We start from the raw sequence: 144,179 nt of genomic DNA on the forward strand, positions 1-144,179 counted from the left end.
AAGCCTAAAAAAAGCTTTCAACCTCACAATCAAAACATCAAATATTATGTTCACAGAATTTTCCCGCACATGAAAAACAGACAGAAACCAAAAACAAATAGAGGAAAATTTCAAAACAGGACAGCGAAGTATAGACACAGACCACAGAAAACGAATAGAGATAGAGAATGCGAAACAACTACCAGACAGGTCAAAAGAATCCATGAGAAGAAAAACACCATCAGCAACAATGTAGAAAATGATCGTACCTGAAAGTTATATTGTTCTCGTAAGAAAATGAAAACCTCAGCAATGATGTAGGAGAAACTTAAGTGCATTTCAGGAAAAAAGCCAATATACATACATACATATATATATATATATATATATATTTAGAGCAGAGTGTGCTGTTGGATCCTTAATCCAACATTGGACTTATATGTGAATAATTATGTATTGCAAACTGTCAATTAAGATTAAACCCAATTAAAGTGATCAAATATAGTTTGGGTTTAATGTATCTAATAGGATGTTGGCCCTTTAATGTGTAGAAACTTATGGGCTCCTATTTCAATGATGGGCTGAAATAGGGCTCCAAAGGTAACAGGAATGTTACCTATAAATAGGGTTATGGTCCCCAGGTCACAGGCATCGTTTTAGTTGTCGTATTCCCTAATACAGCAAAATACCCCCTCCCTGATATCCCATCGTCAGGAAAGATACCAGAGAGAAACTAAAGGCCTCTCTCAAAGGATCGGTGAATACCTGTTGACCTGGAAGGCCACCCCAAATCTCTAGGGATTCAAGTATCAAGTTTATCAATATGGATTCAGGTACGCTTCCGCTATTTTATCGTTTATTTATTTCTTAATAATCGCCATATAGATCTTGGGTTCAATAGGTGATGGTTTTCACCAGTGGTTAAATTTAGATAACCACCCTAACAAGTGGTATCAGAGCCCATATGGTTGATTATTGGGAAATAATTCAGTTTCAGTAATTTATGTATATAGATATGAATCCAGTCATGTTTCGGCCTTCACGGAAATATGTGTTGTTGCAATTTATCTTTTCGTTGCTTTTGTGTCATGCGCACTCCTAGTAATTCAATGAACAATTCGGTCAATTACAATTAAGTTGCAGTAATGATTAACTGGTTGTATGTTGTCTTCGGTTGACCAAAGCTGCAGGTTTCATAAATCGTAAAACATAAGGCTTATAGACTATACAAGTAACCGTACTCTTTTGTTCCTTAAGGTACAGTATATATTATATATGATGGGCCCCATAGATATATGAAACCTGGTTGCCTGCTGGAATTTATGCTATGTACAATTTCAAACCTTCTTGACAATCTGTGGCTCTGGTCTGTGCACGTGACCGCATTAAGTTTTCTTGGTATGTTAGTCAAATACTAATTCTGGTCATGATTGTTTGCATAACTTCATGGCAGTGATTAATTCGTGAATTGTACTTTTCCATTGTTTCGGCCGATCTATTGGTTCTTTATGCAATATTTGCTGAACGATTGTTTACTTCTGCACTTCAAGCATTCGGTTTTGTTTGAAATTGTTTACTTAAAACATGAATCAAGTGATGATGTAAGCTAATTTGTCTTCTGGCCACGGGAAGTCTTTTGTCCTTTCTTCCACCATTATGAACAAGTTAATTTTATTTCATGTTAACAATTTTTAGTTCACAGTTGTTGTCCCGTACTTTGACTTTTGAGTTTTGAAGATTATATTTGGACTTTGGTTGTTATTTTTGTTTTGTTTGGCTTGATTCCTTGTTTAAGAATAGGTTTCCATATATATTTGTATGTTAAGGAAATTAGGGTTTTCTTCAATTTAAGTAAACCCTAATAAAGTTAAATAGGACATTTAAGCCCTATAAAATCCATATGTATGGCCCATTAAATGTGTAATTTTTATAAAGTACTTATGGATTTCAAGAAATTTTTGGGCTTGAATGATAATTTTGGGTCAAATTATGGATATGGACCTTTGGTCCAATAACTCATGATTCAATTTAATTGATTTCACCATATTTGACCATGTTTTGATCAAAGTTGACCAAAGTTGACTTTGATTCAAATTTTTATTTATTTTGGATAATTTTAAATTTGAATAGTGGTATGATTATATATTTTTTTGGAATAAATTAGTGGAAATAATATGCCACCAAAGTGACCTCTATTATGGAAATTAATTTATTTTAAAATATAACTGGTTGGGTACTAGTAATTTTATGAATATTGATCGGCCCAAAGGAAGGTCAATATTTAATGAAATTACATGTGCACTTGTGGTAATAAACATGTGATAATTATTCGGCTTTTACATGTGAATTATAAATTAGCCCAAAGGAAAATTTATTTTTTGACATGTTATTATTGTCAGTGTTTATTACTGCACCAAGATATCACTCAGAAGTTAATATTTTTGTCCAAAGACGAAATATTAATGGAATATCGGTATCTTGAGATGGGACTGCCATTATTTGAATTTATTATTGTTTTGATTTATGTGAGCTTGTTTTAATTATGTTATGTTTTCTGTTCAGTTGCGAATGATCTTACAAATATTACTTCCAACATCAATAATATTCCTATGCTGAATGGCACAAACTTCAAGTCCTGGAAAGAAAATCTCTTGATAGTACTTGGAGTAATGGATCTCGACCTTGCGTTAAGGGATGATTCTCCCCCACCTCTTACAGATCAGAGTACCTCTGATGAAAAGAGAAATAATGAGAGGTGGGAGAGATCAAATCGCTTGTGTCTGATGATCATTAAAAAGGCCGTTCCAGAAGCATTCAGGGGAACAATGTCAGAAACGACTGTAACCGCTAAAGAGTTCCTTCAGGACATTGAAAAAAGGTTTGTCAAGAACGAAAAGGCTGAAGTTAGTACGCTCTTGACACGCTTAGTTTCAATGAAATATAGTGGTAAAGGCAATATCAGAGAGTACATCATGGAGATGTCTCATCTTGCTTCGAAATTAAATGCACTTAAGTTGAAACTCTCTGAAGAGTTACTAGTGCATTTGATTTTAATATCTCTTCCTACACAGTTTAGCCAGTTTAAGGTGAGTTATAACTGTCAAAAGGAGACTTGGTCTCTAAATGAACTCATCTCACACTGTGTAGAGGAAGAGGAAAGGTTGAAGCAAGAGCAGACAGAAAGTGCCCATCTGGTGTCAACCACTAATAATAAAAGTAAGGGACTTAAAAGAAAGAAGGAAAAAGGAGCTGCAGGTACAGCGCCACAAAAGAAACAACAAAAGAAATCAAATGATCAGGGAAAGAATAGTTGTTTCTTCTGTGGGGCTGAAGGGCATCAAAAGAAGCATTGCACCAACTATCACGCTTGGCGTGCTAAGAAAGGTATGCTTCTTAATTTGGTTTGTTCTGAGGTTAATTTAACTTCGGTACCTAGACACACATGGTGGTTAGATTCCGGTGCAACAACTCACATCAGTGTGTCTATGCAGGGTTGCCTGAATTGCCGAAAGCCTAATGATAGTGAAAGATATATCTACGTGGGCGATGGCAAAACAGTTCAAGTTGAGGCAATTGGAGTTTTTAGATTATTGTTAAAGACCGGATTTTATTTGGATCTCAATGAGACATTTGTTGTACCGTCTTTTAGACGGAATTTAATTTCTATTTCTGCTTTGGACAAATTTGGTTATTTTTGTTCATTTGGAAATGGAAAATTTGAATTGTTTCATGATTCAAAATTGGTTGGTTCTGGTTCTTTAATGCACTACGATAATCTATATTTAATTGACACAATTACCTCATTTAATGAATCTCTGCATTTGAGTACTAGAGGAGTTAAAAGAAAATTAGCCAATGAGAATTCAGCTGCATTATGGCACAAGAGATTGGGACATATCTCCAAACGGAGAATGGAAAGGCTTGTGTCAAATGAAATTCTCGGTCCCTTGAATTTTACAGATTTTAATGATTGTATTAACTGTATAAAGGGAAAACAAACCAATAAAAGGAGATTTGAAGCCAATAGGTCCTTAGACGTCTTAGAACTTATACATACAGATATTTGTGGACCATTTCCTACATCTGCTTGGAATGGTCAACAATATTTTATAACGTTCATAGACGATTTTTCAAGATATGGCTACATATATCTCATTTCTGAAAAGTCACAGTCACTGGACGTGTTCAAAAATTTTAAAGCTGAAGTTGAGAATCAACTCAACAAAAGAATTAAAAGCGTCAGATCTGACCGTGGTGGTGAGTACTATGGTAGATATGACGGTTCAGGTGAACAACGTCCAGGACCATTTGCTAAATACCTAGAGGAATGCGGTATCGTTCCACAGTACACTATGCCGGGTTCACCCACTATGAATGGTGTAGCTGAAAGACGAAATAGAACGCTTAAGGATATGGTAAGGAGTATGATATGTCATTCTACCTTACCAGAGTCACTCTGGGGTGAAGCACTTAAGACTGCAGCATATATCCTTAATAGAGTTCCAACTAAAGCAACTATCAAAACCCCTTATGAGCTTTGGACAGGGAAAAAGCCCAGTTTAAAGCATATGCATGTTTGGGGGTGTCCAGCTGAGGCAAGGCCTTACAGGCCTAATGAAAAGAAACTGGACTCAAGAACGATTAGTTGTTATTTTGTTGGATACTCTGAAAGATCCAGAGGTTACAAGTTTTATGATCCCACAGCCAAATCAATTTTTGAGACAGGAAATGCTCGGTTCTTTGAGGATGTCGAGTTTGGGGGAGAAAATACAGTAAGGGACATTGTCTTTAAAGAGGAATATATTAATATTCCCACAGGTGTCATTGATTTTGTTTTGGACCCTATTCCTGAACAAGATCATGACATAACAAATCAAGATAATGTCGAAGAACAAACTGTTATAGAAGAACAAACTCTTCCTCTCCAAGAACCAGTGCCATTAAGAAGATCCACTAGAGAAAGGAGAAGTGCAGTGCCAGATGATTACATTGTTTTTCTCCAAGAACATGAGGATGACATTGGATTGATGGAAGATGATCCAATCAACTTCCGTCAAGCCATAGAAAGTTCAAATTCTCAAAAGTGGATTGATGCCATGAATGAGGAGATTAAATCCATGAAGGACAATGATGTTTGGGATCTTGTCCCATTGCCAGAAGGTGCGAAACCCATTGGTTGTAAATGGATATTTAAAATTAAAAGGGATTCGAAAGGCAATGTGGAAAGATTCAAAGCTCGCCTTGTCGCTAAGGGATTTACACAAAAAGAAGGTATCGACTATAAAGAAACCTTCTCTCCAGTCTCTTCAAAGGATTCTTTTAGAATTATCATGGCATTAGTGGCACATTTCGATCTTGAGTTACATCAGATGGATGTAAAGACAGCGTTTCTCAATGGTAACATTGATGAGACAATTTATATGGTGCAACCAGAAAACTTTGTATCAGGAGATCCAAAGAATATGGTTTGCAAACTTAAAAAATCCATCTATGGGCTCAAACAAGCGTCTCGACAATGGTATTTCAAATTTCATCAGGTGATCATCTCATTTGGTTTCGAGATGAATTTAGTGGATGATTGTATATACCATAAGTTCTGTGGGAGCAAATATATTTTTCTGGTATTGTATGTTGATGATATTTTGCTTGCCAGCAACGATATTGGTCTATTGCATGAAACCAAGAAATTTCTAACTAAGAATTTTGAGATGAAAGATCTTGGTGATGCATCTTTTGTGTTAGGCATACAGATACACCGTGATCGCTCTCGGGGTATTTTAGGACTATCACAAAAGGGCTATATCGAAAAGGTTCTCAAAAGGTATGGCATGCAAAATTGTAAACCAGGTGACACTCCAGTGGCTAAAGGAGACAAATTTAGTCTTGAGCAGTGTCCCAAGAATGCTTTTGAGGAAAGAGAGATGCAAAAGATTCCTTATGCCTCAGCAGTAGGGAGTCTAATGTATGCTCAAGTATGTACGCGTCCGGATATTGCGTACATTACTGGGATGTTGGGTAGATATTTGAGTAATCCTGGATTAGATCATTGGAAAGCAACCAAACGGGTCTTACGGTATCTACAGAAAACAAAAGACTACATGCTCACGTATCGGAAGTCAGATGAGTTGGAGATCATTGGGTATACTGATTCCGATTATGCTGGATGCAAAGATACTATGAAGTCAACGTCAGGCTATGTCTACTTGTTGGCTGGAGGTGCCATATCCTGGAAGAGTGCTAAACAGTCCCTCATAGCATCTTCCACTATGGCTGCAGAATTTATAGCTTGCTATGAGGCATCCAACCAGGGAATTTGGCTGCGAAATTTCGTCACAGGATTACGTGTAGTGGATGGCATTGAAAGACCACTCAAATTATTCTGTGACAATAAGTCAGCAGTCTTATATTCCAATAACAATAGGAGCTCGACCAAATCTAAACATATAGATATCAAGTTCCTGACTGTTAAAGAAAGAGTGCAGAATGGACAGTTATCAATAGAGCACATCGGGACAAACTCCATGGTTGCGGATCCGCTTACTAAGGGATTGCCACCCAAAATGTTTCATGAGCATACTGCTCATATGGGTGTCGTATTAAACGATGTATAGTTTTAGTGGGAGTTTGTTATTTTAAATGCTCTTATGATATTTTTCAGTTATTAAGGATTTAAGGATATTTTATGCATAAATAAAGTTTGGATTTTTTTGCACTCTAATTTTGGTATGATTTGATCTCATAAAATTTAAGGTGGACCAGTTGGAAATAGGCATGTTTTGATCACATTACATGAAATTTCCATGCTACACATCCACATCATAATTCATGTCATTCAATTGCATTGATATATGTGACCATTGATGGGTCGAGTTACGAAATTGTAACAAATGCCGCTTTGATCCTATATTGGTGTAATTGATGGACCGAATTGGTTACAGATACATTGTGATAATGACAGTAAAGTTGAGCTCATACGGTTAATTGCAAAACATAATTATAAAGTTACACATATAGTCCAAGTGGGAGATTGTTGGATCCTTAATCCAACATTGGACTTATATGTGAATAATTATGTATTGCAAACTGTCAATTAAGATTAAACCCAATTAAAGTGATCAAATATAGTTTGGATTTAATGTATCTAATAGGATGTGGGCCCTTTAATGTGTAGAAACTTATGGGCTCCTATTTCAATGATGGGCTGAAATAGGGCTCCAAAGGTAACAGGAATGTTACCTATAAATAGGGTTATGGTCCCCAGGTCACAGGCATCGTTTTAGTTGTCGTATTCCCTAATACAGCAAAATACCCCTTCCCTGATATCCCATCGTCAGGAAAGATACCAGAGAGAAACTAAAGGCCTCTCTCAAAGGATCGGTGAATACCTGTTGACCTGGAAGGCCACCCCAAATCTCTAGGGATTCAAGTATCAAGTTTATCAATATGGATTCAGGTACGCTTCCGCTATTTTATCGTTTATTTATTTCTTAATAATCGCCATATAGATCTTGGGTTCAATAGGTGATGGTTTTCACCAGTGGTTAAATTTAGATAACCACCCTAACATGTGCAACACATTTCAGTTGCATGAAATAAAAATGATTGTCATAAGGTATGGTAATAGGAAATGCCAATTGCACATCCCATTTCAGACCATAAGATTGACATTTATGTAATCAGAAACTAAATTCTTGCTCCAAATGCTCAGTTTGCACATAAAGCATTTAAGTTCAATTCCATTGCGCTAAGTGTTAACCACTAACCTGTGACTGACTTACAGCAGGAAGATTTAAAAATGATGTGAGAAACTTGAGTTTGGCAAGTTATCAGCCATTGCTCTAGGTTCATGCTACTATTTGAAGTCTGTGCTATGGATGATCAGTTAAGTTTATCCTCATTCTCCATCAGCAGGCAGGCTGCTGCTGTCCTCATATTTTGTTTTATGGAAGCCCATTCTAGCTGTCTTATTGCAGCTATTATTTGTGCAATCATAGGCATTGGAAGACTTAGAAGTCTGGCACCAAGTTATACTGAGGAAAAGTTTTCTTAGTCTCCAAGTCTATTGCCGTAGAATTATTATAGACTAAGTCTGTTAAGACAGCTAATGAAGGGTAGACAATGAACTCCCCCTCTCTGAGCTGCGAAACTTGTAAGATATCTCCTCTTTCACGGAAAATAACTTTTCATACCTTCGAGAGAAATTTTTTATTGACAATGATCTATAATTTTCATGGCATATTATTTAGTTTATGTACTAAAAAGAGAAACTTGGATGAGAGCAAGATCATATTTTTTTCGTTAAAATTTTTTAAGGAGTTGCTTTCATTTAACCTTTTAATCTAATGGTATTTGATAGGTTTCGTTTAAGTTTTAGACAAATGACATTGGCACTTCAATAAAATAAAAAAGAAATATTATTTCATCTTTTCAATTTTCAACTTTCACTAGTCTTACATCAGTCCTAAATTGTTATACTATTAATAGTGCAAAATTTGTTTAAAAATTATTGTTTAATAAATGCCATGTGGGTATAAATTATTTAGTAGCTCTTAAGTAAAGTACAAGTTTTTGTGATTTGGAGTTGTAGTATTATTTTTGGACTTGTTCCTTATTCTTTTGTGGAGCTGTACAACTTTAACGGATTACTAGTTACTTTGGGCATAGCGCGAGGCGCGAGGTTGCCCATATGGCAATTGGTATGTGCTCAAAAGGATAATAATAAATTGAAAATACAGTATTGCTGCAGTTGAATATATTAAAGTTAAAAAGAAATAGAGATTATCTAGACTAATAGTAAACTATTATATTTACATACATAAGAGTCTTTCTATAGATGCTTTCGCTCTAATACTTGCACTGATGGAGCTTTATGATTCCTAGTAGAGACTTGCACTGATGGACCTAGGCTACTAGCCTGTTTGTAGCAGGTGATAGCCTTGAAAAATGAATAAAGTCTTTGCTACTTGAAGCTGGTGATGAATTGCATGCTCCGGTGGTAGTAGCAGGATTGACCCCAGTTGGCAAGTAAGCTGTTATGCTGTAAATCTGCAGAATGTTAAAAGCATTATGATCTTAATTGTTGCAGTAAACATTCATAATAGAACAGCCATGAAGCCCAAATCATACCAGAGTGCGATAAAACTACTACCTTTATTTGGCATTCCATAAATATGATCCTCTTTAGAAATATCAAGTTACCAGAGGCATTAGCAATCACAAGTTCCTTCACATATGTCAGATAAGATCTACACAAACAATTGCTATTTTTTGACATCTTTTCTCATGATTAATAGGAAAATGCATTAAAGATCAAGAAATCATGTAACTTGTGAAGACCTGAGTGTACAAAGTGAAACCAACAGAGAAGTAATTAGGAAGTTCAACTAGTTATCTATCAAAATTTGAACAAAGGAAAATGCCCTATAATACATGTTCCATACGGTCTCCCCGCAACACTATAGATACATTCCCATATTTCAATAGACAGACTTCCCCACCAAAATCAATGTCTAGATAGAAACAAAAAAGCATTCCAGAAAAGGATGATACCATGAATGTAACTTGTACCCCATCTGAGGAGTTCGAGCCAAGCCACTATTGAGCTGAATAACACCACACTTGGAAGTATCAAAGATACTGGAGATGAGTTTTACTTAAATTCTTAGATAATACAAGAAATTTGTTAGGAGCCTTAAAACTAAGTCAACCGTAATTCCAGTGATCAAAATTGAAAAAAAAATTAGGCTGAACCCATGACTGAAGCTTTCTATTAAATCATATTGAAAAGAATTAAAAAACCGGAAATAGAATAAATAATCCAAACATAACAAAGCTCAAGGTACAAATCAATTTCATCCCTAACTGGAAATAGTTTTTTCATTTTGTTTGTTTATTTTACTTATTTGATATTCTAGAAGTCGCTAACACAAAATTAATAGAATAACCAAAAAGTAGGTTCAATGGGTTAATTGACGAAAAAATTGATCGGGAAAAATGAAGTTCAAAACTATTTGTAGGTTACTACTAGCACACTTTAGCTGATTAAGTTAATTTTCTCAGAAGAAGAAACACTTTAGTTAATTAATAATTTTTTAATATCACAATGCATAAAAGTATTGTTTTACCCCTTTTGTTACTTTCTTTTTCTTTATTTTTTAATTTTGGTCTAATTCTTTTTTGTAATGGAGGAAGATGGGGTTATAGGTAAAATGGAGAATTTTTACATCTCATCTTACAATCTTAATTTCATCCTTTTGAACATCATAACATATAAGATATAAGCAATATTTTTATGTATAAAGATACGATTAACGTAAAAAAAGTTAAACAGTAATTGGGTGACATGAATGATGTTGCATCTATGACAATTGAAAAATAATGATCATAATAGAATAGTCTGCACCAAGCATTTTTCCAACAAATTTTTCTTGTTGTTTCCCCCACATTTTTTAAAATAAATTTTTATTTTTCAATTATTTTCTTATTTCACAGCAAAACTCTGGGCCAGCCTTTATGGGCTCAAGTTAGAGTGGCATGTGGGAGAGAATCAAGCCCTTATCAGCCCACCAAGATCTATTAGCGTGCAATGGGCTTGGAGCCCATCTTCATCTAGACCCCCAAAACAAAATGTTGTAGTATAAAAATAATGTATATAAAAATTAAATTTCAAATTCAAATTTTATGTAGTTGTCGTTTATTCAACGTTAACAATCTATACACTGTCAGCGTAAAAATGATTAATTTTTATAATAAAACTTTTACAAATAATCTTCAATCTAATAAAGGGTCTAATTGAAATATAGAAAACTTTTATAAAAGGCATTCGTTGTGCTCTAGTCCTTATTCCGTTATTAGTTGGGGGAGAGTAACCAAATTATTAAACCACTTTTTTTAATTATTAAACCACTTGTTAATTCTAAGCTACCCCTTTTTGTTATATTTTTCTAATCCTTTTTTTCAGCACATATTTTTCTTATCTTAAAGTCCTGCAAGCTAGTTCTACATTAAAACCATCGCCATTGTGTAACACAAATGCAATTGTTAGAATTTGATGCTCTTGTGCTTTTCATTGAATAATTATCTTTTATGTCAATGTTACATTCTGATATGAACACAAAATTGATAGTACCCTTAAAAAAAATTAATTGGTACCCTTAAAGAAATTAAGAGCTAATTGGATTTTGTGCCCTTAAAATTTATTGCTATTCTGACATCACAATCTAAATTGAACTTTTGGACACTTTTTCTCAAATGAAGTTGTTTATTCCGACTGCATCTCAAACTTTAATTTTGAGACATTTTCCACCCTCAAATTGTTTTATATATTTCTCTTTGGGAAAGAATAGTTTATAATGTTTAAAAATTGATTGAATCATGAATAGATTGGAATTAGATATTCAGGAAGTGAATTGGTGTTTAACAATGACACTCTTTTTGGACCCCAGAAATATTAAAAAATGAACCCAACCACCTTGCACCAAGTAGCAATCACTAGAAATTAAAGACCCTAGCTTCAATTCTTCGTTGTCCCTGCTTGCTTCTAAAATCCGACTCTTCCTCAACTAAAAAATTAAAAATAAAAAGAAGTGACAACCACCAGTTGTAATTTTAATGTTTTGATGGTCTCTGACTCTTTAACTGATACTAAAGTAAGCAAATTCTTATGCATATCCGTACTAATTACCTTGGTAATTAGCCAAAATAGTTGAAAGTACCAATATCATACTATCGAGTTTGGAAAATTTAAACATACCAATTATTGAGCATATTAAAATGAAATAAGGAGTGAATTGGGGATATGTGAGAACCCGTAATTTTCATTTTCTAGGTTTCTCGTATTTTTATGGCTTGTTTTCTGCATTTTCGTGATTAAAAAATTTTTCTAGATAATTTTAAGGAGCAGATATAATTTTTAGATGATTTTTCTAGTATCAAATAGATTTTGAAAAATTAAGAGCATATACCGGACGTGGGACCCACTGGTGCGAAAAGTTCGGAAAAATTCGGCCAACTAGATTAAGTTTTGAATACTGGAATTAATTTACCGGGTGTTAAGAGATAAGTAGAGGATGCTAAGTGGATTGATATAAGAGAGACAAGGTAGGTAGGTATTTATTAAAAGGTGACAAGTGTCACCATTTGAGTGGTTGAACTTAAGACCACTATTCATGGTCTTACCATTTGACTTAAATAAACCAAAAATGACCCAAAAATCATCAAAAAATCCTCTAAGGTGGCCGGCCCTCTCTTACTCTCTTTCTCTCTCTCTTACTCCAAGCACAAGGAAGAAAACTCTTCAAGCTTGCTTCAAATCATCAAAACCAACCATCCAACCTTGATTTTGCTCCATAAAACCACTTAAGGAAGTGTTGGTGAGTTGTTGTGTGAAGTTATTTGGAAAGTTAAGGTGACCAATAGCTCTCTCTCTCTTGTTTTTAAGGTAAGTTGTGAAGAACCACCCTCCTCCTTTAATTGATACATAAATCATGCTTAGTGGTAGTATGAGATGCAAGTTTATGGATTATTTCTTGATTTGTGGTTGAAATGATGGAATTTTATTATTTTTGGAGATTTTTCTGTTTTAATATAAGCATGATTGTGTGGCTATCTATGATGATTAGAAATGGTATATAATGACTCTAGGAGGTGGAAAAAGTGATTAATTGCAACCAATTTCTGGTTTGGAAGAAATTTCAGAAAATTAGGGTTCTTGAGGGAGCATTCTGCCCGAATTTTTAGCTCCTAGTTAGAGGCCGAATTGGCCTTGGCTTAAAACATGAAAGTTGTAGGGAATGACATTTTAGAGGTGCCTACAAAATTTCAGATCAATCGGAGTAGTGTAGAATGAGATAAGTCGAAATTACTATTGCTGTTCTGGTTTTACCCGAATGTAAGAATTGCGCCTGTAATTGGTTGTTTTGGCTGGAATTGCTTCAGAACTGGTTGTTGAGGCCTTCTGATGAAATTTAGCCCTGTTTCTTAGCTTTCAGCTGGTTTTGGAATTTCTGGATTTGGACTTGGAGAGCCTGAGTTATGATGTTTCCGCTAGAATGCATTTTGGTGGAATTTCTGGATTTGGACTTGGAGAGCCTGAGTTATGATGTTTCCGCTAGAATGCATTTTGGTGAATCTGTTTTACGTTTTTGATGTAGTATCTTGCATTTTTGACCTGTTTGCACTCAAAACTGGGTTGAGTGACCTTCTGTGATGTTATAGCCCTGTCTTTTAGCTTCGAAATGGTGGGTCGTACACCTTCATCCGATAATCGTAGTGAAATTGGTTCCATTACCGCAAAATGAGGTCAAAAAACTATTTTTTTTTCAGGGCCAAAGCTAATTGCCTTTCCGAATTTTCTGGTTTCCTCTATTATTTGTGTATGCTTAGGGAACCCTATTTTTGGTAGTATGTAGAATTGGTTTATGACTTATAATCGAGTCTTATTGTATTTATTTGAATAGTTTAGGGCTTGACTTTCATATCCGGTCATTTTCTAGCTAAATTTTGTACTTGAATGCCATTAAGCCTAGTGAACGGCTTTTGGGAATGAGATTATTTTTGGACGAGATGTTGGGACTGATTTGAGGAAATAATGAAGCCATGATGGCTGGAAAATAGGTAAACACAAGGGATATGCTGCCGGAATTTTTCTTGAAGGCTAGTTGGATTTACTTGTGATTTGAACGAAGGGCTTTTGGGTTGTTTGAGCCTAGGTTTTCATGTTACCTTTTCGTTACCAAAAATCATGTTTTGCACCCTTGCTTTAGTAATTATTTGGCGAGGCATACGACTGGTAGTCGAGCCTCACATGTGCATTCTGTATACTCGATTTTGAAAGTGGAACCTTCAATTGTTTTCCTTGGATTATTTTAGAGTTTCTTGGTGATTAAAACTCTCTTTTGGGAGGTATCTGCACTGACCCTGGTGAGTGTACTACTCACTTGTGTGTTACTATATGGCTTTGAATGCTAATTGCTTGAAATGAATTGAATGTGACTTGATTGAAGTGAAAGTGTACTTTATCACTCTCACTTATATGCCTTATATCATTGTTGTCATGTTATTGGAATGTTACATGAAATGAAAGTACTTGACTTGGTGTCGATTGGACGAGTATCCAACGACTACAAATGTTATCATTGAACTCAACCCCATTGGTAGTTGATTGAATCGAGCCGGCGAGGGTTTGGTCGTGCCAATTAATGAACCTTGGGTAAAGTTATATGGAATCTTGTAGTATGCGAGACTCTCGATTCCGGTATACTCGAGTAATACCAAAGTGCAAGTGTTTGGATTTCGGGCCCGGTAGGGGGATGTTAGGTGGAAGGAGTGGAAGTAAAGTGGAGTCTACGGTTGGTTACTTTTGAACATTGACGGAGAGTCAATGACGTCCGATCAAGAAATGCAAACGAGGAAAAGGGCTCTTGAGAGCCATCTGTATCCTTTTATCACCATATTTGACGTGTGCCTTTGCTTATTTTACTATATTGAATGAAAGCTTGATGCTTATATGCACTTGGTTGCGTAAGTGATAGTATCTCACTGGGCAATTAGCTCACACCGTTCATTTTGTTTTCCTTACAGGAATATGACTCTTTTTGGAATGAATCTTGATAGATGGTTGCCGAATGAACTAGATGTATATTTCTTTTGTATTGTATGTGAAGTGAAACCCTAAATGTATCTTTAGGGCCGATTTCACTTTCAATTTGGCAAAACGTGTATATATTAACTTTTGAAAACTTATGTATGCCACTTTGGGTTGTAATTGCTAAAGTTCAAGATGTGAATGTCTGCTTGCATTTTGGTTGGGTTCTGACGGGTCGGTTACTATTCATGACCGACTCCGGATTTCATTTTTTTCTTTGGGGTTATTTTGCCCTTTTGCCTTGTTTACGCGCGTTATAAGTTCCGGAACGCAATAGATCGCTCTAAACTGCACCGTTAGTCCTGGCGAGAGTTGGGCAGGCAGTCCGCTAACCCCTTTGGTTCGCCTTAGGGGAAGGTGGGGCTGTCACAGGATATGATGTTCATACCAGGAGAAGGGATCTTAGAATTCTTTTTTTCACTGTCAAGTTTAGGGTTCGAATTTTGCGTCTAGCAGTTAGGGGTGAGAAAAGTGTCGGGGAAGTGAGAAATATTTTTTTTTAAAAAAGATCTAAATGAATAATACAAACCTAACTAGCTAATTTAAGCAATCGCATGTTATTGTCTAACATTTGTCATAGCCGCCCAAATTATATCATCACTATTCACCACCCCAAAGATCAGGCAAGATACGATTGTTGCCTTGTTTTGCTATTTTAATACGGTGCTATCTTCCTCTCTTCTGAATCTTCTCAACTTGTCTTGTTCAATTAAAATCCATTTATTGTTCTTTAAAATTTTGTGTCCCTTCCACATGCGATTCGAGAGTTTTAGTGTATTTTGATTTGCAATTACCTTTCCCAGTTTCAATTCAATGCAATTTTGCTTAGCTTAACAGTACCATTACAGTAACTACCAAAATTAAAAGGAATATTGAAAGCCTAATTTACTTGAAATGCAATAAAAATTTCCAATGCACTCGAAAAGGGAAAATGCTTGTTTTCATCCTTAAAACTTTAGGTCATTGATACATTTCATTCTCAAACTATCTAGTGTAATATATTTAGTATTTGAACTATCAATGTTTGACAAATTTCATCCTGAAATGTGAAGTTAATTAATTTGAACAGAAATTGGAGTTGGAAAGAAAGATAGTTTTAAAGTTGGTAAAGTAAAAATAAATTTTCTATTCTACTGATTTTAATTCATGCAAGATTTTCTACTTAACGGTTTCATGCTTATCACGTGTTGATTTGAAGTCATACAATGCTTTTGATTTAACGGGCTCATGCCCATCACATGCCCAATTTCCATTCAAATTGATTTCCTGTTTGAGAATGAAATTAGTCAAGAATTGATAGTTTAGATACTAAATGTATTATACCAGAAAATTTGAGGATGAAATATGTTCATGGCCTAATGTTTAGGGATAAAACTGTCATTTTCCCCACTCGAAAGCTTATGGATGAACTATTCGTGCATTATATATTGGGATGATTCTGAAATCTCCCTTAAAGTTCTAACAATTGCAGTCATCTCTTCTGAAATTTGAAAAATTATACATTGCTAACTTGGTGTTATGAAAAGATTATAATAGCTTTCATAAACTCTACAAATCTGAAGTAAAAAAATAAGTTTAAAAGAGGGGTAAAAAAACCCTTTCTTGCTAACATTCTTTTATCCAAAAACTCTAACATTATCTTATCTAGTACATTATATTTCATTCCCAATTTCTCTACATAGACTTTTGCTCAACTCTATAAGAGCAGATAACCAATAGGAATGCATTTGTTAAAAGAAGAATTTTCACAAATTGCTTTACAAAAAAAAAAAGTCAGAGCACCAAAACTTGATTTAAAAAATTTTTTACAAAGAACTATCTTAAAATTTTTACCTAGAGAGTAACGGTAATATTTGATTTCTTTTATCCTTTTCATTTGTTTTAAAAACCTGATAGAGGTAATATGAGATATTCACAGGACACTTTATATTTATATCACCAATTGCTACCAAGAGATGCTTTTTATAATTATATCACCAATTGGCAGCAAGGGGAACATTGACACATGACAAAATTTTCAAGTTGGAATACTCTTTTGTCCAATCAACAGGCCTTTGGGAAGTTGACCACCACCAAAGATTATAAGTTTTGGTGGAGTGGGAGATTAAGGTTTCAAATCTTACTTTCCATCAATGTGCTATTATATGTGATTTTTTCTAAATTCATACGGATGCATAGTGCACGCTTCTGGTTCGATGATAGTTCAGTTTTCATCGATTTCTCTAGGCTTCGTAATGCCTCTCCCCCATAGTGTAGGTTAGAGTAGAAGTAGAAGTAAGGTAGGTTAACCGCTGCTGTCTGATTAAAAAAAAAATTGCTCTTTTGTCCACTGGATAATAGCACAAAACAGCACCTTTATCAGGCTTTAAGGATGCTCGCCAGATGCCCATATAAATAGTTTTTTCCATTTGATTGGTAACTCATCTTGCTTTCTTCAACCAATTGATTTTATTACTGATTTGATGGTTGGAGTGACATTGGAGAAAGGTCCGACCATTTAATTTTGGGAAATTTGCCAAATTGGTCCCTAACATTTACCAAAAACACTTTTTTAGTCCTTAACATATAAAATCAGCCAAAATGATCCTTCACATTTAAATTATGAGCCAATTTGGTCCTATTGCTCGTTTTTGCTCATTTCTCCGGCTAAAAATAGCACGCCCCCCTCACATGATCATAATTTTATGGGTAAAACCGGAAAACACATTTCATTACCGGTCGAAAGAAGCCATCTTTCCTTCATCTAATCACCTCACTAACCCATGAAATTGAAGAGGAAAAATACAGTAGCAAGAAATTGGGAAGAAGAAGCTGACCTTTGAAGAGTAAAATGGATCCAAACGAGTGATGTCTTTGTGGAAAGGAACCCATCATTGTGACTTCTTGGAAACCTGCAATCAGATACTTACAAAATAGTTGTAATACTTGGGGAGGGGGGGAAAGGTGAGGCATCTGATTTTTTGTTGGTTGGGGGAAGGGGAAGAAGAGATAGAGAGAGGTAGTTACTCTTGGCGCTGGAGGGATTTGAGGATGGAAGCTTTGGAAGACTCGATCTCCCATCCATGTATCCGAAGTCCAACCCGCCTGTCCGGCAGCAACTCCGCTCCGGCTTCTTTCAATTCTTTCTGGTCTGCCTCCCACTCCATGCCCCCTACCTCACAAAACAAGCACCGTCACGATTTATGTCCAATCCTGTTCCAGATTATGCAACCCCCCTCCTGCTGGGCTGGCAACTGGAGCTGGTTTTCTACTTCCACAAGGATGGTTTCCGAACGGCAATGGATTCCAGCTACCGCTTTTTGTGAAAGGTCAGAATCGTCATTGCATCTTGTTTGTCTCTGTGTGTGTGTGTGTGTGTGTACATGCCCTCTTAATTTTCTTCACGATTTTCTGGCCAAACCTTCAATCTTTTCTCAATCACACCCTACAGGTTTGTCGTCGTCATCATCGGCAGTACATTTCCAAGTTATGCTTGTTAATTTGGGGATGCAATTAAGGTTTCTTCAAACTGTAATTTGAGGGCCAAAGGTGAAATGTGTATTTTGGTGGTGGTCCCCTATCCTTTTACCTTCAACCGGTAATGAAATGTGTTTTCCGATTTTGCCCCTAAAAATATGACCACGTGAGGGGGGCGTGCTATTTTTAGCCGGAGAAATGAGCAAAAACGAACAATAGGACCAAATTGGCTCATAATTTAAATGTGAAGGATCATTTTGGCTGATTTTATATGTTAAGGACTAAAAAAGTGTTTTTAGTAAATGTTAGGGACCAATTTGGCAAATTTCCCTTTAATTTTCCATCATTCGACCATATATTGTCCACCCTCCAGCTCGTATCCAACTCAGAACTTCATCTTGGTAAACTTATTCTGTCCCAAAAAAAAATCTGACATGAAAACTTGACTTCTCAAAACTCAAAAGCGTGTAACCTTCATGCCGTGCTTCCTTAGCTTTTGAAATTGAGACCCATGAGAAAGCCTTTCAGGTTGGAACACTCTTTTATTTACTGTATAATAACACCACTTTATCCAGTTTGAAGGGCACCCTCCAACTGTCTGTTAAACAAGTTCTTCTCCGTTTTAGTGGTAACTCATCTTACTTTCTTCAACTCTTTAATTTTAAAGTTGACTTGATCGTTGGAGTGAAATTGAGATGAAAGCCCCAACCTCCAGCTCTTGTCCAACCTGAACTTCCATCTCAGTGGAATTAATATTTCAACAGTTAGGGGAAAAAATATGTACTGACAATATATATACTTACGGATTTAGATGCATGTCATACATGTAAAGTCTGGTATTTAAATTCACATTTAGACTCATTAATGTGTATATTAACAGTGTAAAAAAATTAATAGAAAAAAAACTCTAACATGAAAATTTGAACTTTTCATAGTTGTAACCCACATGCCTGTGCTTAATTTGTAGCTTTTGAAATCCGCGGCTAAATTAAGTAGGGCAGGGGTGAAATTTATTGCAGAAGTAAAGTTCCTAAGACTTTTGGAATCCTACTTCCCAGGTAATTTTTGGTGACTGGTTTCCTCTTCCTACCAGCAACCAAAGAAAGAAAAAAACATTGAGGTACCATTTGGACCCATTTCGTGATTTTGCAGGTGTAAGGAACCAACTTTAGTATTTTGCTTTGCTTGCAGCTTAAACTTCTCTAGCCTGAATCTATAGCTGGATCCCAATTTTACTCTTGTCAGGGATATGACGGTTGTGTTCCTTTTAGCTTTCTACACCATACAGGAATCCACTTTATATTTTATGGCGTGGAAGTTCGAATTTCCAACCTACTCTGGGGTATCCTGTTTCATGCTTTAGTTTATCGGCTCCATGTCAATTCCTCAGCCGCACTAAACCAGACTAAAAAGTCGTATAAAGTCCAGCGATTTCCATCCTGGCATTGCCTTGTTTGGATCGTAGATTTTTAGAATTTTTGTATAAAAAATGTATCATAATAATATAGTGCATATAAGGTGAAAAAGTGATTAAAAAATATGTAGAGATAATTTTTCTACAAAAATTCGCAATTCAAACAAGACCTTAGTTTTGCTAGAGAAAACCTCGAGTATCAAGTAATGTTTTCCAACTCAAGTGAGGTTTGAATTCGGCTTATTCTCAAATGATTTTTTTCTTTTTGATATCAAAAGTGGTAAAAATATTAGTAATAAGAAATGTCCTCATTAAGAGTGGAAATTACAAAGTTTGGAGGGGAATCTCTTTAAACAACAAAATCATTGAAAAAAACTAGCATTCCTCTCTAATACATGCGCAACATCATTATGAATCCTAGGAACCAAGAAACTTTCCAAGCAGAAAAATTTTGAAGAGAAGCAATGATGTCCGAAATCAATATTGCCACGCTCGAATTATCAATATCCTGACCATGAATGGATGAAACAACTGTTTTCTTATTATCTCCTTCAAGAACAATGTGATGGAAATTCAGGTGATGTAAAAGCTGGACAGCAAATTTGGCTGCATAAGCTTCTAACTCATTTGAGGAAAATTTACCAAGCAACTTTTTGTACAATCCTGCTTCAAAAAGTTGTGCCATCAAAATTTGCCTTAAAGAATCCATGTCTAGGCTTCATCCATATAGAACTGGTTGACTGAATTTGACGTTATTCTCAAATGATTCTAGACACCTGATTTTAAATTTTGACTCATTATTGTGTTCTATTCTCTATTGCTTATCAAGACCTATTTTTTAACCCAAAAAAAAAAAGCTGAAAATCAAAAGCGACATAATAGGTTCATTTAGATTCTGATTGTGCTTTTCAATATCAAAAGCAATTGTGGACAAGCCCTTTGTCTCTCTTTTTGTTTTTTGCTTTTGTTTTTCGGCAGAAAAAGATTGAATTGGTTCTCTAATGGCTTTCTTGGTCACTTAATTTGGCAAAATTTAATGTGGTTAAAGTTCCAACATAATAGATGAAATGAAAGAAACGATTCTAAGTCGGTCAAGCCATCCTGCTTCTCTCCTTTTTATTCCCTTTGACTGATTGTTTCCATGTGTTCTCACTTTGACATGCCAGGTACTGATTAGTCTACGGACTAGTGTCTTAGTTATAATAGATGTTTTCTAAGGACCGGCTGCTGCCTACTTTAGCTGCCAAAGTTGTTGGTAGTTTACCATTACCGTGAACTTGAGCAGCAATCACTTGAATTAGGTACCGTACATGAATATAGAATTTGGAATTTAATCATTCAGACATTAGATGTATTTGGTAGAAGACAATTCCTTAGTTTGGTTTTACAAATGATAAATGAAATGCATTGACTAGCCAAATTCATGTTATTCTATGGATGTTATTTTGTATTGGAGTAGAATATACCAAGTTTCCTAAATCTCAAGGGTAATCATAAAAAATTTAGCAGCAAAGAAGGGCTAAGGCCCCGTTTGATAAAAATGAAGTTTAAAAATTAAATGTTGAAAATATTAAGTTGCTGAATTGATAAAAAAAAAACTAAAATATGTATTTGATAACTAACTGAATTATGGTACTGAATCAAAATGTCGCATAAATGTTATACTTTCATGTTTGAAAAAAAATTGTCTTCTATTATATTTGGAGAGAAAGAAAAATATTTTGTGTGAGAGAAAAAATTAATCAATTGAGATATAATACTTAAGTGTGTGTCTCTATGTGTGTGTCTGCGTGTGTATGTGTGTGTGTTGAACAAAATCGGGGCAAGTGTATTGCTTTGTACGAAAGCATGCGCGAGAATGAATCATATATGTGAGACGTATAATATATCTGATCAATTTAGAAAATTCAATAAAAAATTTTCACCTAAAGTTTTGTAAACAAATTAAATAGTGCTTAATATATTAAGTGGTTAGATATTTCAATTAGCAAACATGTTGAATACAGAAAAAGTTATGAATGAATTAATTTTTAGCATGAAGTTGAATTATCAAATGTATCCTCCTATAATTACACTCTTTTTAGGACAATTTGTGCCCCTACGAATCTTGAACACCAATATAGATGATTGTTAGCACGTGGCATTTAGGATACAACGAATAAAATCAAAATTGTCACTTCCATTGATATGCACAATCAAAGGAAGCAAAAGTTTTTCCATGCACCTTTCTTTTGCCCAAAAATAAAGTTATGAGAACTTAGAAGAATTTATCATTAGAGAAAATTGTTGTAAAAATTCTCCAAAAGATTACCTTCATTTTTAATTTCAAGTTTTAAGTTACATATCCACATATAGTGTATAAAGGTTCTTTTTGGTGATAAAAAATAGTAACTCATGTAGAAACTAAGATTTGAAACACCAAAACGTAGTGTTATAAAATTTGTAATGCTAATGATTAAAACCCAATAATTCTTTCTTTTCAAAAATTTGAAAGAATTAACTTCTGAAACTTAAGGCTTCATAATATGGAAGGTGTAATGGGTGAAATTTTATTCGACACATTGGTAGCAAACCTTTTAGTAACTTTTTTTACTTGCATTTTACTTAATTTTGTAGGGTTTCTATTGTTAGTGAAACTGTTAAATGTAGTTCATTAAATGTTAAAAATTTTCAATACATAAAGATTGGCTAGAGTACCTAAATTCCAAAAAAAAAAAAACTCATAACTATTCTAACCAAAATGAATAATCTTATGCTTAACTGTTCTGGATTTATCATGTGAAAAGAGGATAAATTTTTTTTTTTTTTTTTTGTAAGCAGGAGGACTCGAACTCGAGACCTCTCACTCACTTACACTCACTCCCCCCGTACCACCCAACCCAACCCTCCCCCAAAAGAGGATAAAAATTGTTTTTTCTTTTCTAATTAGTAAATGCATCCACAATAATCGTATGAATGCTAGCTCATCATTAGATTATAACCAATCCACAAATAGTTCAATAAGTATTAAATTACTATTAGACTAAACTCACAACTTATAATTGTATGATTCGAAGCTGAGATCTTTTATACATGAGGTCTCTCTCTTATTTATTTCACTGTCCGACTAAGGCCTCATAGGCTTGAAAGACTATAAAATAGCTTTACAAACACTGAAATAAAATTAAGAGATGATAGTGGATTGGCTAATAGTAGTTTTACATTTCATAGTTAAATTGACTGGCTAAATATAAAGGATATTCTAATCGATCTAGATGTCACATTAAGTAAATTTTGATAATTATCCTTTGAACAATGCCAAGTTTATGGTGTCAAAGCTAATTTGGTAAACTAATTAATTGCCAACCATTATCCTTTTTCAAGAACATTCATTCGTCAATCACAATCAGTAGGCGCAGATAAAATGCTTAGAATAAGATTCTCACTCTGACAAACGTGGGCTAACGGCGGGCAGACGTTTATTCAAATTTAGGACACAAATGTGAAGTTTTCAAAGCAAGAAATAAGAACCATAATTGAAGAATTTTTCGAGGGTGGTGTAGATTTCCTAAACATTGTAGCTAAATGCCAATCAATTTGCTTAATGCACATTGTGGCTGCCGGCAAATTTCTGGCATCAAAATGTCTTCACATGGCATCCTTTTCTTGGCCTTGTTTTCCAGTCAATTAATTAGGCACCTCATCACCAAGAATTGAATATCCAGAAATATATTTTTGACGAATAATTTCATTAGAAATAATTCATGATTTGCATGTGATCATTTTTTAGGTATAGAAAGGTTAGATCCCACTTGTGTAGTGGCAAAAAATTAATATGGATCAGGTCAGGTCTTACTATTTTAGGAAAAAAAATGAATATAGTTCAGATCAAATTCCGTTTTTTAGAGGCAAAAGTGAATATGGATCAGGTCATTTATTTAACTACAAATGATATCTAATTTTTTGGCCTTTACTAAAAAATAATCATGTGTGAGTCACGTAACAGATTCAAGATAAAAAGTGGTTGAAGACCCATGTTGTGACCAAATTATGCCGATTTAAATTTATAAAGGATGTAAAATTAATATTTTAAAAGTGAATGATGAAAAAAATCATTTGGTAAAATATGATTGACGTTTTGAACAATTTTTTCTTGGTACTATAATATTTATTGTGTTTTTGCACGTAATTCTATTGATTATGGTGTTACGGACTTGCAACATTTATTGTTGTTATAAAAAGAACGAACACGAAAAAAAAAAGAAAAAAGAGAGAGAGAACAACATAACGCGGCTGGCACTGTAGTGTGAGAATATTGCAATCAATACGCAACCAATCATGTGAATCCACAATAAATGTTTAATTTCTTTTGTTCACACTGCACAAGGGAAATGCAATAGTTGAACTTAGTAACATTCAAATCTCAAGGAGTTTACAAAGTCAAACCATGTTAAAATAGTCTCTCACCATCTTTTGTGGTTGACCTGGGGATACAATGAGTTTGTTTGGATAAGAATTTATTTGGATGATTTATTTGATCCAGTTACTGTAGTACTTTTTGTGATGTGATGTATGTGAGATAAAAAGGTGATTGGGAATTGTGTGTATGATACAAGCAAAACAAAATCTGAAATAAATCTTGCAAATTTTCTTTGTCCAAACAAACCCATTCTTCTCGATAACTATTAAGTCAATAAGGATAGAAATAAAAAGAAGGAAAATAAAACCGTTTCCTCCGTCTAATAGTACTTGGAAGTATTCATGAACACGAGATAATAAAATAGTTTTTTTGGCAACCCAAGATAATAAAAGAGTTAATAATCTATTCTTGTTACATGTAGAAAATAACAATTATGGACTGTTTCCTGTCACTCCATTTCAAATTTGAAACTACAAAGTACAGCCGAAGTACTTAATTAATTGAATAAATTACATTTTACCCCCCTATAGTTTAGTATTTTTTGTATATAATCCTCCTATAGTTTCAAAAATTATACATAACCCTCTTATGGTTTGAATTAAAGTATCAAAGTGACATAAGTGATTATTCGTAATGGAACCTTTGAAAATGTCGAAATTACCCTTGTTTAAAATTTAAAATGGTTGAAATAACTAAAATATATAAACATAATATACATGACACACTAACCCCGTATGATTTTATATTTTACCATATAACCCTCTTATGATTTAATGCTTTACGATATAACCCCTTTATGGTTTTCAAAATATACGCATAATCCCCTTATAGTTAATAAATAATTTTCAACTTTACATAGGGGTATTTTGACATTTTAGGTGACTTCGTTATGGATTGCAAATTCCGTTACTTTGAAACTTTAATCCAAACCATGAAGAGGTTATGTATAACTTTTGAAACCATATGGGGGTTATGTACAAAAATATTATACCACAAGGGGGTAAAATATAATTTGTCCTAATTAATTACCCTAATCTGCTAAAAGATGGCATTATTTTCTACCATTTATTTTTATGGTTAAACAAATTCTGGAGCAAAATAGCAATTAAACAAGGACTTTGGTTTATTTTTGTTAAAGTACATGAATGATTATGAAGTGTTGAATAGATTAATTTTTCTTACACTATTTAATTTTCTGTAGACAACTTGAAAATATTCACAACTCAAATTATAGACGTAACAATTCACTCCAAGATTATATTTGTCAAAATTCAACTATGACTATAACATGAATAAGTATGACTAGCCTTATCAAAGTCTTGATCAATAAGTATTTTTTAAAAGTAGTTCAAGATTTCGTGTTAGTTGAAATTAAAAAATGTACTATATGATGTCAAAAGCTATAATAAGTATAGATTGAATTTTGTAAGACCGTGTCTTAAAGTTTTCTAGTTATGTTCTAAAGTTTACGTGATATGAGTCATCAATATGTTAATATTCACCATCAATGTAAACAATGATGTAAAAAAACCAAAAAAAATGTTTACACTGAATGCGTGATAAGATTAATTTTTTCCATACTGTCAGTGTAAGCATTATTTTACACTAGTTAGAAGATCTAAATGAATGATATACAACAAGTGCTCAAATCTTATTATTATTATTATTATTATTATTATTATTATTATTATTATGTTGCATGTGGCACGTATCCAAACTAGTATTCAAGAAGCTCTATTATGATTGCATAGGAAAGGTTAATTTTAATTTCTTCTTTAAAGATTAAATTATTCTACACAGTTATACTATGTATTTTATGTTACATGTGTTTATTCTGCACTATTAGTGTTAAAACAATCTTTACATCTATTGTCTTTTATCTTTATCTAACATCAACAATCTAATGTACTCTTATGTCATGAGGGGAAAGAAGGGATCCAACTGAGCTCTCTGATTTAAATCTACTGCATTCTCTAATTTTTTTTTTTTAAGAAAAAAAGTAGATTCGAACCTCTAACCTGGTGTATGGAAGAGTTCTAAGAGACTTTCGATGCACAAAAAATTTATCCTTTCCACTAATTTGCAAACTTAAAAGAGTGTTAAAACCAAAAAGAGAAGGAAACAACAAAAAACAAAAAAAGGAGGAGCAAATAATCTTTGGTGCTGTACCTTGCGAAATGCTTGACGCCTTCATGATGGCTGCATTTTTTTATTATAGCGAGCAAAGGCGCCGCAAGGTGAAAAGTGAAAAAAAAAAAAAAAATTTTGAAACTTGATTGGATGATTGGTTTGATGACATTAGCGGTGATGGCGCGGTCAGGGCACGTGCTCACGTGCCTTCGCATGTGAACCGATTTTTAATTTAATTAGAGCCAAAGCGAAGCAAAGCAAAGCATGGCGCGCGAGCCAGGCCACCGCCGTCCATAGTCGGCCCTTGGCTGTCAACTCATCCTCCTCTTGCCACGTGGTTCACTCACAACTCAAGCATTCTCTGACTCCAACCAGATCCACGGCAAAAGAAAGACTTGCTTATGAATTAAGCCTAAGGGTCTATTTCCATTGAGCTCCCTTGAGATGAGGCAATTGTCACTTTGAACCGTAATCGTTCAATTGGTTCAATCAATTCCCCATAGTAAGTTTGATTTTCTCACCAAAAACCTTACTATCTTTAATATAAATGTTGAGAGCGAAGTAATATGAAAAGTTTATACTCATTTATTTCTGTGCTGAAATATTGAAGGAATCTATGAAATTAAGGGGCAGCTTTGGATGCTTTCGAACATTTTATTTGTTCTTTATTAGTATAGAGGATTAAGAGCATTGATAAAATGTGTATGCTTTAGTGAATTGAGTTTTTATTAAGTTGTTGTTTCTCATTTTGAGTTTTTTTTTTTAAAAAAAAAGAAAGAAAGAGAGAGAATCACATCGACCTCAAACGAAATTTTGAGATTCAGAACTAGTAGATGCAACTTGAATCACTAAAATATAGATTAAGAAATTGTGAATTATTAGGTTGGAGTATTCTTTATTTTTAACTTTCTAAATATGGGTGTACGCATGGTTGTACATTCACACACAAACATTTTCATAAACCAAATATGTGGATCAAAATTATAAATAAAAAAGTAAAACAAAAAGATGAATTGAACTTTTAAGTTGAATCTTGAGCCTATATCAAACTCAAAGGCAAAATAATTTTCTTTGCCTCACGAAACCAATTCGACACCAGCGTAGTCGTAAATTCAAAATTTGGTGAATGCAAAAGATATTGTAAAGTTTTATGGGACTAATTGATGCACTTAAATTGCTATGGAGGCAAAATGATGATTAGGTACCTTTTAAAGGGGAAAACTAAAATTAACTTTAAAGGTAAAGGCATAACAAGAAATCTAAGGCCGTCATGGTACAAATACAATAGCAAGAAAGATTCTTTGCATAAAGACACCAAGTCAGCAACCGAATGAACAGAGCCACCTAATAAGTGCAAAGCAGCACACTGCAACGTTTTGAGCATATAAATATATCCCTTCTCCAAACATACCATTTGGCAGAGTCCTAAATTGCAAACAACTCAAATAAAAGCATTTTCGTCATCCAACCTTCCACCTTCAATTTCTCTATTCCTTCTTCAATGGGATGCTGGACTAGGGGTCCGATTATCGGACGGGGGTCCTCCGCAACGGTTTCTCTAGCCACCACGGCTTCCGGCGAACTCTTGGCCGTGAAGTCCGCTGATCTTTCTTGCTCAAGCTTGCTGCAAAAAGAGAAAAGCTTGATTTCTGAACTTTCCTCACCTTACATAGTTAAATATGTAGGCTGTGATGTTACAACAGAAAATGATAAGCCTTTGTACAATTTGTTGATGGAGTATGTTCCCGGTGGCACGCTTTCTGATCAAATAAGGAAGCAGGGAGGTCCATTGGAGGAGTCCATGATTCAAGTCTTTGCACATCAAATCTTGCAAGGATTGGATTACCTTCATTTGAATGGAATTGTTCACTGTGATATCAAGGGCCAGAATGTGTTAATTGGCAGAGACGGGGCGAAAATTGGAGATTTGGGATGCGCTAGGATGGTTGAAGAAGGAAATGGGATGGCCGGAAAATCAGTAATCGCTGGCACACCTATGTTCATGGCACCAGAGGTTGCTCGTGGAGAAGAACAAGGATTTGCTGCTGATATATGGGCTCTGGGGTGCACTATCATCGAAGTGGCGACGGGGAATAATCCTTGGCCTGATATGGAAGACCCTGTTTCTGCTTTGTATAGAATTGGTTATTCAGGGGATGTGCCAGAATTTCCATGGTGGCTTTCAGATAGTGCTAAGGAGTTCTTGAGCAAGTGCTTGAAAAGAGATGCAAAGAAAAGATGGACGGCTCGAGAGCTTCTTCATCATCCATTTTTTCATGGTGTTGGGGAGGAGAAGGAAGCAGAGTTTGTGAGGAATTCTCCTACTACTGTGTTGGATCAAGGCTTTTGGGATTCCATGGAGGTAGCTGAATCTTCTTTGCAGGATTCTTCCCACATTGTTTCCTCTTTGGGTTCTCCAGCTGATAGGATCAAGAATTTGATGGAAAATTTGTTTTCATCAAATGCAAATTTTCCCAATTGGTCAGAGGATGGAGATTGGGTCACAGTTAGAGGCACCGACTCGCAAGAAATCCAACCAGTTTCTCAGCAGAATGAGAATTCAGAAGTCCATGATTCCCAATTAGCTATGGATCCTTTTTTGTACTCAATTGATCTTGAAGAAGAGCTCGAGAGCTCAATTGTGATTGATGACTTGTTAATCAATTGCTTAGTTGATGAGATTAGTAATGTTGGAAATGTTAGTGGTGGATTAAATCTGACATTGTCCTGTGATAATGTGGAAGAAACTTTCAATTTTCTAGCTAAAATTCTTGATTTTGATATGAATATAATGAAATGTTGGTTTCTCATTAATTCCATACTCTCAGAAGCCCATGTCTTTTTATGTCTACTTTACTTCAAAGTTTCAACATATTTGATGCCATTAACCTTCAATCAAACTTTAGCATCTTGATAGCATAATAAGGTCCTTTCTGCCACCTTGGCGTCAAACAAAGTTTGGTTGGTTTAATGAACAAGTCATCATTTTGGGGACATACTATTAAAGAACGGTTGGTATGTGAATGATTAACACTGTCTATAGGATTTGCCGACCCCAAAAAGGAAAAAAAGATAAGGTTTTTTTACCAAATCACTGCCCTCTTAAGAAGAGTCTTGTGATCTAGTAATTCTTGATCGATAAAGATACTTTTTGTTATTATGCTTGTATAAAAGTTGACATACACAAATAAAATACGAATCATATATTGAGTAAAATAACACAATTTATGTTTGCTTACCAATTTTTAAAATCATTACACTTATTACATAGTATTGCACCATGAATAATTTTTCGTTTTGAATACAACAATTATACTAGATTCTATACTAGGAGGAGAGGGACGGGAACGGGGACAGTAACAAGTGTAGTTAAAATACCCTCTGATAGTGAAATCAAGAAATTGGCAGATGATACAGTAAGATAATGTATTTAAGGTATCCTCTAAAAGTAACGTGAAAAAACTGGCAAATGATGCATGTTTGGATTGCATTTTTTTGAATTTTTTGTAAAAAATTATTTTAGCGATGATGTACGTGAGAAAAAAATGTAATAGAAATATGTGGGATTAGATCCCACCTGCACCTAGGGAGGGACTAATCCCTTTTCCCGGTGGCGACTGGGCTAGAACCCAATGGTTACCACGAACAATTGTGCTTGCGTGAAATCCCATTTCATGTTGTTTGCTTTGACGTGTAAAGGCCAGTGCCGATCAAGGTGTGCGTGGTTTCGGTGGGGATCGGTCACATCTGCTGGCGTGATGCATGACCGGCATGTATTAACACGCCGGCCAAGTCAAATTCTACACGGCCAGGTCCTTAACCAACCGTGGTGGCTGCCCGATCTTGACCGGAGCATATTAGCCCTGTTGTAATGGGAAGGTGATGACTTTAGATGAAGTCAAGTCACTCTAGTCAACCCCTCTCATTCACACTCATCCTCGTGTGAACAAGGAAGACTTCTATCATTTTCATTTTTGGGTTTTATATAAATAAAGACTTTTTGTGGTCAATGCCTTTTAGGCTTTTCGTGACATTGTATACCTATTCTAGAACAAAGAAAGAGAAGAACATCAATTATGGGAACGAAGTCAACGAATAATCCTCATTTGTTCCCATTAAACTATGACCAAATATGGTCAATGGAACTGGTGATACTTTTTGGAAGTATGGAGTTTGGCTGCCTTTAAGTTGACAAATTCTCTTAGTGGGTCAATTGGGTGTCCAATGACACCCGTTTTGCTATGCAGTATTTGTATGGTGTAGTGCAGGAGTGGTTGCAACTTGCAACTTACTACTAGAAAGTACAAGCTTGCTTTTTAAGTCTAGAGTTTATCCAAATTTGAACCAATCTTTTGGAATTCAACAAAAGGTGGTAGTAGCAACTCAATCAAGAGAGGCAGTAGGTTGCCAATTAGTTTTTCCCCCCAATCATTTTGTGGTCAAGGGGAAAGTGATTTGCACCTTTGATGGCTATATGCTTATCTAACATGAGAAAAGATTGCAACACAAATACATTAAGATTCTTTGTCATTTAATTTTTTTAGTCCTTATATTAGTAAGTCATAATTGGGACTATAGTTAATTGTTATTATCTTACTATATATAAAATAGGAGGGAGGGATTTGGTGTAAATAAATTATGTCATTAAATATATTATCTAATCTACCCTTACTTCTAAAGAGAATTATATTATTTTTAACTATTCACCTCTCTATAATTACTCCATATCTATTGAATTAACCGTCACTTCCCTAATAAAAAAACTACCTTTTTTTTAAAAAAAAAAAACTACAACAGTTTAACTATTTTAAATTACTAATTTTCCAACAAAAAAATAATACTAATCATTTTTTATATCTTTTATTAGTAGAACACACATTGGGTGTACTTTCACCACTAGTTGCTATTATTGTTTGATAAGATTACAATCAACCCACAATATAAAGATCAAATTCTAGCTCTTTTTTTTAAAAAAAAAAAAAAAAGACAAACGGTAAGACTTATACTATTTTGCTGTAAGGAAGGAGAACTCAGTTGAATTATATACTGGATTAGAGAGGAAAGGCTCATCTAGACTAAATATGTACAGAACTACACATTCTTTGGATTTTTTGTTAAGTGCAGTCTTTTAATTGGAGTTTGAAGGGGTTTTAACATCCAACCTACAATTAAGAGAGAAATTTTAAATTCATCCTAGTGGTCAATTTGCCTTTGACAAATTGACTAAAATCAAATTATAATTCAATAATTACAAATTACAACTCAACAACATTACGAATTAATGCATAAATAATGGTCGAACACTAACATATAATCAGATGAAATTCGCGTAGTAAAATTTGAATCCAAAACCTCAAACTCTCGATACCGCAATTTGGATTATCCAAATGCGGTCTACTTGGCTAGTTGCAACAAACGAACTTGTTACAACACTACTACTATTTACCACAGCCTCATGCTCAACTTTAGCCTGTGTGAATGAGATAGTGGAGGATGAATGTCAACCCTCAGTCACTCCTTTTTATTCCAAATCCAGTACACATTCATTCCTCTATCCAGACTTCAATCTGTTCAACATGGCAACTGGGATTCCACTGACTTAAGCAATGACTTCAGCCAATCTTTGTTTGTAAAATCTACTCGTACCACACTTAGTGCGCATGCATTCGAATTATTCTCTGGATCTCCCTATTCTTTTATCTTATCATGCATGATCCTTTGCGTAGCCACACCTTCGTGCTTCATATGCAGGGCGTGTTAGAGGCTCACAAGGGAGAATGATAAAAGGGCGGTATATACTTTTTTAACATTTGGAACTAGCACCTTCAAGAACACTTGTGGTCCACCAAATACAATGGTATACAGTTCGAAAATGGATCGCAGATGTGAACTGATATAAACCTTTGTTTTTATATGATATTTTCATGTCATGAGTTTAAATATTCTACCTACCAATTTTAATTTGCACGTAATTTTTAGAGATTTTTTTAATGTGTAGGCTATGGAAATTTTGAAAATATTGCTATTCATTTAGTGAAAATTAAAGAGAATTAGAAGGGTCTTGATTAATCAAGTGTATGGCCAATCCATACAAATCCACATATATTTTAGGCGGTTTGGGTATTTGTATTAAACATCCATTACCCAACTTAAGTTAAAAAAACAAATTAACAAATTAAAATCAAGAAACAAGAAAAGACCAGCGACTATGTAATGAAGCCAAATGTGGGATCAAGCAAAACATCCCCTGGCCAATGTTTTATTCGGCAGACTTGTCCAAGTCTTATCTGTAGTTGCTTTCTATTCCGTGGCTTGAGCTTTTCTATAATATATACTCCCTCTGTCTCACTTTGATAGTCCTGATTCTTTTTTTACACAGTTTAATAAAAAATAGTTAACTTTGTTGGAACAATTAATTTAGGTAGCTATTTTTCTAAAATACCCTCACATTAATTAGAGTACAACTTTATGGAAACTTGAATTGATGGTAAAAAAAGAATCAACTCTCATTAAATAGGGTAGGTTTATAGTAACAACAACTTACATTGAATAAGGGTATTTTAGAAAAATTAAAATACAACTACATTCTTCAATTGGAAAGTGGACTACAACTTGGGACAGACGAAAAAGGAAAGCAAGACTATCAAAGTAGGATGGAGGGAGTACATATTAGCACAGTAGTATTTGCAATTTGTGAATTGTTGCTAAGTAATAATTGCAAACATCACATCATATCATATCATATCATATTAGAAATTAGATTTTTTTTTTGTTTACAATCTTTTAGGCGTACTCCTTTAATCATCAGGGTGACATCCTAATGTGCATCCTAGACTATATTGAAGCCAGATATGATCAACTAAAAATCCCTGCAAATTGTTGTTGTATCCAACTTGGACCAAAAATTGTTGCTTTGGTCTCTTAGTTTGGACCAAAGCTATACCCAGTTTGAAAATCCTTACCTGTATAAAAATAATAAGTTCATCCAAGTAATAGTGTGTATTTTAGTGTATTTGTATGTGTAAAAATAACGTATTTCAAAAGAACTTAAGAAGTGGGTGTGTGTTTGTATTTGTGAGTGTTTTAGTGTGTGAAAATATGTCTATTTATGTGAAAATGTGTTTATGTGTGTGAAAATTTTTTTTTGTATGTAAAAATGTATTTGAGAGAGTTTATGTATCAAAATCTATTAATTAATATATTGGGTCATATTTGGGTCATGAGTTTGAGATAATCCAATATGACCAAATCCAAAATTAACCCAATCTAAAGTTGGGCGGATTAGGTGTAACCTATTTAAATGAAAATCCAATATAACTCGCCCAAAACCCGCTCAACCGTCCCAATTGCCAGGTATAGTCATTGGGAATAGACCTTGGTCTAAAGTCAAATTCGACATGCAAAGCCAGTTAAACTGAATCAAATTTATAATTGCCCCACAACCTGGCTAGTGCTATGAACCTCAATTTGAATATATGATGTGCATTAAAGTATTAAAATCAATAAAGGAAATAAAAAAAGATCTATCACTATTGATAATTTCTAAAAGAAAAACAAATATATCAAGAAGTAAAAGAAAATTAGTACAAAAATATCGACTAATTCGTTGATTTTAACTGAAATTTTACAGCTCTGTTTGGATCCCCTGTTTTTGGGGTGTTTTTTAAAAACTAGTTTTTTAAATACAATAAAAATTCTTAAAAAGTACTCTAAAAGGTAATCTAAAAATTAGTTTAAATTTTTTTAAAATTTTAAAAAATATCTCAAAATATATTCTAGAAATTCTTCTACTCTTAAATATCCCAAATATTTTCGAAAAATATTTCAAAATACATTTTAAAAACTCTGCTACAGCAAAGTTTTTCAAAAACACCCTCAAAAACTGCTAGTCCAATGGATACCAGACTTGTCAATCGATTGGTCTCAGTTTAACCGGTCAATCCAAACAGGCTTCTAGAGTGAATGTTTGGCGGCTCGAAAATAGGTAAAAGTTTGGAACGATTCTGATCTTGCTATCCTGAAGCAGTGAAGGTTTTGTACTTCATATGTAGAGTTTTGGACCACCAATTGATGCAAGGCCCAGGTCCATTGAAGATTCAAGATCTTTATCTACAGCTTTCAGGAGGGTCCAAGTTGACAGTATGCTGTCTTGAAAGAGATAAATACCTGCAGAATCGAAGTTACAAAAAGTGTAGCAGGATAATGGGATAATTTCACAAACTCCCCTAAGGTTCTTTATACTTGCAGTGGGCTCCCCTTAAGTTTTGAAAATTACATATATCTCCCTTATTTGTATTATTTATGTAATAATGGAAGCCCAACAAGTTAGTCTTTTTTCTCCAAAATCCTAAATTGCCTTTTGTAGAAAAACTAAAAAAGAAAAATACAATATACTCAATTACTTTTTTCCATATTTTGCACAAATCTATTATCCTAATCCTTGACAAGTATCCAAGCATAAACTCTAGTTCTAAATCCAAGTAGCCGCCTAAAAGATTCTAAATTGCATATATAGCATCAATGCCTGCTATGCAAAAAAAAAAACACACACACACACACACACATATACCCTTTGCCCTTATTGACAACCAATTTTGTACTTCAAAATTAAATCTTAGTGTCCCAACATCTTTCCAGTCTAATATAAAACCGTCATTATAACACTCATATGTCCTTAAAAATATTAACATCTAAGAAGTAAAGAATAAGTTCTACCTCTATAACAAAATCATAACCAACAATTACTAATCTAACGAAAGAAATCCTAATGCAAATTATTGACAATTTACAAAAAAATTTATTGATAATAGACAAAATATGACAAATTCCACATCTTTGGTCATTCTTCCTATTTCAATAATCAATTTGGTTATTTAGTTCTCTATCATTGCGAGCATCTTCATGTCCTTCTAGTTTGACACATAATTTGCTTCTGTGTTAATTTTACAATTTCAGTTTGCTAATACTCATAAAACTGAAGATAATAAAAAGATGGCATAGCATTATAATTTCTAGAAAAGAGAGGAGTGAAAATAGACACGAGCTAGAGATATATGATTTTGTTTTTGGTTTTGTAAATCTATTTCTTAAACTGTGAATTATCTATCAGGTAGAGGGCATTATAGATACTATACCATGCCAAAGGAGGTAAATGTAATTACTTAAACCTGAGCAGAACCAAGTGAAGTTGTTGGAAACCTCAAGGGTGGTTTCTGAAATTATCCCTTGGCTAAAATTGATGTTTGAGTCCGTCATGATTTTTAGCCCATAACTTTAGCAATACACCTTTAATCATTGTTTTGAAAATTAGATCGGACCGATCGGTTCGACCAATCAGATTGCAAACCATTCATAGCTTTGCTTTAGTTCATATTTTGGGTTGATTGGACTTAAAATCCAGTAAGAACCGTTTGAACCGTGCAAACTGTTTGAACCAATTTTTTTTTTTGTTTTTGTCTATTAAATTGGAAAAAAAAAAGAATAGATTTTCCTTAACCCTAAAGACTAATTATTAAATGCCACATCCACTCAATTTTCTTCTCATTTTTTGCCTCTTTTCAAGTTTGTATCTCTATTTTCTATTTTCCTAACTTCCTCCAAACTCCAAGCTTCTTTTTTTTTTTTTTCCTTTTTTAAGTTGCAATCTCTAAATCCTAAAAATGTGAATTAAAATTTAAACTCACAATAACTAATTCCCATAGACGTAAATTTTGTATAATTTTATAAAATAGTGGTATTTTTGGGTTGGATTTAAGATTTTTTTTTGGTAGATACAATTGAGATTGAGATGAAATTCATTTGTTTCAACTTATAATTTAAAAAATTTATTTGTGAAAATTCAAGTTCTTTGAAAATATTAAACTTTTCATCATATAAAGTTTTAAATTAATCCATTGCATGCCACATTTTGTGCGTATATATTTATAAATTATTATTTAAAAAATGCATTGAACCGGATTAAATTAGTTTGACGGATTGAATTTCGACTCAAACATTCCACTAGTTCAATTAACAATCTGAGTTTCAAAACATTGTTTTTAATTGAAGAAAGTCCTAGTGTTTGGAATCCTAACGCTACAATTTTTCTGGAAGTCAATAACTAATTTTGTCTTCATCTTAGTCCAAAATTCAACAACAAATTCAGTGCAGTGAGTTGTGAGACTAAGACTTTGGAAAGATTATAGAAATTTGTTTTTATCCCCAGACTGAAATTGCTGTTTGAGTCCGTCACGATTTTTAGCCCATAACTTTAGCAATACACCTTTAATTGAAGCAAGTCCTGGTGTTTGGAATCCTGACAAATAGAGCTACAATTTTCCTTTGGAAGTCAACAACTAATTTTGCCTTCATCTTAGTCCAAAATTCAACAACAAATTCGGTGCAATGAATCATGAGACTAAGATTTTTGGAAAGATTATAGAAAATTGTTTTAGAAGGAAAATATTCAATGATGTGGATCATGACACTAAGATTTAGAAAGGGTTAGTTTGACAGGACAAGAAGCAGATACAGTTCAAGAGAAGTAGGAGGCGTCTTCCTTGTAATAGAATAGGATTTTCTTTTCTCCTAAAACGCCTTTTTGTAATAAAATAAGACTTCAAAAAAAAATAACAGTAAGATTTTTGGAAAGATTATAGAAAATTGTTTTAGAAGTAAAATTCTTGTCTCAGCGACTAAACTTTTGCTGATTGTTTTAAAAGTAAAATTCTTCTATAACCGACTAAAATTTTGCTGACGGTCAGCGAAAGCTACAGGGACCTATTTGGACTAATAGAAATAAGACATGTAAGCTAGTGCTGCTCAAACGAATTTCTTGTGATGAGGATGATGTTTGACAGGATAGATCATAGAAATGCTAAAGTACCGCTAGTTTCTCTCTCCCAGTCTAACACGATTATATCCACTGTTGCAACTTGGAGTGTGCCCAAATCTTAACCTTCTATAATCCAGGGAAAAAAATTAAAAAAAAAAACTTACAACTTCCAATGTTGTTTGGGAATTACACAAATTTTTGTTTTCCTCCAACCAAGAAAGGAAAAAATATTATTTGCAAATATCTATCTTCTGCTTACCCAAAAAGAAAATATGTGAGATGCATCCTTCTAAATATAATAAGAAAAATTGTTCAAAATGTCACTCATATTTTATTAAATGAAATTTTTTATTTTTTAAAATTGTTAACGTTATATCCTTTATAAATTCAAATTAGCAAAATTTCAAAATTTAGTTTCAACTTAAGTTTTCAACCATTTTTTAGCCTAAAATCACTAGACGACCACATGCAGTAAATTTTTTATATACAAAAGGTTAGATTTCACTTTTCTAGTGAAAAAAATGAATATAGATTGAATAAAATCTCAACTTTTTAGGAAAAATATGATTTGGGTCAGATCCTACTTTTTTAGAGGTAAAAATGAATATAAATTGGGTAATTCATTTAACTACAAATTAATCTTTTAGCCCCCAAAAAATGATCTTATGTGGATCATGTGCTGGATTTAGGGTAAAAAGTGCTTGAGTAATTTTCTTCAAAAACTCTCTAGAAAATGCAATCGTAACAACCTCTTAATGGCATAAAAAAACTATTGCAGTAACATTTCAATGGCCACTAATTTGAAAAGTAATAAAAATATTTGTCTTATAAGCTTGTTCTATGAAACAAAAATGTCCGCTAAATTAATGATTGATGGTTTAACACCATTTCTATTTGCAAATGATAATGCTGATCGGCATAGAAGGCCAAAAGTTGAGATGCATAATATGCCAGTAAAATTACTTATATATTTTTTTTCGAACACAATAAATTTTATTATAGACCTACTCTTACTCTACACTAAGAAAAAGGGACTAAGAAAAAGGGATGGACCCAAAATGATCAATGAAAAACTCGAAGAAGACTAAACTTTTATCGGACCGGATGAATGCCTTTGCACCCGTTGATAAAATTTTCAAGAGTAGTTGGTTCAGTAAAATAACCTATACATTGACTATGCAAGGCTCCTGCACAACTGATGACAAGAGGAAGAGCTAAATGATTAAGCAAGGCAGGAAGCTAACAAATGAGGTGTTGTGGCTATGGATCCCTGTCTGTCTTCAAGCACGAAACAAACAAGGTGACCCAAATGCTGTTAATGCTTAGCGGTACTCATATTTTCTTATTTTGGATATCCATCTTCTCATGATCTGAGTTTATCCACTCCTTTTATTGGTATATAGCTCATCTTATCGGGATGAAATTGCATCAGTTCATTATCCTATATGCCTATCGGCATATATAATTTCCAAGGGGAAAATGCAAATCAAAATTAAATATGATACCCTAAATTCGAGTAATTTGTTTACAATTTCATTGAAAGCACTTTAATTTGAGGACGAAGTCTAGTCTATACAGCAACTAGTATAGTTTGTGGCATGCTAGTTGCTACTACCACAATATAACTAATTGGATTAAAGTTACTGAAGCAAGTGAAAGGTAAGTGTTAAAAGTAACACTTACTAAAGATGTTGCCATTGTCGAATTCATTTTAATTTAATAGTAGGACCACTCGTCTTAACTTACTGATGGTCGGCTAATGTATGAGTTTTATATGAAAATAAAATCTAGAATGTATGATTATTCAAAATGTGATCAATTTTAAAATATACATTGCTAATTGAATGTAAATGAATTATTCCATCATGTACAACTTAATCATTCATTATGCTTGTCCTTTTTTTTTTAAAGAAACTACCCTTTAAATATTAGTTTTTTTCCTTTTTCTTACAGCTCAATTATCTCCTTAAAAGCTAAAAAAGAGCCTTTAAATTTCACAACAAAATCTTAATTCAGTATATCATGTGACATATAATTCTTGAATTCTTTATGTAAATAATTTATTTAAATGGTTTTGACTGTGTTTACTACTATGAATCAGAATAGACTCCCAAAACTATAAGTTGCTAACGCGAGTACTAACATATTATTTTTTACCGCAACCGTCATATCATTAATGAAAATTAACATATGACTTTTTGAAGAGAAAAAAAAATCCATTCATACTAATTGAATTGACATGTGGTGGCATAATCAACTTCAATGTCTCTCTCTCGAACCAATTCACGTATGAAGTGATATTTGATAACAATGTATTTACTATGCCTATGCAGTACTGGATTCTTGGACAACTCAATCACTGACTTACTATCACAATAAATTTTCATAGGATTAACTTGCTTATATTATAGAACACAAGCATGCGACGCAACCACAAAACTTGAGTAGCACTATTAGCCGCTGCAATATACTCCGCTTCCGCTATAGACAATACAGTCACCTATTACTTTTTAGAATTTCAAGAAAACACACTAAAACCAATAAAAATGCATATCCTAAAGCACTCTTCCTCTCTATTGTATCACCTACCCAATCACTATCTGCGTAGCCAAAAAACTAAATTGGATTATTTCTTGAATAAAAAATGTCATCACTACGAGTACCTCCAATATATCTCAAAATTCTCTTAACCGCCTGCAAATGTGACTGATGTGAATTTTTCATGAACCTGCTAATCAAACCAATAGCACAATTGATATCTGGCTTTGTAGTTGTCAGATACCTCAAACTTCCTACCAACTTTTAAAGTAGGTAGGATTTACATCTCCACCCGTACCCTCCTTGGTCAACCTCAATTTTTCTTCAACTGGTATCATAATTGGTTTCGTTGTATCCATCTTGAACTTCTTTAAAATGTCACCTTTATATTTTTTTTGAAATATAAAAATTTCACTGTCAGATTGAAAGCCTTCAATTCCCAGGAAATATGACATGAGTCCCATATCTGTCATCTCAAATTGTTTAATCTTGACTTCTCTGAACTCTGCAATCATCTCTAAATTATTTTTTGTAAAAATTAAATCATCTACATACAAGCACACAATAAGAATATCACAATGAGTAGAAAATTTAATATTTAAAGTGTGCTCATATAGACACCACTAAAAATCACGAGTCAGAAAATAGGAATCAATTCTTGCATACCACGCTCTTGGGATTTGTTTCAATCCATATATGACTCTCTTCAATCTATACACCTTATTTTCTTGTGGTCTTCTGACAAATTCTGCTGACTGCTCCACATACACTTTTTCATTAAGAATTGCATCCAGGAAAACTGACTTGACATCTATTTGATAAATTTTCCAATTATTTTGGGTAGTTAAAAAAATTATCATACGAAATGTGTTAAGTTTGGTAACAGGTGCAAATATTTCAAAAGAGTCAATCCTGTGTTTCTGCTTGTATCCCTTCACCACTAATCTCACCTTGTATATATCAACTTTTGCACTGGATTTAAATTTTGTCTTATATACCTACTTCACTCCAATGACTTTCTTACCAGTTGGAAGAGAAGTAAACTCCCAAGTGTCATTATTCTCTATTGCATGAATTTTTCCCTCTATTGCTTTCACCCAATAATCATCACTAGTTGCCTCCTCATAAACAATTGGGTGACAATTTGCAAACAAAATAAAATTAACAATATGCTCGTTAGAAGGAATATCATCTGGTGTAATAACATAATCCTGTAGATGAGCTGGCATCTATCGCTGACGCTGTGGACATCCAATTAACTCAATCTGTGGATCCTGAGCAATTGGTGATGGCAGAATATCATCATTAGATTCTCTTGCTGATAATTTAGAGTCACCTATGCTATTTTAGGATCTCCAGTACATTAGTCACAAACTCTTCTTTCGTCAAAAGTCACATCTCTACTCACTATCAACTTTTATGTTACAGGATTATACAGCTTGTAAGTACGGAAGATTTCACTATAACCAATACTAGTAAAAGTTGGCTGTGCATACCTTGAAGCATTTAAGGTTAGCAAAATTTGATGGAATGTTTGTCAGTAGAGTGTCATGTGTGGAAGTATACGTAAAGTATGTATATTACTAAAACGGAGAGAAATTAGATTATCAGTATTTAAATTTGAACAAATGAACTTTGTTATTTTTTTTGTCAATTTTCTTATGAATCATTAATACATTAATATTTAGTTAAAATATGAGTCATTAATGCTGAAATTACCACCAAGTATAGCATGCAAATTTGATGAGAAAAATATGTCTTTATTACATTTATTAAGATGCTTTTTTTTTCCTTTTTTAATGATAGCTTTCAAGTATACTTTTTTTTTGTGATTGTCACTAGATTTATAATTGTCTACATTTTTCGTTTAATAATGTTACTAAGAATTTGAACATGAACAAATCAAAATAAAATTGACACAGAAAAATGTACATTGCATTAAGCAAAAATAATAATCTTGTTCTTTATAATAGGATAGAATAAATTTTAAATAATCTTTTGCTTTACATTAACTTTAAATGATAACTTATTTTGACAAATATAATTTTAAATGATAAGGTTGAAAACTTGAATAGAAATAATTAAATCTTAAGTTAATTTGTCAAATATCAGTTGAAACGTTAATATAAATAGTAATAAATATAAATTCTAATTGAATTATATATGTTCAAAATATAGAGATTGAAAAGTCTGCTCAAAATAATTTAACCTTATAAAGAAATGGTAAATGCAATCTAATTTGGGTCATTGAGTAATTTAAAGCAATGCAAGTCCATAGAGAAAGCAAAAGAGAAAGCTTAAAATTCAGACAATAAAAATATGAATAAACATAAAGTCAAATGTTACTAAATATTTGAATATGAACAAATCAAAATAAAATGACACAGAAAAATGTACATTGCATTGAGCAGAAATAATAAACTTGTTCTTTATTATAGGATAGAATAGAATTTAATTAATCTTTTACTTTACATTAACTTTAAATGATAACTTATTTTGACAAATATAAATTTAAATGATAAGGTTGAAAACTCGGATAGAAATAATTAAATCTTAAGTTAATTTGTCAAATATAAGTTGAAATGTTAATGTAAATAGAAATAAATATAAATTCTAATTGAATTATATTTGTTCAAAATGAAGAGATTGAAAAGTCTACTAAAAATAATTCAACCTTATAAAGAAATGGTAAATGCAATCTAATTTGGGTCATTGAGCACATTTAAAGCAATGCCAAGTTCATAAAGAAAGCAAAAGAGAAAGTTCAAAATTCACGCAAAGTGCCACGTGTCAGCAAAGGGGACTACTACAGTAACTATTGCCTTTTGTTTATCTTATAGTAAGAAAGACACACTTCTCCTCTTTGTTATTAAGTTTTTTTTCTTAATTGATCGGGAACATGGAAATATGCAATACACCCAAAAATTTTCAGATGATCAAGAAATAGTCTTTTATCACTCCAAACTTCTTTAGGAGTTTTTTCGAAATTACTTCTGGCAGAACATCTATTTAACAGATAAATTGCACAAGAAAGTGCCTCTGTCGAAAAAGACTTTGACATATTTTTCAGTTTCAACATACACCTCACCACATTCATATCTGTCCTATTCTTTCTCTCTGCCACTCCATCTTGTTAGGGAGTGTACCTGAGAAGCAACTGATGTTGTATCCCATTTTTTTTCAAGAAAATTATCACACACCAAATATTTCTGATCCCTATTTGTTTTCAAAATTTTAATCTCACACCCACTTTGCATCTCAACAAAAGTTTTAAAAATTTTAAAAGTATCACAAGTATCAGATTTTTGTTTCAAATAATACACCCAAACTTTTCTGCTAAAATCATCAATAAAGGTAATAAAATACTTGCAATCACCATTAGAAGAAACCTCCATAGTGCACAAGTCTGATAGAATAATTTCTAATGGTTTTTTGGCCCTCCATAATTTATCAATCTGAAAAACATTCCTATGTTGCTTTTCCAAAACACACATATCACAGATTCTACCAGAATTTCTAATACTAAGCAATCCACCAACCATCTTTTTACTGGCTAAAAATCTCAAACTATCAAAATTCAAATGACCAAATCGCATATGCCATAACCAATTACTGTCATCTTTCATTGTATTCAAATAGAAAAAATTGAAAGAACTCAAATTCAGTGAAAATAAGCGATTTGAAGTCATTGGTACATTGACAATCATTCCAATATTTTTTTTTTTTTATCAAAAATGGTACAAGTACCATTCCTGATACGAATATTATATTTTTCTTAGACAACTGGCCCATACTCAACAAATTATGATGCAACCTAAGAACATATAAAACATCAAAAATAAAATTAGTAGACCCATTTTTCAGGCTAATAGAAAATTGTTTTCCTTGTCAAATACTGGTAAAATAGTGTTATTTCCAAATTTAACTTCACCATAGACAAATTCACCAAGTTCAACAAATAATTCTTTCTTGCCAGACTTATAGTTACTACAGCCCATATCCAAATACCATTTATTTTTTATCAACCACATCAATAGCATTACAGGCTAATAATAAAGTTTCAAATTTATTATTATTATCTTGCACCTAATTGTTAGCAATATTAGTTTGAAAATTTCTATCTATATTTTCTCTAAATCTACTTTGAAATTGTTTATGTCTCAAATTTTCACAATTATAACATTGAATTTTCTATCCAAAATTATTTTGAAAATTATTTTGATCAAAATTACTTCTTCTGCCAAAATTATTACCTATACCTCTACCTGGACCACATTTAAAATTAAAATTATTACCTCTATCGTGTTTAGGATTTGATGTACCTCCTCTACCTCTATTATTGTGGCACGACCACTTCTGTTATTATAACCACCTATGTTTTTCTAACTGGATTCATCTTACTCTCTGACATCATTATTGCCTTTCAAATTTAGCTGAATCTGTAGCGCCTTCTCTACTGTATTCTTCTTCGAGGTATCCTCCAACTTCCCTTAATTCTTTGTTCTTGCAAAATTAATGACCCATGCAAATCTTCAATACTCAAATTCCCCAAATCTTTTGTTTCCTAGATCACAACTACTATATGATCAAATTTCATGGTTAGGGTATTGAGAACTTTGTCAATAAATGTTCTGTCAGAAAGGTCATACTAATTGAGTTTCATCTCGTTTTTAACCAATTACTTAAAGACACATGGCTACATTAATAAAATAATGCTTGGTTTAATTTTTTCTACACAAATTTCCTGCAACTCTGGAAGTTATTTCTTTGCGTCTGCCCCCATTTGTTCTTATCGATCTCCACTTTTCATCTTGACAGGGCTGTAAAGACCACTATCCCCAGGATTTTCGCTTTAAAATCCGGGCTTTCTTCTTCAGAGGATTTAATGGAAAGGAAAAAACTTATGTTTAATTGCTTCTTGCCCTGCTGTTCAGTCTTGATCAGTTTCATAGTTCGATTTCTTTGTGGCCTCCAAACTTTTCCTTAGACGATGAAGCTCTTTGATGTAATAATGAAGTCTGTCAATCATCACTCCCAGGAACAAGCTAAAACCTGCACAAAACCATCTTTCTCAAGATTTTCTTTAAGATTCTCTTTAGAGAAATCCTAACGTTCGAATTAAGAAATGGAGTTTCATTTTAATGTAGTTCCGAGGTCCAATAGTAATTTTTAAATGAGATTTCGTAAGAAAGAAAATCATAAAACTACCAGATTATACAATTCAAGATTTCGTGAATAATTGATACATTTAAACGCGACTGATGTTCTGGTAGTATTTGAAGCATCTGTGGGAACTTAAATTTAAAAAATAATCAAGAAAGAAAAAACTCATCGAGAACGTCAATTGTCCTATTTGCCCAAGTTTTTTTTTGGATAATCTTTTTATACATTATCAATGTAAAGATTTTTTACATAAGCAAGTTTATATCATGCCACATAACATGAATTCAAATTTAAAATTTAAATTATGCACATGTGATATACATCTAAAGTTGCTAGTATAAAAAAATCAGTACACTGTCATTTCATAAAAAGATAATCTTTTTTTTTCTGCTAAGTTGCCTGATTAAGAGGACTAAGAATTAAATTTTGAAAAAGTGAAATTAAATTGAGAACGTGACTCAATGCAATCCATGCATATTAGTTTTTTGTATAGCTATAGTTAAAATCAAGCAGGCGATTGTCTACATGTAGGTAGGACAATAAATATTAGCGTATGCATGTAGGTTTATAAATTTATGCACAAGACACAATAAAGTCAATTCATGGGAATTCATAAGAAGACATGAAATTTTTTGCTTACCCAAGAGAATGGCTTCTAAAATTTGATTGACCAAAAGAATCTGATCAGTTGGGTTAATTGTGCCTGCCTCGACTGCACGATTCTGAATTTTCATGATATTGTTGAGGGTGGAGATGAAAATCATGAACAAGGTTCCTGCAACGGTCTTGGCTACCACAGGTCCTCGACCTTGCTTCATTTTGTCCACCATCATAACCGTTGGCTTTCTCAGAGGTGTTCTGAACAGAAGGGTCAGTATCAAAACCACTTCAGCAATAACAAGGGCGGAAAACGGTTGAATCATTTTTTTTCCCTATCAATGGAAAGAATATGTAATGGAGGCAATAAGAAGTTTTTGAAATTCAATTTTTTTTTTAAAGAAATCAAATGTTAAGCTCTCAATTTCTGCAGGAACAAATTCTCATCCATTCCACCTTCTTGTCATCTTGGGGGAAAATTTAATCAAATTAGTCAGATAGTGGACTCTAATACAAGGCAAATTGATTGACTCAGGAAAGATCAATTTCATGTCGGAATAAGAGGAAAACTAAATGGTGGTTCAAAGACATCAACGGAATGTGTACAAAGCAAGCATATCACAAGGGCTAGGTGGTTGAAGCAAAGAATATATTGCAGAAATGCCTTTCTTTTCCTTTCTCCGTTTGCTATGTTTTTTTTTTTGGATAAAAATTTCGTCAAAATTTGAACTAATGGTAGAAGTTACATCATCAAACATATACTGGTATCAAAGAACAAATTTGAAGAATAGATACACAATGGCATGGTGGTTGAAGCAAAGAATATATTGCAGAAATGCCTTTCTTTTCCTTTCTCCGTTTGCTATGCTTTTTTTTTTTGATAAAATTTTATCAAAATCTGCAATAATGGCAGAAGTTACATAATTAGATATACACAGGTATCAAAGAATAAATCTAAAAAATAGATACTACATATCTAAAGAACAGATAAAAATTAGACTGTAAAATTCCAAAAAATATTTTAAAAATAAGATAAAATAATTGTAATCCTACAAAAATCTGTGCAAGTTTCCAATCGCCAGATTTGCTTTTTTCAAAAGATATGATTTTTAACATATTTGATAAAATGATAGTTGGAAAAAAGGTATTAAAAAAATATCCCTTTATCAGATGTAGGTTACTCTTGCTCCGTGGTTTGGTTTATGTGTCATATCTTCAATATGAATGTGGCCACTCTTCGAAGGATTTTAAGATTTGGTCCAAAAACCTCGATTCTTCCATCCCATTTTCTTTCCCTTGAAAAAAAAGTTAACATTAATCGAGTCGAGTCAAGTGAATAGTATATTATTCGACCTCAACTCGAGTTAAAAAATTTAGAGTGGAACTCAAGTTCGAACTCATAGAGTTCTTGAAAGTTCGAAAGTCTGGCTTGAGTTCAAATTCAATTTTATTTTGCATTACTCAAGGTCATATTTATCAAGCCCAATCGAACTTATTTCGAGCCCAATTTAGCTTATTTTGAGCCCAATCAAGTTTAAAAATATAAATTTATATTTTATATAATTTTAAACAAGAGACAAAATAGATATTTCATACTAATAAATAAAAAATTACATATATATATATATGTATGTATATGTGTATCTATGTGCGTGTGTATGTGTGAAGTTCGATTGAACTTGATCAAACTTGACGAGTTCCATTAACCTCAACGAGTTTTCAAGTTTCACATATTAAATTCAAACTCAACTAGTCTAAAAACTCGAAATCGAACTCGCTCAATATAAGTTTGGAGTATGATCTGGGGTCTAGGTTTGTTTAGTCAGTAAAAGTCAATTGACTTCTTGACAAAAAAAAAAAATATAAGTTTGAAGTTGAATTTTGGCCGAGCAAACTTGTGTGTTATTCAATTTAACTCGTTTGGTTTGCACCCCTTACAGAACCCCACTAAATCTCACACCCGATATTTGGGTCAACGGACTAGCCCAATCTCCTATCTTAACAACATTCTGAGCCCAGTCTCTCAATGCACTAGCCCAATTGTTCAATTAGCCTGGGTTATGGAAAATTCGCTGAGTGAACTGGGTAACAAAAGTAAAAATAAAAATAAAATTGCTTACTGAAAATTTTATAGTGCATACTAAGTAAGGTAAACAAAAATGTGACTTGTTAATTGGTTAATTTATCAAATAATAAAAATAAGTTATTATGTGAATAAATAAACAAATTACATATTATAGTTGTAATTTAGTATGGGCAATAATAAATGTATATAGCTATTTGATTTTCTTGATTTTAGAGAAAAAGATTGCAAATACTACTTATTTCAAGTTATTAGCCTTCCAATGCATGCAATTCTAAAACTTCCCATTTGCGTATATACAATTGAAAACTCAATGTATATTGTTTTAACGAGTTTGGTAAATATTTTTTTAATATATTTTTCTAGCGGGAGAAAAGTAGAATTTAAAAAAGTAGCAGAGAAAAATGACATTCAAATCTAGAACTTCTTTTCTTTTTTTTTTTTTTTAAATTTCAATTTTAGTCATTAGATCAAAACCTCTTTGGCTCGATAAACATATTACAAAATCCTGAGACTTCACGCACGATAGACCAACAACAGCCAACACTTTAGACCAGGTCTTGACAATTTCAAGGCCTTGAAGGACTAAAAACATGCTCTTGCCATCAAAATCTACCGGCAAAGAGTGAACATGATCAAGTATCATGTCCATAAATTAAACACAATGTACAAGATAGTAAAAAGATGTTCCCAAGAAATCTAGAAAACTAAAAATAGTAAAATTTGTACTATCACCAGAAAACTTTTCACACTGCAGGAATTTATAATGTAGGAAGGAGGATATTTCATAATTTGGGATACTCCTTTGTATGTTAAAGTGGAACATAAGTACCTATCATATGAAAAATCAAGTAATAAGTGGGTCCACAGTTGATGCAATTTTTCTATTGGGCAATCTGAACTGGACATCTTCTCACCCTCGTAAATGGCATTATCTATTCAAAGTCTTTTTGGTGATGCATTCTTGTGTCCAAGTTGATATATTTAGTACAGAAGGCAGTTCTTTGGAACACAGGAAAAGATTACAGAAGACAGTTCCTGAGAATGCAGTAAAAGATTTATCTGAAGGGCCTTTCATAAAATGGCGCACGTTTTGGAATACATGCTACTAATTCTACTTCACAATCTTGGTTTATAATTTATCATAGAGTGCACTTACAAAAAAAGTTGTAAATTACGAAATTTTTAAATGACAGATACAAATATAAAAATATCTAAATTTAAAGAGGTGGATCATCATTTAATTTATTTTGTCGCTTAATTTGTATGTTAATTAGTATAGAATTTTCCTTTATTGTATTAAGCACAATTTGGTCCCAAAATCTAATTTGAGACTATATGCCCCATAATGGTAGAATCATATTCGCTATGGCCGAAGTCTCTTTAATCAAACATAGACTTACAAAGACAAAAGAACCCTAACCTAATGCTCTCAGGCCTCAATAATACTATGCTAACAAGAAATGAAACATTTTCCCGCCAATTCAAAGGGTCCATTAAAAATTGGATCAAACACTTGTAAATAATAATCTAAGTTTAGGATTAAACTATGAAAGAATTAAACTCTCCCAGTGTGAAATGTTATATGCGATAATGGCTTTAATGATCTACTTATGAAGCATGAGTTTGCCCTTCTATAAAGAGACTACTATTCACTTGAAATTTGAAAGGCATTGTTCTACACCATAAGCTGAAACTTTCCAAATAGAGCTATTATTCAAATAAACCACATTACATAGCAACATAGGTTGTAACCCCAACCATAAGGTAGACCTAAACACTTAAGATACAGTGCATACTTCCTATCACACTTAGGACGCAATAGAAGTCATGGAGAATATCCTCTAAGGAGCTCCCGGACCACCAAATCCTCCACCAAATCCACCACTTCTGCCACCGAGCCCACCACTTTCGCCACCGTGGCCGAAACCAGCATCACCTCCAAAACCCACGCCAAGTCCGGCCCCACCGTGAATGCCACTTCCAGGTCCAGACCCAAGCCCAAACCCGAATCCACTGCCACCGCCACCGCCACCTCCAACACCAATCCTTCCACCTATACCACCAAGTGGTCCTCCTCCACCACCAGCTCCGAGGTCAACACCACCTCCAAAACCAGCTCCACTACCAGCACCAGTACTTCCTGAAATGCCTCCCATTGGAGGTGGACGACGTAAACCACTGCCTATAGTACCACTGCCATCGAATCCATCGCCATTGTCTTCCGCATCACCTTCATCACCGCCCGGGCTTTGATCAAATCCATTACCACCATCTTCTTCTGCATTGCCTTCTTCACTTTGCGGAAGGACGGAGGTTTTGTTTCCTTCATTATTCAACAAAACTCGAGCCCCAACAATGCATGCAAGGGCACTAATTACAAGCACCAAGACAACAACCTTACTAGACATTTCTACCATGCAAATGTTAGCTTACAGTGATGAACTTGCCAATATATGAGAAGGAATTATAGCAGAAGGGCTATATATACGTAAAATCATGCATAAAAGACAAAATTGTAAAGGTAACAGTTGAGATTTGAGAGTGAAGGCTGTGAAGCTTAAATGCTTACATGATTTCAATGTATCAGCTGACAAACATGCAAGCATGCGTGTGGGAAATGGTATATATATATAATTACTAGTATATGAGAAGGGATTATTGCAGAAGGGCAAATATGTCTGTAAAATCATGCATAAAAGACAAAATTGTAAGGATCAACGGTTGAGATTTGAGCGTGAGTGTTAAATGATTACATGATTTTAATGCAATCAGCTGACATATATGCATGCATGCACGTTGGGAATGGTACAATTGCTACAAATTCTAGGCCCTTGCCTGCAGCTCTGAGAAGCCTGAAAAAGAGAATTGATCTTTACTCCGCAATAAAGTCGATGTGCACTTTGATTATATCGAAGACTCGCAGGCCATATGATTATAAGGCACTATTTGGAGGAGCTGAAGTACTGAAGAATACCAAAAACAAAAAGAACAAAGAAATGATTAATACTGGTAAAAATTTTCATGGTGTAGGACAATGAATAACTGTACAGTGGGAAATATTGCTCTAAATATACTTCAATTGTTCCCTTATTATCACAGATTTCAGCAGATTAAAAATTGAAATAAAGCGTATCAAGAAGTTTCATTTCAGGTAAACAAGTATTTAGTGATTTCAGAACACCTTTCTTTTAGATAGTCTCTGGATATGGTAATGTGGTTAGGTAATTTGAAATTGTTCTATATATTTTGTTTGGAGGCTCATGATTAACTGATACAACTATTTTAATCATTTCGACTGCTTTGAATTTGTTCCTATGAATGCTTTAAACTTGTTTGAATATATAAGTTTATCAACTGGAAAAAGGTTGGAAGAAAAGGATCAATTTGGTCCTTTGGGAGTGGATAATATTGGTACTGTACGATCTTGGCAAAATTAACCTAATCGCATCTCCTTAAAGAACTTGACCCAACATAATCACACTTGAAATAAATATGACGTTGCTCTACATGAATATCACATGATTTTTATTTCAAGTACTCAACTATGTATCAGGACGAAAATAAGACAATCAACCCTTTTCATATTTCTCCATCTTAGAGTCAATACAACCATTGCATTTGGAGGTGGCAAGGGAGAATTAGAATGGACATAACTCAAGTTTGACCGGATTTATTCTGCTATAATGTCTCTTATCGCTCTCTTGATTGTTGAGCTAATCATAAGGTGATCATAAACAATTAGCAATTCAAGATATTTTGTTAACAATTTTTTTTTTGAGAAAGGGGCTTAATTTGTTTTTGCAAAAGGAAAGACGACCTAATATTTGAGTGTAAGTCGACCTACAGATTCTGGCTTACCCTAATATTAGAATTGGATAACCTACTCAAAGTTTTATGTGTAGAAAAAACTAATTGATAAAACTTGGAAAAGTAAGAGCAAATGATTCCAATATTCCCTTGATTTTTACCAATAATCTTCTTTGACCTTTCGATGGGAATTTTTCAAGTGAAGATAAACTAGTACTCGAGCTACTGATAAATAGATGCATCTTTCCAACATGTTTATTATGACAAGGAAAATAAGCTAGAGCCTTACAAATTTGGACTAAAGATTGCTGGAAGAGTGCTTTTTGGTTTTTGAGTCAAGAGTTGACACTTTAATAGTGCCGAATTTCCGAAAGGATCTAAAATTAGACTACGTGTAACAAACAATATTAGCATTTTATTTTGTGGGAGATGCTAATATTCATAAGACAAGATTAAAATATACTTAGATAATTATAATTAGAAATAGCGAATGCTCTACAAAAGTTTAAAAATTGACAATGATGGGGGTTGAAGTGATTGTTGGAACATTGAAATTAAATAGCAGTTCAAAAATATGCTACGTTGAGTTTTGGAATTTAATATGTGGCCTAACACTTACAAGTTAAGAGAATTGTACTCTGGTTATGAGGCCTGCGTTGACAAGATAAAATTGAATTAAGAAATAATAATCTTTAGTAAGCTTGTAGACAACTAGAGAACGATCTCATTTGAAACTAGAAAACTATACCTTAGACTATAAGAAATTCTATCTATTAAAGCACATTAGAATTGAATTGATTCACGAGTGAATTGCATAAAGTATTCAATAGATATTTTAAGAATATTGAATATTAAAACTTAACCTACCCATTGGAAATCATTTAAGAACGAGGCTGTAACAGGTTTACCCTTTAAAATTTAACAGTTCTTCAACTAACAACTATAAATAGAACTGCAAGGATGAAACACTTTTAAAGATGGGACATTGTGATGCCCCATAGTTATGTCTTCAAATTTAAACCTATAATTTGAAGTTTATCATATTTTAGACACTAATTTTTATTTTGAAGGACAAAGTAGCATATCTATTGTACATTTTATTGTGCATTAATCGAAATAATGCTTCTAAAACTTTTGGCCTTTATATAAATCAGCATCTGATTATTAAAGATCAGTATAATAGATATTAAAATAAAATGAGACTGATAAATATAACACAAATTCATAAGAAAAAAATGAATATCAAACTGATAAACAGTAATTATTTACTAGAATTGATTCGTATGAAGATATCTTCACGTGCAGTATATGAGTGGTTCGGTCCTATTTATAACTTGAATTCATCAAGTTAGATTAATAACAAAGCAATAAATTAAGATATGTTAACAATGGAATTAATAACAAAGCAATAAATATTGAGAGTAGGAATTGATTAGCTTGAGTTAATTCTAAAGTTTCATCAAATAGAAAAGAAAACTAGTCTTCAAGGAAGTATAGCGTTCAAATAATGGTAACAATAAATTAATGAGAAACAATCCAAAGGAAGTCTCACCAACTTATCAAAAGTAATAATACTTCACGTGAAGGATTTGTGAGGAATCAATTTAAATAACTGAGACTGTGATATATGTTGATTAAAGCTTTTAAGTTACTAAGAATGGAGGTTACAAAAATTCTTTAACTTTTTCTAATTAATGATGGAAAAGGTGATGGTTATATAAAAGGATGTTATGATCCTTGGACAAACTTAAGAAGCTTGAGATTTAAAGAAAACTTGGGAGTTCCTTGGATCAAATGATAGCCATCACTTTTATAACTTCAAAGAAATAAAGCTAGAATTAATTAGGGGGGAAATAAGCATTGCCTTGGGCTTAGCAAAGAAAAGAAGCAAGTAAATACTCCCTCCCTTTTTTTATAACTGACGTTTAAGGTTTTGCACACCAATTAAGAAAAATTTTTCATTGTTTAAATCTATACACTACTTTCCTTTTGTACCCTCATTAATTGTCCAATTCACCCATATTTTCTCTCACTAGAGTACTAAATGGTGCTGTTTTACTAGGCCAAAAGCAAAGAGAGAAGCAATAATTACTAGGAGTAGTAATTAAGAACCCTGTAATGGAAAAGAGAGATAAAAGGGTAAAATTGTGAAAAAATAATTAATGCTGCATGGGAATAATACAATGACAGATAAAAGTACTTAAGAGCAAATTTCTTAAACGTCAGTTATAAAAAAAGGGAGGGAGTAGTAAACACGCCATTATGGGTGTCAGAATGGTTACTGAAATATATGGATTAGGATAATCAATTGCAATGAATGATAATAGGATTAATTTAAAAAATCTATTATGAGGTAGTTAAATATGTTATCTTCTAATAGTGAAGTCTTAATTATATGATTTTTTTTAAAGAGGATCAATAGTGGTTCTCACATATTCCCTAGATGACTCGACCCATGACGTATTGGTTAAGGTGAAGCGTCTTACTAATTAGATTGCGCTTTATTTTCTTAATTATATGATCACTATAAAAGGAGTGCAATATCTTCAATTTGGGGAGGGGGAGGGAGAAGCACTTAAGCTGTGAAAACTAGAAAACTTAGTAAGAGAAAAATAGAAGTGCAGGTCAAGGAAACCACTATTTTGAGATTTTACAATACATTGTTAGAGTCTTACATTCTTACAGATAGAATGGCGGAAACAAGGGAAACTACATTGGATGTTGTAATTTGGGACTAAGTGCATGTGAAGTTTAGAAAATTTAATCGAGAAAGGTAGGTACTCCTTTCGCAAAGAATTTTGTTACTATATTTGCCATTTATATACTATGTCTGAAAACTAGAGACATGTATTTGGTGAAATTTCAGATTTTACAATATGTGATAGAAATTTTGTAATTTTGAACTATTAATTTTTTATTTCATGGGGTATTGTATTTTATTTCATTTTCATTCTTTAAATTTGAAGTTTATATTTGATTATAAATGTATAATAGATAGTTAAAAGGTAAATTATGTTAGTTTAAACTGTGTTAGTTTTGAATGTGAACTGTATTAGTTTGAGTTTTTGAAGATTGTAAAACAATATATAGTTTTGTGAAATTCTAGTTTCATGTCAAAATTTGACAACCCAACTTGTGAACCCAAAAATTATACATGTTATTTGTATGTTACTCTATATTGCATATGCCTCTTGTAAACCCATAAGTAAATTTCTAGGGAGTGAGATTGTGAACCAAGCTATGCAAGGAAGGTTTTGGGACCTACAATGTGTTCGCTTATAAAAGTTGAGAAAGCACCAAGACGACGATAAATAATAAGTTGGTCATGACCCCTGTCCATCAAGATGAGGAGGTTTAATCTTGTGAGATTTAGATGAATATTTCTAGGAATATCCTAGGTATGGTATACTCTTGCTAACTGCTTTATAGGTAAAATTTGGTGTGTTGTGGTTATATTAAGTCGTGTGCACACTCAATGAGGTTGTATAAGTTTTTGTTTGAATCTGTAAGATCAACCAAGTTTTGGTAACATCCGTCCTAATTATATTTGTGTACAATTGTAAATGTGTTAGGGCTCTTGAACTTTAATTTTTTCAAGGATGTTTCAGAGTATTTGACTATATTTTGGAAAACTTTTGATGGATGACTTAGATTTTTGTTTTTTTTTTTGTCAAAACATTATATTTATATATCATCACAAAAGCTTTACAGTAACTGGACAAGGGTCCAAACAAAAGAGCCAATTGTCCCATGATGATCCATGATGCGTTAGCATCTAAGATTGGGATTTACCCATTCTTTATCTAACCAAATGTTAAGAGCATGCAAGCTCAGTTTAATACTTCTAATTTCCTTGTATTAGTTAAAGAAAAGGAGCATAGATGAAACAGACTACAAATAGACTGAATGTCCTCTATTAGTGTTGCCAACCACCAGTTGCTGTGTCTTGAGTCCATAATGTATCCCTTAAGTTTGCTGTTGTCCAGTTCTACTTCTATGTAGCCTTGGTTGGCAGCTTTTAGTAGAGCTAGTTTAACAGCTTCCACTTGATCTTGTAGTGGATCTCCTGACATTCTTTCTCTAAGTGCCCAAGCTGCTTGTAGTTGGCCTGAGTTGTCTGTAGTAGTGATTCCAGTTCCCACAGTGAATTGACTTTTGTCTAGTTGGGTATGGATCTTTAGCAGCATTCTCGTGCACCCAGCCTCTTGATTTTGTTCAGCCCATTGTTGTACTTCTGTTTCCTGAGTGATTATTCTCGCATCCCTCCTTCTGTTAGCCTCCTCAAATTCCATCCACTCCATTGAAGCCTTTTCAATTATCCTGTGAGGTTCTTTTTCCTTTTGATTGAACTCCCTATCGTTCCTGCCTTTCCATATTTGCCAGAGAACGTTGACAGTGAGATTTATATGCTCTTCGTTCCCTCTGATCATCTGAGCCTCTATCACAGCAGACCACCACTTTTGGAAATTATCTGTTAGGTGCACTAAGCCATCCCACTGAACTGGTGCCATCTCTCATATTTCCTTAGCTTTCTTACATTGGAGCAACATATGTTCGATGATTTCCACACAATCACCACATCCTGCACACATGGGATTTCCTTGGCTTGTTCTTCTAAATATTAGCTCTCTTACTGGGAGAGCATTATGTAGGCATTTCCATATGAATATTTTCAATTTTTGCTTCACTTTCTGTTTCCACAGTGCTTTCCAGACAGTAGAGGAGGTATCTTTGTAGCTTGGACCAGCCTCCTCTCCTACCTCTATATCTTTCTGTTCTCTTTCCTTCATCTATTTCTTGTACCCAGACTGTACCGTATACTGACCATTCTGAGCATGCATCCAATAGTAGCTATCTTCTCTTCTTGTAACACTTATTGTTATGCTCATTATTCTTTCAGTATCTTGAGGGCAAAATGTCTAAAGGATGAGGACTCTGTTCCATCTGCTGTTGGTGATTAGTTCTGAGACCAGTTTCAGTTGGCATTTTTGTGGCTTAACAGTTGTTGGCTTTCCATCTGACCTGTCTGGGATCTAATTATCTTCTCAGATTCTTGTTCCTCTGCCATTACCAATCCTTCTCCTTATTCATTCTTGTACATCCTTTGTGACAGCTGAAATACTTTGCCAGATCCAAGAGGCATTCTTAGAGACCTTACAGTTGAAGAGTGACTGTTTAGGATAATATTTCTCCTTTAAAACCTTGTTGACTAGCAAGTTTGGTTGAGTAAGCAACTTCCAAACTTGTTTTGCCAATAAGACTTTATTGAATATTTGCAGGTCTTTGAAGCCCAAAGCCCCTGCATCTTTATCCTTTGTCATCTTCTTCCACCCAACCCAGTGCATCTTTTCTTTACCCTCTGTCTCTCCCCCACCAATAATTAGCTATTTTAGAGATAATTTCTCTACATAACTTGGTGTTCAATCTGAAGCAAGACATGGAATAAAAATAGGCATGGCCATTGCCACTACTTTGAGCATTACTTCCTTCCCTGCCTAGCTCAATAATTTATTCTTCCACCCTTGCAGTTTCTTGTCAATAGAGTTCCTGATAAAACCAAATACTTACTCTTTTGTTCTAGTTACGATCATAGGTAGACCAAGATATTTACCTTGGCTTACTTGCTGCATTGACCCCATAGCTTGACAGACTTCTTCCCTCACCGTTTGGTTCGTGTTCTTGCTAAAGAAAACTGCAGATTTATCCATGTTGATGAGCTGCCCTATTGCCTCTTCGTACACCTTTATGATCTTTCTTAGTTTATCAGCTTCTTGAGTATTTGCTCTGCAAAACACTAGTGAATCATCTGCAAAAAACAAGTGTGTGATTGCAGGAGCCCCTCTACTGACTTTTACCCATGCCAGCTCCTTTCTCTGTTTTGTTTTCTGTAGGAGGTTTAAGAATCCCTTTGAACATATTATGAACAGATACGGAGAGAGGGGATCACCTTGCCTTATGCCTCTGGTAGAGGTAATGTACTCCTTGTGTACACCATTGATGTTGAAGGAGTAAGTAACAAAACTGACGCAAGATAAGATCTAGCCTATCCCAATTGGGCAAAATCCCATTTTTTCCATTATGGCCTTCAAGAATTTTCATTCCACCCTATCATAAGCTTTGGACATGTCCAGTTTCACAACCATGAATCCAACTCTACCATGCCTTCTATTTTTGAGAAAATGCATTAACTCATGAGACAAGATGACATTATCAAGTATTTGCCTACCTGGAACAAAAGCTAATTGGGTTTTACTGATACACTTACTGAGAAAAGGCTTTAACCTATTGACAAGGATTTTGGCTATAGCTTTATAGATCACTTGGCAAAGGCTAATAGGTCGTAACCTTAGTGGGGCAATCGACTTTCGGGATTAAGGAAATGATTATATGGTTAATGGCTTTAAGCATGACACTGTGATTAAAAAAACCTTGGATTGCATTTGCAGATCCTGTTTAATAATGCTCCAGAATTTTTGAAAAAAACAAAGGAGACATGCCATCACTACCAGGAGCCTTATCCATAGAGAAGAAGGCAACCTTAATTTCATCTTCTTTCACTTTTTTAGTCAATTTGTCATTCATTTGTTCAGTTATGATTACAGGAATCCCATTTAATATCTCCTCTAGGTCCCCTATTTCTGAAGCCTTAAACAGATGATCATAGTAAGAAGTTATTTCCTTTTCCACCTCTTCCTCATTCACAGTCCATTCTCCATTAGACTTTCTCAAATTCTGTAATCTGTTTCTCTTTCTCCTGCCCTTAACCATAGCATGAAAAAATTGAGTATTCTTATCTCCCTCTTTCAGCCATCTCAGTTTAGATTTCTGGTTCCAGTAGGCTTCTTCTTCATCATAGGTTGCTTTCAATTGTTTCTTAGCCTCCTGTATTTGTTGTCTCTTATCTTCAGCATTTAGTGCCTTAATGTCCTAAATCTGCTTTTTGCATCCATTGATCCTATCCAAGGAATTCCCTTTCTTGCTGCTGTTCCATTTCAGTAACTCAATTCTACAGTTTTTGATCTTCTAAGTCACCTTATACCATCTTGTTCCTTCACAGGGAATGTTCCATGCCTCATTGACTACATTCTCCACCTCTTTGTGTTGAAGCTACCTTTTATCAAATTGGAATCTTTTTTTCCTTCTCCTTTTTTCTTTCTGAGTTTCCAATATCAACATACTATGATCTGAGACTTGAGATTCAATGTGCTTGCAGTTAGCCTCATTAAAGCACTGGGACCATTCTAGTGTACATAACCTCCTATCAATTCTTTCTTTCACTTCTCCATCCCCGTACCAATTATAACACCATGTCCATGGCTTCCCCTCAAAACCAATGTCCAAGAGTTGGTTATCATTAATGAGATTCCTGAAATCCTGGAGGCTCTTACCATTTCTAATATTTCCTCCCCATTTCTAATCATTTGATGCTATATCATTGAAATCTCCCATGATGATCCATTTTTCCCCCATCCAGATTTTCTTCTGCCTATGACCTCTCATTGTCTCCTTCTTATCTGATAATCACAACTGGCATATATGCCAATGAACCACTAGCTCTCCTTCTTCTCCTCATCTTCAATTTTAGCTTCAATAGTGAATGCTGTCCCATTTACTTATGTAATTTTGGCTTCATTGCTCCACAACAGTGTCATACCCCCGATCTGTTCATGGCCTCCACCACAAAAATGTTATCCATATTCAATATTTTTTTTACTTTTTTCATGTAATTTTTCCTATTTTTTGTTTCACTAAGAAATATTACACTTGGGGAGAGGAGTTTATTTTCCTCCTTTAAGTGGGGAACTGTTAAGAGGCTCCCTACACCTTGACAGTTCCATACCAGCACTCTCATGTTTGGTCTAGAGACCAGTTTGGGTTGGTCTCTTCCCCCCTGCATTGCACTCCTCAGCACTATCAGTTTTGTTTCTCTTGGTTGCCTAATCATTTGAATCCATGTTAGACATGTACTCATCCATAATAAGTAACTTCCTTTTGGTGTGGAGACCAGTCCCATTATCTGAGTTCTAAATCTCTTTCAGTGGCTGCCTACCTCTTGTACCCCTGTTGCTCAAAATTCTTACTTTCCTCTCTCTTTTTGTTGCCACTTCTTTGTACTTATCTGTTCCCTCATCCACCTGCATGTCTGTATTCATAGATGAGCCTTATTCTTGCTTGTGATAGTATTCACCACTCCTCTCCTCCTAAGCTCTGCAAGGGTCCCCTCACTTTTTGCTTCCTTCTCCTCCCCTCTCTCTTCTGGTCCTGTCATCTTTTCTAGCTCATACCTCTCCACTTCTGCTTTCCTAATTCTTTCAGTCATCTGTATATCCAATGTGTCTCTATTTACCTGTTGTCCTTCAAGTATACTCACCCTGGGCAGTGATTCCTGTCCTTGCCTCGAGGTTCCTTCAATAGTATCCTTAGGCTTACCTCTACTTAGCTCACTTATGGGATAACTTACTTCCTGGCCTGTAGGTTTCCCTAGGCTTTTCTTGATCCACTCTCCATTTTGGAACCCCATACTTGTTTATGTGGGATGTACTTGCTGGAAGTATTGTCATTTTGTGGGGAGCCTTTCCTAGATTGAGCTCTTAACTAGGGGCTATACTGATTTTCCTTTTGTCCTTTGCTGATAATTATATTATTCTTGCATTTCTTTTCACTGTGACCAATTATTCTACATTTGTAGCAAAATTCAGGGACTCTCTTGTATCTGAAGCTTACCCATTTCAATACTCCATTCATCTTAACTGTAGTACCTCTTAACAATGGTTGGGTCATGTCAGCTTTTACCAGAAGCTTGATATGTTTCCCTTTCTTTCCTCCTGAGTGAGAGATCAACACCTCTTTAACTTCCTTGAATACCATCCCCATTTTCCTTTCAACTTCCTTAGAAATCCAGTGAATTGGGAGATTCCACACTTGTACCCATAGTGGAGCAAATTTAAAGGCTTCCGTACTTTCTTCAATTCCTACCTCCCAACTACTGAGCACTAGTTTTTGGTTATCAATCACCCAAGGTCCTCCATTGAGGATTCTTAACCTGTCATTCTGCTTAGGGATAAAGAACTGGAATAGATTTGGCCCCAACTCTGTCATTGATAGTTCTTTAGGGTACCCCCAAGCTGCTGTGACGAGGTTCTTAACCCCAGTCAAATTAGCCATTGTTTCTCCTCTTATCTTCCCGATGATACTATTGAAACACTCAGAAACTCCTAAATCAACATCATCCAGCTCTAACCACTTACCATTCTGTTCTAAACTAGACAAGGCAAATTTTTTTAACACTTCCTCTAGTTCATCCGCCATGGGATCTAAAGGATTCAAGCAGGATTCCTCTAACTATAGCCAAAAAATGAAGAGAAGCTGAAAAACCAGTGAAGAAAAAGAACCAGGCTACAATCTTGTCTACGTAAATAAACTACCAGGTAGGCACAATACACCCCTAACCATGCAAAAGAATGAAGAATTTAAGGCATAGTAGAGGGATAAATGATCTGTTATACCTGGGTTCTTGCTTTCAACAATGGGCCACTAGCATTTAATACCTTCCTTCTGCTAGTCTTTTTGTCACCATTAGTGTAGATAGACAGCCGATCTGAGACGTCATTAATGTAGTCTTCTTAATTACACCGTGGGTTTCGTTGTGTGTCGTTGCTTTCTTTCTCAACTCAAGCATTCCAATGTTTCCTGCCTTTGCATGTGTGTTTGGGTCTTCAAGTATTGATCCGTTGTTGTTTTATGTTTGCACTGTTGTTTGTTTGGAAGCAGATAGTGTTTTGAGATTTGAATCTGTGAAATTTTGAATTTTGCCGGACTCAGTCTCCCACCCAAAGGAGAGGAAGCTCTTACTTAAAGAGAGAAAGCTCTCATTTAGAGAGTCGACACTTGGATTTTTGTTGAAGGATATTATTTGTAACTAAACTTTTAAAAGATTATTGGAATTATATCATTGTCCAAACTTTCATAATTTGCACCTAAGTGCTAGGTTTTTTTAGGCAAATTTTGCATCTCAAATATGATTTTATGAAATAATTTCTTAAATGTTTCTATAAAGGGTCATTAACACATACAATGAGTCTCATTAGATTTTAACTCACCACAATTTTGGAAAAAAAATGTTTCTAGAAAAGAGAGTCAACTCGAAGAGTTATCAAGAAGATTTTAAGTTAAATACTGTATCGACTTCTCGAAGGACTAGATTTCATACAAATAAGTTATTGCAAGATAAGGTTGTGATAAAGTTCAATTCCCTCATCAATTGTTGTATTGGAAGATGAGTTTGTCAAAACTTACAATATCAAAGAATTTTTTCCCGCTTGTGATTTAAACGAGTTAGTATAATTTATTATTTTTGTTAAGTTCTATTGCATTGTTGGAAACTTGATTTGAATAGAGAATTAAGGTTCTCACACATTCATAATTTAATGGTTTCAAAACCCTGGAGAGAACTAGGCAAGCAGCCTCACGAGGTGATACCATTAAGTTCTTTCAACTTTCTTTAATGAACCATTTGACTAAGATATGCATGATTATTAAGGAACTTAGATGCATAAATGTTTGTATCATAGTACTATATGCTTAATCGTGTGTTGTAATCAATTTAAGATATTATCTTTGTGGCAAAATTTGTATTAAAGGGAGCAAAATATCCTCCAACTCTCTGCCTTCTTCAAAATAATGGTTAGTCATGTCATGCAATTCTCCAATTTTATTATAATCCATTGTAAGGTATTTAATTTTGATAATCTTTTTGAAGATTGAGCATAAGGTTGAAGTGCAAGCTAGTTAACAGTCATGTTTTCAAACTCGGACATATCACTGAATCAGATGGATGCCTAGTTCTCGGTTTTACCAGTTCAATAGGTTCAACCAACTACGTCACAGATTCTTTAATTTTATTAATTTTTTAAAATTTAAATAATGAATTCATAAGAAACTAAATATAATAAACTCATAAAAATCTAAAATCTACAAGAGCTTTATAAAAACTTTAGTTCATCCACCAAAAAAAAAGAAATCATTTGTCATAATTAAAAAAAAGATTTAAAAGATCATAAAACTTAAGGTTAGATGCAAAATGCATTCTCGGACTATGCTCAATTTGCAACTTGTCTCCTATATTATCAATTGTAGTAATTTACTATCTTATATTATAAAATTTCAGCACATTGCTCAATTAAGTTAACGTGAGAAGTAATTATTTATTGAAAGGACAACAATAACCCCACAAATAATGTGTTTCTTTAATTTATTTTATATATATTTTTATTTCAACCATAAACAATCTAACATTTTTTGCCATTACCACTCCACTAAAATACATACCATTTGTGATGCCCAAAAGGAAAAGAAACGAAAATTTTGATGGAAAAAGGTGAGGACCAAATCCAGCCAGTTATTGGCCGGATTGTCGGCCGGATTGTAGGTGCATTTTGAAAAAAAAAAATGAGATTTCGTTCTGCCTTGAATCCGGCCAGATTCCGACCGGATTGTGACGTGGCACAGGCGGCAGCCAGGTTTGACTGGCTGTTTTCTTCATTTTTATCTTGGTTTTTGGCTAAAATATCTTCCATTTCTTACTTCTTCTTGGCCGTGCATCATAGAGAGAAAAGAGAGAAAGTTCTTCATTTTCCTAGCTTCAATCTTTGCTCCAATCTTGAGATTTCATCGATGGTTTTGGAAACCACTCCATACAAGTGTGTGTTTAGGAGGCTTAAAACTTTTGGTGGAGTGATCTTTGAAAGGGAAGCTATAAGTTGCTAGTTTTCTTGAGTTTTGAGGTAAGTTGGAGAAGAAAGTTCTCTCTTGCTTTAATAATGGTTAATTGGTGGTTTGTAGAGGTTAGATATGCTATTTTGTGAATGATTTCATGATTTTAAGTAAAGTTGGACCAATTTCTGATTTATTGGGGTTTTTTCTGATTTTATATGATAATCATGGGTTGGCCTTGGAATGATGGATTGATATGGTATAACATGAAGCTTGTGTCTATTAGTTGTGATGGGTTGCGGAAAATTTCCGTTTGAAGGGTAAATTTCAGTTCTAGGGTTTCGAATTGGGGCTTTATTGTGATTAATTATGGAGCTATCTAATGGTTGTATGTGAAGGGTGTTGTGACCCTAATTAAGAGTATTTAATAGCTTATGATTTGTATATGTAATTGTGATTGAGTTGAGATGTGATTTGTAATGTCTTGTAGGATGGAAAATAAGGAATTTAAGGGGAAGTGCTGTCCAATCTTTAAGCACGTTTAATCGCTGTGAGTTTGGGTTAATTCTTGGTAGAATGAAGAGCTTGGATTTGGTCGAGGAAACTGTCTATGATGGATGAGGATTATGAACTGTGGTTGATGAGTGACCCCAAACTATTTTCAAAACTACTTATGAACTGTTTCTTGCATTATTTACTCGATTGCATATCATGTGTGCTTGCATGTGAGTTCATGATATGATTTGGCTTCAATGAGTTCTTAGAAAGTCTTGTGCTTAGAACCAACGTCTCGACCACTGTTTACTATTTATTTGGAGCACAAATGACTCCCTATTCCTGTTTCACTGTTACTGGACCTATTTGAGCGTTGGATGTTTAAGTACAATGATTTCACTGGCTCACAAGAGCAATAAACGTACATTTGATTACTGATTCATGACATCATTGAAATGAATTATTCTGAAACTTATTTGACTACGAATTTTACTGGTTATTCGTTGAGCTTCTAACTCACCCTAAAAATATTTATTTCCCCTCTACAAGGCTCGAGGCAAAGGAGGCGCTTGTATTAAATTCTTCGTGTGACTGGTTGGATTATCTCCAGTACAGTTGGCGTTTTAGTTTTATCTTGTGTAATATTTGAGACTGCGATTATACTTGTAATTATGTGAGAACTGAGGACCTTTGTTTTATTCGGGAAATTAAGGTTGCTTTTATCTCTTGAGGTTTTAGTTTGTAGTGCAATTGAGAAGTATTCACTTCATTTATGATATGTGAATTTGTGGAACATTTGCTGTATATTTGAGATTTACATTGTAATTTATTTGAGGACCGTAGTGAAGTGACTGAGTCCCGGCGAGAGTTGGGCAGGAGGTTCGCCGGACCCTTTGGTTCGCCTTTGGGGGAGGTGGGGCCGTCACACCATTGAACCACCACAATCGAAGAATAAAAGTCAATACTAGATTATATAAAACTATATCAAAATCAAAGCTTTATATCAAGGCTAAAAACTGATCAGTAACCTATGCGAAAAATTGAAGATACACCTCATAAATCCACACCAAATCTTCAAATAGCAAAATGCATGATACAATCTTATCATATGTAGAACCGATCGCACACTAAATCAAACTTCAATATGCAACAAGTAGAAATAAAAACACCCAATAACATAGACAAATACAGAAATTAGAAAGATAGAAAAGCTAGTAGTAATATGGGTTGGCAAATTTGAAATGGGTTGTGATTTTGGAACTTGAGAAACAATGAAGAGAGGGAGGTGATGATAGTTTTGTGAAGTTAAGGGCTTGAAGAGGGAGATTTGAGTGGGAAAGGTGAAGAGCGTTCTATGTTAGGGAGTTCGATGTGAGGAACGAGATGGATAATAATTTGGTGGTGTGGTTTAGGGGAGGAGAAAGCGCAATGGATCCTTTGTGTCACACCCTGTATCACATCCTATCACACTCTTTATAATTTTGCCAAGTGTCCCTTGATAAACCCAACCCTCAAACAAACCCAACTCAGACCATATTAAATTGATTAATCGATTAACCGGACAGAAAACTTAATCTCTTTAACCAAAATCAAGTAAAATAAAAACTCTTTAACCAAAATCACAATTTATCAAGGGAAAAATCCCTAAAACCCAAACAACCTCTGTCCTCTCTTCATCATCTTCACCGTTCAAACAGACCCAATTGACTTTCCGTTGCGCACTAGACTAGTATACGTAATAGCAAGGTATGCTTCACGAAAATTTTTGGCTTTTATGCTTTAGTAGTATGCTTCACAAAAGCACACGTAATAGCTTCACGTTCACTGGAACAACTTTATCATATGTTGTTGATGGTGTCTTTTGCCTATAGTAGGTCTGTACTTTATTTCTCTTAAAAGCAAGTTGTAATTCTCTTGGACCACATGTCAAAGTTTTATTGCCGCTGCATACCTGAATTTTTTTTCTCTGTGATGTCAATGCGTAGTATGCCTTGTAAAGAATGTAACCAAAATCTTACATTGAAAAAAATCAAGAAGAAGTGAAGTGATGGAACAATGAGCACGATTTAACAATGGAGCAAAACAAGCTATAATTGATATTTTGCAGATCTTAAATGCTTTTCTTCTCGTTATACTGCACTTGATATTCAAACATTGTTATAAATTTTGTGGAAGTAATAAGCAGCAATATATCTCAACATGTTGAGTAATTTTTTCTCAATTCTGAACATTTTTTTTGTTTGACTTTTTGTGTTTTCGATTCCCTTTTTCCTGTGGCTGCATTATTCTCAAAAATTACAAAAGGTTACGTAACCTCAGGAGTAGATGACTAAATATAAAAAGAACATAGCAGTTGTGAATATGATGGTTTTGTTCAAGATCTTCTCCACTTTTTTCTGGATCTTTGCAAGGTGACATTTTTTCTTTTTATTCCTAGCTGTTGTTTAGGAACAAACATGGCAACTTTTTTCTTGGAATTTGTATTCATGCAAATAGGGCTGTAATGTTCTCTGACAAAAGTTGCATGTTGATTGATGGAGGAATAGTATTGGTCTTATTCCAGTTTGAGAAATTTTTAGAATCTGTACATGAATAATATGACAGAGTTCATATTCTAATATGTTTTTGTTTTTACACTGAACGCAGATTGTAGACATTGTGCCAAAACTTGCACGTCTTTATTTCCTAGAGAAACTTCCTGTTACGCTGCCATATGCCCAGGCTTCTGTTTTGCTTTGTATAGGCTTGTAGAGAAAGGACATATCTGTTATTGAGGTTTGCTCTCTTGATCAATCATTTCTTTTCTTAAAAATTGTTTGTGAATTACTAAATTAATCAAAAAAAAAGCTTCCATTTGTTGGTTCATAATTAGGAATTTCAACATCCTTATATTTGTAGGATCCATATTTTTTCAAGTGTTAAATATAATTTTGCATATTTAATTTGGTTAATAAATTTCTTATGTTGCTTTACGCCTTTGTGATTGAAAAGATATGGAGAATGATTTGCCAACTCATGAAATCCAATCATGTCGTAAATTGGACTTTGAAGATGTTGACTTGCAGGAGATGAATGATAATGCCTTATCTCTTTATATTACTGATGGCAATCAAGGAAATCAAATTTTTCTTCCTTTGGCTATACCAGATGACTTGGTCCCGAAATTTGGCATGGAATTTGATACTAAAGTAGCAGTTAGAAATTTTTACCAAAAATATGCCAAAGCATCTGGGTTTGGAACTCAATTGAGTACGGGACATAAAGACAAAAATAGTGATATGATATTGGACAGGATTTTTTGCTGCTCCCGTGAAGGAAAAAGGCCAAAAGACAAACGCAATATGATTGTTAAGTATCCGCGTCCAGAAACAAGATGTGATTGTAGTGCAAGGATGAAAATCAGCTGTAGACAAGCTAAAAAAATATCGTGTTGTGCAATTTGTTGCTGAACATAATCATGAGCTATCAACTCCAAGCAAAACTCATTTATTCAGATCTCATAGACACGTGACAATGGCACAAAACGAAACTGAAATAGATATGGCCTGATGTTGCGGAATTACACCAAAACAATCGATTGATGTCGAAACAAGTTGGTGGACGAGAAAATCTTGGATTCATTCGAGATGATTTAAAAAACTACTTACGATCCAAAAGATCTATACCAATGATGCAAGGTGATACAGGAGGAGTCTTAGAGTACTTACAAAGGATGCAATTAGAGGATCCAAATTTTTTTTATGCCATTTAAGTAGATAAAGATGACTTGATAACTAACATATTTTGGGCTGATGCAAAGATGAGAACGGATTTTGCTCATTTTGGTGATGTGGTTTGTTTTGATACAACTTATCGAAAGCATAAAGATGGGAGGCCAATTGCATTATTCGTTGGTGCAAATCATCATAAACAAACTACTGTTTTTGGGGCTGCTTTATTATATGATGAGACAATTGAAACATTTGAATGGCTGTTTGACACATTTACTAAGGCTATGATAGGAAAAATACCAAGAACTATTTTTACAGACCAGGACGGAAGAATGGCAACGGCTTTGGCTTCTCAATGGCCAACAACGTATCACCGCTTATGTATATGGCATATCGATCAAAATGCAGCAACGCATCTAGCTGATGTCTTTAAAGATTTTCAAAATTTTGCGGCAGATTTTAGCCATTGCATATATGACTATGAAAATGAGAATGATTTTTTTGAGGGATGGAGTTAAATGTTAAAAATGTATGGTCTGAAAGACAACAAGTGGTTGAAGAAAATATTTGATATAAAAGAGAAATGGGCTTTAGTGTATGGGAGAGAAACCTTCTGTACTGATATGACCACTACCCAACGAAGTGAGTCCATGAACAGTGTGATAAAGAAGTATGTAAGTTATAAACATGACTTACTTGAATTTTTTGAACACTTCCAAAGGCTGTTAGATGATCGTCGCTATGATGATCCGTAGCAAATTTTAGAGGCAATCAAAGTACACCGGCAATGACATTTCCTTGTAAGATTTTACAGCATGCAGCAAGTATATATACACATGAAGTGTATGAAAAATTTAAGAAGGAGCTATGCAAAGGGATTGATTGTAAATGGGAAGTTGATGGTAAATTAGGAAATCAAGTGATTTACAGAGTTACACCATATGGTAAGACTTCCCACCATCTTGTAACTTATGATTCATCCACGAATTCAATTTCTTGTAATTGTAAGAAATTTGAATTTGCTGGATTTTTGTGTTCACATGCACTAAAAATATTGATGACTCTGAATATTGTAACAATTCCGGATGCATATATATTGAAGAGATGGACAAAAGCAATTAAAACAGGAAATGTACATGTTTCCAGTGAAAGTAGTCCGGAAATGGAGTTAAAGGCAAAATTAAATTTTCGTTACAAAAAATTTTCCTATCTATATATGCAGCTGATGACAAAAGCTTCTGAATGTGATGAAGCTTATCAAATTGCTAAAGATGGATTTTGAAAAATGTCAGAACAAATGGATGCATGTTGTCAAGGGAAAAAGAAAATGAAAGAAGTGCGTATTGAAGAAAATTGTAGTGTGTATCGAGATGTTGACACTAATCCATCTGAAATTGCCTATAATAAAATAAAAGGCATCAAAGTGAAGGAAAAAGTCACCTACAAGTCGAGCAAGAGACCCGGAAGTGCACTAGAAATGGCTACTAAGAAACACAAGTACAAGGTGAAAGAGAAGTCTTCATCGAAAAGATTACAGGTTAGATAATTTATTTAATTTATGTGAACAATGCTATTTGATTGTTTGATTATTACTTTTTTTTTGGTTCCTTAGTTTTATGACGAATGATGAGTATAGAAATAGTATTATGATCCTTATTTATAATTTGGATAAAAATGATTGTAGGAATTTGAAAATAATGTTGTTCATTCAAGTATGGATTCTGTTACAATTCAAGGTTTTATTCGAGAATTACCACCACAGCAGGTATAGTTATTCGTCATTTTTGTCTTGTATAGCATAGTAGATATGTAATTCATTTTAAATTTTTATTTGAATAATTTATTCTTTAAATGACTAAACTACATTAACGATATGTTTTTTCAATGAAATTTTTAATTTGTGGTCGTCTCTCTTTAATTATATTAGCAATTTGGAATTCCAATAGAAGACATCTACAATAGGCGAAATGCTAAAAACATGACACAATTATTGCAAGTAAGTAAATAGTATGCTTTCTGTAGATATTATGTCAACCATTAGTTGCATGTTGTTTCTTATTTATATTAATTTTTTCTAGTATTAATTTGTTATAATGAAGGGTGGTCTTCTATTTCTTATATTTCGGCAGACGTTGGACCCTAACTTCTACCAAGACTATGATTTGATATCTTCAAATTCAATAGCACACCAGCATGCATCAATGAGTTTTGTCCAAGTAAGAAAAAACCTTGATTAATTACTTAATCTTTATATATATTAGTTTGATAAGTTACAATTATAATTCAATACATTTGCTAACTTAGCATTTGTTTTTGTAGGCACAAGAACTGGAAAAAATGATGATACTGATCAACAAGTTGATAAAGATGAATGATCAGTGCAAAAACTTGGATGGTGTGAAGTTATACATTTATTTGTATTTAGCTAGTGCCCTGTTGATGCAATGATTGCTAGTAGATTTTTGTGTTTTAAGAATTCCCAAGCAATCGACCTCCATCCTTCATTTTGACCTTTGCTCTGAGTCTGGCTGTTACTATAGTTGGATTCATCGTTGGTTGGGTTGCTGTCGAAACCTATCCACTCCTTTCTTCCCGTTCCCTTGTAGAAGAGCGATCATAGATTTTTATACATATTATTCCATTTTTTGTTTTCCTCATTCTGAGGTTTGAGCACAATGATATTGATGATTATGCTGCCAAAATTCAAATAATGCTAAAAGTCCTGAAGAAAATGAACTAGAATGGAAAAATTGCTATACAAGATTTATATTGACATGGAGGACACAATGAAATAGAATGGGCAGGCCTTGTATGATTACACACACGCTCTCTCCCTTGCTTGCCTTGTAGTTTTATGCACAATCGATTATTTTACAACAAGGGAATGAGTATGATCGTTCAAGTACATGGCATTGTGGAGATTATTCAATAGCCAAAAGCGTATCTTAAAATACCATTAGACAGACGTTGCAAGAACATGGCATTCTTCCCTTGCTTAATTCCAGAGATGGAAGAATTCTAGAATCAAACCATAACGCAAAACTTTAAAGCCACAAAAGCAAGTCATGGAGACCAAAGCCAATAATTTCAACTTTGACATGAAAAAGCATCTTAGCTGCACTTAATCAAACAAGGGGAATATCCACAACACCTTCCCAGGTATTTGGGATTTCACTTATCATCTTACAATCAAAGCAAAAGGCTGACGATCTCACACACAATTAACTTGAGTCTGCATAGCTCTAGTCTATTTATTTCCTCTCAAAGATATTGCAACAATATATGCTTAAAACACACGAACACTGAAGGGAAGCATGCCAACCCCTGATTCAGTAATAGTAGTGGATTGAAATAACATGAACCCCTAACAGACCACCACTTGCCAGTTTGCTCACTCATCATCATAGTCTTTGCGGTGGTGGTGGTGGTGATGCTTGCAGCAATGTTTCTTTTCCTCATCATTATCAAAGCACTCGCCGCCCTACCAATGTAAAAGCATGACATTGTAAATCAAACCAATCGTAAAGAATGATAATCAGTGTAAAGAATGATAATCGTAAAAACATGACATTATCAGTGTAATGGTTAAAAAGAATCACACTGCTACTGATATATTACATGATAATAAACTATCTTAAAGATGTATATAGAGGGAACAATATAGACGGGACTCAGAATTACTAAATTTTCAGAAGGGATAGTAATGACATGAATGCGTCGTGTTTGTCTCAATGTGATGAAGCAAACAATTTGATATAATGCATACCTACAAGTACACCAAACAAGAAGGAATAAAGGCCAAGACAAACTCTTAAATATCCATTATGAAGCAAATAAATATAAACAAAACTCTTGATCTGCAGTAGACAAAGCACATTCTCAGAAGCCTATTTAAGTAACTTATGATATACTAAAACAGTCTTCTATTGACCTCCTACGGCTAATCTTCAAAAATATATAAGTCAAGAAACAACTACGAACCATCTGTAGGTTCTACAGCTCAGTTAAAGGCACTCAAGTAATTAAGATATTGAGGTCAAGGAATGTAGAATAACTACTTAGTCAATCATGACGTGCTAATTGTAAATGTATCAATTATATGTAGAAATGTTCTCTATCTAGTCCTTCCCGCATTTGATCCAAATTTACATCCAATAACTGACAAAGTTAATGATCTAGTTGTATGTAAAAAGAAAAAACTTTCTGGAAAAAGAATTCAACCAATAGCATTTGGATAAACAAAGGACAAGGCTATAGCTTTATGTACCGAAGTATCATGACGTGCACGTGATGTGCATTATGCAACCCATATAGTATTCTGTTCGCCGTTGGCCACCAAAGCACATTGCCAAGTATAGCCAATTAATATCATGAGTTGCAAACACAGGTAGTGGACCTATGTTTCTTCTTGATTAGATGAACTCTTGGCCCATTTTAGGTAAGGCATATTCTTGTAGCTAATGAGAATGTCAATATGAAGACGGAATCATCATAAGAAAAGAGGGGTGGGGGGTGAGGGATAAGAAACTAATACACCTAGAAATTTGGGAATACAATTGTGAAAATTAAAAAATTTTCCTTCTCTACTCCCTCAGTATGCCTCCTCTTCCTCCCACTCGTATACCGGCATATATAAAATACAGCTAGCAGGTTTCAGAACAGGTTATGAAATGAAAATGTAATTAAAAAATAAAAAATATATTACACCTATAGTAATCAATCAGAACTAATAGTTCATGAAAATGAATAGAATTAAGCGAAAATAATAAAGCCCTGCAACCCAGAAGTGATAATCAATTCAAAACCTTATTTTTATTAATTTGAGGAAAAATAAAGAATTACAATCCAAAATAAATCATTTTTATTATTTTAATTTTTTACTCACAAAATAAATCTAAAATGTCAGCTTATTTATTCAGTGAAGAATTTTGAATAAATGACATATACAACCTTCTAATCTTGGAATCATGTCCATCAAGAGAGGCAATTCGCTCCAATTAAGGGGAATTCAGTTGGCCATATAGCTCAGGGATTTGCCAAACTACCGCCCTATACGATTCATCTTCACAACCCCAAAGGGGGGAAAATGAGTGTATCCGTTGCACAATTATTCACTGGCATGTTAGGAGGAAATAGCCAACAATTTTCGTTTAAAATGATAATAATAAGAATCATAGTTATTAAACTCGGCCCGGAGAGGAGACCGACGAAGGAGGTGGGTCAACGGGTCACTGGTTCAACCGGTGGGTGAGTGGTTGAATCAGTGGGTCACTACATATATTTAAATATTATATTTTATAAATTTTGATATAGGATTTATGAGATAAATTGCAATAAATAATGTCATAACAAATATTCATTTAATTTAATTTGCTATAGAATATTTAATTCATATAAAAATCAGCAAAACATAAATTTAATTAGTAATCCACCAAACTTCAAGTGTAGATGTTTACTGTAATTATGTAGGTTATTTACAAATTTTAAATGCAAAAAATATTTTAAAAACAATAGTTGTCTTTAACATAAATTATGTAATATGTTATTTTTGAAATCTATTTTATAATTTATAGAATATAGGGGTCATAAGTTTTATTAAAAGATTCCAAATACATTTGTTTTGGAGAGTTTAAAAAAAATAAAGATGAAATTAACAAAACATTCATATAGCATAAGAATGGCCATTAATGAACAAGTGACAAAGTAGCCTGGTGGTGAGCTACGCACAAACAATACCGAAGGTCTGAAGTTCGAATCCAAGCAAAGGCTTGGACAAACATTTTTTCCTCAAACCCGGTCTGCCCACAAAATCGGCCGGGTTTTCGGTTTATTCCAGTTGAACCGTCGGTCCGTTAAAAAGTCAACGGTTCATATGCAGAAACGATCCAATTGAAGAATCGGCCCGGTTTATTGGCCGGTTCGCCTGGTTGACCGGTCGAACCGCCGGGCCGGGCCGGATTTAATAACTATGATAAGAATAGCAATGAAAGATGAAGAGATCAGAAAATGTCAGTAGTAGTTACCAGAAGAAAAGACGGTAGAGAAAATGCACTGATCAAAAGGGCAAGAAGCGAGGTCCCAGGTCTCATTTGGGTGTGAAAACAAACCCTCGCAAATCAATTCATTACCATCTGAAGAAAGCCTAATGAGATGCACCTACGAGAGCATCACAATTTGAAACTTCGAATCCAAGCAAAGGCTTGGACAAACATTTTTTCCTCAAACCCGGTCTGCCCACAAAACCGGCCGGCTTTTCGGTTTATTCCGGTTGAACCGTCGGTCCGTTGAAAAGTCAACGGTTCATATGCGGAAACGATCCAATTGAAGAATCGGCCCGGTTTATTGGCCGGTTTGCCTGGTTGACCGGTCGAACCGCCGGGCCGGGCCGGATTTAATAACTATGATAAGAATAGCAATGAAAGATGAAGAGATCAGAAAATGTCAGTAGTAGTTACCAGAAGAAAAGACGGTAGAGAAAATGCGCTGATCAAAAGGGCAAGAAGCTAGGTCCCAGGTCTCATTTGGGTGTGAAAACAAACCCTTGCAAATCAATTCATTACCATCTGAAGAAAGCCTAATGAGATGCACCTACGAGAGCATCACAATTTGAAACTGCATCTCCAGTAAGAAAATATATTAGGAATGAAAAGCAATTAGGAGTAGTTTCTCCAACCTCATTTTCTTCTTTGAGACTGAGAGTGGCAGCGAGGAAGGACGTGTGATCGGTGTCTTCAAAGATCTTCGAGGAAACCCACCAATGAAAAAGGAAAATAAAACTTGGGTTCCTCTAAAAAATCGTGGGTTTCCTGCTAGATTTTAGTCTGCAAAATTTGTGTGTGTGAATGGAGGAGAAAGATAGTCTAGTGCGCAACGGAAGGTCAATTAGGTCTGTTTGAATGGTGAAGATGATGAAGAGAGGACAGAGGTTGTTTGGGTTTTAGGGTTTTTTCCCTTGATAAATTGTGATTTTGGTTAAAGAGTTTTTATTTTACTTGGTTTTGGTTAAAGAGATTAAGTTTTCTGTCCGGTTAATCGATTAATCAATTTAATATGGTCCGGGTTGGGTTGTTTGAGGGTTGGGTTTATCAAAGGACACTTGGCAAAATTATAAAGAGTGTGATAGGATGTGATACAGGGTATGACACAGAGGATCCGTTGCGAGGAGAAAGAGGAAGGTCATTAATGAGTTTAGAGGAATAAATTAGGAATTAATTAGGAATAAATTTGTCACATCACCTTATTTTAAACAATCTGCAACAAAATCAATAGTATAAGGTGCAAATCTCTGCAATTTTTTTTTTGGTCAATCATCACTTTATCTATTTATCTATAGGTGCAAATCTCTACAATTGAAAGAGTAACAGATTTCCATCCAAATGATCTCCAGACTAATAAATGCACTATCTTTATTTAAGCAAGCAGCCATTATGGTTCTTTTAACTAATTTTTCCACAAAAGTTGCATTGGCATATGATTATGGATTAATCTTTCAATATACACACTGTCAGCTTTAGATGAATGATAACTATATAAAAATTGAATTTAAATTCTAAATTTTACACGTGTCATGAATTCAACAGTGATAATGTATACACTATTAGTATATATAAGATTTACTCTAACATTATTAACAAGTAATAGTACTCAAAATAAAAAAGTTTGTTGTCACAACAATTTTTGCTAGAAAACAAACACTGCCCCCCCAACTTTAACTGCCCCCCAACTTTAACTTGGGAGGGATAACAATACATTTTTTGCAAGGGCTGCTTTGGCATTAAAACTTGTAATGTGGTATTTTTTAGTTGCCAACATATTTTCTTTTTCTTTCAATAAATGTCCCTTTGTATTCAGTTCATGTACTTTAACACATTTTTTCACAAAGATTGACACATTGTACAAACAACAAAAGTACTCTTACAAAATATACAAGAACTCCACAGTTTCTTCCTATTTCTCTTCACAGGGAATCCCAAAGCCCAGCCGCGAGAGGCTCTTCTTGGCCCCCTATAATATGCTAGAAACATCTGAAACAGAAACGAGCAGAAGGGAAATTTCCAGTGATTCCTATACCCCTGAATGTTTGCGGTGTCAAAAGTCAAAGGTATAACAATTTAATCTTTCATTGTTCATTTTCTTTTTTTTCTTGATTGTGTTTTTTCACTGTTTAAGATTGGAACTTTCATGTCTATTGTTATCTCGGTGAAATGTTTTGTGGGTTTTTGATAGATGTCCAATGTCTGCCTTGGCATGCATGTATCTGTATATTTCTGATATTTGTATTGGAAGTGATAGTTTTTAACTGTTGTCTGACTGTTTACGGAAAGATTTGAATCAGACTGAATTAGAAAAGGGATTTCCCTTATTTGGTATGTATAAATGCCGTATGTATATTAAGAATTGCTCGAGTTTTGTTGGATGGGATGAAAAATGGCAAAGAAGGCACTTTATGAAGTCGAATTGAGGATTAACCATGAAAAGAAGTTTGTGTGTATAATTGAAGATTTAAAGGCAAATAAGTCGTGAAAGGGGGATATAGATGAGTAATTTGAGAAAAAGGGCAATATACCCAAAGGGGGTAAGTGAGATTTCTAGGGCATAAAGTGCATAAATATAATGTGGGATTCTGCTTTGAAATTCGCTATGGATGAGTTACCGAGAATGATGTTCTCTATATGAGTTAATTGGGAAGAGATCCGAATGCTAGGGGAACTATTGCCTGAACAAACATTTAAGAAAGGGTCTGAGGCAAAAGACACGTTCAAGAACATCTCATCATATTTTGCTAAATCTGTATTGTGTAATTCCAGTCAAATTCAATTGGTTTATCAAGTGGATTTGTGAAAATTTTCCAATTAATGAAAAAGAACAGACTGAATGAAGAGAATATGAAGAAGAAATCAAGAGATATCTTGGGATTTTGTGACACTGAATATATGAAAATTGGTATGGAGATCAGTGTGCATGCTTAGCCATTGTCAAACGTCATAGCTATTGGAGAGCTTTGTGGTATTCTTTTCGAACATGGGGGAACAACTTTGTTGATCTTGAAAGATTAGCTGCATAGAAAGTTAAATTTGTAGAATTTAGGTATGAAATTTATATATTAACATATTCAAAAGCAAGAAAAGATGTAGAGAGGCTAGCAGTTATCCAATTTGAGTACTTTACCGGTATAGTTATCTGAGGTTATGGTAAAAGTAAATCTTAGGAAGCAGCTGAAAAAAGTGAAGTTCTTTTTCTGGTCAACTATTCAATCATGCCATTTAATCTAGGTCTGACAATGTACTGAGTGCATTGTATTTTGGGTTGTAAAAAGGCCAAACATGTTTTAACCGTGGAGCATGTCTTGAAGAATTCATATCTGTGCCTTTAATTGAATAACTTTACAGCAGTTACAACTTCTGGCTATGGTGTAAAAATTTTATACTGAGATTCTATAGTTGAAGAATTTTGAGAAATTGACTAAGAAAGAATCTAGCTGAAGCCACAGTGGATAACATTGAAGATGTTGAAAGGATAAATTTGAATGAGAAGTCATTGATACTCTATGAGAAGACTAACTGAAGTATAACATCGGCATTGTTTCTGGCCAAGAAGTCATTGTTGACCCTTGACAATAATCAGCCATAAATGAATTATTCTGGCCGAGAAATCAACCTGACAACAATTCAGGTATATCAGTGAATTTACTGGCTTGCATCTCTGATGGGAAGCTGCGCTTGGAAATTCCTTGCATTTTGTAATGCATGCATCATTCTAGTGCCATTATACATGGATGACACAGCTGAGGAATTTGATATAACATTTAGCATGTCACAGCCAAAAAAAAATGAAGATTATTTAATGTTTAAAAAAATGTTTGTTACGTGAGGTACCATTCCTGTTCTCTTTTCTCCTGGAAATCCAGTGTACAATGTGAATAGCTTTAAAAGCTTTAGAAAGACTTCTCTGGTCGATGCTTATGCTGAGCAGAAGTATGTTGTGTGAATGAGCATGTATGTTCATTTCATTTGAGGGAAATGTACTAGAGGGAAATGTGCTAGAGTTAGAAGCCTAGTATGCTGTAACAATTTTTCCACTAAGATGGTAGATGAAGTGGTTACTGGAGCTCCTAGTTTCTGTTATTGTTTGTTCAAAAAGTACTCATGAACAGTTACATCCTGTTCTGTAAGAAACGAGATGACTGCTTTATTCACATAGCTGCTCTCTCTCTTTCTAGGCTCAGGAATAACTTAGGTGCTATAGTGGGTAGAGGCAGGAGAGGGAAGATAGAGTTGGTGAAAGTCAACAGGAGAAGAGGGAGGAGAAAGAAGATTGCAGAGTGGAGATTCTTGAGAGAGATTACAGAAAGAAAACAGATAAAAGGTAGTTGATTGGTGGATTTCGTTCTCTAGTATAGGAATTGTGTTTGGAGTTATTTACAGAAAGGGAGCTCATTTCAGTTTGTTTTACCAAAACCTGTTTTGAGCTGTTGCCATATGTTTTTCCCACTAATTTAGCTTGTTTTAATCTGGAAAATATGCTTTTTAAAACCTTGGAGCTTATTCTTTGAAACTACTTTCTTCTAAAATGTTGTGTTTAATCATTGTTGAAAAGCTAGAAAGATACAGCCCCTGGTGGAAATTCTAATCCAATTCTGGAGGTATTCTAAACTCTGATACTCTATGCTCTGCATCAGAGGAGCATTAGGATTGAAGGGATGATCTGGAATGCTATCATCCTCTATATATATATATCATCCTCTATGTATATATATATATTTTTTTCTGTATCACATCGCAGACTTCTTCTGCCTGCTATTGTCAAAGAGTTTTCAATATTCTCTGGAGAAAAATAAACCCCTTTACCAGCTAGCAGTTGGATAAATTTGTGATGGAGAACATATGTTTGGGGAGGTCCCTGTAAGAAATTGTAGTGGCTGAAACTGATTCTTGGGGAAGCACAAGGATGAATTAGTTTCATGTACATAAACATGGGAGAAGTTAATCCTCTTACACAGAGTTCTTGGCTGCTGAACCAACTGTAAACTTTCTTCATAGTGTGTTTTCATGAGAATTTGGAAACTTAACCTGAGCGCCTACAACCTCTACAACCTGCGGATTACGTTAATTACTTAATTATGCCACAACTATTCAAATAAAACCATAAGGATGGATTCTAATGAAGCTATTTAAGAGCTCTGGCTTTGAAAATTTAGCTTCAGTATGTAATTTTTTGTTATCCCTCAAGGATATTAATTGCTCAACAATTTTAGGATATCTGGATAGGTCCTATTGCATTTGAATGATTAACTGTGGATAAGGGCTTGTACTGAATCCAAAGTCATAGGAATTGTAAATTGATGAACTGAAATCACACTAAATGGAGCATATCGAATTTGACTGTTCTTGTTAAGACAGATTGTTTTGCATATGTTGAAACAGTGAAATAGATAAACAGAGGAACTTGACAGGATACCGTTTTTGTATTGATTTTGAAGCCGCATAAATTGATGAAATGTAAGATGGTAGAAAAAAATTGCAGGATATGAAAGAAGAGTAAGATTCCTAGTATATTATTTAGTGGCTTAAAAGTGCCTGCATATAAAGAAAAACACATGAAGGACTCAAACCTGGTAGATTAGGCTTTTGTCATTTTGCAGGGTTAGGAATTGGGCAGATGGAAGCAAACAGGTGGTTTTTCTGATAACTGCGGATGCTTCATTAAAAATGCTGCATTTGGTAGTTCTGTTCAAGTGCATGCCCCATTTTTGAATTGATTAGTTAGTTATTTGGAAGAAACTTTCTGATAAAGGTGAAAAGAAAGTGTTTAGATGGAAGTTCCTTGCAAGCAAAATGTTTGATGTTAGACTTGTTCTTTTAGGGAAACTTTTATGTTGAAAGTTAAGTAATATTTTTGAACTGTTTTCATTTGTATCTTACATACGGATAGTAACTTCCTCAATTCTCTTCATGAGATGTAGCAAGTACGGCATATGGTAAAATGGAAGATTAATCTCATATGGACAGTTGTGCAGCATATTCTTTTAATATAAAAGAAAGTGGAGATCCCACTTGATCCAATCCTGACTGAGAGGTGTGGAGAAGGGGAGGGGCGGTTGATGCCCAAATTCATCAGAAAATGATATTGGTTTTAAAATAGGTATTTTGTTAGTTTTGAGCTCTCTCATTTGTATGATAATTGATATGATCTTTAATTCCATAAATCGTGAAATAGAAGTCAAGGAGATAACTTTAGATAGTTTTAAATCATTGCATGCACTTCACAACAAACTGCATCTAGTCCACATTTTTAGCCTAATAGCAACCTAGGGTGTTCGGGCAGGGATATATCTGCAAACAGGGAAATGGCTCCTTAATAAGATAGTTTTACACCCACAAAAGGAGTATAGAACGATCCAAATTAATGATAATGCTAGCAAAGTGTGAGTAGTTTCTTTCTGAATGAGATTATTATGGACATGGTGAAGTTAGGGCTATTGACAATAGTGAACAGCATAATGCTTCAGAAATATCTGACAAGTGCAATGCTGCACTAGCACTCTCTTGGGGACTCTATACCAATACATTTGCCGGGTTATGAATTGCTTAAAACTTTTGGTACCAGTTAGCTGTATAGAGTAGGAGGGTTGTTGTTCATGCATGGCAGCATTAAAATTGTGATGCTCTAAAGGGAACCAGAAATAACTTTAAATAAGAAAGAAATGGAGTCAGAAATTGCAAAATTCAGGGGCAGATCCTGGTTATGTTGGAGTGTCTAGTGAAGCACAAAATCTCCAGTTTTGTCTAAAAATTTGCTTACACAATTATTTTTAGGTCATTAATTTTCTGTATGGTAGCAAAGAATGTTTTCAAAAGAAATTACTGGGCCTTTTGGCTTTACATTATCTCATGAGAATCTGAACATATTTCTTTGGTTTCGTCAGGTTGCCTGATGAATCACTGGTTCATACAGCTATAAGGCTGGTTTGCTTTTTATACTATTGACTCTGACGCCAAAGGTAGAAATACATGTCAATGGTCTTGGCTTCATTGATAAGGACAACATACAGCTAAGTCTGTATTCGGATGGTTTTAGAAGTGAGATGCTGATACAGAGCTTGATAGCTGGTACCGTTGAAGGTGCTATATCTTTTGTATCCTGTTTTGGCACTCAAGACTTTTCATGCAACCAATATCCAGGTGTTGAAACTTGGCAGGACTATACTCAATGTGAACAACATCCTCATGATAAATTCACAAATTTGCTTTCAAGTAGTGATGGATCTTGTTCCTTAGGTACTCCGAATGCTCATTTGCAGATAACAAGTTGTGCTACCATGACTGGAAGTTCTGTCCCTATGTGTGTTTACAAGCGAAAGAAGCAGCAAATTACATCTAGTGCTATTTGCCCTGTCCAAATATCTGTGAGCACCAAGCCTGGTGGTAGATCAAATTCTTCCATTAGCTCTCATGCCCCTTCAGGATCTACCAAAGAACATACATTATCAGTTGAGGCTGAAACAGAAGTTACTGGATCTCCTTGCAAGCCATCTGTCAAGTGCAATACAGATGGCATTGTTTCAAAGTCTGCATCTTTTAATGGATGTCTTGTTGGTGGCGAAGAGCCTTCTTCAGAAGAAGCCCTTAGAAGTGACTCAAGAAGAATTTTGGATGTCTGCCGTATTGATGATAGTTGTTCATCATCAAAGTTGAATCTGGGCATTGCTACTGCTTCACATCAAACTGATGTGGATGATACTGGGGAGTGTTCCTCATCTGGTGTATCTATTTTGGAGCGATCATGGGATAATATGTCAGGAAAAGATTTTTGCATTTCCATTCTTAGAAGTCAGGGGCTCCTTCAAAGAGTATCAGCTCAGCAGCACCATGCCCCTGCTGATGATTCATGTGCTAACTGCTGTTCAAGGAAATGCAAAGTGTGTAATAATTCAGAAACTACACTTAATATGTTAATTTGTGATAATTGTGAAGATGCATTCCATGCCTCTTGCTGCTATCCTCGCATAAAGAAAATACCGATTGATGAGTGGTTTTGCTACTCTTGTTTAAAAAAGAAAAGGAAATTATTGATGGAAAAATCTACTAGTAACTCTCTGAATATTGACAATGGAAGTGGCCAATGCAGAAATGCGACATCTGAAGGTGAATTAGGGCCTATAGAATCTATGTTAAAGGACATGGAGCCTTGTAAATTCCCTGTGAGAATTGGCCGTGAATTTCAAGCAGAAATCCCAGACCGGCCGCATCCAATTATCGAGTATGTCTCTTCGTAATTGTTTCACATCGAGTGCGTTTTGGCTTCTTTTGAATTAGTCATATTTTACTTGGCATGAATTTCTATGTGGTGTATGGTGAAGGAAAACTGGGTGACTATTTTGGTACTTATTTGTACGTAAATATATAAGTGGATAATTTAGTTTCATCAGTCTTGAGAATATATCTCTTATTATTTTGGTACTATATGTACATAAGTGGATAACTTAATCAGTCTTGAGAATATATCTCTTGCATGGTCATGTCTGGGTCTGGTCATAAGTTTTACAAAGTACTTGGAGTTTCTGTTTTATGATCTTGTGATTTTTCAGCAATACTGATTGTTAAATATTGTGCTTGTATTTTCACCATATATAAAACAAGGGTAACAGAGCCAAATAGATATTCTTCATAATGTTCTTTCGTGTAGGAGACCTCCATTAAGAATTTGCTGGCAGAGAAGGAATCTCAAGTTGAACTAAACTTGTAACCATCTTCATGATTGCTTTATGACTCAACTATTCATTCTTGGAAACAAAACATAGGAAATGGAATATGCATTTTAATCACCATGACTATGGGATGGTTGGTTAGTTTGATCACAATGACTATGGGATGGTTAAAATAAACGATTGTCTATGGAGTATTTTGGTTGTTACTGAAATGGCTTCAAATCAAGTACAAATCTGTCATTTTCTGGTTTACTTTGATGAGCTTGAAATTCTTAGTCTGAGCACATTTTCTTCTTGTTTTGGATTAGTTCATGTACTTCTCCATTTTCTTCTGTCATAGATTCTATGTGATTGTGATATGGTGCCAACCATCTTAAGGCTGAGTATTATACTCCTTTTTCTTGTATCTGCATTTTAATTCTGCTATTTTCAAATTGTTTATTTGTTGATTTGTGAACATTTCTCTGTTGATGCCACATTTTGATTTCAATCTTGATTGTGCTTTTTCTTCTGTAGTTTTAGTGGTAAAATTTTTCATTTCTTATATGGTTTTAGGTTCAGAAGTATGAGCATAAAAAAGTTGTTGCAAGGCTGGGGAATTGTGCCAGTCTCGAATTATTTATGTCCTTCTTTACCATCCTTGCAATACTTCATGAAGCTCATGGTAGCGCTTAAATGGTGTTAAAGTAATAATGACTTCAGTTTTCCATTAACTGGAAGCAACAGTTTCTTTTGGAACTGATCATCTTATGCCACCTTCTCTCGCCAGCATTGCCTTTTTGCTTCTTTGGCCAGCATTGATTATCTGATGGCACATGGTGTATCTATTACACAATTTAGTTTGTTATGCACACTATTCAAGGGCATTAACTTTCATCACTTAGTATTATTTCAGGTCTTCTGTTCAATTCGTTTTGTTTAAGGTAGTTGATTGTTGCTATTGAGTTTATATTTTGCCTGTCCTCCATGTTGGTATTACCTTGGTCTTATTTATGATTCTTTTTGGTTCAGTGAAGTTGATCCTACGAGTGAACCAGAGGAGATGATTCAATCTGAGTATCTCTATTTGCATGTAAGACTTCAATCAGTTTTTGGAACCTTGTCCTCTTGAGAACAGATTTCCCAGATTAACTCATTTTTTTAAACTTGTATCAGAACTCCAGCAAGACACCTCAGCTTAGTTCTATTGGTAATTGGGTACAATGTCAACAGGTGATTGAAGGTATTGGAGAACATGTTGATGGAACAATATGTGGAAAATGGCGAAGGTCTGCTTTCTTTTATGCACTAATATAGCTCTGATGGTTGATTTTGGATGCTTCGTGTTGATACCTTATTTGTTATAGTAGTTATTTATCAGATGAGAATAAATTTGCACATCTTAGGACACATGTTCAGCCTTGATGAAACAATGTTTAGAACCTTGAACTGCAATAATAGGACCTTAAACTTGGATTCTCTCCGATGAAAACTATTCTTTCAGTTACAGGACAGTCAATTTTTATTATTTATTTATTTCTATTTTTGGGTTTAATAACATAACTTTAAAGATTAACATTAACCTGGATTATCATTAAGCTAAAGGATATAGTATGCTTATTTCTCTGTTGTGACCTGCAAAGTTTTATTTGCATAGTTCTTTTCTTTTGGATCTCTTTCCTTATTAGCTTGCATTATATTTGCATGTCTGCTGAAAATGTTTCAGACAGATTTGCATCATTTCAAGATTGACATTTCACTAAGAGGTTATTCTAGAACCAAGATGCTAATAAGATGATTTTAGCTGGTCTGTTCATATTAGCTGAAATAAGATGGTAGTTGTGTATAAAGACCTACCAACAGAGATAGTTAATGTTGCCCTACATCAGATGTATTGTACAAAATTTTGTGGGAGATAGATATATAGAACAGCATGTTTAGGTTTCCTTTCTTTTCCACTGGCATCTTTTCCTTTCCTTTTCTTCTTCTTCTTCTTCTTCTTCTTCTTCTTCTTTCTTCTTCTTTTTCTTTCTTTCTTTCTTTCTTTTTTTTTTTTTTCCAATCAGAATGGTGCTTAGAGGATAGAAGTTTCCCCCCTTTTTTTTAACTTTTCAGGGATGAATTCTAGATCTCCGCTTAAGTTAGCAACTGAATCTGTACTAATTTATGTACTTGCCACAACTAAGTTTTACTTTATGTACTGGCTGTGAATATCTGTCTGCTTTCATTTGTTCATGACTGTAAATACTTGTTTTTATCTGGTCTAATTTAATTTCCTCCAACACCTATTTGTCCCAATTTCACTGACATTTTGATTCAAATTCTTTAAGTCCAACTATGAGCTTTAATCTATTTGTGTTTCCACAAGCTATTAATACTTCTTCTTCTTCTTATTTTTGTTTTTATTTTTTTCTCGGGTCTTTTAGCAGTTGCTGACTTTTTTAGCTTTCATACTTGTCCTGAATTTAACTCTTGTACCTTTTGCAGATTGTTGTGGGACTTTTTCATTATTTTCCCCCTGTGGTGCTTAATATCCTAGGTTTTTAAATTATAGGGCCCCGCTTTTTGAAGTTCAAACTGATGACTGGGAATGCTTCCGGGCTGTTCTTTGGGATCCTTCTCATGCTGATTGTGCTGTTCCACAGGTAAGTTGAACTTACAGCATAGTCTTGTACCCCATTTGTTTCCTGTTTTTAATTCATTCACTAGTTCTGGTCCTTATAGCTGGTTTTGATACGTTAATCAATCATGGTGTTTTTGGTCTTTCCTGTTTACTTTATGTATACAATGTTTGGAGTTAAGGGTTCAGTTGTCCTTATAATGAATGCCTTTCAGATGTTTCTGATTGCAAGATGCTCAGAGATTTTGAGTTATAGTTGTAATTAGGGGCTTACAGGTTAAAATGTTATATTTGAACATAGAGTTACGTGGATTTGACGAGTTTTTAAAATTCACTTGCTTGTTGCATCCTACACTGTTTTGGTAGTTTAACATAACTAATATAAGTTTCTTTGTTACATTAAGGGGCAAGTGTAAATCTTGTTACATTAGTAAGACCTACAATCACAATTAGGATTAGGAATTTATGCTGAAAATCTGGATCCCAGACTATAGTTGTTTATAGGTCGTCAACAGAAGTTTTGCAACCTTGCTGCTTCTATCCTATTTAGATTCATTGCTAGTATTAGATTTTTCAGTCAAGCATCTTGCAGTGATTTATTTGTTTTTATGAGTTAGAAATTCAATCCACTTGTGTACTCGGATTTGATAATGCAGCAAATGCCTTGCATCTTAAGAATTTGTTAGTGAGGAGTAAAGTATTTTTCTGCTTTCTGTTTGGTTTCCTCGAGAATTTGACTAAATTATATATGATCTCTTGACTAAGGTTTTTATTATAATTATTTTAAGTTCAAGGCGTTTCTTAAATGTATCTTTGAGATTACGTACAAGACAGTGTTATCGTGAACAATTTTCTTCCTCAATTTGATCCATGTTGGAGGCTTTGGTCTAAGTTTAGTTATTGAATAACTAGGCTTTGCATTAGCTTAGGTGTGACTGTCATGGTGCCTTAGACAAAAGAGATAAAACAACCTAGAGAGAGAGAGAGGATGAATTTAAGGAAATCTGTCACTGTATCCACATCAGATATGGAAAAAGATGCTATTGTAGGCAAATGCAAATACATTTTGTGTGTTGGAAAAGCATTGCTGAAGGCAAAGGTTGTATTTTAGTGCAAAAGGTGACATGGTCATATCTAGAAACCAAACAGGTGAAACAGCAATTGGTTAAAGAGAATTTTGTTTAAAAGATGTATAATATGATTGCTACAAGAATGTTTATTTCTTTGTTAGCACAAATAGTCTAATGTGGCTGTTGATCTTTAGCCTCCAATGTGGAGGACTTCAATCTATTCTCTTTTTTTTTGGTAGATTTTTACCTAACAAATACTGTTGGACTGTTTTGATCTACTCTATTTTGCTTACATGGTTGGTGGACCAGACATGTCTAATCCAAGCGTTACCTGATTTGGCTTTTTGATTTTTTTATGATTGTGAACTTTTTTGAACTTTCTGATACAACAACTTATAGACCAAAAGATAGTGTTGATACAAAAGTGTTGTTGCTTTTGCTTACTTTTCAGGGTGAAATTAGAATATAACTTCGTACTCTAGATTACTTAACATGTTATCTATGATTAGCATGCTTACTAAGAAAACATAACTTGAGCCATTCATGAGATATGTTCTGGGTTAAGGGGTGCTGCAGCAGCAGAGGTTTGTTTCTGCAAAGGGAAAGGAGAGTCAGCTGGGGAACTGGGGAAAAGGGACCACATTGCAAGATGCGTCTTGTGCTGAAAGAGAGGGGTAATAGGGTGAGCAGTAGTTTACAGACTGATTCTAAACATGCCTAGTTTTGCTGCCAAGGGTTTTGCAGAGATCAAGTTCTTTAAATGACAGGCAAAGGCCTTTGTTTCTTGATGATGTTCCTTAGACAATGCAAAGTATTTTTTTCATTTTGTATTTTGTTATTGCTGTTTCTGGGGGCTTGTTGTACTCAAATCTTCTATAACTCCCTTCTCATATGATTCAGTAAGCTGTTCATTTTCTATTCTTTTCTGAATTGCCTTTTCCTTTACTTATGTTTCAGGAGATACCTACTGATCAAGTTCTAAGGCAGTTGAAGTACATAGAGAAGGTATGCCATTTTATTTTTTTTTCATATCACATTTTCTTTATTTATCTAGTCAGAACTCAGAATTGTTGTTGGTTTATAAATGTCAGCAATCACCCGAATCTTCAATAAGGCGACTTCTCTCTTTCCCTTCTTCCTGTTCTTTCATTTTGTGAAATGTCCTTTATTTACTTCCAAGTCTTAATCTATGTCTCCCCATTTTACCATAGTCCACAGCCAGCTCTGTATGTGATTGTTGCCGACTTATTATTATTTTTCTCTCTATTTTGAAGCTTTATTTTGCATATCTTGGTTGATGTTATTAGAACTTCTCAATCTAGTCCTACATGATATTATAATCTTTGCAAATAACTGTACATTCAGAATAATTTGCATTAGTTGTACTCTTGCAAATCAGTTGAGGCCGCGCCTGACTGCAAAAAGGCGGAAGTTGGATCAGAGGAAGTCCACAAATTTCAAAACAAGAATGAAGCAGACCCCCTTTTGGGGACAACACATATCTTGTATAATTTACAATTAAGCAGGTTTGCAAAACTAGCCCTCGGATAACTCTCACCATCATAGAAGCCTGTTGTTAAAACGTTTGGAAAAACGTTCAACTATTGCTAGTTGCTATATAGGTTTCGAAATTTTGAGCTTCTGCCTTGCGAGGCATTTTGTTCTGCGAAAATGTGAATTTGTGGGTTTAACTTTGGCATTGTTTTGGGTGTTTGTTCCCCCCTGTAAATACCATTTTCAAACTTTAAAGATCTGCAGAGTTTTTGCAGCTTCATTTTAAACACTTCCTCTGGATGTTTATGTTATTGCTTGTGAAGTCAAAGATGACATACTAAATCATTTTCCTTTTGACTGTTACTTGTAAGAAAACTAGGAAGACGTAGCTACACACTGAGCATGTATACATATGATTAAGTATCTCCCAAGTTTAGATTAGGAGTCTGGCTGCATAATTTGACGTGGTGTAGCTGTTGAGGTGGTATTTTCTGGAGTATCAAGATGAGTATAGTTGGTTTTTTCAATATGTTTTCTGTTGTTCAAAAGATTTTGTGTGTGTGTGTGTGTGTATAAACTTCTAATGTCATTATTTGCTTCTTAATCAATCAATCTTAATTTCAGTTTAGTTGTCAAAAATTTCTTAAACTTTATAGAATTAATCTTTTCTACACTCACGCTATCAGCGTTGGATGAATGACAACTGTGTAAAATTTGAATTTGAAGTTCAACTTTAGCATTCATGTCATGAATCCAACGATTGATAGTGTATACATCATCATTGTAAGAAAGATTTACTCAACTTTATATAGTTTCTTTCAAGGAAAAAATAGAGATAAAAAAAGGGGATTGTTCTTTGACTACTAACTTGGACGGACATTATAACCTGACTAACAAGCTTTGTGAAGGTAATCTAAACATGTATGGTACGCATTATTGCAATTAACTTTTAGTAGCATTGGTGACATGGATAATAATGAATTTTGCAATTAACAGACTCCGACAGAACATACATGTTAAAGTTAATTGCACTTTGGACCCTGAACTTTGAATTTCTCAATTTACTACCTTCAATTGTTATTATTTTGAAATCCATTAATCAATTAAATTCTGGCAAGTTGAAGTAGATTTCATCTGGTTAATAATTGGTAAAAAGTCCCTTTCAATCCTTGGTCCTAATTAGGAAAGGAGTAAAATTGCTAATTTCTCCCTCACATGAACAGCTAACAAAAGGTTTACTCTTTTCTCTCCCCTATGCACCAAAATGAACTATTGTATTAGCTTTAGATGGTGATAGAAAATGTACAATTTGGTGCCTTCTAGCTTTCTTGATAAAGATGGCATTTGGGCACCACATAAGAGATAAAGAGAAGTGGTTGAAAATTCTTTTTGCCAATCATTGTACTGGACTGCCAAAAAAGTTAATTTTAGTGGATTGCAAGAAAAAAAAAAGAGAAATAGAAGTTTAAGGTGGTAAATCAAGAAAGTTGAAAATTTAGGCTACAAACACAATTTGGGAACAGTTTTTGGTGCAAAGTCCAAAATCTTGAATTTTATTTTTGACGATATCATAGGTGCTATTTGTATGGAATTTAGACTAAAATCATGAAGTAATGTTCCAGACTACTTGTTTGTGAAATCTATCGATCTATGTACGTATTCAGCAGTCTACATCTTCTAGAAGCTTTCCAAATAGCAAGGCAAGTGTTATTTTCTAAGTTGTTTTGGATTGTTTCATTGTAAAGTAATTTTATTTTTTTATTTTATGGGTTATTTATTACTTTATTTCAAATGTTTAAATTCCCATCTTGTAAGCACAAAAAAAATTTATTACTTTATTTCAAATGTTTGAATTCCCATTTTACATGCGCAAAAAAAAAAAAAAGATGACCTTAGCTAAACAAACTCATCAAAAAACCTGTATAGGTTAATTCACTGTTTCCAACACTAATTATTGATAAAAAAATTACATTTTTTTAATTGGACGTAGTTTAAAACTATTACAAAAATTAGCAGATTTGGACTTTAGTGTTTGCTTCTGATAAATAAAAAAATATATCATTTGCAAAATATTTTTGTATAAAAAAACTGATAGACAAAAGTAAATAACCATAAGAGATGGTTATACTCTCTTATGTCAACCGTGTTATTAAGATTTTCTTTAATATTCTTCATTTCCTTGATACTTTCATCTTCATAGTAGTGTTAATGTATAAGAGGAATTTAAGAATAATTTGTTTTGGAAAAGAGAATTTCTTATAATTTTCAAACAGGTTAAACATTCTTGCAACACAAAAATGGTATTTTTTTAGTTAATTAGTTCATTTGTTTGGCTAAATTGATTTCAAAAGTTATAATTTTTAAATGATGAAGAATTTTATCAATAATAGGATACTCTTAAAGTTCAAAAACAATAATCTCAATTTAAATGTAAATTTAATAAGTAATTATCTCACTTTAAACATAAAAAGACACATACTTCATATTTTCATTTACAAACCAAAATATAAGTTCTCAGATTTTATTTGAAAACGAATCTTAAATATTAGCTTGACATAAATAACACAACAAATCTAACAACTTATATGCAACTCTGTTATTAGAATATTGATTCACAAAAGGAGATTCTTCCCCCAAAAGCAAATAAGGTCAATGTGATAGTTCTTTTGAGTAACATTGATCGAGTGGAGGCTGAGCATGCTGATGATTTTGAGGCATTGATTTTTTCAAACTCTTTTGCTAATTTGGGACAAGAGAATTTTTTATTGTTGGCAGAAGACATTGATATATGTGTGTATTTGTCTATATATATATATATATATATTTGTATCATGAGAAATCAATTTTACTAGGTCGTGGCAAGTAGAAAAAGAGTAGTTGAGGGTCAGGCCCTTGGTATTGGATTGTAGTTTTGCATTGATTGAGGGTTTTCTCATGTTCAAGTTAAAGTAGACTCGAAAGTGCTGGTTCGAGCATTAGCAACTTGACCATTGTGTAATGTCATAATAAAGATTCATCAGTTTTTCTTTGCTTTCGGTCTCAATATCTCATATATATATATATATATATATATATCAGGAACTCAATTCTGTAATCAATTTTAAGGCATCCTTAGATGTTCCTTGACAGCAAGTTTCCGTTTCTCCCTTCCATCTTCCAAGTTTTAAGCTTCTACCTAAACTTCATTCACTAGCACAACTAGAAAGAATTGCATTTCCATATGATATGACCTTTAATTTAAACGAGTAGCATTCCTTGTTTATGTTTCTTTACACTTCATTTAGAATTAGAGGTTAAATCCATGTTCGCTCCTCTTTGTAAATTATTTTTATTCTATTAGTAAAATTGGAGCTGGCATCCCCCTAATTGGGTTTGCCAAAAAAAAATGCTATTAGAAATTTTTTTTTCTAAAGATACAATGCTTTTAAATTTAACTTAACTTTGCCATTATGAATTAGTTTAGCCAAAAATGTAATACTTCTAATTAAACAAATAATTAACCATCACTATTGCATTTAGTATCACATATGTCGTAATATTATATAAATGTTATCTTTTGCCTAAAAGTGTAATCACAACATTACTAATTACGAGCAATAATGCAAAAATCATTATTTTACGTTTATATTTTCAATTATAAAATTTGATCGAGTCTCTATATCCTCCACAAGTGCAATTTATTGAGACTAATTGATGCAAAAAATGTTTACGTCTTTTAAAATATTCACAAATTTGGAGAAAAATAATAGTACAACTCATACTGCAATTCATTAAAACTACATTTGAATGCATGTGTCTTAGATGATTCCTATTGTAATGATCTTTAATAGTTTATGGTAAGTTTTAGATTTTTTTTTTTTTTCCAAACGGCAACATTCTTATATATACCAAAAACAGATTACACACTAATGGAGCAACTGCCCCTACAGTCTGCTTGAAGCAATTCAAGCAGCCAAGCTGGGAAGATCACCTTCCATTCAGCAGGATCATCCAAACTTAAGGCTAGTTTTGCCAAGGAGTGACTAACAGAGTTATTCATCCTCCTTGTGAAGGAAAAATAACATTTGTAGAAGTTAGACTTTAAACTGTCAATATCTAACAAAATAGTTGCTATATCAGAATCCCCATCCCCCCTATTTATGCTATCTATTAGATGCTTGCAATCTGATTCAAACACCACCCTTCTCCAACCCTGCTGTTTTGCCATCAGCATAGCAGCTCTTAAGGCCAAAGCTTCCTCCTGTTTCGCACCAGAGCAACTTGTGTTAGGCACAGCCCAAGCACCCAAGGCGTTTCCAAGACAGTCCCTGGCAATCATCCCCCAACCAGCTCTTTCAGTCTTCTGTTGCACAGCTGCATCAGAGTTAAATTTAACCCATCCCCCCTCAGGTTCCTTCCAGCCCCCCATCCCCATCTTTCCACAGGTCATATGACTACTATTATCCCCATCCACGCCCTGTGCCTCCTGAAACTCCCTCCACTCCCTTGTTGCTTTACTTACTACTGTCATTGGATCCATTCCTTTGTCCTCGAACTGCCTCCTATTCCTGGACTTCCAGATTTGCCACAACACATTCACAGTCAACTCAATTCTCTCCTGACCACTTTCCATACCCCTGACTTCCCTCATCTCCTCCCACCAGTGCCCAAAATTGTTCCTCAAATACTCCAATCCCACCCAGCTTACAGGTGCTGCCATCCAGATTGTCATAGCATTTTCACAGAAAAAAGTAGATGTTCAATAGTTTCCGGATACTCCCCACAACATTTACAGACAGAGTCCCCTTTAGCACATCTTTCCTTGATAACAGCATTCACTGGCAAAATCCCCTGTAAACACTTCCATATGAAATGCTTCAGCTTATGCTTAACTTTTAGCCCCCAAAGAAAATTCCAACCCTGTGAAGTACACCTCCTCCTACTGCTTGATTCAGCCCCTATCCCCCCAATATCCCTCTTCCCACTAAGACCTCTTGCCAACCTGTAGCCAGATTTTACTGTGTACTCCCCAGAGCTGGACTGACTCCAATATACAGAATCCTTCTTTCCACATACACTCAATGGAATCTGCAGTATTTCCTTCCCTTCCTGCTCCTCAAACATCTGCACAATCAACTCCTTCCTCCACCTCCCTTCCTGAATAAGCTCACACACACTGGATATACCCAACCCCTCCTTCCTTTTAGTTTTAACTTTCCCATCTGCTGAATTAGGAAGCCATCTATCCTCCCAAATACTGATAGATTTTCCATCCCCCACTCTCTTCCTTAGTCCAACCTCTAAAATTTCCCTTGCCCTTAGTAAGCTTTTCCAGCACCATGAGTCAGTGCCAGTGCTTTCCATCATCCATAGGGAGGCCCCCTTGAAGTACCTGGCTTTGGTAACCTGACTCACCAACAGATTAGGCCTGGTTACAATCCTCCATAGTTGTTTTGCTAGCAAAGCCAGATTAAACTCATGGAGATCCCTGAAACCAAGGCCTCCTTCTGCTTTCACTTCTGATAATTTTCCCCAGCATAGCCAATGTAACTTCTGTTCATTCCCTTTTTGCCCCCACCAAAACTTAGCCATCTCTGAGCAAATTCTTCTGCACAAATCCTTTAGCAACAAACAACAAGACATGACATACGTAGGAAGGGCTATGATCACAGATTTAAGCAAAACCTCTTTTCCTGCCTGACTCAATAACCTCTCCTTCCAACCATGCAACCTTTCCAGTGTTTTATTCCTAATAAACTCGAATGCATGCCTTTTTGATCTTTTAGATTAGAGTTAATCTTTTATATACACTGACAGTATATATATATATATTATGGTTGGATGCATGACACATATGTAAAATTTAAATTTCAAAATTTTGGTTAGTTTTAAAAAGGTCTTCTCCTGTCTGGCCCCTTAGGTTTTTTCCATCTTCATCTTTCCCTCCCTCCTTTTCAAAGCACTTCTCCTATCCCCTCTCTTAGGTTTTTTACTTCCATCATTCCCTCATTCCTTTTTAAAGCACTTCTCCTGTCATATTCTTTAGGTTTTTTCCCACTTTCCTCGTGACAACATTTGCCACTACTTTTTAATCATGACAACTGCTGCCACCAATAAGGTAATGTTGAGGATTCATTTCAATATAGACCTTTTTTAGTGAGTTACTCAAAAGAAATATTCCCTATTCCATCGCGGATCTACCAAGCAAAGATCATTTTCACAAATTGTTTAGTAATTGCGATTTTAATGAGGGAGATTGTTTTCCATAAATTCCTGGCATAGCAACTTTCACAATGGTCAAGATTGACACAGAATCATTAGAGGGAGGATCGAGTGTACCCTAGAGGCTTGAGTCGTACGCGTAAAATAAGCCAAATTTATGATTGATGTCCCGATAACTGACATTTTGAAAATAACTTCAAGAATTACATAGAATCAATGAACTTTTTTTTAAACATCACTTTGTATTTCGTTCAAAAACTGCCCAAGTAGGGACTCCAAGCGTCTCAAGTTCCGGCACAAATTTTTGCATATAGACAGAAACTTACTAGAGTCTACTGCTGCATCTCTTAACCTCTATATTTTTGACATAAATGTTTCATACGTACAGACACAAATTAACTAAGAGTCTACTGTTGCATATGCATCTCTTCATATTTCATTCAAAAACTGCCCAAATAGGGACTCCAAGCATCTCAAGTCCTAACATAAAGTTTTACACATAGACAAAAACTGACTAGAGTCTACTGCTGCATCTCTTAAGCTCTATATTTTCGACATAAATGTTTCATACGAAAAGACACAAATTAAGTAGAGTCTACTGTTGCATCTGCATCTCTTCATGTTTCTTTCAAAAACTGCCCAAATAGAGAATCCAAGCATCTCAAGTCCCAACATAAATGTTTAAAAATATACACAAACTTACTAGAGTCTACTGTTGCATCTCGTCCTTGGACCAAAAAGCTTCCTTGCCATTGGACTTATTGTCAAGGGAAATATAGAATTAATGAGTTAACATTTTGTTGTTTTACATTAAATTATGTCAAAGGTTATTGTATAAATGTTACTAGAATGTGGATTAACTAAATTATACCTTTTTGAGTTCCACCAATAGTGACTCTTGATAATTTACTGTTAATATAAATAGTTATAAATGTAATTTTTTTATTTTCATATCTATTAATATACTATTCACTAATTGATGTCTTCTAGTAGTATACTATTCACCAGTTGATATCTACTAGTATGCTTTTCAACTAGCAAGCCAAGTGTCACTCTCTAATAGCTTATCTGTTAGTTTAATTCTAAAGTCTAAACTAGTTTTGTACCCGTTCGTTGAACGGGAATCGTCGAAAAATAATAAACTTTAGTCAATTTATAAAAATATCGATATAAAATACATATTTAATGTATAATCTATTATAATTTGTCTTAAGTATATTACTATGTGCGCATTGTAATGTAAAGTATTCTTATAATATAAATTTGAACATCTAATTCAGTGAATAATAATTCAAAAATAGAAAAAATAACATTCAACAATACCATAACATTCAAAAACTTGAAAATAAATAAAAAGTGCAGTAAATAGTATCAAATAATATTCTACTATTCAGAAACTTGTTTTTGTTTTTTTTCTGTTTAAACATTCTCCTCGATTTGTCTGTGCAAATCAGCATTTATTGATTTTCTATTATCACTGCATGATAGCAAAGTAGGATAACTAAGTATAAAAAAAATAAATGATTTATCGCATTCAAGTTTGTGTATAACAATACGTAAAGATTATAATTAAGTAAACGGGCAGAGTCTTTTAATTAACTAATGAATTTGCAGATATATCTAATAGAGATATTTATGTTTCTTGTATTTATATCGCATTACTTTCCAGTGCCTGTTGTTTTTGGTTGTTTTTCCTGAAGGCAAATTAACAAACATCGTAGTATATGATCACAAAAATCAATTAACAAACATGTTAGAAAAAATCCTACAAAAATAACGATGAAAGTACTTGTTTAAATCCTATGTCTTCATACAAAACAAATAGAAAATAAACAAAAAAACAAAATTCAAGATATGTTACTAAGCTCTTACAATTGAAGATCAACATGCCTTTTTAAAAAAAAAATATATATATATATATATATATATACATATATTGAAAGAAGATGTACCTAATAATCAAGAGGAGTGGAAACCCAAAATCGATACTTTAATATGCCAGCCGCTTGCACTGGAAATACCTAACCATGAATTTGATGTTTGAAATCAATATATTAGAGGCAATGTGTAGTGTAGACATAGGAAATAAGAATTGATAAGAATACAAAGAGATATTGATAAGAACATTAAAAGTATGTTTATCTTAATTTAAGTTGCTTAAAGTACGTAACTTTGGGTAGGAGATAAGAATCCTATAATATTAAGAATTCTTATAGGAAATAAAACCATAATCGTCCAAATAACTTTGGGTAGGAAATAAGACTTTATGTGACTCGTACTATGCATGTATATAAACCTATACGTAATAAATTTACAAATACATTATTAAGATAGATTTTACCGACCTTAAAAGACCGCCTCCACTATATCGAGTCCTTTAAGTGTATGGACTCCTATGATGTGGGTCCACACACGAAATACTCTCCACCATCTGGGTAGAGATGTATTGTGATTAAGGAATTATTAGCAGAAATATATTAAAAAAAAGACGGGCGGAGGACACTACGGATGGAGGCCTTTCTCTTGGATTGGAGGACACTACGGATAGAGGGTCGGGTAGGGGCATTCGGGGTGCAAAACTTCAACAAATATCTAATGTTTTATCTCATCTTTCTTTAGCTATGATAATGAGATTTTATTTCTTTGGTTGATGACACTCCATTTTCTTTATGGACTTTTTCAGAATTTTTCAATCAGATGAAGTGCCATTTCTCTTTGTACATCAATTATGCATGGGGACTGTGAGTCTTGTAAAAACTTTCTCGAGCTAACTTTCTTTAATTTCCATGTCTAGATTGTTTGTATGTTGTTCTATATATGGGTAGATTATCTTAAAATAAAAAGGATCTATGATGAAGCTGTTAAAAAAAAAGAATAGGACACTATAAAAATATATATTATCATTTATTCCTATATATCTAATAGAGGAGATTTATGTCTCTTTTATTTATATCGCATTACTTTCCAGTTCCTTTTTTGGGTAGGAAATAAGAATCATATAATATTAAGAATTTTTATAGGAAATAAGAATTGATATATATCCAAACAAAAAAGGAGCAAGCCACATAGGAAACTATTTGCCGTCTCGTTAAGCCACGTAGGAAAGAGAAAATATGAAGGGGATAAGTATGAGGATACGACTTTATTATATATATATATGATTATTATAATTTAGGTACTGAAATTCAAAAAAAAATGAAGTTTATTCCAAGTGTTTTATTCAAAATATTACATTAACCACACTACAACACAGTTCCTTGTCATTGATAATTACAAATATTTGTAACAAATTCTATCAAATCTTACAGCTTCCAAATTCAACAAATGAATAATAATAATAATAATAATAATAATAAATACTTTATCTTAGTATTAAATTATTTTTAATCAACATTTCCTATGCAGGGTTGTCAGTGTATCATGTCGTGTTATATTTGTATCATGTCATATTCGTGTTCGTGTTAAATGAGTCCAAATCCATGCATGACACATTTGATTTTCATGTCATGTTTGTGTCATGACTTGTTCACTAACGTGTCTAATTGTGTTTTTACCCAGTTGACTCATTTAACTTTTTATATGAAAAGTAGAGGTGAATATAACCAAAACTTAAAAGATGATTCTCTTTCTAAGAGAATATGTGGTGTTCCCTTAATCACTTTTATTCATAACCTCTGATTGAATTTTACTTATATAAGTTTTGAATGCATTATCATCTCATTAAAGATATACAAAAAAGTCTATTTGTTTTTCATTAACAAGAAAGACAAATGTTTAAGCAAAAAAAGAGAGGGAAAACTATGCAATAGAAGAGGAATATAAACAAGAAAATGTTCAAAAAGAAATTAGATGAAAATAATAGAAAATTTATGGAATAGCGTTAAAATTTACCTAGAAAAAATATTTAATCAGTAAGAAATGAAGAAAAATGAGCAACTTTGATCTAAAGATAAGTATTGATCAATTTGAGAAATTAAGAATGAAGATGGGAAGTGAAAAATTAAAATCATAAAGGTTGTCTATATTCGTCAATTTAAGAAAATAAGAACAATGAAGGAAGGAAGCAAAATATTAAAATAAAAAAAATTGTACATTTGAATTTGTGAAGTTTGGATTTGCATGTTTATATATTCTTGTAAGAGATTAATTATATTATTTTAAGTTTCAAACTTTAAAATTTAACACAAAACCATTTAGTTTTGGTGCAATATTAAGAATGAGCCAAGTAACATTTTTTCAAAATTCTTAACGTGTCAATGACAAGCTAATCGTGTCAGCCCATGGGTTGATCCACTACAACCCATTTTGTTATGTGTCGTGTTCATGTTGATCCATTTTTTACATAAATTATTCCATGTCATGTTTCATCTAGGTTTTTTTTCGTGTCGGGTTCGTGTCACGTTCACGTGTTGTGTTAGGAATTGTCAACCCTATTCCCATGCATAGCATGGGAGACAAAGTTAATATAGGCTATTCACTAGTCTAGATCTTCTAAAAGCTTTCCAATGAGCAATCCAAGTATCATTTTCTAAATTTTCTAAATTATCTTTAGTCTAAAGTAAATATGATTGATATTATCTAATATTTGTTAGTTTAATTCAAATGTCTAAATTCTTAAATTTTAGATAAAAATAATGGATTAATTTTTTGTACATTGATAGTGTATAGATTATCACCATTAGATGCATGAAAACTAATATAAACTTGAATTTGAAATTCAATCTTTGCATGTGTATCATATATCCAAGCATGATAGAATATACATTATCGATGTATATAAGATTAACTCAAAAATAATTGCTTAGTCAAACTGACTTATCAAAAAGCTAGCCTGAGTGAATTTGCTGCTTAAGAACAAATAATTAATCTAACTGTTAAAGATCTTCAAGTGAATCGAATATTGTTTTAAAAGAAATTACAAAGCTAGTAGTTTTGGAAGATTAAGATTTGTTTTAGTTGTACATGACAAACAATGAAAACTTCATTTGCAAAATGTTTTTGTACAGGATAATATGAACACGGGCTTTGTATGGATTAGGGAGTATTTCAAAAATAAGATTTTGTATTCGGAGTATATAATATCACATCCTAAAAATACTCCAAATACACACAATCTCAAATATACCTAAGAATAAATAAATAAATAAATAAATAAAATAACAAATCTACATCTTCTTCTACCTGCCACTACTCACCACACCTTCATCCCCATCGTCGCCACTTCTCCTTTCCTCCCTCCTCTACCATCACCACCCTCCCCCCTCCCCCAATCCTCTTTCCTTCTATTCTCTTCCTCTTCTTCCTCTTCCTTTTCCTTCCTTCCCTGAGGAGGGAGCAGAAGAAAGAAAGGGAGAAAGAGGAAGAGGGAGGAAAGTGAGGAAGGGAGAGTGAGGAGAGAGGAGGTGGGAGAGGGAAAGGGATTGTGGCAGTGGAGGGAGAAAGGAAGAGGATGTTGGTGGTGAAGGAGGAACAAGTGGTAAGTGGTCGTGGTAAAAAAATTTTAATAAAATTTTAAAAATACCTCAATAAAATCATAAATTTTAAAAATATTTGAAAATACATCCCCAAAATCACCAAATCCAAATGGACCATCTATAGTAGAAATTATTTTGAAACATAATATTACAGTAAAGATTTTGAAAAACATCCCTTAAAACATCTAATCCTTATGACCCCATTTAATAAACTAGTAAGTAAAAATACACAACACTTTTTAAAGATAAAAATTGTTATATATTTTTCTTCGACCATATTATTAAGATTTTCTTAAATGGTCTTGACTTAAGACATTCATCTTCATAGTTGTACTTATGCATAGGATAAATTTAAGTTTAAAATATTTCAAAAAGTAGAGTTCTTCTCATTCTAAAACAAATTTTTTTTAAAAAAAATTTCAATAGTACAAACAGTGGTCCTCTTTAGATTTACACAACCATTTTATAATGATCAAAATATTATACTTTTTTTCCTCAACCATGTTATTAAATTTTTTTAAAATAGTCTTCACCTCCTTAAGACCTTTGTACTCATAGTGGTGGAGCATATTTTGAAAATTAATTGATGAGAAAAATGCTTCCATGTTTCAAGGAAATAAAAATTTTGAGATTATTATTTACACACACTTATATATTGGAGTCTCATACTACACCTCATTCTTCTTCTACATCTTTTTTTGAAAACCTTCTACTTATAATCCCTCCCACCTTGAATGGCATTTCATTATAAGCATTTTAGATCTATTGTAATAATTTTAAATAATTTATTCCAAGTTTTAGATTGATTTTAATTAGTAAGTTACTACATCAACGTGGCGGAAAGGTTGGAATGGGTGATAAGGGTGGGAGGGATTATAAGTAGGAGATCTTGGATTCAAACCCTCCCATTTAAAAATAAAAATTGTTACTACACCAGAGTTTATTTGGACATTTTCTAACCTTTTTTTTTCTCTTATAATATTTAGATTCTCCACAAAAGGACAAATTCTACTTTGCATCCGCGAACTTGTATCACTTTCCCACCTTGCATCCTAAATTTCAATTTTGGATACTCTGTACTCTAAACTCTAACCCTCAAGTTTGTCCTACTTAAGCCCAATCAATGACAACTTTTACAAAATTAACGGCAAAGAGAACCTAATAATCAATCATAATATGCCAAAAGTAATCATAACTACAAAGTTTCATAGCAAAATAAAATAATACATTATCAATTCTTAGCACCATCTTTTATCTCGTTAATTTTCCTAACAATATTAGCAACTGAGACCATATAAATAAGTGATAATGTGCTAAAACTGGTCAAAAAGCTAAGGGTTGTAGTTAGAGCATAACAGCATATTGTCATTAATTTTCACCGCCCTTTATTTCATTAATTTTGCGAACGTAATTATTAATTGGACTTAAATGAGACATTTAGAATGCAAAGTGTCCAAAATTGATGTTTATGGTGCAAAGTGATAAAGTGATACATGTTTAAGGGTGTAAGATGGAGTTAAATCCTCCACTAAACGATAAGAAATAACATGTACCAATTGAAATTAATATCTTAACATCAATACCATGTTTACATGGAGGGACGTATTGATCTATCTAACAAATTTGAGAATTTAATAGGACGATAAAATAGTAAAAAAAAACTAAAAACGGTTGAAAAATATTATAGTATAATTACTTTATTCATCAAGTAACAAAGAGTGAAGTTTCTAGCCAGCTGCTCGTTGTATAAGAAGGTAATTTTCAACCATGATTTGAGAAGCAAATTGATACAAAAGCACTTCTCTAAGAAGGCTACAAACAGAAAGTCTAAGAGGAATGTTACAAAAAAGTGAGCAAAAGATCTTCCTTCTCTTCTTGGTACGCATACCTTAACCAATTTTCTGCCTATGGTGGTAGTTCAAGCTGGTCTTGAGGGGAAAAAAAATCAAGAAAAAAATGCTGATGCAAAATGGCTATATAGACTAGTGTTGCTAAGAAAAGTCCCTCTATCCTTGCTCACTATCAGGAGAATTTGGCGTTCTCACAAATCGACCCTGCATAATTAGCAACAAATTTATTTGAGACCACTACATTGTGAGTAATCATCATAAGAAACTTGATATAGTAAACCACCAAATTATACGGAATTATAACTATGACCTAGAAACTAATACAATATAAATGATTTGAACACATGCAAACTCGAAGTAATAAATTCACTCAAGAATTAACACATAAGTATTTCCTAAAACAGGAGATGTTCTAGCAATAATAATATGTGAGTTAAGAAGCCAAGTCATACTTCCAAGCAGTGTTGGCCAACCAAATAAGCATTTTTTCGTTCCTTAAATAGATGACACTTTTAAAATACCCTGTAAGAATAAATTTCTATCGCATTTTTATGTCAAGCCAAAGCGATCAATTGGTCTTTCTTAACATCTCTAACCCCACATGAAATAAGAAAAGATTAAGCGCAATATACACCTAAACGATTAATTGCAGCAATTAAGTACCTAATAATATCAATTTGTAGCAAATTGCTCGAATAGTATGGAAAACATTAAATTTTGGTAGCTGTCTTTGAATAAAAATAGTTTAGTACACTATAATCACAAGGGTATTGGAATAAACTCATGCAAATTAGACATATTGAAGCCTTTTCAGAATAATTGTATAACCTACTAAAATGCTACAATTGATTTAACAATACCAAAAAACTTGATATCTAGGGGTAAAACTAACAATGAGCGGTAGTTTAGGGTGTATATTAAAATTAACCCAAAATGCTAGCAAGGCCAAAGAAAACCGTTAAATACCTTCATTCTGGGCCGTCGATCAGCATTGACTTTCCTGACTTGGTACCTGATTTTCTTCGAGAATAGGCGCGTGCGTCGCTTTTCCTTGTAGCGCAATACGCTGGCTTCCCTAACACCACCTGTTTCTGAGAATAAGTCTATTTTAGCCAGCCTGGCCTGCACTCAATATAGATTTGAAAAATGATTAATGCTCCCAAATGCAACAGAAAATGATTGGTGGTAATTGACAAAATCATCCAAGCAAAGTTTTGGAAAAAGGAATTTTGCAAAACCATCCAAGAAAATGTTTATATTTTGTTTCTCATTTGATAATTGAAAACTATGTTTCAGAGTACTAGTACCATTTCTAAGTAAACATGTGAACATCACATGATTCATGCTCCCAACTGCAAAACAAAATACTAATAGTAATTGATAAAGTCATCCAAGCCAACTTTTGGAAAAAAGAATTTTTCATCCGCTACATTTTGGTTATCATTTGATTAAATGGATAGTTGTTAGTTGCTATGTTTTAGTGAATTTTTAAAATCATGTTTACTTGACCGATTAAATAAATGAGTTCATATGCAACTGAATATCACGATATTTCTAAACGATAGAAATTAACATAGAGGTGACCCATTTTTCAAATTTTTTTCCTATAGTTTAAGTCATTTATCGTTTAGTATAGAATTTTTCTAAATAAATATTGTGGTGCATAAATACATGGAGTTTTCAATATTTTTTAAAGACCTTAAGAAATTCAGTGTAGACTTCAAAGAGTTCTAAACAAAGTTGGATACGTACAAGATGCTAATAGGTTAATGAAGAATGACAGACAGCTTAAAATAATATGGAACCCACAATTTTTAATTAGTTTATACATTCCCTATAATAAGATAGTGAAGTTTGACGTATAATAAAGTTAATTAAATTATTTTAAAATCAAAGAAGGAAAAGCTCGTTCAATTAAGAAACAAACACATGGAGAAGAAATAGTAAAAAGGACGCCATCTTGTCACACTAATGGAATGTAGAAAATTGTTATTTATTACTAGTGTAGTCATACCACTAATTAGAGTGTATAAAACAAAAATAGACACAGAATTTATTCCTTGAGGATTAATTTTTTAAAGGAACAACCAAAATAAATTCTAAAAATCTTTTTTTTTTTTTTTGGTAAAAGGTCCTACCTAAGCAGCTGTTTGATAATGCCGTACGAAGCCAACGACAGCCATCATGATTAAATTTTGTGACTAATGATTAACAAATTTCAATAACTTAAAAACAATTCTAAAAAAGTAATAAAAAGAGTTCCAAAGAGAAGAGGCCAATTTTGCAAAAAAGAAAAAGTTAGCACGTGCGACATGAGCATAGTCTAAAACAATAAGCTTAGTACTCTTTAACTAAAATAACGAACTACTAGTATCAATTTCAGGGCAGGAGGACTAGAGAAAACATACTTGCAAATCATTTCCAGAAGCCTCAGCCACTGGAGAGTCATCGGCAAATGGCGACGGCCCATCGGACCACGCAGTCAATACGTTGTCGTAGTTCAATTTTAGTAGCAAGCTACCAACATTTGGCTTAGGCTCATTAGGCTCCTCCTCCTCCTCCTTGTCCTTGTCCTTGTCCTTGACTTTGTCCTTGGCTAATTTTTGTGCAGGACCAGAATTTTGCTTCATTGCTCTTGCAGATGATGATGAAATTAGAGTCTCCTTTGCAGTTACTGATGATGGTTCAGCTAAATTCTTCAATTCGACCGTCTTTTCGACCTTTTTCTTCTTCTTCTCCGCCGGTGGTTTATGGAATCTTGGTGTGATGTCACGGACATTTACAATAGGAAACCACCAATCTCCCTCGTCACTATTCCTAAATGCTCTAATGTGATTATTTCTCATCCCAAAATTTCCATACTCAGAATTAACTCCAAATCCTAGCCCAACTGGATAACCATAACAAGTTCCTATTTGACTAGTATTAGTACCATAACAAAACGTATTAGACTCATCAACTGCTTCATTTTCCACACCTAAATTCCCCATTATGCTGTCAATCCCCTGTTCAATTTCCTCATCAAGTATTGACTCTGCATCGAAATCCTCATTGAAATCATCAGACACCTCCGAGAAATTCATCTTGGAATTGATTTCCCCTGGACTCTGGCATGGCTTTTCACAAGAACTTGCCATCTTTTGCTCAATTGGATAACTATTAGGCTTCTCTAGCACAGGTGGATGATGTATCAAGAAGCTCGAATTATCGATGACTGGAAAAGGTAGTAACAAGTCTGATGGCTCATATGAAAAGGGGTACTGTTGTTTGGTGAATTTGCAAGGCTTGGTGAGGTGTTTTGTGGAGAAAATTTTAGGATAGGCTGTGGAAAGCAGAGCAGCTGCTTCATTGTAAGTCTGATTAGGCCTTTTTCGAGGTGTTCGAGGCTTTCTAGTGGAGATTGCAATTGGAGAGTTGCTTGATTCTGAGAGAGTTGATGAAGGAGATGACGACTGTGACGTCCATGATGTTGTTGGAGATTTGATAATCTCAAGGTGTAATCTGTATGCTCGACCGCCTCCACTCAAACAAGAAGACATTTGTAGATTGAATCAAGAAAGATTGAAAAAATTGAATCCAGGAGAAACTTGACAAAAGCCTTCAATCAAGAGTAAAATCCCATCAAGACAAGATGGAAAGCTGAGCTACTTATGCCTTCATTCAGAAGCTGCAAATTGCAACCTTTCGACTTTCAGGACAGAATTTAATTTCAGAAAGAAGACTGGAAAACTGAATTCAAAGCCTAATAAAAGACAATTGTCATGAAAATGGGAAAGCTTAGAGGAAATCCCACTTCACAAAACAATAAAACAAAAAAAGCTGGAAACTCCAGCAATTCTTGAATAGTTTCAAGCTTCAATTGCACCTTAATGATGAAGATGCGAAAAGGGACAGCTTTAAATTCAGCAAAGTTTCAGCAACAATCGGCAGAGAAGTAGCAAGAGTTGAATAGGTAAAGAGGAACTGTCCGCAAAGGAGAAGAAAGTACAAGAGCCCTGAAGGCTTAAACCCTAAAAGGTACAACTTCACTTCGCTTCACTATGGACCAAAAGAACCTAAATGACCGTCAAGAAAAAGTGAACAGGCCAAAACCTTTTAACAGTACCTCAGACTAAGAAGTCACCAGAAACCCTTTAAAAAGGAAGGCCAGAAAAATACAAGAAAGCCTCAAAAAATCAGCCTTGAATTTACCGTCACATTGAAAGGAAAGTCTACGCCAAATTGTCCTCCAGAATTTATGAAGTTCCTATCTTCAGCTATGAGGTAAAGCAAAAGGAAAAGCTACTGTCTGTCCGCTGAAAGTTTTGCAGGATGAAAGAAAAATTGAAACACAGTGCTTTAAAAACTCTGAAAAGCTCAAATTGTCAAAGACTGATGGCGAAGAAAGAGGAGTAAATGCACACAAGAACCCAAAATTCTAGTGTCAAGAATAGAAATAAGATTTGGTGAAGAGGGATGCTGAGAATTCAGAGAAATATCTCAAAAGTGGAAACGTGTCTGGTAAAGGAATCCAAGAATGGACAACCTTGAGGTTTATATATATATGGTTATTTCTAGAGGTGAGAGTTTTTTTTTCTTCTGGGACAAAATGAATCACGAGAGGGGCAGATAATAAGGTCCAATTCCTCTGTTGATCAGTTCAGTGGATATAGCAGAGAGAACCCTTCAGTCTTCACCCTTCAAAACCCCTATCCCTCCCCTCACTCTGTCTCTCACACACACTTCATCACACATAGACACGCACTAGAGTGTGGAGTCTGGACTCTGGAGTGAGGGACTGGAAGAACTTTGGTTGGGTGATGGAAAGAGAAAAGAAAGGGACAAGGAGAGGGAAGGTTTAATCAGTTATGGGAAGGGAGTAGGACCACTTTTGTGCTAAGCAAATGGAGAAGTCTAAGCTTAGATTTTCTATCTTTGCAATTTCATCAGTAATCCATTATTGTCTAGTGACATCATTCATTGACATAACCACCCTTATTGAGATAACTTTTATGGAACTAAATTATTTTTTTTTCAAATCTTTCCTGTCTAACCAAAATGGGAAAAAATTGGAATTAAAAATTCAAATATTTTCGTTGCAGATATTTTAGTATTTTTGATGGTATGCTGATATGGTAGTAACTAGTAACAAATTTACACGCAACTTCTTCAAATACCTAGTTGGTTGAAGAAGCTAAAGAACTTAATTTTTAGGCCTGTTTGGAAGGTAGGTTTTTTGGGTGTTTGTATAAAACTTTACTGTAAATCACTGTAGAAATTGTAGAAAAACTTTTGTAAGATGAAAAACTTTTTTGAAATCTTTTCCTTTTTCTTTCTTTCTTTCCTTCCTCCCTTCCCCCTCTCCTGTTCCCTCTCCCGAAACTGCCACTGCAAACACATACAATCTTTTTTTTTTTTTTTTACTTTTCTCCTCTCCCCCCTCCCCTCTCCCTCCCCGCCATCCCTTTCCTCCCCTCTCCCCCGCCACCCTCTCTGCCCCTTCCCCCTCCCTTGTTCCCTTTCCCGCTTCTCACCATCCCTGATTTCTTTCTTTTTTTTCATATTTTCCCTCTCCCTCTCCTCCCCTCTCCTCTCCTTGCTCTTGCCGGCAAATGAATCAGCGAAATGATTTTTTTTGGGCAATTTTCCTTCTCCCCTTCCCCCGCCACCCTCACCCTCCCCCGTTGCGATTTGGTCTCGCGACCAGATCAGCTAGAGGGGAAGGGGAAGGGTGGTGGGGGAGGAGTAGGGGAGACGCAGAGAGAAAAAAAAAGACAGAGGGGAGGGTGGCAGGGGAGGAAGAGGGGGAGAGGGAAAAAGGAAAAAAAAAAAAGAAGAAGAAAAGGGGAAGGGTGGCCGGCGACGGAGGTGGTGGTGGGGGAGGAAGAAGAAGAAAAGGGGAAGGGATTTTTTTTTTTTTTGTGTTTTGGATATTTTAAGTGTGTAGGTTAAAAACTTTGATAAGTTTTTGGGGTTCCTATAGCAAAAGTTGTTAAAAAACTAGTATAATACAAACTTGCTAAAAAATTAGACTTCCAAACAGGCCCTTAATTTTTAATGTTAATCACTGAGCAGGTACTTTGTTGTCCCAAAGCTTGCAAAGTGAAGATATTAAACAAGGGAAAATAACATTTGCAGTATTTTTTATTCATTTTTTCCCTAATCAATTTTATTATAATTGCAATCATTAGCGTTTCTAAAGTGCGTTAGGAGGGGGATTCAGCCAAGTGATGAAGAAACTATGAACGGAAGTATAAGAATAAAATGTTTTGTAAATAACCCTAATTGTATGTGGTTGTAATCTATGTAACAATTTATGATGGTAACACAATGTTCTTGACATTTTAAATTACATAAAAAGTTCAAAATTATCATGATTTGCAATTAAAAGTTTGACTAAAGCTTGGTCTCATTTAATATATCATACTTCCTTTGATGTTTGTCCTCTTGAATTGTCTTAAAGCAATTAACAACTAGTTCTTAGAAGAATAGGTCATTCGCCTATTAGGCTATTATCAACTCCTAAACATAAGAATTCACCATAATTTGTTTTGAGCATTTTGGTCTACATTTCTGCCCAATTTCAAAAAGGGTATTTTGGTAATTACGGTTACCCAATCCCCATCATGGGCACCAAAAGATTTCCTGATTGGTTTTTGTACTTATTTTATCTTAAACCATGGCCACCTTAGTCCCCATACCAACTACTGGAAAGAATTTCATTTATGGGAAAAGTTCCTCTTATCTGCTGACATGGCAAGCAACCATTGGGTGCAAGAGATTATTTTATCTGAGGTGGAGTGCTCTTTATTGGTTGGCGGATTTTCACATGTATCTAGAAAAAAAGGGTGGTGGAGTTTTGGATCTAACACAGAAACATGCAATGATTTGAATGCTTTTGGTGTCTTGTGCCATGTTTGTGTGGCAGATGGCAATACTACGTTTGGCTATCTGTGTTCAATGGGTTGTGATTAGAATAAACCAAATTTAACTTTGGAATTTTGCATTAGTACATTTGGCATGAATTGAAGATGTCATGTATTGTATTTCTTCAGATGTATCAACATTCCACACATCCTAACACCTATTGTACTTGTAGAGTTAGGGGCCATTGTTGAAAGTTTACAATAATATAATGGGCGATTTTTTTTTTTTGGGTTTAAATGTTTTTACGTATTTAACTTTATCTTTTTCTTCTATAGAATTTAACCTAAAATGGTAGATATTTATGAGAGCCAAATCTATTCAAGTTTCTAAGTTTGTAGCTTTTGGAGAATCAATTTTTGTAAATCTAATTCAAGAAAAGTATAAGCGAGAATGGATAATAGAATGTGAGATAAGGAAAGCAAAAGAAAAGAAAAGAAGAGAAAAATAGAAACTAAAAAGAAAAAGATAAGAGAAAAATAATTGAGATGGAAATGATAGTTTTGTCCAAAGATATTATGAGGGGGACAAAGTGCCTATAAAAGAAATTTGGGGGATAAACTGCAATTTGTTGCATAGTTTGGGGAATTAGGGAATAACAACCTGCCATCTGAGCGTTGGTTATTCTGCCATCCATGCTATCTGTAATGTCATCATTATTGAGTGACTTTCTCAGGATGATTTCTGATGATATAATGATCTGATTCAATTTCAACCAAACATAGTCTAAACAAATTAGGAACATGCATGTCCCTTTCAATGATATCAAATTACGCAATATAGAGTAGAGTTTATAAAAATTTCTTTTCAATCTTTGAGAAAGTTTACCAAGAAAAGTTGCTATGAGTTCAGGAATTTGTGTTTACTAGAACCATAAATCGGCTTTTTGATTATACACGTCTACGTGGATTCTGAACTTTTTAATTAATTGATCATTTTTAAGGGCTTTTCAAGAAAGCCAGACCGGGTTAGCTTCTTGGGATGGATTTTCCAATAGGTTCAGGAGGCTTAGACAAGTGTTAAAAGTCACAAAAATATTTCGAGACTATGAGTGCGGTTGATAAAACTAAACTTTAAAAACTGAAATATGAAATCTGACGTCTAAATTTATTAAATTATTGAACTGTTAAATACTAAAAATTTCATATATTTGAGTATATATCACATTAACTGATAATTGAATAGTTTGTTACTTATTTTTTGGAACAAGTTTTTTTTTACAAAAAATTTAATACTGTTTAATTAATTTAAGTGTTTTATTTTTTGTTATCAAACGTGTCTGAAAATGTTAAAAGCAGAACTCATTAAATTTAAATGATGAATTGAGTTATTAAATAGGACCTATGTCTTGAAAAATGACCAAACAAGGATGAAGAAAAGGCCGCCAACTACGTATTTGAAAAGTAGCCCTCCAATATCTCTATGTATGTATCTACGTATACATATATAAAAATATATATATATATATGTGTATGTATATAAAATCATGAAAAATCGTTAATTGAGATGGCATGCCATACAAGATTCGAACTTATAGCATATGAATTTAAATTATTCCGTCCAAATGAAACCTACATATTACTTCTTGCATTTTTGATACTGGTATCCAGCTGATTCTTTAACTTGTTAATCTTTCTTTCTGTTTTTCTTGTGCTCAGGATAATTGAACTACCTTCTGCTCTAACCCCAAAGTTGGGAGAAAGTGATATATAACCGCAGGAAAGCAAGGGTACCAAGCAAAAAATTCAAAACTGTGATAATGTGGGGGAAAGCCAGCAATGGAAAAATAAGTTTTTCTTGTTCTTTTTTATGCACCATGATAAAATAATGTCCAAGAACGTGTCACTTGCCTTTTGGACCTCCCAGTGTTTTCACTTTCTTGTAAGATATTTGTTGAAATATCTTACCAATCAACATCTTGGGCGTCTGTAGCACAGATTTTTACGAAAAGTGTCCTATTTATTATTGATTGTTTCTTATAAAATGCAATTCTCTGCCGTTGCTTTTTTTTTTAAATTTTATATATAGTTAACGTATATTTTATTTTCATTTTCAACCAAGTGAAGGATACATATGTTTTTGAACATGGATGGAAGCTAGAAAAGATGTTAGTGATTTAATTTCCTCCAAATAAATGATAGTAAATAAGATTGGCTGTTGTGGGACCTAAATATCGAGTCCCTAGTCTTTTTTTACCATTATATAACTTACTTTCATATATTCACATTATTAATTTCAAGAATAATATATAAATCCTTATACACAGTGGACAAAGAATATTAATTTCAAGAATAATATGTAAATCCCATCTCTAATATAGTTATTTAATCACTTTCTCATATAATTTGCTGAGTATTAAAAAGAATTTAACCGTATTGGAATTGATTAAGTCGAATATCATGAGGTAAGGACAAGGCCAAAGTATGGCTGGTCAAAAAATTGCTTAAAAAATATATTGTGATAAAGTGAAAGACGATCTTTGAACAATATCTAAGCTCAGCCACAGAAGTATATATCTGGAAGTGCTTTACCGTTGAAATTAAGACTTTGTCTTGGGAAAGTATGACTTGGAAATTCTATGGCCTTTAAAGTTGGATGAGGCAAGGCACAAAAATTTGAAAGTAGGGTTCATTATACATGTGTTTCGCAAATCCTTGTGGCTAAGTTGCTCAATCTTGCAATATGTGAACCATGTACTTACAAGTTGTCTTATGCATAAGTTGAAGATCATCTCGAAATTTCTCATAAAATCCGGACATGTGTAATTGATTCTTTCAACGATTTGTCTAGCGGGTACTCATAAATCACTTATTAAAATATATTTTAAGTATTAAATTTTTAGAAATATAAGATTAATTAAGGAAATCGTATAAATGCAAGAGAATTAATTAGAAAAAAAATGTATCAATGCAAGATAAAGTAGTAATTGTTAGTGTGTGTATATACGTGGTAGGTCGAATGGAGTGTAAGTGTGTTTACGAATGTTCACAGGGCACCCATTTAAAAAATCCTTCTTTGAAAATAATGTTTGACACAAAAAGGGAAAGCACCAAAGTAATAATTAAATAAAATTTCTTTAAAAAACGCAACCAAATGGAGCCTAGGTAAAATTTGAAGAGCAAATAATGCCAATAGTCCCTAATCTATCTAAGACTTTCAGTTTTGATTATTCAACTTTTTCTTTAGCTAAAATGATCATTCAATTAATACAAACCTATATTTCTGTTGCTTTTTTTTTTAAAAAAAAAATTTCCAACCGCAGTAAGGGTGGGATTGAAAAATGGGGAGGGAATAAGGAGATTAAAACTCAAGATCTCTAATTTTTGGAATCTCAACCTATATTTTTCGTCGTTTGACTGATTAAAAACATGTATTTTTGGTCAGTAACTGATAAGAATGTGGATTTTGCAGTCCAAAGCATAAGTTCATTTTGGCAAAAAGAAAACATTTGTCACCAAAATATGACATTTTAACTAATATAGTAATCATTTGTATTATTTACTCAAGCTTAAATTGTTCATTTTATCTAGGGGAGGGTTGGGGTGGGTGGTAAGGAAGGAGGGAGTGTAAATAGGAGGTTTTGGATTCAATATCTCCCATTTACAAAAAAAAAAAAAAAAAATTGGTCATTTTATATTATATCTTATGTATTTTACGAGGAACAAAATACAATCCTCAACAATTATAACTTTAACTTACATCTAGTTTTGCCCAGCATAAAATAATCTTTTTCAAGCAAAAAATATTAATTGCAAAACATCAAGCACTTTACACACTGAAATGAGAAAAAAATACCTATATGATTTTCACTTTTGATTAGATTTATTCATATTAAATTATTGCCAAACATATTCAGCAATGTCCTTTTCCAATCGTTGCCACTTTTAAAACAACTAAATGACTCACTCACTCACACGTGACTCGATCGTGTGTAGACACGTGCAAACCTTAAAATGTTCTGAACTTGCACCCTAATTGCACTTTACTCCCTTGAACCAACTAATAGACTGTTTACCACCCATTGAAATATTTATGATGTTCCTTTTTCTTGTTTATCGACAAAATCACTCTTTGGAGAATTTCTAAATATAATCAATTGTACTTCTTTTTTTTCTTTTTTTTTTACTTTCCTACGCCTTCACACGCCTGTCCTACCCTCAATTACCAGGCACAAAATTCGAATTCCGAACTTGATTGCGAAGAGAATTCTAAGAATTCTCCCTTAGCCATTGGGCTAACCCAGTTATTAATTGTGCCTTATTTTATTCATAATGGTTATGCCTACTCTTTTATTTACTTCTAAATTTTTGCAATACAAATATTCTAATCATCCCCTTATCCTTTATCAATTTATCTTTTATTTCTTTTTTTATGACAAATAAATAAAAGAAATATATGAAACAATTCCATTTTCATTTTGATTTTTCAATAACCAAATAAATTAAACACAAAAAAGGCAACAAACAATAACCACACATATAAACATATAATAAGTTGGTAACATGCATATTACGAATTTCAGTAGATATACCGCTTAAATATGTAACTGCTGTGAAGGTTGTAACACACATTTTTCAAACTATACTTACAAAGAGTTATTGAATAAAATAAATCAAGTTAATGCCAAAACTACATTTTTATACCAAAAAGTTAAACCTAGTTAATATTTGATAGAAAAATATGAAACCTAATTAATGTTTACTTTCTTTGGTACAATAAATAGAACAAATGTAAATGAATTTTAAAAGGAAAAAGTCTCTGGAAAAGTACATTCTCAAAGTTCTAACAATAACCTAAGCAAATACCAAGGCGTTGGCACCACCAGGATGGACACTGCATTACGTGTTTGGATTGATGAAGATAGACATCTCTGTCCTCTAAATACTGCTTGGAATGCTAAATGCCAAAAATACCAAAAATATAGATTTTTTATTATTTATGTCCACTTCTTTTTCTTTTTTTTTTTTTTGCTTTTTCTGCATTTTTACGACATGCGACTTTAGTAGTCTAGACAATGCTAGATGTACACTTTCAACCACAGTAGTCCCCATACTCTAAAAGGATGTTACACTTACATTTTCAATGTGTCTATAAATATATATATATATATATATTATAACTTTAGCATTTCGTACCAAAAAAAAAAAAGAAAATCTTTGGGACCATGTTCCTCATACTGACGCAGCATTCCAAAAGTATTTGGGCTCACAGGTCCAATTTTATTTATTTTATTTTTTGTTCTTTTTTGTGACAAACAATTATGACGTATAGGGTCAACTTAACAAGGAGGTCGGGGGGTTGGAACGAAGCTTTTCTGAATACCTAAATGACATAATAAAGAGGGTTGATCTAATTTGAAAGCCGCATCTCCAAGAAAGAGTCAATCTAAACAAAGGTTCAGCTTGGAAAGCTCGCTTTGATGTTTAAATCAGTAGTTTTGATACGTGTCTCTCTCTATATATATATATGGTTTGAGCTCTTTACTTTAGGTCTTAAAATAAAGCACTTCCTTGTGACCTCCTTAAGCTCGTTCCTTAGGCCTCCCAAGTCTAAGGATGTGTTTGATAAAATTAAAATATGAAATCTGAATCTATTAAATTATTAAATTATTAAGTAATAAATCTAATATATTTGAGTGTATATCATATTTAGTGATAAGTGAATAGTTTATCATTTAATTTTAAAAACAATTTTTGCTTAGAAATTTAGTGTCATTTAATTAATTCATATGTTTAATTCTTATTTATCAAATGTTTCTGAAAATGTTAATATCTGAATCCATTAAATGTAAGTGTTGAATTAGATTATCAAATAGGGGCTAAGTTCACTTAAGAGTGAATATGAGAGAGTTAGGAGCTAGAATCAGAAGATTAATTTCATTTTGGTTCCAAAGTACTCGAGGATCTCATTTTGGTCTATGAAAGTACTTCAAGTCCCAATTTGGTCTGTCACACTAATAAAGTCTCATTTAGATCTTCCAAAGTAGTATCAAATATCAATTTAGTCTCTCAAACTGAGAAGATCTCCATTTGGTTCTCTAAATTGAGAAAACTGTTCCACCCTGGTCCTTTAAGCCTATTTTGTTAATCAACGAAGTTTGACTAGCAACGGATGGATCTAATTTGTGGAAAAATAAAAATATGCCAGGCATTATAGCCCTTCCACGAAAAACTTTCCAACGTCGATATTTCAATTGATAAAAATGCATATTTTTTTTATTACTTCTTGTGATCTAAAATGCAGAAGGATACTGGAGTGTCATTGATAACAAGAAGAGACACTAACTTGAAATCAGTAAATGACTGCACTTTACCATTGAAGTCAATAAGGTGGGAAAATTTTTTGTATGAGAAAAATGGCCTTGCTTTCTGTTAAGTTAGATAATTTGTAGCTAGCGACTTTAACCAAACAGGTTTGCAGGACAAATTTGGAACAATTGTTTAGGTTGGAAAACCAAATTGAGATTTTATCAGTTTTAGGGACCAAATTAACCGCTGTTTTATTTTAGACTTTTGGAGTTGAGCAGCCAAAGTGAGACTTTGAAGGATCAGATGGAAATTAATTGAGGGACCAAACCAAAACTTCATAATGCTTTGGAGGACCAAACTAAAATTAATAGAAACTATCGCATCTATCAATTTATCAATCAACAGTTTCAGAAAGCAAGGAAATTTAGATGGTTAATAAATTTGCAAAATACGTCGAAGAAGTTAAACATCAGGAGAGAGAGAGAGAGAGAGAGAATTTGATTTTTAGAAGGGCATTAAATGTTTGATTTGATGGTGGGGACATGGAGTCCCACAGTTGATTCAATTTTTTTAATTGAAAATAAAAAATGCTTGATTTGATGGTTTGTCAAATATGAGGATTCTCCAAGTATGGGTTCACTAGTTATTTTTCATTTCTCCAAAATCTAAGAATCAGGAGTCAAACCATCATTATTCATAAAACCCCCCTGAAGTTAAGGAAATTGACACGAAACTTCCTCATTATTCAAAAACTCCCACATAACCTCCTTGTGCTTTGACTAATTTGGAAAATGGACGGAAATCATCCAAATTAACGGCGTTTGAGATGTGCTCGTCTATTAAGGGAGTTTCAAGTGATATTGCCAAGGACAATTTAGTATTTTGCAGTGTTTTGTCACTTTTTTTTTGTTTATTTTCCTTCTCCATTTCTTTCCTGCTCGCAACCAAACTGGTCAGTAACACCAAAATGGTCAACGACTCCAGTAAACACCAATCATCATCAGTACCGCCACCGATCACCAGCTCCACCATCACCACCAATCACCAGCAACTCTACCACCAATCATCACTGATTTCAACACTCAATGATCCCAAAATAACACCAAAAATTTTCCAATTAGATAGAGCACAAAATAACAATAAAAATTCTCAATCTAATAGTCTCAAAAATTAACAAAAAGTTCTCGATCAATTGATCCCAACATAACACCAATTGATCGTGAATGCAAAGAAGCAGAATAGCGGCCCCCCAGGGAGAGGGGATTGGGAAAAACAACGCCAACAACAACAAGTACCATTCCTTCAGAGATCGATTCTGATTCGGCGGCAGAGACAGTAGCGAGAATGCTGCTGTGCCGGAATCCAAAGATGGTGAACAAGGCGAGACCGATAGACCTCAGCCGATCCACCGTATAAAAGGCTGAGTGCCTAGAGCATCCAAAGAGAATGGTATGAAGGCCTTTGATGCCAATATGCTGCTGATTCCACTTCAAATAAGGCAATGGACGGGTTGAGTTCCCTGGCTCCGTCTTAGCTCCGAAGCTAGGAAGCTCGAAGATGGTATGTGGGATGAAGCCGGAATGACCGCAAAGCCCAGAACGCAGTTAAACAGAAGAATGACGATAAAGAGAAAGTGATTCAAATTCAAGAAAAAAAGTAGAATTGGGCATCAAACCATTTGACGGAGTAAACTTGATTTGAGGAAACAGAAGGATGAACCCCACTAAAATAGCTAAATCTATGTCACTTGGGCGGGATCTGGCGCCTGCCTGTTCAACCGCCAAAGAATTAGACCTTCTTAAGGCATGGTGGGGCATTTCTCAAGGCAGGGAACGAATCAATATAAGTCGTTGGGAAGTATAAAGCCTGGCTATCTACTAAGAGCTACTAGGAGCATGCCGCGAGAAATCCATCTCTGTTTCTTTGGCGGCGTCTTAGCTCCGAAGCTAGGAAGCTCGAAGATGGTATGTGGGATGAAGCCGGAATGACCGCAAAGCCCAGAACGTTCTGACATTTCCTTGAAGAAGATGATACATCTTATAAAATTTCAAATGAGCCCCTTAGTTCTACCTTTGTTTCAAATGAAGGAAGAAAGTTTTTAAAACTTTAATTGAGACTTGAGTTAAACTTTGATTCAGTTTGTAAATAGGGTTAATATAGGAAATTTATATCTTTCCGTCAATTTGGATGATTTCCGTCCATTTTCCAAATTAGTCCAAAGCACAAGGAGGTTATGTGGGAGTTTTTGAATAATGAGGAAGTTTCGTATCAATTTCCTTAACCACATGGGGGTTTTATGTATTTTACCCATTTTATATTAGTCCTCTGAACTTTAGCTTTAAGTCTCAACTAATGAGAAGGCCTGCGCGATGCGCAGGGGCTAATATTTTTCTTGTTAATTGTTTTTGTTGTGGGGATTTATTAGTATACATTTCTGTTATTATTTAATTCATGCAAATTATTAGGCAATTATCTTTTTTTGTTAAAAGTTAACAATTATGAAATATATAAAATGCATGAGAACAATAATATATAGAATGCATGATGGAGCTTATATAGAATGCATAAGGGTAAATTAGAAAATTGAATAAGGTTATTTTGCATTTTGATCAGGATAATTAGAAAATTATAAAGTGAATCATTGCCAAACGAATATTAATCATTGTTGACACAAAAAAGGGGATCCCGCAAGTCAATTAAGCACTTAAATCATAGAACTTGACATTGCTAAAAATTAATCACCACTTGTCACTATAATAAAATCCATTTTTTAAAGTTACTAAAACCAACAATAGTTTATTAATTGTTTCCTCAATAATTGTGTATTTACAGAACACTTAACAGTTTTATTTCATGTCAAGCCAACAATAATTTATTAATTGTTTCCTCAATAATTGTACATTTATAGAACATTTAACAATTTTATTTCATGTCACAATAATAAAGCCATTTTAAAGTCACTAAAGCCAACAATAATTTATCAATTATTTCCTAGGTAATTTTGCATTTTGAGAACACTTCAAAAGCAAATAATTAACCACAAAAAATCAACTTCCATAGGCTTCACTTTTTACACCACCAATTACCAATTCGGTCAATATGTCCAATAAATACACCAAAACTATAGCAACTACAAAACAAACAAAACAGGCAATTGATGAAAATAGCCCATACATCTAATAACAATTACAGGATAACTGCTTGACAAAAAAGCACTGTTCAACTTTCCCTTTTATATTGTTAGATACGTATATCTCTATTACTCACTAAGTTCAATAAATAGAGGCCTATTTTTTTTGCACTAATAGTAGATCATTAATCCACAGTAAAAGACACGTATTATTACATTGTTTTTCAAATTTAGAGTACTTTAATTTTCTAACGTAGGAAATAATCTAATTAATGTTACATGTTTAACTAAAATAATAAAAAAATATTAGCACACAATATCGCTTTTCAACTTACAGCAATTTAGAGCCATTAGAAAAAAAATATGTCAAAAATTTGATAATAATTATATATAAACACTAAATATGGATGTGTTTAGTAAAGGGTAAAAAACCTCAGCAACCACTAAACTATTGGTCGGATCATGTTTTGGCCATCAAACTATTTTTCGTCAATAATTGGCCACTAAACAACTTAATCAGTAAACTCATGACCATTTAGTCGATAATTGCTCTTAATTTATAAAATTAGCAGTTAATCTGTGAAATAGGATCGCGTAATTGTTGGACAAAATTACCCTGCATTTTGCCACGTGTACAGCTAATTTCACAGATTAAGAGCAATTATCGACTAAATGGTCACGGATTTACTAATTAAGTTGTTTAGTGGTCAATTACTGACGAAAAATAGTTTGATGGCCAAAACATGATCTGACCAATAGTTTAGTGATCGTTGAGGTTTTTTGCCCTTTAGTAAAATAACAAACTAATTATTCTTTTAAAAAGGAAATAAGCTCATAATCTAGCACACATAGAAGACGAAAGTAAGCTCATGTTTATAGAATATAGATAGAACGAAAAGTATAATAATAAAAATAAGGGCATTAAAATTTTTCAATAATTATATAGACTAAATATGGATATATAGACTAATATATATCCTTATAATTGTACATTTTAAAAAACAATAGAATTAGAAACCATTTTTAGTCACAACCTATGACATCTTAACCGATTTTGCTTGCTTATACTTATATGATGACAATGTTGGACTTGTTATTTTTTCCCTCTGGCTCAATTTTCGGGAACTATGCAGTCTGAAGGTATATTGTTGAACATGCTAGACAACCACTGCATCCACTTATGTGTGCATTTTTTTGCAAACAAATTTATTTCACTATGCCAGCTGGGAACCAACAAAAGAGACCAATTGACGAAAATAACCCGGGAATCCATCAAGAATTACAGGATAACCGCTTGACAAAATAAAACTATTCATTGAGCAACTCTCTCTTTTATATTGTTAGATATAATAGTTTATTAATTGTTTCCTCAATAATTGTGCATTTACAGAACATTTAACAATTTTATTTCATGCCAAAGCAATAAAGGCCATTTTTAAAGTCACTAAAGCCAACAATAATTTATCAATTCTTTCCTAGGTAATTTTGCATTTACATAACATTTCAAAAACAAAACCAACTTCCATCGGCTTCACTTTTTACATCACCAATTACCAATTCGGTTAATATGTCCGGTAAATGGATCAAAACTATACCAGTTGCAAACAAACAAAACAGGCAATTGATGAAAATAGTTCGAACATTCAATAACAATTGCAAGATAACCGCTTGACAAAAAAACACTATTTGTAGGGCTAATCCCCCTTTTATATTCTTAGAGATTAGATTATTTTACCCATGAATTAGTGTGTATTATTAACTTATTTTGTCCTACAATTTTTTCTTTAAGACAATCCAAACTAAATGCCACAGGAAGCACGTGGCTTGGTGTTTGGAAATAATCCCACGGCAAGGCGTGACAGCTGTCCAATCGGGAAAGTAAATTTGCTTTGAGCTATTTTGTCTATGGTTACGGAGATAAAGCAAAGAATTTATGGTGATTGACGAAAATAGCCTCCACATCCAACAACAATTGCAGCATAATCGCTTGACCAAAAAGAACTATTCATAACCCAACTCTCCCTTTTATATAGTTAGATTTTTGTCCGTTAAGTTGACAAAGTCTCTCATTTTTCAACCCCATAACTTGATTCTCCAACTAATTTGTTGAATTAAATGACAATTATCCACTGATTTGGTCATTTTATAGTTAGTCAACAGTTATGCACTTTACCAAAATCGGTTTGAGAGTTTTCTTAATTTTCAAGATAAGATTGATACTTTGTTTTAGATTGAGAAAACAAATTGAGATTTTGATCCACTTTGAAAGAGTAAAATGAGATTAATGTTATGAAATTAATAAATTAATAAGTGTGAATGTTCATTCATTTCTCCAAGAGATACACTAAACATTCATCCTCATTGGTATATTTATGTATCTACTTGAAATACTAAATTCATATATCAATACTAATACTAATGTTGGAATGTACAACTTTGGTGGGTTTATATGCTTCATTTGTAACTTTTGAACCTTAATTTGGAATATTTGATAAGTCAATAATAGAAACATTCTCATTATTTCCTTGTTTCTGCTTTTCAGTATTCATTCTGTTCTTTTAACAGTTTATTTTATTAGTTTCATAATACGTTATTAGCACGAGCCTCTATTATTGAGCAAAGGTAAAGCATAAGTCTCTAACTTTGAACAATAAAGTATAAGTCTCTACTTTTGAGCTATCAAATACAAGTCTCAATTTTGAATGATTGTTGAATACAAATTTCTACTTTTATAATATCATTGAGGTAAGTTTTTTCTCACAAACCTATTCCATTTTTTTTTATAATCTTTGAGTAATCGTGAAGTACAACTGCCTACTACTAAACAATCACTAAGCACAAACATATTTTTTTTGGGGAACAAACATCCTGAAGGTGCATGATGAATGGTTTGATTCATGATAGTAATAATTGTACTTTCTTCTTGAAAAAGAAATAAAAGCTAAATATTTGGAATCCTTAACATGGTGATGATGATGCTGTGATCATTGCTAGTGTAACGAATGCATACAAAGATACAAACAGGGAATATTAATACTAATAGTAGAAGTGGTAATACAAGATTGTTTAAAAGCTCTAGATAAGCTATTGTAATTCTCTGGGAAAGAGCAAAGGCTAACATAAATAATAGACTATTTTGTTCTCATGTTTGAAGAAATAGATATCATATTAAAAGAACAAGTATGACAAAGATTGATTATATTACAAAACAATTCAAGAAGCAAATGGTTATTGACATGGTTGCCTTTATTCTTATTTGGTTTATAATCAATTCAAAATCATCACCCATAGTAACTCAAATATTTTTTGATCCTAGTAAATTTATGATTTAACAAAAGTGAGAATTTGCTTGGTTTTAAGAGCCAACAAGTACTCATATTTACCCTTTTGTATTATATGTGGCTCTGAAACAAATTTGAAAATCCATATCAGGTATGAATCATCCTTTACAATTAAACATCATGAAATATTGATAGGTGATCTATTTATTGAATGATTTACTGACATTGTGATGAACTATAATTCCCGACATTGGCGGTAGGAAATGGTCAACTGAGAAAGAAAATCACTTGATAAATATTGTTAGATTTCCTTGATCCTCATACAAAATAATGTGAACTGGAAGTTCAAAACATTATTCATTTGTAGAAAGTTGCAAATCAATTGTGAGATATATTTACTGACTCTAGAAGAGTTACTAAATAATTCCAATTGGAAATACTTTGATTAAAATTGATACCTTGAAGGATACATACAAGTGTTACAAACGAGTTTAATACTAACTCCCCTAAGTCATGTTAGACATCTTGATTTCATATCTCAGAAGAAAATTAAGTAAATATTAGTGGTAGAATTCAACTTCTTGAAGAGGTCGCTTTTGAAGAGTCACATCTTGAAGAGCATACTTCTAAAGAGAATGAAATTATAGAAAATTCAAAAAGGTTGGGCCTAAATGAATAGATACAAATATTTTTACATATAATGTAGCACTTGACATCACTGAAGTTAATGAGGATCATAAAAACATATCAGTTGATACATGTCGATATAGAAATAATTGGCCAAAATGAAAAGATACGTTCCAATCAGAATCAAATTCATTGGTAAAACTAAAACTTTTTGGATTTGTAATCCAAACACTAGAAGGCGTAAAGCTAGTTGAATATAAATGGGTATTCATACTATATGTATTGATGATTTTGAATATGATTGGAACTCCTAAAATGTTACTAAAAGCTTATGAATATTTAAAGATAAAAATTTGAAATCAAAGATTTCGAAATGATAAAATTTTGCCTTGGTTTACAAATTGAATATTTGTAAGATGGAATTTAATCTGCTTATACCCAGAAGGTATTAAAACAATTTTATATAGATAAAGCATATCCATTAAGTATTCAATGGTTGTTCTGTGACGCCTCGAAAGAATGAGTGTGAGAACCCGAAAATTTTTATATATTTTCTAGACATTATTTTGTTTCCTTGTCTATAATTTTGTACCTTTCTTCAATATATTAATTTTCTATACATTTTTATAAAGGAATATAGTTTTCAAATCATTTCCTTGATACAAGTTAGTCCACGTTAAGTTTGACGTGGATTATGGACGTGGGACCCGTTAGTGCGGTAAATGCAATATATTTTTGACAACTTGTTGGAGATTTGTATTAAGTGATATTATTTTACCAGGTGCTAGGAGATAATTGGAGGTTAGCTAGATTAATTTGTATTGGGAGACAAGAGGATAAGAATAACATTAAAAGGTGCTAGGTGTCGCGACCCGATTGGAGTTGGACTTTGACCTAACTTTCTTACCTTTACTAAATACCAAAAATTTGACCAAAAATATCCCATTTCTTCTTCCTTCTTGGCTGAACACTTGAGAGAAAGAAAGAGAGGAAAAGTTTCATCTTCAACTTCAAATCCAAGCCAAATCTTAAGTTCCAACCATTGGAAACTCAAATTACTCCATAGAAACGTCTTGCTACGGAGGATTAAGGAGGTTGGTGGAGTTGTTTTGGAAAGGGAAGACCTAAGTTGCTAGCTTTCTTGAGGTTTTGAGGTAAGTTGCTAAGAAAGTTCCTTCTTTGCTTTCATAATGGTTGATTAGTGGGTTGTAGTGGCTAAATAGATTCTTTTGTGGAAGATTTTAGGGTTTAAAGTAGAGTTTGACAAATTTTAGAATTTTTGGTGATTTTTCTGATTTTATATGATGATTGTTGTTGGGACATGGAATGATAGCATAAGATGGTGTGAAATGAAGCTTTGGTATGTTAGTTTTGATTGCCTAAAGAAATTTCAGCTAGAGTGCATAAATTCCAGTTTAAGGTTTCCAATTTGCCCTGTTCTGCCCGGTTCTGTTTGAGCATGTTAGAGGCTGAATCAGTCTTAGATTAAAACATGAAATTTGTAGAGAATTAACTAGCTGCCTGTAAAATTTCAGCTCGATCCGATCAGTGTAGCCTATGAAATGACCGAAATACCCTTGACTGCCATGTGCCCTGTTTCGCGCCCAGATTTCTGTTTTCGTGGAAATTTCCATTTTTGACCATGAAAATGTATGATTTGGCTTTGGAGGTCTTCATAAGAAATGTAGGGTTATGTCTTAGCTTAGAAACGGTATAAAGTGCATCCAAATCTGAGATCCGTAGCTCCAGTTATGACCACAACAAAATCGGTTGTCAGAACTGCCTTTGAATTTGGACAGTTCTGACAGGAACTTTGGACCAATTTTCCACCCTACCCTGTATTGATTCAGGTTTTAACCAAAACATAAAAGTTTTAGCATTATGAGATAGCTTTCCAATACCTTTGGAATTTCTTGATTTGGATTTGTGAGCTGTGAGTTATAGTTCAGCAAACAGACCCTGTCCGTCACCCTAAAATGCAAACTTCTGGTACTGTTTACTTTCGACCTGCTTCCATTCAGATCTAGATTAAGGTGTCTTCATGAAAATTGTAGCCCTTCCTCTTAGCTTCGCAAAGGTACCTCATGTACTTTGATCTGACACTCGTAGCTTCGATTGTGTTCAAAACAGTTTTTAACACCAAAACGGTTGTGCTGCCATTTCCGTTTCTGGATGCCGTTTCCGCGCATGCATGTGTCGATTTTGCCGTTTTACTTGAGTTATGCATGTTAGTAGCCGTTTGTGATATATTGTGATGCAATCTTCTATTTCAGACGGTGGTGAGCTAGACGGAGCCGGTGGGGCCCACTAGCTGGCTACTTGAATTCATTTCCGTACTTTCTCTTGTTATACTTGCTCTTTAGGTGAGTAATTAGGGTTTCTGTGTAACTCAATACTAATATGAGTTTACTATGAAAAATGGGCACTTAGGCGAGGGTGTACTTTATCGCACTCGATCTAAACCCCATTAGTTGCTATTGATACCTGTGAAATATGATTTTGTGAATTGTTATGGAGCATTTATTGCTTGTGAAACATTTGTGGAGCATTTATTGCTTGTGACGCAATTTGGGGAACATTTATTACTTGTGAAACATTTGTGGACTATTTATTGCTTGTGACGCAATTTGGGAGCATTTATTGCTTGAACTAGAGCATTTATTGCTTGAACCAGAGCATTTATTGCTTGAACTATGATTTTAAAGCATTTATTGCTTGAAAAATATTTTAGAGCATTTATTGCTCGTGACTTGAGTTGAGGTTCATGGTCTCTCTATGGGGGATCCTTTAAGAGAAACGAGCTGTGTGGCTCAGGATCTCAAGGGTCAACCAGTGATCAAACTCGACAAATAAGTTGGCTTGGGAGCCACCCGTATCCTTACCATGTGGTGTTACTTTTCTGCTTTTGCTTTGCTCTCACTATGCAAATGTTGACATGTAAAAATTACATTTTTACCCTGGTTAGTCACTAAGCTTCTAGCTTACCTCCTTTTCTTTTGTTTTCCTTAGCAGGGGCCGACGCGGGGAAATTTTGGCACCATCACTAGTATAGTTGGGCTAGTGTGACTGTATGGAATTGAAGTGGATGTATGTGTACCTTCCACGCTTAGAATTTGTTTTCGCTTCGCTTATGACATGTAATTATCGGAGAATTTGATGTAATATTTGAGATTTATATTGTAATTTATTTGAGAATTGTAGTAAGTGAGTGAGTCCCGGCAAGAGTTGGGCAGGCGGCCCGCCGAACCCTTTGGTTCGCCTTAGGGTGAGGTGGGCTGTCACATGTTCGGTTACTTGATCTTGATAAAGATCTTTTTAGAGTATGAAAGGAAAATTGAAAAATTCATAGTCTTGAAGTACCACATCTTAGTGCAATTGGTACGCTAAAATATATTGCAATTTGTATTAGACTTGATATATCGTTTATTATGACTTTATTTAATTCCTCTCCTAAATAACGACATTGAAAAGTGAAAATCAGGTAAATTTATTTACCATGACATTGTTGACTGCAACATTTAAAAAATTAATGAAAAATTTTAGAATATGCTAACTTAGAGATCTTAAATGACGTTTACAACAGGGAAGTTATATGCAAAATTGATACACAAGAATAGTGTACTCTTTTTCCTTCACTAGGGTTTTTTTCCTACTAGATTTTTTCCTAATAAGATTTTAATGAGATGTATTCTTTGTGTACTGGAGAGTGTTATGAAATTAATGAAATAATAAGTGTGGATGTCCATTCATCTCCCTAAGAGATACAGTAGAATATTCATTCCCGTACAAGGTTCATTGGTACATTTATGTATCTTCTAGTAGTTCTTGAATTCATCTATATAACTTTTCAATTCATGTACTTGAAGTACTAAATTTATATCTATACAGACGGACACACACACACACACACACATATCATAGTGATGGATGGATTCAGGAATATCTTTTTTCTTGGGGAGCCAAAATTTTCATAACAAAATTATCTTACTATATTATGTTTAAAATAATTTCCATCTATTTAAGTATATGGCATCTAAAAGCATCAAATATTAACTTTAATTATAAAGGAATGTCAATTTCATAAAATATGTAGCATAATCATAACAAAAATTAAGACAAGAAATAACCTTTGATTAAATATCTTACAACATCACAAACCACCCAAGTTGCACATTATGAGAAGATGCTCCAATATGTAGCATGTGCAAAAAATATATATAAATATCTATGCAATATAAATATAAGTATTTTCAATTAAAAAAGATAAAAGTTATATTAATATACCTTGAAATTTCAACCTCTTTTTTTAAAAGTAAATTGAGCTTTACATTATTTCATAGAACTAAATTCATCTATGAATGAATCATACTAAATTTTCCAACAATTTCTTTTTCTATGTATATAGTTAAACAATCATTTAAGAAATTATCTTCCATCTTATTTCAGAATTTTGTCTTGATTATCTTTATAATTGAAAATACCCATTTTGTTGTTGTAGTTGATATAGGAAGAGTGAGAATAAGTCTAATCAATTAGGATAAATTATATATTTGTATATGGGCCAATAAAGTAATTTTTTTAATCCATTGATAATTATGAATTGGGTCTTTTTATTTTAATATATCAAATTGGGTCAATTTACTATGGATCATCAAATTAGATGTTTACTTTTTTGAAAGTTAAATAATTAGCACAATAAAAAAAATTTTTGAAGAAAAAATTAATTCAAAAGTGGTTAATTTACACACACACACACACACACATATATATATATATATATAAAAACTCTCATAATATAAACTAAAGTTATAAAAAAATTTGGGGGGTTAACTTTATTTTACATATATATTTACATACTGTGAATTAAAATTTTCAAAAATTAAGGAAGGCCATGGCCCTCTCAGCCCTCTTGGTTTCGTTATTACACACTTTTGGCCTTATATCACTTATAAGCAGAGGACTTACATGGCTCATTTATAACCTTTGAAACTTTGGAACATATGATGAGTGAATAATAGAAACATTCTCACTATTTCCTTGTTTTTGCTGTACAATCTTCATTCTTTTCTTTTAGTAGTTTATTTTATTAGTTTCACAATAATTAACCAATTAATCAAAGATTACCCTATACCTGATATCATGGGCTTTAGATATGTGGGTGTTAAAGTGAACTGCCTAAGTTCAATTCGATCTGGGCTATTTGATTTTACAATTTTTTTGAAGGCCCAGATCGCCCTATTTGAGTGGTGAATGGCACCATGTCACTGGACTGCTAACTCAAGTTCCTTGATCCATGCAGCAACTGGGGTTAGGTTGGCATTGGTGTCACTCAAATTGGTATACTTGTGACTCCGTTTGGCAAGCCAGTTTTTTGGGTGTTTGTCTAAAACTTTACTGTAGTTTACTATAGAAGTTATAGAAAAAAAATTTTAAGTGTGTAAATTTTTGGATATTTTGAAATGTATAGTTTAAAAATTTCAGTTTAAAAATTTTGAGAAATTTTTTAAGGTTACTGTAGTTAAAGTTGTTAAAAAACTTGGAGCAGACAAAATCCAAAAACTTACTTGCCAAACAAGGCCTATGTTTAAAATTTTCTCAAGGGATAATTTTAGAAACCTCCCCTAAGGTTTTTAATAGTTGCACTGAGCTTCCTTGAGGTTTTGAAAATTACACTAACTTTTCTTGCTTTTATATTTTTAGCAACAATTCAGTCCAAGTAGCAATAAAATAGTATTTTCATGAGTGAGATGATATTTTTATTCCACAAATGGCCTTTTGCTTGTTGTATTAGTAAAAGATTGAAATCATTAAAAGGTTAAAAACAATTACTAAAGTTCAGGGGGTGTAAGTGTATTTAAAAAACCATAAAACAACGGCAACAACTTGAAGCCATGTTTTGACAACAGCACCAATAGCTAGCTTATTGCAACAACCAATTTTCTCATTCTTATGTAATAGCATATAAACTCGACAACTACCTCAATGACTAGATATTATCAACGTGAGCATCAATATTTTGGCTGCAAAAAAGTATTCTTTTGTGCTACGTTGCAAGTTGACAGTGAAAACATGATGCAAAAATTATGGTCTCTTCAAATCATAGAGGGGAATCATGGAATTCAGCCACATCTTTTATCATTAAGAACAGATATTGTAGAAAATGAGTGCTGCTTTGGTGCAGGGAGTAATACACAAATACAATGTTCAGAGTAAGTTGTAACTACCAAATCGTGAACCTGACATGTACATGTAGCGTGTTTGAGCTCAACAAGAATTTCGATAAGTTTCTCTGCACATTAAATAGAATATTTTCAATTGGAAAATTGTTGAAAAATTCTTAGCTATATAGGTACTAATAGATAATATGATAAGAAAAATCAAAATTAATTGAATAAGGAAAATAAACATGCAAAAAACCTATAACAGGAACAAGTTCTAATAGCTTTTAAGTATGGTCAAGGCTTTTCCTGAAATAAGGCTATGTTTGGGTTCTCATTTTTTGTTTTTCATATATAATGTTACAATAATATACAAACAAAAACAACTCTAAAAATACCATATTTATACAGTGTATCAAAAACAACTCCAATTATACAAAAAAACTAAAAAAATTAATTGTACACTATTTTCTTCTTCCATCTGTCACTCCGGCCCATCACCGCCGCCTACCACTCCCTCTCTCCTCCTCTCTCTTTTCCTTCTCTTCTCCACCCCTCCTTCCCCTTGCTTCCTCACTTCCTCTTCCCCTTTCCTTTCTTGCCACAATCCCCGCCCCTACTGCCTCCCTCTCCCCGAGCTGTTCGCAGCTAGATCGAGAAGGGGGGATGAGGGGAGGGGTGGGGTTGTGGAGGGAAAGAGGAGGGGAAGAGGAAAGGAGGAGGAAGAGAGAGGACGAAAGAGAAGAAGGGGAGGAGAAAGGGGGATGAAGAGGAAGAGAGAGAGGAGGTGGTGATGGTGGTAAGTGGTAGTGTTAATTTTTAAAAAATACACAAAAAAGTTTTTAAATTTTAAAAATATCTCAAAATATATTTCAAAAACATTACCAAAAACATTTATAGTAAAAGTTTTTTATATACACTACTATAATAAAATATTTTAAAAACAATCCAAAAAATAACTGATCCAAATGGAGCCTAAGCTAATAGCATTAGTATCTTTACCTTTCACACCCCCTAATTGCTAGTGGTTTACTCGATAATAAGAAAAAAAATACTTAATAGAAATCACTATAGTGCATATTGTCGTGTGTACTTGAAAAAGAAAAGGATCACTTATAAGGCAAAGTGCCCATAATAGCTTCCTCCTTTGTGGCTGAGTCATGACCATTGAAAACAAACAACTTGAGAAAATTCCCAAGAAAAGGGGAAAAAAACCAAAAGAAAAGACATTCAACCATCAAATACCAATAGGATTTCTCATAGTTTCTTTTTCCCAAATAAACGTTTATAATAAAACTAAATGTCTTAGGACAATGCCAGTAATTTCAACCCTGATAATGTAAGCAATGGACCCCAACTATCAGAGGAGATTTCTGAAATTATTCCTTTTTTAATCTAGGTTAAACTTTTTTCTTCTCATAACCTCCACGTGTCACCTAGTAAAACTATTGGATGCACCTAGTAAGTAGCAAATTACACGGCCTTCGAGCTGTTAAACGAACCGAGCTGTTCAGTAGCTCGGTTCGTTTCGACTCGTTCGTGTTCGTGAAAGGCTCGATCAAAACCTTAAACGAACCGAATTCAAACGAATTTTTTTGTTCGATTAATAATCGAGCGAACACGAGCATGTTCGCGAGTTTTAACGAATGTTCGCGAATATGCTAAACGAACATTCGCGAACACGAGTATGTTCGTGAGTTTTAACGAACATTCGCGAACATGAACATAATTATCATTTGAAAAATTTTAGGGTTAATTTTATAGCTGGACTTTTATATTTGGAGGGCAAATTGCTTTATTTTATTTGTTATTTTTATGTTAATGTTAGTTATATAGGCAATGAATAATAGAATTTAGTCACTTAGTGCTTTAATTATTTTTGAGAATGATTAATGATTTGCATGGCATATTTAAGGCTTAAAATAATTTGGATTCGAGCATTTCGAACATGTTCGCGAACGGTTCGTTTATGTTAAACGAGCCGAATACGAACTCGAACTCAAACACGAACTTTGCTTAACTAGCCGAACACGAATATAGGTTTGGAGTTCGAAAATTAACGAACGAACACGAACGTTGTTCGAATCGCTTAACGAACTGAGCTCAAACATGAGATACTCGGTTCGAATCGGTTTGTTTACAGCTCTACGGCCTGAACATGCATAGTTGAATTTCGTATATGTATTTTCCCAACAGATACTCAAGTACTTAACCTTCGGATAACACTTCACAGTTTTCAAGACTTGATTCAGTTTAGTAGGGATATTAATAAAATGATTGTGTAATTTTGCACTTGGACTTTCAAGCTGATCATTTTTCTTTTCCCTTGTATGTTTTGATGTATCCCTTAAACCTTTTTCTTTAAAGAAAAAACACTTTATTGAGCTTGGGGATAAGTATTCCCTTGCCATTTGCCATAAGGCCCAGAACAAGGCTTGAAATGCATATTTATTTCTTTTTCCTAGTGATTGTTTGAATTTGGGGTTTGATACTTTGTAACTTAGCCATTTTAGGTTGTCCTAACAGGGTCAATGGAAACCAACAGCCCGAAGAAGCCCAAGTACATGTTCAATACACGAAAGTGCAATTTGTAGCATGTGAACTGTGTAGCCCAAGAATTGGTGACTTTCTCCATTGCAACAAGTATTTTCTGTTTACTTGTTTGAGTTACCATTTGAGAATGGAAAGTGGAAAAACCATTAGCATTTGTCGGGCTCCAATCTTTTTCCTTTTCTTTTCGGTTTGGAATATCCCATAAGGTAAGTCAATGTAAAGCCTTTATATTTTGACAGTTTGACTTTAATAAGTAGGATATGAATTTGATATTGTAGAAGTTGAATACCAGAATATAAAATAAGCATACTTCAAACTGAAAGGAAACTGAGGAATGGAAATTGAATTCCTCGAAAAATCCTAATACTTTCTCATGTTTGGCAAACAAAGGAAAGTGCTAGGGAAATGGAAAAAGATTCCAAGGAAAGTAATTCTTTTGTTTGAAATGGATTTCTACAAGGAAATGATAATAGAAAATAAAACTAAAATGGAAATGCATTTCAATTAAACAATAACTGTGAGGGCTCGAAAATTTTCATGTCTTATTTAAAATTTATGCATGTTCCATTTTCTTTTATTCTTGATTTACATATTTAATTACTTCTATTTATTAACAAATAAACCGTAATATCTTAGGAAATTGTATCACTTACACTATTAAACATTAGTATTAGTTAGAATTTATTGTTGTTAAAAAAAAAACAAACAACAAACAACAGCAAACAAGACAACATGCAATGTGGTGGACACTTGTCCTTATTAGCTGGCCAACTAACATGCAAGTATAGTTCTGGTCAATCAAGAGGTAATAAGTAGAGCTGGCTGTAGTTCTTTTCCTTAGTTTAGCTACTCGAGAGACATTAAGAAGAAAAGGAGAGAAAGACCACAAAAAAAAAAACAACCAGGAACTCATTTCCGGCCTTCTTCAACCGTGAGAACCAGCCACAAAGCAAGAAGGAACGCAGTCTATTGAGCTAAGAATTGGAGAGAGAAATCAAAATTTTATTTTCCTAGCTTAGAGCCATAAGAACCAGAGGTAAACTACTGTCTTCCTCTTCCATTTCTTCTACGTTTAGCTAGTAGTCTTTTAGACCGAGTTAGAACCAAGAAAAAAGAAAACTTTCTGGAACAGTGGTTGTCAAAGATGGAAATGTTTGTTTGAAGCTGTTATGTGATACTTGATGAGCTAATATGCAATTTTCCAGTTGTGTCTTCTGTTGCATGTCTTATATACATTTTTTGGCCACATATCTTGACATGCATGCCGTTTACACTGTCAAATAAGGCCTGTTAAGATGAGACTATGATGAACTGTTGGCTGGAGTTCTTGTTACAGGTTTGTTAAGAGGTTTTGGTTGAACCTACTAAAGATTTATTTTTAGCAACATCCGTGGTCTTAATTTGATGGAAAAAATGTACTTTTCATCCTCAAAGTTTGGGTGGTTGACCAATTTCATCCTCAAAGTTTCACCCCAAACACATTTCATCCTCAAAGTTCCGTAATTTTGGCCAATTAAGGACAATTGACGGGAAATGACAAATTGATCGTTAGAACCAATGGTTTTACCCAACAAAAAATGGGTAAAATCGAATGGAACCATTTTTAACGGAACAATTGCAACGGACGAAAAGCTCCATTCTTCTTCTTCCTTCTGCCTTTCTGCAACCCCAAAATTTTTTTGCCAATCTCTGGAGCTTTAAACATTTCATCCTCAGAGCATCTGATAGTGGTTCTGAAGTCTCATTTTTGCTTAATGAGGAGCAGAAGTTCTGAAGTCTACAGTGGTTCATCAGCTCCATTCTGCAACTGTGGGTTGAGAACAAAAATGAGCACCTATTGGCGCGGCGAGAATCCGGAAAGAAGATTCCTTGGTTGCTTTCTATGGCCGATAAGAAATATTTGTCTAAAAATATTGGTCCTTTAATGTGTTAATTTGGCTAACTAATTTCTGAAAAATGTCATTATTGTTATGGTAGAGACCTAAGAGATGCAGGTACTTTGAATGGGTTGATGAGCCAATTTGTCCAAGAAGGAGAGTTCTCATTCCTGATTTGCTGAAAAAGATTAACAAAATGGAAGAACAAGTTGAAAGAATGCGTAAGAGGGAGAAATTTTTTATTACGATAATTGTGCTTGTGGTGGTTTTGCTAGTACTGAGTTGGAGCAGTAAAGGCGAAGGAAAAGCAAAGGGAGGCAAGTTGCTGTTAACACTGGAGTGATTTTGCTAAAATTGCAGAAGAACATTTTGAAACTATCCTTGTTTGTTATTGGAATGAGAATTGCATTTTTCCCTATGAAGTAATATCCAATTGCAGGGTATAGAAAGGGACTTATTTTGTTCATAGAAAGGTTCCAAATGAACTCTGCAATTTATGTAAAAGGTGGGATTTAGGAAGGGAAATGTATTTGGCAACAATGGAATTTATGAACTCTGCAATTTATTTTGTTTGTAAAACTATGCGTTGAGTGTAAGAAAATGGTCCTTGTCAAAGTGTTGTTCCTATCATATTTATAAAATGGCCATGAACTGATAAACCACATGTACTGATAATACAAACAGATGCAAATAAATCAAGTTGGAAAACAAATGCAAATAAATCAAGCTGGAAACCAAGCTGATAAGCCAAGATTGTCCCACATGTACTGATAAACCAAGCTGGAAAACAAATGCAAATAATACAAACGGATGAATATGAAAATAGCTGCCATATATATATCATAACTTCAATACAATTAAAGTGCATTCCAAATGAAATAAAGCAAACTACATGACTGTTGTTGAACATGGGTCCATAAACGAAATAAAGCAAGCTATCACATTACATTCTACACTTCCATAATTACTAGGCAAGGCAAAAGTTGAAACAGCAAAAGTCATGTTAATTACAAAAGCAACAACTTGGGTTGAACAAAAGTAGCAACTATTCAACATGTTGTTTCTCCTGTCACAGTAGCTTCTCCTTTTCCTTCGATCTAGATGAACTAGGAACACTTAAATCTGCCTTGGCAGTAGCAGCAACATGCATATGAACATCTCTAATCCTGAAGGACATCTCTACTGTTCTTTAGTTTGTGTTCAGGCTTGTTTGGTGCTTTATTTGACTTGAGACCTTGACAACCCAAACACTATGTACATATCCTGGTCCACTTGATCTGGGGCAGAGGATGTTATGTCAATTTCAACCAGTGGCTCAACATCCTGTTGATGTTTAGTGTTTGAATCATCATTACAAACTGCAGCTGCAACTCTTCTTGTACATTGCTATCTCTTCTGCACAAAACAGTGAGGTAGCAAAAGTCAAATTGCATAAAGACAAAAATCAAAAGGTGTAGCAGATTTTTCTACCCTTTTATTTGAAGACTCAGCAGCAGGCTTCTTGGTTTTCCTTGTTCCTTACAGTTTAAAAGAAAAATATGTCATTTATATACCAAATAGCAAAGATAGATGTAACAAGTCATCAAGACAACTTACAGCTTTTTTTTCATCTTGGCTTGCTGGATTGTTGGTAGAAGTAGCAATTTGGCTTGAACTAATATCAGTTTCTGCAACTGCAAGATCTTGAGCATCTTTGAGAAGCTTGCAGGGCCTCATATTATGTCCCCTTTGATGACAATATCTACACTTGTTAATCTGTCACACTCTTGTCACCTTCTTTTTAGTTTTTTCCTTGGCTTGTTGAACCTCCTCTGCACTTCTCCTTCTCAGCTTTTTAGGCCTTCTAGGTGCTCTCCCATATAAGGGTGGCAAAGGACCTTCACCAACATCAGTAAGCCCCCATTCACTTTCTCCATTCATGGGACATACTGATCTTTCATAGCACTTCATCTATGCCTCCACTGTATACCATTTTGAAACATATAGCAAAGGATCCTTTTAGCCATCCACAATGCAGCAATGGCATGTGGACAGGGAATACCTGTTAGTTCCCATTTTCTACAAGAACATGTTTGCTCCTTGATGTTCACTGCATATTGGTCACCCTATGGGCAGCTGACTTCATAAAGATCATCATTTGACTTGAATGGAAAACAGTCAGGCGCTCTATCTATATTTTTCTGCATAATGTGAAGAATTCTGGGGCAGTAAGGATAAGTCTGCCACCTCTCTTTGGCCAGATCCCTATTTTTTGCATTCTCTGCATCATGTACAGTCGTATTGTTTCAAACATTTCAATTATTGGCTTCTCCCTAGCATCAAGAATTTTGCTGTTGAAGCACTCACAGATATCATTCAATAACGTAGCACATTTAGGATGAGTGCTAAAGTAAGCTCTGCTCCATTGACTTGGTGGTTGGTCATCAAACTACTTGGCTGCCTCTACATCAATTTCAACAATTTCTTCCATTCTGCTAATGAATTGGGCTAGTGTTGTTGCTTTGGCAACAGTCCATAATGCTGTCCTCAAACCTTCTCCTTTGAAACCAGCAGATGAAAAATTATTGTGCAAGTGTTTCACACAAAATCTGTGAGCTCCATTTGGGAAAATCATATCACATGCTTCAATTAGACCTTTTGTTTGTCACTCATTATTGTCCACTCATAATTCTTTTCAATCTTCAAATCTTCTTTCAATAGTTTGAAGAACCAACACCATAAGTCCTTAGTTTCACCCTCTGCTGCAGCATATGCAATTGGAAAAATGCCATTATTGGCATCAATTCCAACAGTTGCTAACAAAACTCCTCCTACTGATCCTTTCAAAAAAGTGTCATCTACTCCAATAAATTGCCTACATCCAGCTAGGAAACCATGCTTCACTCCAGCAAAACAGATGTAGAACCTCTCAAATCTGTCTTTCCCTGTTTTTGAGTCTTTAAAGCCATCAACAGTTTTCATTATAATAGTGCTACCAGGGTTGGATCTTAGAATTTCATGCATATAAACTCCTAATTTGCTGTACTGGTCTTTTTCACTGCCCTGAACAATTTTCATTGCTTTTCTCCTTGTCGTATATGTTTGATTTTTTGTGAAGGAGCACCTATTTTCTTTCATTATTGTCTTCCTAAAATGCTCCAAATCTAATTTAGGATTACACCTAAACTCTTCACAGTATTTCCTAACTACCCATCCAGAATGCACAAGAGGGTTATCATATGTAAAATCACATGTGTGATTATCTTCAAATGTTCTTATTTGAATGGTTCCATCCCCACTTAACTTTCTAGCATATATAACCCAATTACATTCACTATTTCTGCATCTAGCCCTCACCTTTACTGTATCTTGTTTCATAAACTTACAAGACTTGCCTTGTTTCACACTATAATTATGTATATCAGTTTTGAAAAGTTTTAGACTTGTAAAGAACATGTACAACTCTAATTTTGGATTGTCAATATGTTTAGGATCAAAAGTACGAGACTTCAATTTAGACTCTTCATCATCAGACTCATGGATGCTTTCAAAATCAGATTCAGAATCAGGAACCTGCTCTGTTTCATCAGAATCAGGAACCTTCTCTGTTTCATTCAAAGGATCAGGAACCGCATTTTCTTTCTTATGATTGTCTACCCTCAACCATTCAACATTTTTGTCAACATTATCATGAAATAAACCATCATCAGCATCATCACCTATTTCATAATATGAATCAATAGATAAAAAAAAAGTCTCACCACTTGCATTGAAATCATTATCACAATTATTAGCAGCACACCCTCCTTGACCTTCATCCCTAATATTATTATTACCATCACCATTTTGGGGTTCATTTTCTGTCTCATCTACCTCATACAGATCATAACCAAGTTGTTGCAGTAGAATTTCATGAAAGGATACTTCAAGGTACAAGTTAACTTCCTTAGTTGGTCCAACCTCCCCCTTAACATAACCATTCAACTCCCTACTTGCTGTCTATCCTCCTAAAGGTGTTATTTTCCCAACCATAGTACACCTTATGACCATATACACCAACACTCTCAGTTAATCTATCCACTTTGAAAACATTTAGACCTATACTCTCAACGTAGTAAAAAATGCACAAATCTCCACCTTCGTAATGGGGATCAGGAGTATATGAAATGAGGCCTCTATGGTGACATTTTAATGTAATAAATGTGTTGCCCGATTCTGGTTAAAGAAAACAATATATATCAGACTCTTCAGGAAAAAAAGCTTTATCATTTCAGCACAGCAAACTATTGACCCACACAAAACCTACCTTACAAGGACCACTTTAACACTTTTTCCATACACATGGCCGGATACATATGGCCGGCAAAATAAATCAAGCATTATTGTTTATTAATCACTCTCACCACAAAATTATAGTCAAGCAGCAATTATCATTAGACATAAGGGACCACATTCACACCATAATAATCAAACCAAGACAAATTTATTAATTTATTTATATCTCATGCAAATGGCTAGATCTGGAAAAAATAGCCATAAATTATAGTGGGAAAAAAGTACAAACACAAGGGACCACATATCAGGTTTTCTTCTCCAAAAAAACACATATCTTTATGCAATGTAGTTGTTGATTTTGGGTATAAATACCGTAATTTGGGAGTGGACAAATGTGGAGCTCTTTCTTTCGCAATGCCATTTTTTTCTTCACCTAAAATGCTCCATGGATGCTGTCTATGCCCTCTTTCTTGCCAGCAGATGCTTGAAAAGTGGATGAAACCATTGGCCAAAAAAACTTTTAGGGATGAAGAATGGAGAAGAAAGAAGGAGAAGACTGGAGCTTTTTTCCTTTTGCTATTTTCCAAATTTTGATCCGTTAGAAAAAGTGGCTCCATTCGATTTGACCCGATTATGTTGGGTATAAAGTTGGATTTGACGGATCGTGCTCCTCACGTGCAAAGTTCCGTCCCAATATTTAATTTGTCCTCCATTTCCCGTCAATTATCCTTAATTGGCCAAAATTACGGAATTTTGAGGATGAAATGTGTTTGGAGTGAAACTTTGAAGATGAAATTGGTCAACTACCCAAACTTTGAGGATGAATAGTGCATTTTTCCCTAATTTGATCATGTACATGAGATTTGGAGTGTTAAAATCAAGAAAAAAGAACTTTTAAAGCAACACCAAAACTAGAACTCCAAGACAGCAAATCTGGAGGAAGAAATGCTGCAACTTTGGTAGATTGTGACGACCCCACCTTCCCTAGGGCGTACCTCAGGGTTTAGCGGACCGCCTGTCCAACTCTCGTCAGGACTCACTCTCACTCACTACTTCAAGAAACAAATTATAACGTCAAAAAGAAATGAAACAACAGTTCCTAAACTTAGAATGTACATTTGTACTGATGTCTATCTCAAATGTTCATATATTCCCAAGTATAACAAAAGATTCAAGTGCCAGTTGAACTTCTAACCCTAGTCGAGCACTAGCGCGAGTACAATTATAAAAGTAAAAAACTAAACGACACCAGCCTGTCCCAACCTCACGTCTATACTCGCACCCCCTATAATGAAAACAAAACTAATAGGGTGAGCCAAAACTCAGTGAGATTCCAAACATCATGCAAAACTAAATAGCAAGTTGACCATTATATAAAAACTTGAAATATCAAAGTAGCGAGTATAAAAGTTCATAAAAGTGAGCAATAACATTTCAAGTAGCAAATTGAGTAAATATACAACGTTTCCAAGTATAATGATACAGTCGCTCTTATAAGCTAACTCGACCCTAACTTGCCAGGAAGTAGTTGACACTCCATCAACTTTCAAAGTAGTGTAACTAGTCCAGTAGAACTCTACTTAACTCCAATCTCCAACTACCAATCAACCTCCCACCGGGCCCCGAACTCCAATATAAACAATGGTAGTAATACTCGAGTATACTAATTAGTCGAGGAGATAACATTCCACTCGACAAAACAATAAACCCAGGGTTCGTTATCTAATCAACCAGACCCATGCCGGCTTGACTCGATTAACTAGCCAATAGGGTTTTGGAATTCCAGGCAGTTTTCAAGTCATATACATATATATCAAGCCAATTGTTACCAATGCACAGTAATAAGTCACAGTAGGGCAAGTGCGATAAAGTACACCCTTGTCCAATCAAACAAGTCAAGTACTATTCAATCACATTAACAAAGCATTTCATTCAAGTATCAAATTTAGTCATGCACTTGGAAACATTCACCAATAGTTTACGGCTTGTCAAAATCAAGCGCAGGTTCGAACCCTTTTCCACTCGCAAGGTCTGTGATCAATTAAAATGGCAAAATGCTAGTAAATAAGGTTTTCAATATACACTATCTTTGCTTAGTAATGTTAAAAGAAAATCAAGTAAATGAACTTATGCTCTTGGAGGAAGAAAACGATTAAAATGTTTAAGGTTAAAACCACGTATATAACTCAAAAATCAGTTTGAAGAGGCCGTGACTTCCTCCTTGAAAACACGTAACTTGGCGAAAATTTCAACTTGTACAATATCCCTAGAGTGGCCCTAAGTACCCGTAAGTGCCCTAGGCCTAGACCATCCAAAAATCACAGCCCTAATTGCACTTTCGTTCACTCAAACCACATGGAACCAAATGGACAGCACCTCCCCTGTGTTTTTCCCATTTCTGCCAATTCCATGGCAATAATTTCACCACAAAACAACCCCAACTCAAACACATAATTATAGGAAACAAAGGGCTCTTATCTTAGACCTTATAACCATCATATTTAGGTATATATCCAGCACATAATCATCATAATATCCAAGCCAAAAAATCAAAACCCTAATCCGTCCAATTCCTAAATGAAGCTGGAAAATTACTAACAAAGCTAGAAACCACTCATATAAGGCCAAATTCACACACATTAGCTGGCACAATCATCTTGATAGGTTTACAACTCTATATGAAAGTTGGAAATACTCAATAAAAGCTGAAAATGATCACTAAAAGCTGGACATAACAGCCCACATACTAAAACTACACAACCAGCCACAAATCCTACTAGAATCAAGCCAAAACTCCAATTGATTGCAAGATTAAAGGGATAAAATAACTTTCAGCCAAGAATACCTTAAATCCTCAAATTGAGTAGCAAAAGAGAGCCTGCTTTCTCCCAAAATAACTCCACTCCATCCCACCTTTCTTCCTTGTAGCAACTTCCTATGGCTTAACTTTGGATTGGAGGTTGTTTTCCCACAATTTTTTTGCTAGGAGTCAAGGTAAAAATGAAGACAGCTTTTCTCCCTTTTTCTCTCCTCTCTCTCGACCCTCTCGTGCAGGAAAAATCTGGTGAGTTTTGGTGGAAATAAACAATAAGTAACGAAGAAAGCTTGGTCAAAGGTGGCTTGGATGGTTGACACTTGTCAAAGCCAAGTGTTCTCCCTTTTCTTTTTCCTTTTCTTCCTCCTCTTGGTCAAGAATTTCGGCCAGCTTTAGGGTTAAATTAGGGAAGGATAAATGATAGGAAAATAAGAAGATTAGGGAAACAAAGTATTGGTCAAGTGGTGCCTTCAACCGGTAACAAACGGCGCGAGTCGATTCACGCCTATTTCCTTAACTCTCTTGTACTTTTGTTTTAACTTATGATTCAATAACTTACTCTTAACATTTTTAATCACATACTTCCCCTTACTTAATACCCATTCTTATTCATCAAATTTAACACATGCACACTTCACCGATTGATCACACTACCCAAATGCGCGAAAACCCTAACTTACTCTAACGATAGAAGTAAAAGTAAAATTCTCGACTCTATTATTTTTTACAACTATTAAGGGAGTAAATTAGTAGTAAAGAAATTATAAATTAACTTATTCAAAATAAGGAAATTTTAAGAAAATATAAACGAATTTTTCAAGTCCTCACATAGATTGTAACTGGAATTCATGTTTTAGGCCCTGTATAACGTTTATAGGCTGATGCATGTGAGTTTTATGATGAAAATTTGAATTTTCAAGCTAGTTTCTTGTTGGAAGTTCCAGCTTTGACGAAGAGGAAAGAAAGTTTGATTTAGCAACTTTTTATCTAAAATTTCCAAGAGATTAGTTAGGAAATTTTGTTCAGTATAGTCTGTAGACACCAAAAATTTTATATTATTTAATTTATTCATTTAATTTTATTTTTATTTCTTACTTTTTTTAAAGAAAATCATTTCAATTCATTCTTAGAAAAATTAGAAGGAAACTAGAAAGAAAAGAAAAGGAAAGACAGAAGAAAAGAAAAGAAAAAAGAGATTCATCAGATTTTTGTAAAACAAAAAAAAATTCTCCACGCGCGTGTCTTCTTCTTCATAAGCTGGTATCGAAACCAGATGTAGTGCAGAGTTGTAGCTGGCATTTGGAGCAATTTTGGTTGGAATTTTTCCTTTGTTTCCCTCCAATACATTGCTAGTACAAGGAGCCACCAGCAAAATAAGGGTTTCATCCACACACTTGAGAGTAGGTTTTTGGCCACTCTATTCGATATAAAAGCAAGAGAAAGGCTTGAAAACGCAGCATTAGGAAGAGGTGAGAGAGGGGAGAACAGGAGAGAGAAAAAGGAGAAAAAAGAAGCAGAAAATTTCCTAAAAATTTCTGGAGCCAGGGTTGAGTGTTCAACCCTCTTTCCCATCGAATTCCGATATCGATTCTAGTCCTTTAGGCATTCATTTCATTTCTGCACTATCTACGTTCATTTAGAAACAACTTTTGTTTAGAAACCTTGTGGAAAAAATTACTGAAACTCCGTCGTATTCGGCCTCAAACTTGCTGCGGTCAGAATTCTTGAGCTTACTGCAACAAAGCTGGGTTTTTGTCTTCCAACATCTGGATTTGTTTGCTTGTGACTTCCCACATTATTTTGGCTCCCCAAAGTGTTAAAAGGTAAATTCATTCATCCTTTTCCTTTTCATATATGCTCAGATCCTCACTAGATACATAAAATTTTGCTGCAATGGTTCTTGTTCTTTTCCTTCTTCTGCTGTTCCTTTTGCAAGCCATTAACTCAAGATTTTACTATGTTATCTGGTGATTTAATGGGGTATTTGGGTGATAGGATCTATTTGATATTGGGGTTACATAATCTTGTTGTTTTGACCCTAAATTTCGGTGTTTGTTTGGTTTTCTTTTGCTGCGTTTGATGAATGAACTGCAAAGTTGCAGATGCTTCGTTGGTTCTTGCATGAAAGTTTTGAAAATTGTGATTTGACCCCTCAATTTTCACATAATTATGTTATGGCCCAAAAATTGCAAGAAATAAATCAAATCTACCCTCTTCAAGTTTTGATCCTCTTTTGTATAGTTTATACATGTTTTTGAGTAAATTATTTCTGGATTATAGGGCATAATTAAGGCTTAATAATTTTGGTAGACTTAATGTTTTGTTGGGTTTAGTAAAAAGAAGTTAAGATTTGGGTTAAGGGTTATTTTGATTGGGTTTTGGTAAAGGGTTTGGTTTATTTTTTTGGTTATGATATGGGTTTTGGGGTTAAAGCCCAAACATTTTTGGTTGGATTTCCTTGGTCAAAAGAAAGGGCTAGCACATTTTATTTGTTCGGGTCTTTTGCTGGGCCGAAGTAATTAAGGCCCGGAAGATAAATAAAGATGGCCCGTTGGCCTTTTATATTGTAAACCAGATACGAAAATTGCAATATGATCCATATTCTTTTAATTAATTTCATTGTGGCCTTAAAAATTTTGGATTTCTTTCAATTAGGTTCCTAATTTAATTGTAATTTGGTCTCTAAACTTTATTTTTCTTTGATTTTTACCTCTAATCTTTATAATATTTATAATTTAGCCCAAAAACTTTCTTTTTTTTGTAATTGGGTCCCTAATAGCTTTGATTTCTTAAGTATAATTGATTTATCTCTTTTAATTGTTAATCATGCTTCTTTCAAATGCATTTAATTAGTAAATTTTAGGGGTTGTTGTTTATTTATATTTCTTTATAATAATAAAGTGAATTTGCTATATGTTTACATTTTTCTTTTTAATTGTCAATTAAATTAGTGCCTTGACTATTTTGTTGATTTTAAAATAAAAATAGGACAAATTCCACCTCATTTAACCACTACTTCAAGAGTGGTACCTTCTATTATCATTTTAAATCCTTTTATGTTCTCCTATGTATTTTTTATATGTGATCGCATGTTTTGAGTGCTTTTTCTTGTATTTATTCCTTATTCATTTAAAAAATTTCATTTGTTATATTTGATTTTGATGATTATTTGGATAGCATTTAAATACTAAATTGTAATAGATAAATGCCAAGAAATGTGTTTAGCTAGGTTATGTAATAGATAGGTTTTATTTTTGCTAAAAAATATAATTAATTAGATAAATGTAATAGTTAGATTATTATTTTTAAAACCCCCCCTTGATTGTAGTTAGGGTCTCAAATATAATAGTTAGGTCTTTATATGTGTTTATTTGCTTGTGTGCGTGCATGCTTGTGTGCTTATGTGCTAATTCGCTTTCTTTAGAATCTTTGCATCCAAATATTATGCTTATGTGTTACGTGTTCTATGTGTTTTATGTATTTACTTGCTTTAATTATATTCTATATGATTTATTTATTTATAATAATTGCATAACATCATCACACTAGTCCAACGCTAGTTGTGATTTTTCTCCTCATTTTCTCACTAGTCCAACACTAGTGAGAACTTATAAAAATGGGTTAGTCCAATGTTAGACTCTTAGAGCCACCTATGTGTTAGAATCATATATTTGTATGACATTTATTGCATTTCATGCATATTTTTATTTTAGAGTCCTTTTCCCACCTTGCATGATGTTTCCTCTATATATTATCTCCCTCATCTCTATGTGCGCGAAACATGATATTTAAACTTGCATTCCATTTAAGAAATTAGAAAGTAGGCTAGTTCATTTGCTTAACTAGGTTAGGAGAGTCACCCTTCAAATATAAGAAATAAATAAGTATGGCTTCTTAACTTTAGGACGATTGTATTCCTTTTATAAAAAGGAAAATTGAGTTACAAATTTTAGTCTTCCATACCCGTTATGTTGCATCCCCCTCTTAGGTCATGTATATTTATATATTATATTTTTTCTTTTCTTTGAGTCTCATCTTTTGCATATTCGTGACCTCTTCTAAGAATCATTTTTGGGCATCACAATTAATGTGATTTGCGCCAATTAACTTTGAAAGGACATTCCGACCCTCCTGATATCTCCCTAGGTCTAGATTCGCATCTATATAGAAGCATTCTAATGTGATAAGTTTTGTAAGTTAGATTAGGAAAATTTTCGACTAAATCTCGCAACTGACCTTGGTTAGGTTGAAAGGGTGTCTTAGATTTGATCCTATCAAACATTTGCCTTATCTTTTTTCAATTGTGACTCCCGAACCCTCTTCTCTTATTTTTCAAAAATTTGGAGTCGTCTAAAAGGGATTTTATTTTATTTACTTATTTAAAAACATATTTTAGGTGACTTGGTACATCTAAACCCGATACCAAGTGGCAACTCCTATTTTTCTTAAAAAACCCTTTTAGACTAAAATTGGGCCCAAATCGTCACATTTTTAAGTCCCATTTTAGGCCCTTCTTTTTTCTTTATTCTCTTTTTCTAAAATAAAAAACTCACTCTTTCAACACTAAATTTTATTTTTCAAAAAAAAAGGGATGCGACACAGTCTTTGTTTAATATTGCATGCTAGTTTTCCTAGGTGAAAATTCATTAATAGGGCTGGAGTGGCTATATAAGAATTGTGTGGTTGTGAGACTATTGTCAGTTACTCGATTGGAAGTCTAGTTGCAATTCTTGTTTTAAAACAGAGGTTTTAGAAAGTTTTGCTAGATTCTTGAAGCTGCATGTTTTCATTTCAGAGTGTAAGTGATTGAATGTTGGATTTGGTTAATAGCTTGGTAAATTGAATGAAGATCTTGGAAGATATATGGCTAGAATTTCAGTTTTAAGAATCGAATGCCAGTGTGTTTCCTCAGGCTTAGTTTCTATCTTGTGAAACAAAGTTTTTATGAATATTTCTGAAGATTATCCTATAGTGCTCTATCTTGCTCTATAAAATACACCTACTTTGATTTAAGAGGAAATGTCCAGCTTTGCAAAAGAAATTTGGGGCTGGTTGAGCCTATAAACCTATTTTGAACAAGTTTAGGATAGTTTGGGAGTTTAAACTATTTTTCTAGAAGTTTTAGGAGATTTTAATTTAAACTTTGAACTAAGAACAACCTATAAGAATAACAGTAAAATGCAAGTTGGATTATAGGAAATTTGAGCTAAGGAAACAGTGAACTTTGAACCAAGAACAGGGAACATGAACAATCTTAACTTAATTCTTCGATTTTAGTTTTAACTTTAAATAACTAAGGTAGAAATGAACCAAAACCAAACAAATTCCTCTAAGTACCTTATAAAAGTTTTATCTAATAAACTTAGGGTTAATTCCACTTTGTCTCCCCAAACTTTGGACGATTACCCACTTCAGTTCCTAAACTTCAAAATGGGACGCTTAAGTCCCTAAACTTATAAATACCTTCCACTTAAGTCCCTAAACTTATAAAAACTTATAAAATGAGACACTTAAATCCCTAAACCCTTATAAAATGGGACACTTCGACCATCAACGGCATTCAAGATTTGTTAATAATTTTCCTTAAGTGGGATGTATTTATAAGTTTAGGAACTTAAGTGTCCCATTTTGAAGTTTAGGGACTGAAGTGAGTAATCGTCCAAAGTTTGGGGGGACAAAGTGGTACTAACCCAACAAACTTATCCAAAAAGTTAGTACAAACTCAAGGAACTTCATAAGACCCCTAAACTAGAAAACTTACTTTGTACCTCGATTCTAAATGATCCTGAGAACCTTAATCCTGACTTTTATTACCATATACTCACCTTAAACATCTTAAATTACATATACATATATATATATACATATATACACTTTAGTCAAAATAATTATATGAGCCTTAATTTCACCATTTGGGAAAATTAATAAGTCTATAAATATCTTAGGGGCCAAGGGAGTTTCAGCGGAGGATCCAAGTACCAAAGTGTGAACTCAA

At 33.8% G+C, this 144,179-nt stretch overlaps 6 protein-coding genes across 12 annotated transcripts; 2 read left to right on the forward strand and 4 right to left on the reverse strand.

Moving 5' to 3' along the window:
* Nucleotides 1-27,523: 27,523 nt before the first annotated feature.
* On the forward strand, nucleotides 27,524-28,936 carry LOC113774231 (mitogen-activated protein kinase kinase kinase 18-like). Its single transcript, XM_027318787.1, has one exon. It carries the CDS (start codon nucleotides 27,524-27,526, stop codon nucleotides 28,934-28,936), a length of 1,413 nt encoding a protein of 470 aa, XP_027174588.1.
* Nucleotides 28,937-44,050: 15,114 nt separating this feature from the next.
* On the reverse strand, nucleotides 44,051-45,649 carry LOC113776146. The gene is made up of 2 exons (XM_027321243.1): nucleotides 45,177-45,649; nucleotides 44,051-44,425 (listed from the first exon to the last, which is right to left on the reverse strand). Exons 1-2 carry the CDS (start codon nucleotides 45,457-45,459, stop codon nucleotides 44,304-44,306), a joined length of 405 nt encoding a protein of 134 aa, XP_027177044.1. The 5' UTR covers nucleotides 45,460-45,649; the 3' UTR covers nucleotides 44,051-44,303.
* Nucleotides 45,650-49,060: 3,411 nt separating this feature from the next.
* LOC113774232 (glycine-rich cell wall structural protein 1-like) lies at nucleotides 49,061-49,627 on the reverse strand. Its single transcript, XM_027318788.1, has one exon. It carries the CDS (start codon nucleotides 49,625-49,627, stop codon nucleotides 49,061-49,063), a length of 567 nt encoding a protein of 188 aa, XP_027174589.1.
* A 9,994-nt stretch (nucleotides 49,628-59,621) lies between these two features.
* LOC113774233 lies at nucleotides 59,622-60,335 on the reverse strand. Its single transcript, XM_027318789.1, has one exon. The coding sequence runs from the start codon at nucleotides 60,333-60,335 to the stop codon at nucleotides 59,622-59,624; it is 714 nt and encodes a 237-aa protein (XP_027174590.1).
* Nucleotides 60,336-74,850: 14,515 nt separating this feature from the next.
* LOC113775523 lies at nucleotides 74,851-87,093 on the forward strand. 6 transcript variants are annotated; one of them, XM_027320442.1, is made up of 8 exons: nucleotides 74,851-75,044; nucleotides 79,869-80,124; nucleotides 80,221-81,202; nucleotides 82,662-82,722; nucleotides 82,806-82,918; nucleotides 84,184-84,274; nucleotides 86,277-86,324; nucleotides 86,700-87,093. In XM_027320442.1, exons 2-8 carry the CDS (start codon nucleotides 80,028-80,030, stop codon nucleotides 86,868-86,870), a joined length of 1,563 nt encoding a protein of 520 aa, XP_027176243.1. In that variant the 5' UTR covers nucleotides 74,851-75,044; nucleotides 79,869-80,027; the 3' UTR covers nucleotides 86,871-87,093. The 6 variants fall into 6 exon arrangements, with proteins under 6 accessions (XP_027176243.1, XP_027176239.1, XP_027176241.1 ...); XM_027320438.1 differs by having other exon boundaries at nucleotides 79,869-81,202; XM_027320440.1 differs by having other exon boundaries at nucleotides 79,869-81,202; nucleotides 86,719-87,093.
* Nucleotides 87,094-100,157: 13,064 nt separating this feature from the next.
* LOC113775854 (protein CHLOROPLAST IMPORT APPARATUS 2-like) lies at nucleotides 100,158-105,131 on the reverse strand. Of its 2 annotated transcripts, none has more exons than XM_027320891.1 (3): nucleotides 102,747-105,131; nucleotides 101,305-101,429; nucleotides 100,158-100,542 (listed from the first exon to the last, which is right to left on the reverse strand). In XM_027320891.1, the coding sequence occupies exons 1-2, from the start codon at nucleotides 103,875-103,877 to the stop codon at nucleotides 101,307-101,309; spliced, it is 1,254 nt and encodes a 417-aa protein (XP_027176692.1). In that variant the 5' UTR covers nucleotides 103,878-105,131; the 3' UTR covers nucleotides 100,158-100,542; nucleotides 101,305-101,306. The 2 variants fall into 2 exon arrangements, with proteins under 2 accessions (XP_027176692.1, XP_027176691.1); XM_027320890.1 differs by having other exon boundaries at nucleotides 101,305-101,460; nucleotides 102,747-105,126.
* Nucleotides 105,132-144,179: the final 39,048 nt, after the last annotated feature.

This window comes from Coffea eugenioides, chromosome 6 (assembly GCF_003713205.1).
Source record: "Coffea eugenioides isolate CCC68of chromosome 6, Ceug_1.0, whole genome shotgun sequence".
Classification (NCBI taxonomy): Eukaryota; Viridiplantae; Streptophyta; class Magnoliopsida; order Gentianales; family Rubiaceae; genus Coffea; species Coffea eugenioides.

Bases quoted from the DNA above. Each gene is read 5' to 3' on its own strand.
- LOC113774231 (XM_027318787.1), top strand. From the start codon at position 27,524: ATGGGATGCTGGACTAGGGGTCCGATTATCGGACGGGGGTCCTCCGCA.
- LOC113776146 (XM_027321243.1), bottom strand. From the start codon at position 45,459: ATGATTCAACCGTTTTCCGCCCTTGTTATTGCTGAAGTGGTTTTGATA. The intron at 44,426-45,176 runs GTAAGCAAAAAA...GGTTTTGTGCAG, and splicing joins TTTAGAAGCCATTCTCTTGG to GTTTTAGCTTGTTCCTGGGA.
- LOC113774232 (XM_027318788.1), bottom strand. From the start codon at position 49,627: ATGTCTAGTAAGGTTGTTGTCTTGGTGCTTGTAATTAGTGCCCTTGCA.
- LOC113774233 (XM_027318789.1), bottom strand. From the start codon at position 60,335: ATGGCGGATGAACTAGAGGAAGTGTTAAAAAAATTTGCCTTGTCTAGT.
- LOC113775523 (XM_027320438.1), top strand. From the start codon at position 80,028: ATGCTGATACAGAGCTTGATAGCTGGTACCGTTGAAGGTGCTATATCT. The intron at 82,723-82,805 runs GTAAGACTTCAA...AACTTGTATCAG, and splicing joins CTGAGTATCTCTATTTGCAT to AACTCCAGCAAGACACCTCA. The intron at 84,275-86,276 runs GTAAGTTGAACT...CTTATGTTTCAG, and splicing joins CTGATTGTGCTGTTCCACAG to GAGATACCTACTGATCAAGT.
- LOC113775854 (XM_027320890.1), bottom strand. From the start codon at position 103,877: ATGTCTTCTTGTTTGAGTGGAGGCGGTCGAGCATACAGATTACACCTT. The intron at 101,461-102,746 runs GTATGTTTTCTC...TATTGAGTGCAG, and splicing joins CTTCTGGAAATGATTTGCAA to GCCAGGCTGGCTAAAATAGA. The intron at 100,543-101,304 runs GTATTTAACGGT...CTAATTATGCAG, and splicing joins ATCGACGGCCCAGAATGAAG to GGTCGATTTGTGAGAACGCC.